The sequence below is a fragment of the Phyllostomus discolor genome, chromosome 13 (assembly GCF_004126475.2).
Source record: "Phyllostomus discolor isolate MPI-MPIP mPhyDis1 chromosome 13, mPhyDis1.pri.v3, whole genome shotgun sequence".
In the NCBI taxonomy this organism is placed as follows: Eukaryota; Metazoa; Chordata; class Mammalia; order Chiroptera; family Phyllostomidae; genus Phyllostomus; species Phyllostomus discolor.
In genome coordinates, this window is record NC_040915.2 from 27908132 (window position 1) to 28031718 (window position 123587).

Sequence of the window (123587 nt, forward strand, 5' to 3'; positions counted from 1 at the left end):
TCTTTTCTTTTGTTTTTTTCCTATACTTCATCTTAGCCAAAAGGCTGAGAAGTGATATTTTTTTCCCCGCCCCAGACTGAAAATCGAAACAAAAGCAGCCAATTTGCCTCTCCGGACTAGAAGATCTCTACGGAGGCTTTGGCACAGACATCTTGACTTCCAGCAGAACCTCTCTGGGGAGACAGCTCACATTCCAATCCCAAGAGGCTCAGATCTGAGAAAGGAGAGGGAGTGCGAAGGCAGAGATACACCAGCCTTTCCTGCTCCCCGCCCCGCCCGCCCGCAGTGGTGGGGAGGCAGGGGTGCTGGGAAGCAAGGCCATGGGGAACTGAGCACGGCTGGAGGGCAGCTGAGCTTGTGATGAATCAGCTGCCAGAAGCTGCGGGCCTTCCCAGAGCTGTCAGGCTGCTCCCCGGAGCAGCCGGAGCAGCCAGGGCACCAGGGGAGACTGGGTTTTTGTTGCAGTGGAAAATGCCCCCGCCCGTGCCAGCCATCTTCTCCCCATCTCCTCCTGGCCCCATTGCTTCTCCAGTGAGAACCCTGACCCTATCTCCTCCTCCGATCGGCCCTCCTTGGTGGAGGGGCATCGATCCAGTCCACGGCTGTCTTTTTGGGCCTTCCCTCCACCCGCAGGGTCTTCAATTCCCCCCAAGCCTGGGTCCATTCCATCTTCAGCTGACTTGTCTTCCTCTGAGACACGGCCTGGCAGAGTGCAGTGGTGTGATTGATGAGCTAAGAAGCTCTGGCTGGCGAGGGGGTGGGCAGCCAGCCAAAGACACGCTCTCACAAGATAGCAGCGCCCCCCTGGGGGAGAGCCACAGCTGCCAGGAGGGTCCCTGGGGTGCCCCCACTGCCCACCCAGGATGATGTGGTGGCGTTCCGGGCAGAGTAAATGGCCACATGGGCTGTTGGTATAGTACCTGGCACACAATAGCCCCTCAGTCAGTGAGAATGCTCCTTTCTTTTTGCATGTCGCAACAGACACGCAAGGAGATGAAGGGGAACTTTTTAAAGCTGGGAATGTCTGTCATTCTGCCAAGCCCCTCAGTCCAGGTGTTTATAATCTGCCCATTCACTCACTCATTCATTCATTCATTCATTCATTCATGCAAAACGAGGGCTCACTGTGGGGATCCGCACTTTGTTGTAACTGCTAGTGTGGTGTTGGGATGGCAGGCTGGTTTGGGTGCAGGCTTCCATGGCTCCCCAGCCGGGTGACCTTGTGCAGGGCATGTCACCCCGCTAAGCTGCAGCTTCTCTCTCAGGGTTGCCACTGTGAGATTCAGCCAGATAATACATGTAACTACTATTTAGATAATACAGGTTACAAATGAGGAAACCAAGGCCCAGGGAAGGGCATGGATTGTGCAGGCTCACACAGCAAGCCAGTGGCAGAGCTGGGGTGAGAGCCCAGACGTCCTGACTGCTGGGTCGGCGCCTCTCCCACCCTGTCCCCACTTCTGTCAGTCCACCTCCTTCCCGCTCCAGCCTTCTGCCTTTGAAGATGTCGGTAACCAGCAGATGGGAGCCGACAGGAAATCCCCGGGTGCCCGGCATGTAAAAGAGATCAATACATTTTTTTCATTCAGCAACAAATAACTGAGGGCCTGGGATGTGCCAGGGTCCAGGGCTACAGCATGAGTGAGGCAGGTGAGGTCCCTGCTCCCAAGCAGCTCACCTTCCAGAGCGGGAAAGCTGGCAGTAAGCAAATCACCGAACGAACAAACAAGGAAATACCAGGTGGCATTAACAGAGCATAAGATGGGGAGCAATGGCAATTAACGATGGGAAAGAGGGGTGGGCATGCAACTCCCGACAAGGGCAAGGACGGGACACAGGAGGGAGTTTGGATGAGGAGGACACAGTCAGGCGAAACCTGGGGAAACAGCACTCTAGGCAGAGGGATCATCCTAAGGCAGGGATAAGCCTTGGAATACATAAGAATCAAAAAAGGAAGAGGGAGATAGAGAGAGGGAGAGACCAGTGTAGCCAGAACAGCAGAGGGATGAGCAAAGTGTCTGAGATGAACTTGGACACCTAGATAAGGCCAGATCACCAAGGACTTGCAGGAGCGATAAAGATTTTATTTTAAGCACAGTGGGAAGTGACCGTGCTTTTGTTTTTCTTTTGGGTTTTTTTTTTCCATCTGCACAGTTAAAAAAAAATTAGTTACCAACATCTGAGGCCGGGAGCAGTGCCGTGAGGGAGCAGAAGAGGAAGCAGCTGAGTGGCACCCAGGGAGGTGGCCCTGGCAGGTGCAGGATGGTTTGAGAGGCCGAGGGGACAGGTCTTGTCCTGGGAACTCGGGAGGAGGCAAATCGAAACCCAGGTGCCCACTGGGTTTTTCGTCTGAGTTGCTGGATGCGTGCTGCTGCCGCTTCCCGAGCTGGGGCCGGCTGGAGAGGCAGCGTTTGGCAGCTCTTATGGAGGATGTGTGTTCTGCTCGATGCAGTGAGTCAAGAATAAAGGGCACAACACGTGTAAGAGGTGGTCTCTGTCCTCAGGAACTCGTGGTCTAGTTGGGGAATCAGAGAAATGAACAGACAGTGACAATCCGGTGTGACAGGTGCCAAGGTAGGGGAGGAAAGGAGGAGCACCTCCCCAAACATGGGGGAGGGGACCCTAGCTTTCCGAGGACGGACCACTAGGCTGGTCTGCTCCAGTCCCTTCCTCCAGCCCCCCACCCTGTGCTTCGGCCACACTGGCCTGTCCACTCTTCTAACGAGCCCTTTCCTTTCCTGCCGCTGAGCTATGCACGTGCTGTTGCCTCTTCCAGGATGTCCCTGTCTCAGCCCTGTTTCTGTCCTTTCCACGTTCATCTCAAGTTATTATTATTATCATCATCATTATTAGTGACATTGCTTACTTGACTGTCTCCTCCCTTAGAATCTGTAAACTCCCAGGGGACAGAGCGAGACAGCGTGTATCTTATTCACTCCTGGATCCCAAACCCTTGGCACAGCTTGGCCCACGGTAACTGTTCTGCAAATGTGGATTGAATGAAAGTGTAAATACATGAGTGAAGTCGAGGCCTGAAAAATAAACTGAGGCAGCCCAGGTAAGAGCAGAGGCGGTAAGGCGATTCCTGGCTTAGAGAATGGCGTGTGCAGAGGCCGGGGGGCGAGAGAACATGGTCGAGTCAGAACGCCGTAAGGCCTGAACGGTCTGTAGCTCTCTGTGTTTCCTCGGTGCCCTCAGCCTGGCACACAGGAGGTCCTCAGTCAGCATGGGGGGGGGGGGGGGGTCTTGCTCTCCTCCAAGTTGTGGCTAGAAAAACGCTAGTGGGGCGGCCCAGAGCCTGGGGACTCCTGGGGTAGGAACCGAACCGAGCCTCATTCACACACACGCCCTCCGCCGGCCCCATGGTACCTGGCACAGACTGGCACATCAGGTGCTCGGGAGTTTGGGGACACTGAAGGGCGTTGGAAGGACATTCACCTTACAGTTGCATAAGGGACAGAATTTGATCATTCCAGAATATCAGCCCCAGCAGGACCTTTGACAGAGCAACCAGCCTCACGTGACCAACGAGGACACTGAGACCCGGAGAGGGCGTGGATTTGTGCAAGCTCACACAGCAAGCCAGTGGCAGAGCTGGGGCGACGGCCCAGACGCCCTGACTGCTGGGTCAGCGCCTCTCCCACCCTGTCCCCACTTCTGTCAGTCCACCTCCTTCCCGCTCCAGCCTTCTGCCTTTGAAGATGTCGGTAACCAGCAGATGGGAGCCAACAGGAAATCCCCAGGTGCCTTTTACTGGGTGAAGGCATTGAGTTACAGGTGGGGCAGATGGGCGACCCATTAGGGAGCTAAGACCGAGTTCCTGTCAGTTCCATTAGTGTCTCTGATTAACCCATTAGCACCCGCTGCAAACAGGAAGCACAGGAACCCTGAAAGGGATGAGTCTCAAAGCCAGACAGTTTGGATGGGGCCCAAGGGAGAACTGGGGAGCCAGAAAAGGAGTCTCTCCTTTTGCCTTGGAAAGTGGGCTCCCGTAGAGAAGGGGTCAGGTGGGTCAGGGATGACAAAGACCAGGCAGGACTCAGAATCAGGGTGACTGGGAGCTCAGTGGAGCCCCTTGAGCTGACCCTTGGTACAGATGTGACAAGTGACCAGCAGAGAAAAGGAATCTGTCTCTGAGTCCCTCACAGAGTACCCTGGGTTTCTGCCCATGACACCACTCAACAGGACTCAAGCATGTTACAGGAACTATGGCCAGAAACACAGCCAGCCATTATCAGGGCATTGCTAACTGTTTTATGTACATCATCATACTTTATCCTCAAGGCAGCCCTGGGAAGGAGGTACTATAACCCCAATGTACCCAGAAAAACTGAGGTTCAGAGTGGTCGAGTAATTTGCCCCAAATCACACAGAGAATCCATAGAAGAGCCAAGATTTGGACCCAGGCGGCCTGATCCCCAAATCCTCATCTTTGTCATTCTGCCATCCTGCTGAGCAGCAAAAACAGGCAGAACCACCATTTGACAAGTACATGCTACAGAGTCCTTCACATAGGCCACACTTTTTATTTTAGCTACTTGAAAACGATATAATCATGCTGTTCGGAGGTGGACAACCCAAGGTGCAGCGAGGCCAAGAAACCCATCTCATGTCACACATACAAACGTCATCAGAAATAAGAGGCAAACCCTTGTTTATCTCTCTCCAAAGATCAGGCTCTCAGCCCATCCTCTCTGAGCAAGACGACCCCCATGCTATGACCACCGTGTAACCTGGCTACCTCCACACTGGCATCCAAGCCGATCCTTCTTGCCCATCGATGCATTCACTCCTCCCACAAGTACAATACTGAGTGCCTGCTGGGTCTGCCAGGCCCTTGCTTATGAGACCGTAAAATCCCGGCGCCCTGCAGCTTCTGTTCTCCTTGAGGGACAGAACAGAGAGACAGACAACTCTACGGGGGGGAGGGGTGAGCACTGGGTGTCATGGCATGACCTAGTTCTAGGGGACAGAGAGGGCCAAGCTGAGTCTTATAGGCTGATGAAGCCATTGTCCAAGCAAAGAGAACCAGCCCTTGCAGAGGCCCAGACGTAGAATTCCAACAGTTTGCAGGAGTGAACTTTCCTCTACCCTCAAGGTTCTTTTGGCTGGTCTAATAATCAAATAGACATGAGACAGATTAGCAAGAGAAAATAATTATATTTAATACATGCATGTGAATAGAAATCACACATACAGCAGGGAGTCAGAGACCCCACCTGCAGGAGAGGTTCAGAGACAGAAGGGAGGGAGGGGGTAAGCTGCCTTGGGGTCTTCAAAGGGTCTTTGCAGAGTGATAAGAAAAGCAGAGAGTTAGTAAATACAAGTTTGCCCTGCCATGTAGGTGGATCAAACGTGTTATCTCATAATTTCTTATTATGGGCAAGACCCCTAATTCAAGTTCTTCTAGGTAGTTAAAGGGAGGGGCAGAAGTTTCCCTTGAGCTTGCAGCTAAAATTGCCCTTAGCTCAAAACAATCCACATACCACAGAAGCATATCTTGAGGTGAATAGCTTTGAACCCCAACACTAGCAACAAATGGAGATAAACGGAGGCAGAATTGGAGACTCGAGAAGTGGTTGGAGCCCTGGCTGGTGTGGCTCGGTGGACTGGGCGCTGGCCTGCGAACCAAAGGGTCACTGGTTCGATTCCCAGTTGGGGCACATGCCTGGGTTGCAGGCCAGATCCCCAGTGGGGGGCATGCAAGAGGGAACCACACACTGATGTTTCTCTCCCTCTCTTTCTCCCTCACTTCCTCTCTCTCTAAAAATAAATAAAATCTTTTAAAAAAAAGAAGTGGTTGGAGGTCTGGCTGGATAGCTCAGTTGATTAGACCGCTGGCCTAATAGGCCAAGGTTGCTGGTTAGGTCTCCGGCCAGGGCACAGGCAAGAATCAACCAATGAAATCATCAATAAGTGGAACAACAAATTGATGTTTCTCTTTTTCTCCCTTCCTCTCTCTCTTTCTAAAAATAAATTAAAACAAACAAAAAAAAAGAAGTGGACGGGAATATGGACTTCACCCCTGATGCAAGACAAAGGGGAAAGCAGGGGGGGGGGGGGGGAAGATTTGCATCTAGAAAGCTCGAGGTCTGCAGGAAGGAGGTGGTGGGGTGGGGGTGAACGCCTGGAGGCAGCTTGGTGGAGTTTCCAGAGATAAGGAGGGCTTTGGTGATTGATTAGATCTGGGAGTGAGGAGCTGGAATGACCGCAAATGTTGAGGTGTGGGTTGGGGGGATGAGGAGCCAGGGAAGAGAATTCTGGGGCAGAGGGGCAAGTGCCCTTGAGCTGCTGAGTGTAAGGGGTTCTGTCCAGAGTGTGTCTGGACTTACTGGCCTGGATTCTGGGCCTCACCGGCCTTAAGGTTCTATAGAGAACAGACTACAGAACGTTTTACCCTGTGCCTCAGTTCTCTCCTTTGGAAAATGGATAATAGCATCACTGCACAGAGTCCTTGTAAAGATTCAATGGATATACAATATATAATTCATGCAGAAAGCACTTACCATGATACCAGGCACTTGGGGATGGTTAAAAAAGGTGAGTTGAATGACTACATGAATGGACAGTTCTTTGGCTGCAACTGATAGAAGTTATTTGAAAAAAGAGTTGATTTAAAAACCAAAGGACATTTTTTGCTCCCTCTGCAATACTCAGGGCTGGGTAGGAGGGTAAGGCAGAAGTATGTTACCTGGAAAGGACTGAGTGGAAGAGGAAATGGTGCCATTTTTGATCCTTACCCCGACCCTGGATGGACGTGCGCACGCACACCCACACTTCTGCTGGGAATGCATGCCAGCTGCAACACGAAGCATAATGTCATTCATATGGTAGTTCCTCTGTTGCCTGACTCATCCCTCAACCATGCCGACTTTTGTATTTCGTCAGAGAAATGGCTGCACAGGCCCCAAACCTCGGAACCCTCTAGGACTCCTCCTTACCTTTAACCCATGACCAGCATACCGGCAAGTTGTTTTGATTCATCCTTGAAAATACATCCCGAATCCACCATCTGGGTGGAGGTAGGGAGGAGAGCCACAGCGTTGTTAGGGGCTACTGCGAGTTTTTAAAAGGCAGATCAGATCCTGCCTCATTCCAGCTTAGAACCTTATAAGATTTCCTAGTTAACTTGGAATAAATCCCAAACCTTCCCTTGCCGCAGGGTTCTGTGCCATCCAGCCCACTGCTCTCCTCCGCCCCCCCCTCACACCCTCATGCCCTCATGCCCTGCATGCCAGCCCCTGTGGCTTTCTCTCTGTTCCTCCGTCTCTCCAGGGCGCCATGTCTCCTGCCCTCGCCTGACTTTCTGCACTTCCCGCAGGTCTTCATGGGAGATGGCCCGAGTGACACATGGCCCCAGCAGGCTTCCCCGGCCGCCCCTACCTCTGTCCTCCTTCTCTTTCCAGCTGTCATCCTATCTGACACTCTGCCCACCCTGGGTCTCCCACAGTGGAGTGTCAGCTCCATTCCAGCGGCAACCTTGTTTGCTTGCTCTCTCCTAAGTCCCCTGTGCTCAGCCACATCTAACACACAGTACACGCTCGACACATACCTGACAAGCTAACGACTCACTGTGTCTGGATCTCCGTCCACTCTGTGGGAGATCAGGAACTTGCAGCAAAACCATCCAGCAGACACGGAGCCCCACCATGCGCCTGGCCCTGTGCCAGCCAGCGGGGCAGCCACAGAGACAAGCCGAGTTTTGGGCTGCGCGACTCACTGGCCCCACAAGCAGAGACGTGTGCGCACACTGGAAGGCCAGACAAGGTAGACGCGCCTGGGTTCTGCCGAAAGCTGCCTGGGCTCAAAAGTAGCTGGAGAAAATGCCACAGGGCTCCTGAACCCTGTAATAAATCTCGGTCCTCTCTGTGTCCCAGGGCTGGGCCTCTCACCCGGGACTCCCCGTGCCTGACCCCAGCCCTCCCTGACTGTGACTCATCCTGCAGACCCCAGTTTCCACATCACTGCCTCCAGGAACCCTTCCCTCATCCCTCAGGTCCCACCTGGATGGTATCTTTACTTTTACTGTTGTAGGGAGAGGGAGGGGGAGAGTGAGAAACATCAGTGTGAGAGAGAAACACTGATCGGTTGCCTCCTGCATATACCCGGACCAGTCCCAGCACTCATCACCTGGCATTGTCGGCCTATTCCCTGTCTGTGCCTCCACCCCTCACCCCACTCCCTAGGGCTATTGGTTCCAGGGAAGCAAGGACCTGGACCAGTGCTCGGCATAAAGTAGGAGCTCAAGAAATATTTGTTTTCCAAGTAAACAAACACACAGACAGGGACTTTCCTGGGAAGGCAAAATTTCGTCTTTCTGAGGCCAGGACAAGATTCCCTCTATGTATTCACAGCCCATTCTTTCGTTTTCTTAAATAGGTCTACGATGGTACACATTTCAGGAGGACCCAAATTGTATACATTGATTCATCGTCTCTCTTCTCCCGGTACCACTCCCCTGGGCTGCCCTCTCTTTGTTGCACACGCCCCAAGGGAGGCGTGCACCCAGCATTTCCGGGCCTGTGGAGCCTCAGAGACTGCTCCTGCTGGAAGGGAGAGCGTCAGCTCTGGCATTAGCGTCCTTGCTCTGTTGCTGGGCTGAGGCAGAGGCAATGCTGAGGTGAAGGCAGAGGGTACGTGAGCCAGGATGATTCCTTCCAGACTGGAAGATTCCCAGGTTCCAGGGCAGCTGGGGAACCCCCGGCAGAGGGGAAAGACAGTGCCTCTGTCCCACATTCCCGGGTCTCTGCCTGCAGGTCCTCCTTGCCGAACTCTGGAGATGCGGCAGGGCTTGAGGAAGGGTGGGGGCAGGGGCCGCTCAGGCTCTGGGGTTTGGAGGGGAAAGGGTCTTGCACCAGGGTGACGTGGAGAAGGGACATCTCCAGTGTGGTTCATTCTGCCAGTTCTAGCTCCAAACCTTCCCCTAGAGTGTCGTAAAGACAGTAAAAAGACAAACTATATAGTCTTTCTCTGCCCAAACATATGAGTCCAGGTAATTAGATTAAGGTGAAGGGCAGGAGGATCCAAAAGGGAACCCTGATGGGGTGCTGGGAAACAGGTGTAGCTGGGTCCCTAATTCCCAGATACTCTTATGGGGAGCTGGGGTATAGGATATTCAAGTCTTGTCTATCTTTCTTTCAGTATTTTGTTGCTTGTCATTTTTTTTATTGATTTCAAAGAGAGGAAGGGAGAGAGAGAGAGAACTATCAATTTGTTGTCTCATCCATGTTCTGGTCATCCATGCATTCATTGGTTGACTCTTGCATATGCCCTGACCAGGGATCGAACCTGCAACCTTGGCACATTGGGATGATGATCCAACCAACTGAACATCCCACCAGGGGTCAAAAGGAGTGAAGTCTTATTTTCAATTCAGGGTTGACAGCTCCATTTTTGAGTCATTACTGAGTTGCAAAGAGTGGGGAGGAGTAAGATATCTCTAGTCAAACCCAATCTCCTATTTCCCGTATTTTGGGACAGGGAAGGAACTCACAGACACTCCCACACGCCCTTCCCTGCTCTTCACTCATTAATCAAGGTAACTTGTCTGCTAAGCAATGCAAGTTTCTGCTCCAGATGAAGACCTTTGTCACCCTGCCCTGCAGGTACTCTGCCTCACGGGAATGGTGTCCCCTGTAGTTTTGCAGGGCACAACCTGTGTAGCCATCCTCAGTGGTCCTGCCAGGGTGGAGAGACACCCTTGGGGACTCCAGCGGGACAGTGGGGGTGTTTGGATACTTCTCTGCCCTGCTTCAACCTTAGGAAGTCCTGCCTTACCTCTTACACAGCGGAATTCCCAGTAAGACTTCATTTGAAACAAAATGCCCCATTGCTCACCACAGGGTCACATCCTGTGAAATCCCTTCAGTAGAAAGGAGGTAGACACTGAGTGTGCACCCCAGCTCCATGGCTCACGCTGTGACCTTGGGCCAATGAGAAGACTGAAGGAGACGATGCAGGCACAGGGTAGCCCCCTAACGACTGCCTGATAACTGGCAGTGATGCCAGTGGGACCACAAAGAAGAGGACTGACTGAGTGCCTTTTCCAGCTCCGAGGGCAGAGCCTGGGCAGGGTCTCAATCACAGCACTCTTGACGTTTGGGCGAGATCATTATTTGCCGTGGGGCTGCCCTGTGTCCCCTGGGGTGTTTAGCAGCCTCCCTGGCCTCCATCCACTAGATGCCAGTCACACTACCTCCCAATTTAGGACAACCAAAAAGGTCTCCAGATATTGCCACATGCCCCGAAGAGACGAAAATCACATCCGGTTGAGAACCACAGGTCTGTGGGTGGGGGGACATCTTGGCTCCTACAGCTCCTTTTGCTGCAGGAGCAGGAGGACAGACTGTGGAAGGCAGCCTTTGCTGCCACCCTGCCTCTGAAAACTCCAGGTCAGTGCCTCTAGAGGGAAGGGAGAGCAGTAGAATGAGAGAGAATGGGAGTGGGAGGGAGGAGGGCGGAGACTGAAGGGGGTAGGGGAGGAGAGAGAGAGATTACAGATGGATGGGAAGAGAAGAGATCAAAACAAGGCTGAAAGAACCTGAGGCTCCCGGGTCCCTAGTGTACGAAGGCACTCTAGACTCATCCCTGGGGCCTCTGGCGGGGGAGTCTAGGGTCTTTGCTGCTCCGCTAAGGGATCAGTGGGCCCCACCCCCAGGCTGAAAGGGGAGTGGAGGGGGAGGGAAAGGCACCCAGCCTGGTCTTGCTCTCCCTGTCCCCTCCCACATACTGCACCCCAGGTCCTGTCCACCATGCCTGGAAGGTGCACCAGAACCTGACTCCTCCCCACCTGGTTCGGTCACCCTCCCTTTGTGTCTGGACTCCTGGAGGCCTCCCAGCTTCCACCCTCGCTCTTCTGGCCCTTTATTCTCCACAGAGCAGAGACATGACATTAGAAATGCAAATCACATCATGCCATCTTCATGCTCAAAGCCCTCCAAAGGTCCCCCTGGCCCTCAGAATTAAATCCAAACCCCGGGCATGGACTTCAGACATATGTGATTGCCCGCCTCCAACTCCTAGCTGAAGTTCCTCTGTAATCTACACAGACTTCTCCGCCCACCCAGTCTGAAAATTACTTCTCAGTCACTGATACAGGGTCCTGCTGTGTGACCCTGACAGCAGTTTTGGCCACACGAATTGCCTTGTTTCTTTGTTGTCTGTCTCTCCTCGCCAGGAGTCTCAGTTCCTAGAAGTCAGGGAGCTCATCTATCGTTAATTTCCACATCCCCAGCACCCCTGTGTCTGGCACACAGTAGGATGTCCCAGGTCACATTGAGGAGGACAGTTCTGGGATTTCTTACACCTTTCCTGTGACTCTAATGATAGACAGATGGTGGTTTCAGGAGCCCTTTCCTCCTTTCAACAGTCTCTGTGTGACTCTTTGTGAGTGCCTCATTGTTATTATTATTAAGCTGGCTCCCCTCCCAGGAAGGATACTCCGGGGAGTAGTGGCAGACCCTAGAGATGATAGTGGCAGGAAAGAGGACAGTAGAATGCGTCACCAGAGGGCGCTCCAGGTCACGCATCCTGACTAGAAATCACAGGCGGGCTGGGCTGGGCTGGGCGTGGCTGGCTGTCCTACCTGCTGGGGTATGGCTCTGTCTTTCTCCGTCTTGCCCTCCCCATCCTGCCCAGCTTCTCCCTGCTGGTCACCTAAGCCCCCCTCTCTCATCTCCATCGGCACACCTGCTTTTGGCCCCACCCTGGGGTGAGCCCCAGTGTCAGTCACTGGCAGGGAGACCGATGCCCCAACGATGGGGTCTCTGCCCACCCAGGAGCTTGCAGCCCAGGCTGAAAACCCCAAAACTGCCTGGAGAAAGAGGAAGAATGGCTGAGGATTCAGGCCTCTCCATAAGAAGTGGAGCTTGCTGTGGTCTTCTCCACAGAGGGGGCTCTACTTCCCCACCCACCCCCCCTACCTGCAGCCAGGCCCTGTTGCTGAGCCCCGCACTCAGTGACCGAACCCCTCACTACACACTCACAGGCCATGTGACTTTATGAGATGGAAAGGGCTTAGGCAGTCTCCCTGCCTTACCTTCCTGAGGGGTAAACTGAAACACGGTGCTAAGCCTGGGTTCAAACCCTGACTCTGTCCTCTAAGAGCTGGCCGACTTTGGGTCGGTTCCCTAAGCCTTCCGAGCTCAGGCTACAGAAGAAGCACCACCCTCTTACGGTTGTGGGAGGTAACACAAGCAAGGGCTTAGCCCTGGGCCCTTTAATCTTTATGATAGTGGCCAGCCCAAGGCCTCTATCAAGTTGAGGGGGCAGGCCTGGGCCCAGAATCCCCATCTGCTAACTCTCAGGCCCCGGCTCCTCCCGCACTGGTGGGCCCAGGCTGCCCGGAGCAGAACGCCACCCCTGGCTGAGTCTTTATTTCGGGGAGAGGTCCGTGTTACCTGGTGATGTCATAGGGCTGTCCCTGGATGTCTTGCCTGTGTTTTCCCGACTCGGGCTTCTCCACCCTTCCTCCTGCCTGGCCACAACCGACCTTTCTTCAAACCCAGCCCGGGGTCCAGGAGGGGCAGGTAGTCTCACACATGCTGGGGGAGTATGGACCCTCATGGAGGGTGATCTGCCAGCATCCAGGACAGGTTCTGACTCAGCCACTGTGCTTCAGAGGACTTACCCCTGCAGATGCGAAATAAAAGAACGCACAGTATTTTCCACTTCAGCTTTGTTTCTTACAGCAAAAGTCTGGAAGTAGCCTAAACACTCCTTCAGCAAGTGAGTGGTCAAATACATGGTGGCAGGCTCGTGGGATGAGATACTAGGCAGTTGCAAAAAAGAATGAGGACCTTTTTGGTATCAATATGGAACATTCTCCCAGCTATTTTAAATAGGAGATCACAAGGTGATAAAGGGCATATATACACACATATAGATTATACATATCTGTGCACACATGCACCATGTAGCTTTAAAGGACACATCGGAAACTGACCCTGTTGTTGTCTGGGGCGGGGGATCAGGGTAGGAGGAGCCTGGGCTGTGAGGGGAGATTTTCTTTCTAGCCCCTTCTGTTACCCTTGAATATTGAAACTTATGAATATATCACCTGTTTTAAAAATTAATTTTTAATTTTTAAAAACTAATTTTTTAAATTAGTCCTGGCTGGTTTGGCTCAGTTGGTTGAGTGCAGGTCAGTCAGAGCACATGCCTGGGTTGCAGGCCAGGTCTCCAGTAGGGAGGAGGTGGCGCATGAGAGGCAACCACATATTGATGTTTCTTTCTTTCTTCCTCCCTTTCTCTAAAAATAAATAATTAAAATCTTTTTTTAAAAATTTAATTTAAAAATTCTCTCTAATGAAAAGGAAACGATGGTCAAAATAATATAATAAATAAAATATAATGTAAATCATATGACATTACTTATTTGGGTTTGAGAGAACCCAGCTGGGATTCCTTTTCCCCTCTCCATTCTCCTCTTCTTTCCTCCCCCTCCCCCTTCTCCTCTTCCTCCCCACCCTCTTCCTCCTCTTCCTCCACCTTCTCTTCTTCCTCCACCTACTTTCCTTCTTCCTCCCTTTCTTCTGGGAGCTGCCTTTCCTGTACCAGCCCAATGCACTCATTCCTTACTCACTGATTCATGGTCAGGTATTTGTCCACCACCCGTGCTCTGGGACAGAAGCAGGGATGCAGGCAGAGACTCTACTTTCTGTTGTCTGGTGGGGGTGGGGTGGTGAGGAGGGGGACAGACACTGTGAACACACCACTACCCAACAATGTAATTACAATGACAAAAGTGCCCTGAAGAAGTTACACAGCAACACAGCAGTGGGTGGGGCCAGGGTAGGGATGGTGGAGGGAGGGGCTCTAGGCTCTGGGGGTGGGGTGTGGAATAAAAAGAAAACGTGGAGGGTCTCCTCCTCCACTGCCAGCAGTGTGGTTAGCGGGGTTATGATAAGGGCTGAGTCTCCTGCCTGGCTTGGGACCCAAGGTCTCCCTGTCAAGAACAAGGCCCCAGTAGCGATTAGATTGTTACCTTGGCCAGGGTTCGCCCTCTTAGTGGGTCTACCCAAGAAGGCCAGGGCAGGGGTAGATCAACTTCGTCAACTTTCCTGACCATGTGAGCACACATGTACAAGACCCTCCTACACATGCAGATACAGGGACGCATATACATACTTTCTTTTTTTTTTAGGACTTTATTTATTTACTTTCTAGAGAGGGAAGGGAGGGAGATAGAGATAGAGGGAGAAACATCAATGTGCGGTTGCTGGGGGTTACGGCCTGCAACCCAGGCATGTGCCCTGACTGGGAGTCGAAACATACACATACTTTCCACACACGCATGCAATTTCTGTGTACACCACCACAGACATGAAGTACCTGGGCAAGGTGTGCTTTTTAATTTTTGTACAAGAGGCACAGAGATACTTATACTGGTCACATCACTATCAACAATGAATTCACCCATTCCTGCCCACATCTGAGCAGCCACCCCCCCCCCGCCCCCCGCAGCTCCGAGGGGTGGGCCGCCTGCCTGTGAGCTGGGTGAGGAGCCCCTGGCAGAGGCGGAACGGCACCTCCCTGGGACTGACAGCACGAGCTGCAGAGCTAGGAAAGAGGACCTTGCAGACCCAGGGGGCCCAGGAGGCAACAGGTCAACTCCAGGCTGTGATAAGTTTGTTTCCACCCTGGAAGGGGAAACAAATCCTTCCCCTCATTCCATATTGACACAAAACCCACTTTGCCCCCCAAAGAAGCTCTTTTTGTTTTCTATATAGGCAAATGGTTGAATTAGACATTATATGAAAGTGAATTCTCACCATTTTTGCCACTGGGCACCTAGGTAGAGAGAAAAGCCCGTGTACAGGCAAGGAGGTGCGGAATAGTATAGTGAGTGTGAGGGATTCAATGATAATGAGTTTGCCGCAGGGCATGAACATGAGACAGAAGGTGAGGCTGGGGAGGGGCCGAGGCCACCGCGGGGGCCCTGGGCTTACCTCTAGACTCCTGTCGCCCTGTCCACTCATCTGACCCTCGGTGCCATGTGGCTCTGCACTTAGGCCTTTATCTTCCTTCCACCGGTCTTCTCAGTACAAACTCCTAAACCAAATTGATCAATTAGAGATAAGGAGATAAGGGAGATAAGACAGTAATAAGCAAATTTCCTTTCTGGCTTGTATATGAGGTTATTTGGACTTTATTTGCTAAATGACCCTTTTGTACCTTCGAATGACCCTGAGGAGTTATCAAGGATTTTTTTTACTTTACTTATTTTATTAATTTAAATTATTTTATTGTTGTTCAATTACAGTTGCCTGTATTTTCTCCCTACCCTCCCCGAACCCACCTTGCCTCCACCCTCCCCCTTGGTTTTGTCCACGTGTCCTTTATAGTAGTTCCTGAAAACGCTTCTCCCCACAGACCTCTCCGACCTCCCCTCTGGATATTGTTAGATTGTTCTTAATTTCAATGACTCTGGTTAATATTTTGTTTGCTTTTTTCTTTTGTTGATTATGTTCCAGTTGAAGGTGAGATCATATGGCATTTGTCTCTCACCGCCTGGCTTATTTGACTTAGCATAAGGCTCTCCAGTTCCATCCATGTTGTCGCAAAGGGTAGGAGCTCCTTCTTTCTCTCTGCTGCATAAAATTCCATTGTGTAAATTTACCACAGTTTTCCGATCCGCTCATTTGCTGATGGGCACTTAGGTTGCTTCTGGCACTTGGCTATAGGAAATTGTGCTGTTATGAACATTGGGGTGCACAGGTTCTTATCAAGGATATCTTTGTTCAATTAGCTTTCATTTATCCTTTGATGATATACATGCACCTTTCAGCAATTTCATGTTTCTAAGTTCAATAAAAAGCATTTTCCAAAACAGCACACATGGCGTGCCCCATTTTGAACAATGTGTTCGTGTGTACATTTACTTGCACATACAGCGAGGTCTGGAAGGGTGTGTGCACCAACTGCGAGACACGCCTATTATGTATCATTTTTATGTACTTTAGACTTTTCTGTCTTTTTCCGAATTTTATGCAAAAAGTACACGTTACTTTTATCACCAGAACAAAATAATTGCAAACTAAAAAATAGTTTAATCTACAGGGCCCGGCAGAAAAAAGGCCTGCTTGAGTGTGGTTGGTTGGTAGGGTAATACTATGGGTGCAACAATTTATAGTTGTTGTTTTTTTTAAAGATTTTATTTATTTTTTAGAGAAGGAAGGGAAGGAGATAGAGAGAGAGAGAAACATCAATGTGCGGTTGCTGGGGGCTGTGGCCTGCAACCCAGGCATGTACCCTGACTGGAATCGAACCTGCGACATTTTGGTTCGCAGCCCATGCTTAATCCACTGAGCTATGCCAGCCAGGAATTTATAGTTTTACTTTGAACATTTCACCTAAAGTGTCATACGGTGTGCTTGAATGTGATATTGTTGTTACAGAATTATATGCTTATGATTTTGTAACAAAAAAGGGCATCATTTGTGCTGTATCCTGTATATTTCAGACAAAAGTATGAAGTTGGTTGTAAAATGGTGGTGATTAGGAAAACATTTCATGGAGGTGTAGGAAAAGGAGACATGAAATCAACCCGTGCATCATAGAATCTTCCAGGTGTCTTCAGGGGACCTGCCCTGCCCTTACCAAGGGAGCCTCGTGGCCCATCCTCTGAACCCAGGCCAGTCAAACAGGCAAAGAGGACCACAGAAGTGGCTCCAACCTCAGCGAAGGTCTGGTCCAGGTGGAAGTGTGGGTCACGTGTGTATTAAAAGCATACCAGGCTTGAAGGAGAGGTGAGTGGGAGAGAACTCACCAAGAGGTTGGGAGATAAGGGTTGTTCCCAGTTCTGGCACCCAGCTGACCTTGAGCAAGTCACTTCACTTCTGTGAACCTCATTCTCCTTATCAAGATATACAATGACAATCATCGGGAAGTTCTAATAATCAGATGAGATAACCTATCTGTGACTGTTTTGTGAACTCTGAGGTGTGGCAGAGATCGCCTTTCAACCTGCCACAGTGTCTGCAAGGCAGAAGAATACCTTGCTGTGGTGGAAATTCAGACCCAAGCAGTCGGCAAGTGTAGACCATTTGCGGGCAGGGCCATCTTTGAAGGGGCCTTTAAAACCCCACCCCGTGGGCTGCAGCCTGCACAGCTCTGACAGTCCAGGACATAAAGTCAGGGAGGGCACGCGCGCCTCAGCTCAAAGACCCAAGAAGCTGGTTCTCCTCTGCACACCCCAAGGAGAAAAAATAAGATCAGCCAATTCCTTCTCTGAACGTCTGACGCTTTCCATAATTTAACTGCCTGCTCTGGATAATTACTTTGCTTCTGCTTACGAGCTTAGAGCAATAGCAGTTCCCAATAACTAGAGACTTAATAAGACTAAATTATAATGAGTGTCCTGCAGAATTACATACCACATTAACGCCAAATGAGTTCATTAGAAATTCATTAGGAGTGATCCCTGTGGCTGCTGCAGGAATTAATCACAGGTAGCCAGCGGCAGGAGAAGGGGGGATGAATAATCGAACGAGCGACTAGAGGGAGACCTTCTGGCATCTGATTTTGGCCCGAAGCAGTATTTTTCGGGGATCAGGGGCTGCTCTGGTTCTAAGTTTGCTGGCGTGGTTGCTTGAACGTTGTTGGAGCCACCTCCCACGCTTCCTCCGGGCCGTGGCCCCAGCCAGGATTAGACGGGCAGACTTACAGGGGGCGGGCAACCTTCTTTCCCAGTGCTGGGGAGCTGAGGAATCATACAGAAAGATTACAGTTCTTTCTTGCCTGTCCGGCACCAATTTCTCCTTCCTCGGTAAACACTTTCCTGTTCCTTCCACGGTTGTTCTTAAAGAGCTACTCCTCCAACTACCTCACAGGGGTCTTCCTGGGACTGTCAGTCAAGACCCTCCCCCACCTCAGGGACTGATACACGTCCCTAGCTAGGCCGACAGGACTTTCTCTCCTGGTACTTTTTAATTAACTAACATTGATTAAATATGTGCTAGGTGCTAGGCGACCCCCCCCCAGTACCTTTTTTTTACATTAGATAACATGTTTATTCTAACAATTAAAATAAGTATACAAATATGATATTCAATGTACATTTACAGCTTATCTTGTTCAACACAGTATCTGATACTTGAGTTCTCTTTGTAGCATTATTCTTTTTTTGCTTTAATTGAAATTATTTTCAATTACAGTTTACATTAAATATTATTTTGTGTTACTTTCAGGAGTACAGCAGAGTGGCTAGATAATCATATGCTTTACAAAATACTTTCCCTGATATTTCTAGTGCCCACCTGGCACTAGCCATAGCCATTAAAATATTATTGACTATATTTCCTGTGCTTTACTTTGTATCTAAGTATCTTCTCATACGAGTCACCTAATCCTCCCATGTCTGTAGGAGAAGGGTGCGATTGTTAGCCCCATTCTGCCAGCAAGGGACCCTGAGGGCAGAGGTTAAGTGGCCTTTCCAGTAATTGGCCTAGCTGGGAGTCTGAGTCTTGAGTGGAGGGCTGCAAGGATGGAGTATTGAAGGTCGCCATCCTCCACTGGCTTATGACTCATGAACAGCCACGGGAACTTCAGCCCCATACCACTTGTCTCAAGTAATACCATCCATGTTAGTAGTGGTTTTGAGTAATACCTCTCTTTGTTTTCTCCATGCTGTGGCATTTTTCACTCGTGTGTGCAATTTTTCCTGCCTAAACTAACTGTCCAACCTAGGGAACTGGTTAAATATTAATAGTTGCAATATGTCTATTCAGGGGATTACTCTATGGCCATTAAAGAGATGGCTGGGGCCTGGGATAGGCACTTGGTGGTGGGAGTGATGTAGCGAGTCGATAAGACTAGTTGCTGTGGGGAATGGAGCTGGGTACCACTCAATGACGAGGAGAAAGACTACAAGTAGAGCTGTTTAAAGCCTGACTAAGGGAGGACCAGGAATCTGTAGTGGTGTAGCCCCACCCCCACCCCAGGCTTTGTGCCTTCTCTTGTGGCTGTAGTCAGCAGTCCTGAGGATGGAGAAAAGATTTTAAAATTTTTATTATCCAAAGATGGAACCTGGGAAGCCAAGGTGGCCAAAGAACTTTGACGGTCCCGGCAGAGGAAGTGATGTACCCATGGGCTGGACAGGAAAGGAAGTGAAGCTAAGAGGAGGGGATGAGCGGGAGAAAGGGTGGGGGATGAACTGTGAGGCTGGACCTTCATCCAGTAGAGGCTGGGGACTGTGTTCCACTGTGTACCTCCGTTCCCTGACACCTAGCCCGGCGCTCAGTAAATACATACTGAGTGAAGGAATGAAGGAATGTATGGCTTGTAACTCTGGTATTAGAGGCAAGTACCAGCATTCTGTTCTTCGTTATAGTGGTAGCAAGTACTGCTTCAGGGCAGGAAAAACTGAATTCAAACCCAAACTTCATCAACAACAAGTTTGTGACCTTGGACATTTAACACACTCTTGCATATTCTGTACTAAGCTCTGAAAAAAAGGGCTTTATGAAAGTTAACTCATTTATTATTCATAACAACCCTTTAAGGTAGGCGCAATTATTATCCCCTTTGTGCAGATGAGAAAACTGAGACACAGGAAGATAAATAACATGACCAAGCACATACGACCAGCAAGTAGCGGAGCCAGGATTCAAATCCAGGCAGCCTGGCCCCATAGTCTCTATGTCGTTTAATTTTTAAGTATTTCTAAATGTTGATAAGCAAAGTGCTGACTGGACTTTCTGAGAGAAGACTGAATTTCTGAGCCTCTGATAGAGTGAGAAGAGTCATGATGGAACCACCTTCAGAGGCCCTGCTTAGCCTTGACATTCTAGGATCAACCCCAATTCCCAATTAGTCTTTCAGATTCTTGGTTGAGGAAAGAAAGAGGAAGGGGGCTTGACCGAGGAATCTATAACACCAATCCATCAGGGACCCATGAAAGGCCCGGAAGCTGGCCAGGTTAGCAGGCTGGTAGGAGGCCCAGGGCCTCTCCTCCAGTCAGGGACTCAGACACCTGCCTTTCCCACCCCTTCACCAGCTACTCTCAGGATAATGGTGGCTGAGTTGAGGCAGGAGTCAGAGCCCAGACCGGTAGTGGGTGGTCCAGAGGGACTCGCCTCGGGGCCCTTCTTTATCTCCACTGGGGTATAGTTGCTCTGTTGGTTCAATTGCCCCATAAAACCTCACTGTGAGTTCATTTACTCCTCATGAAAGGGTCTCAATGCGTGCCTGTGTTAATAGGTGAACCCCAGCTGAAGAGGGAGAGAGACTGGGTGTGGGTGGGAGGAGGGCTGGGGGTCAGATGCACACACAGACTCTAATGAAGGGAGTGGAGCTGACTCAGGTGTTCTGGTGCCAATGTTGTCCTTTCCATGCCCCCACCACTCCCCTCTGCCGTTGACTCTGACCTTGGATGAGTAGCTACTAAGGAGAAAACGGTCCTGGTCATGCAAAAGCAAGGGTGTTAAATGGGGGCCTGGAGAGACCATCTGGTTCACCCGGGCAGCTCTTGCTAAATCCCCTGGCCTGGAGCTTCTCAGGGTGACTGTGCATCACAGCCACTGGGGAACCTGTCAAATGCAGATTCCAGGGCCCTGCCCAGACCCCCCTAATGAGAGTTTCTGCATCAGGGCCCAGGATTTCCATTTTCACAAATCCTCCCCTCCTGCACCCTCTCAGTGTATGATTGAAGACCACACTTGGGAGATGCAGCTCATAGTCTACTACTCCAGGATGGATCGAACAAATAAAACAAAATCAATAGTACCCCCGTACCTACCAGGCACATCCTCTAATGAGGTATGAAATGCAGGCCTCTCGTAGAGGGATCACAATGTAATTGGGAGATAAAAGACACTCTTTGTGAGGAGTTAAGTAAGGCCACAATAAACAGTAATTCAAAACAACAGGTAGATAGGCTGGACAGACTGCCAGTGAGTAAGAATAACAGTAACTTCAGGGAGCATCTATGAAATACTAGAGCTGAGGCTAAGCACCTTATTTATATACTCTCATTTAATCCTCGTTTAATCTCATGGGAACTCTGGCTGACAGTTATTTTTAACCCCACTTAACAGTGAATGAATTAAGGCTTTGGCTTATTTGTCTATCCTGTCGGATCAGCCTTCCCTGATCCCCGGAGGTGGTCAGGGTGGTGTCTCTCCCTGCATCATTACGGCCTTTATCTCATTTATCACACCACTTGGTCTTTGCCTGCTTACTAGGCTGGGTCTCCCATAAGACTTGAGAACAGACACTTGGTATCTGTCTCGTGCACAGTAGGTGCTCAGCTAATACTTGTTGAATAAATGAAGGTTGTGTGTCTGAAGTCTCAGAGCTCACACATGAAGACTCACACACAAGACTCTTAAAGGCCAGGTGTGCCCCTAGGCCATGACAAAGAGAATGTACACACCCAGGGGGATTCCTGTTAGGAACAATCTATAGGTTAGAGTAATCAAGGAAGGCTGCCTGGAAGGGGGACATTTGTAAGGACAATTACAATTGAGAAAGACAGGTGAAAAGTGAGCAGTCCTTCCAGATAGGCTGGAGCATGAAGGTAGGATTCTCCCTAGTACACACTTCCTCCAGACTAGAGAACCCCACGGATTTCAGGAGATTGCACTGCACTCCCTAAACCTCTTAGCTTATTCACCCTTTGCCACCTTATGTCTAACTTATAGCCAGCTACCTCTGTTCAACTATTTTCATCCAAGTTTACAGGAAAGTGGCAAATGCTCTATTGTTTCCCCTGCTAGACCGGGGTAACATACTGATCTATTAGTGGATTTCTCCATTTGGAAAGTCCCTTTTAATAATGAATGAAACAGTTTTCAGTTTCCACGAAGAATAAAGGTCCATAATGTTTAAATATACTGCTAATTGGGGGTGGGGAGTCAAGACAAACTAGTATCTTTGGGTTTCAATGTTGTTAAAAAGAACAGAAAAGCCCTGGCTGGTGTGGCTAGTGGATTGAGTGCCAGCCTGCAAACCAGAGTCGCCGTTTGATTCCCTGTCAGGGCACGTGCCTGGGTTGCAGGCCGGGTCCCAGTTGGGGGCGCACAAGAGGCACCCACACGTTGAAGTTTCTCTCCCTCTGGTTCTCCCTCCTTTACCCTCTCTAAAAATAAATTAATTAATTAAAATCTTTTAAAAGAACAGGACAAAAAGAGAAAAAGCCTATGAGCATAATATGCTTGTGTGCCTGCGGAAAATGTCTGAAAGGCTCAATACTCAACGGCACGGCTGAGGGCTCAGGGAAAGCGAGAGGGAGCGGGATGTGGGGCCCTCACCTTTCCTTCACGCTCCTTTGAGCTTTTGTCCTTTTTAGACCTGGAGTGTTGTACTAATTTAACATGTGGAAAACAAGACCCTGTAGTGGGAGTACAGTATCCTTGAGTTTGTGTTTTGCTTTTTTCCCAGATTTCCTACTATGGACATCTATTACTTTTATAATCAGAAAATATAAACCTTTTCCTCCATAAAGGTTGTTTAAAAAAAAAAAGGATATCAATTCTCAGGATGGCACCATCTGCGATGTTGCTGGAATGTTTGGGGAAAGTACTAAAGATGTTTAAAACACTGCGTCCCAAGAAATTTAGCACCCAGGCCAGCTGGGTATAAACCGATTTAGTCCCAACATGGCAAAACATGTCAGACTCTGTGATGTGCCCGATCGCATAACTTTGTAATCCCAACCTGGGGCTTTAGCTCAATGAAATGCTTTTAAAAAATTTCCCTGCATATGAAAAAGCTCACTGTGGCCTGGCATTTATGGGGGTAAGCTGGGATCCCCCTAAAAGTCCAACAGCAAACACTGTGTAGCCATTGCTAACAATCAATGTGGTAGCTTTTCAGAAACCTGGGACTGTGTTTACAAACGAATGCTGGGCAAAGAAAAATAGAATGAATATTGTACTTGCATGGTGATTATACCTATTATGTATCTTTTCTAATTAGAGTCAGTGAGAAAGAAAGCAAGGATGAGAGTGAAAGAAAAGAGTGAAAGAGGGAGGACGAGAATAGAAAAAAATAAAAAGCTACAGTGTTAGGGTAATGGGATTATGGATAATTTTTGGAAATGTGCTTAAATAATGTTGGAAGTTGTTTTGGTAGTAAATATGAATATACACAGGGCTCTGTGACTTTGGGCAAGTTCCTTAACTTCTCTGAACCTCGGTTTCCTCCTTGGCAAAGTAGGGTCAATAATTGTACCTACTTCATAGAGTCATTTTGGAGATTAAATGAAATAATCCATATAAAACACTCAGCGTTGTGCCCAATGCATACTAAACAATAAGTGTTAGCAATTACTGTCATTGTTATTGCATCGTTATTGTCAACGAGAGGAAATACTCATGTGCTCTAGGAGGGAACGTAAACTGTTGATACCTTTCAGAAAGGCGGTAGAGTAATAGACATAAATATTTTATAAAAACCCTTTGTTCCAGGAACTTCATGTCTAGGAATTCATCCTCAGCAAATAATCTTAGTATATAATCTGCCATGTACACCAAGAGGTGTGAATGAATATGCTTATCTCAGAGTTATTTATAACAGGAAAAGATTGGAAACAACCTAAACACCCAGAAATGGCGATGTAAGTTCTGAAACATATATACACTAAAATACTCTGGAGCTATTAAGAAGGGTATGATATATACTTTTATGTAACGATACAAACATGAGCTATATCATTACATAAAAAGAAGTTATAGGACAATATAACCTCATTTACATAAGAAAGTACATGTATGCATTCAAAAGTCTAGATGGATAGACACCAAACTGTTACCAAAGGCTGACTCAGCCAGGACTGCCAGTTGCTCTGAGTTATAAAATTTTCACATATACAATTTAGCAGGAGAAAATCCACGATGATGATGACAATGTTTGTGTGTGTGTGTTGGAGGGTGGTTTAATGTGTGTGTTTATGGGGTTTTTTTTCTTTTTCAATAAAACTCCTGGCTGGGTTAAGAAATTCCAAGATTGAGCCCTGGCTGGCGTAGCTCAATGGATTGAGCACGGGCTGCGAACCAAAGTGTCACAGGTTTGATTCCCAGTTAGGCCACATACCTGGGTTGCAAGCCATGGCCCCCAGCAACCACACATTGATGTTTCTCTCTCTCTCTTTCTCCCTCCCTTCCCTCTCTAAAAATAAATAAATAAAATCTTAAAAAAAAAGAAATTCCAAGATTGGAGATTGAAGACTGGTAAAATGTGGTAAAGCTGATTTTATCAGTTTAGAGACCCCAGAGTCCCAGCACTGGGGGTTAGCAACTGTGGTGAGTTCTGCTTCGGATCGAAATGATGAGGATTCATGGAGAGCTGACTCTGGAAACAGAGAGAGACTTGCAAAATTTTCTTCATTAATAATAAGAAGGATGAGAGCCTTTGCAGAGCGTTTCATGCTTTGCATCATCAGTCCACTGGGTCCAGAGGATAGCCCCACAGTGCAGCCAGGGCAGGAGTTATCACGGAGGAGATGGAGTTGCCGGATGACAGAACAGGAACCGGAAGTCAGGGGTCTAGATTCCTAGCCCTCCCAGAGGTGAAGCTCAAACAAAGTTCATCAAACTCCTAGCCCATGCCTGTCACAGAGTGGGTCTTTACGTACCCTGGCACCTCTTCCTCCAAGCTGGCTCCTGGGGTCCACAGGCTGCTGCTTTATGCTGCTTGCATTCTCTGCATCATTCTTGTATCTATTCTTCAAGTGCTCTTTGCTGCAGCCAAACTCATTGTTTCCTTTCATCCTGGCCCTTTCCTCCTTCATCACACTGTTCCTTTCTCCTAGTATGTTGTTTCCCTATGTTCTTAGCCTTCTCCAATCTGACTGCTTGTCCTAACAGCCAAATCCCATTGTTCCTTCGAGACCTGTATCAAATGCCTTCTGCACAATGATACATCAGCCACCCGGACTTGGTTGCTCCTTCTTCTCATGCCCCAGGCCACACATCTGCATTTCTCTCGGGACACATCACATGCCCTGCTTGCATGAGAGTTTTTGCAGTTGTGTGTCTTGTCTCTGGACTAGCCTGGAAGCTAGTCTTGGAAAGAATGTGTGTCTCATTCAGTGTTTCCTCTGTGCCCCACGCACAAGGTGCTCCATGCCTCTGGTCGAGGCTACGGGAGTGAATGAGAGGTGGTGAGCATGGATGAAGGAGAGATATGGATGCATGGAGGGAGGGGTGGACAGGATGGAAGACACCTCAAGCCCTGTGCAGTGCTGGCCCTGGCCCTGCTGGGAAGGCAGTGGGCCTGCAGCCAGCACTTCCCTGGGGTGAATAACCTCGGGGCTCTGCTCCTCCAGGCCCTTCCCACATCATAAAACATCAAGCACTTCCTTTTCAGGGGCAGGAAGAGAAGTGGGGTGACTTAGGGGGCTGAGCCTCAGCATCTGGGAGGGTTTATAAGCTGGGGCAGCAGACCCTTCAGCACCACGAACCTTCTTCCTCATCCCAGTGCTCCCTGGCCTCCAGGTCTCCAGGTCTCCCGGCAGCATGGCCTTCAACGGCAAGTACGAGATCGAGAGTGAGAAGAATTATGATGAGTTCATGAAGCGCCTTGGTGAGTGGGGTCCTAAGAATACCTTCTCTGGGCTGGTCTGTAAAAACCAGCACTGGTCTGGGAACCCAAATTCCTGGGGAAAAGTGGGACAGGACTTCATTTATTCCTTCATTCACTTCCTCATCTGATGGGTACTTCTCTGTCCCAGGCTCTTGGGCTAATGTGAGCCATAAAGCCTCTGACTTAAAAAACTTAGGGAAGATAAGTATACCCAACTTACTTAGCAAAAACTTGGGGCCCAGAGAAGCTCAGTTACTAGTTCAAGGTCACATAGCTAGAGAAACTGATATAGAGACTTGACTGGTTTGTTCATTCAATCATTTATTGAACACCTACTATATGCAAGAGCCAACCCACTGTTACTGAGGGGGCACCTAGCTCTTGCTCAAGGTTGCACTGTAAGTCTCTGGAAGGGGATATTAGAACCCAGGACCTTATGATGAGATGATGAATGGTGTCACCACAAACTGCCTTGTAAGAGGTGACCAAGAAGTTGGCATAGAGACTAGGTCTGACAAGCTATGCACTCATTCAGTTATTCAATAAACAAAGGCCTCTTACTGTGTTCGGCTCTGTGGGTGGAGAGATCAAAGGCCCCATACCTCTAGCTGCGAGGTTTGCAACACTGGTTGTGGGGAACCAACGAGACAGTGGACTTGACAATCCTGCAGAAACCCTGGTGCTCCACCCACGTCTGAGGCAGTGCAGTTGTTGGGAGTCTGAGGACAGCCCCAGGGACCAGTGCCCTCATCCTGGAGGCAGAGAGGCCTCAAGAGCCATGCGCATGAGCCCTGGGCCCTGGGAGGCAAAAGCCCTTCTGAGTCAACTGTCAGGAGAGGCCCTGAAGGAACGGTGACTTGGCCTCCCCTGCAACACTCTGGTATGGAATTAGGAGTAAGCCAGTGTCAGCTCTAGACCTGGTTGGTGCTGCCCAGAATGTCCACTGAGCTACTGGGAGCCCCCTTTCCTGCTGTGGGTCTTCTTTCCTAACCTGTGAAATAAGAGCCACAGAAGACAGTCTTGATGGTCCCCTTCATTCCAGAGCTTTGCAAGCTTGGCAAGTTTCTATTGTGTTACATTACTATCCGAAGAACAGCTATTATTGTCAACTACACAGCAGGAGCTTTACAAGACACACTTCATTCTTTACAGCCGCCCTGTGAAATGGGCCTTCTTACCCCATTTTGTGGATGGAAACACTGAGGCTTGGAGAGGTATTTGCCCAAGCCGCGTGGCTCACAGTAGAGCTGAAATGTGTGCTTTTAACTGTCAGGGTAGCCTGCCCTAGAGGAGGTGAGCTCTTTCCCAAAGCCACAGGCGTAAGTAGCTCTTACACAGCCCGTCTGCATGTCCCCCGCGCCAGGGCTCCCCAGCGATGCAATTGAAAAGGGCCGTAACTTCAAGATCGTCACGGAGGTCCAGCAGGATGGGCAGAACTTCACCTGGTCCCAGCACTACCCCAGCGGCCACTCCATGATCAACAAGTTCACCATCGGCAAGGAGTGCGACATGGAAACCATGGGGGGCAAGAAGTTCAAGGTGAGTGAGTGGCCACTGGAAATGCTATTTATTTAACATTCCCTCACTGATAGATACTCACCAGTGGATAACCGAGGTGGGATATGTAGGCTGTTTACAATCACAAACAATGCTGCAATCGACAGCCTTGGACAACATCCTCCTCCTCCCAACGATGATGGTCACGACTAACCCTGCAGTTAACAAGGAGGCTCGCCACGTGCCTGGCACTGCTCTGCGCACTTGACATGTGTCGTATTCAATCACTTAATCCTCACAGTAACTCTATGAAGCAGGTACAGTGACGACCCCATTTTAGTGGCACGCGAGGGAGGCACAGCAAGGCTAGGCAAGTCGTGCAGGTGACCTGTGTCTTTGGTTCATGTAATCGTATGCCTACAGGGCAAATGAATCCCGGAGAGGACGGCTGGGGCTGCGGGCAGGCCCTGCACCCCCGAGGGGCTGGCCTGCATCAGTGGCCTCTGCCACCTCAGACTCAGGGTTCTGCTTCTCTTCCAGGCCACGGTGCGGATGGAGGGTGGCAAGCTGGTGGTGGATTTCCCTAACTACCACCAGACTTCGGAGATCATAGGCGACAAGCTGGTGGAGGTGAGTGTCCTGCTGGGTCCTGGCAGGACCCAAGTGTTCTTCTGCCCCCAGCCGTGGCCTCTGAGAGGCAGGCCTCTGGGCAGCTGGCTTTATAAGAACCTCCTGTGTGTCAGGTCCTGTGCTCTCATCGAAATTCACAATAACCCTGTAATACGGAGGGATTTATGTCTCTATTTTCCAGATGAAGAGATTGAGGCACGGGGGGGGGGGGGGGGCGGGGGGGGGGGAGCCTAAGTGGTCAGCTGGAGGGCACACAGCTTTTATGACAGAGATGGGATTTGTGACTCGGGTGCCCACACTCAGCCACCCCCTAGGCCCAAGTCTGGAAGCCCAAGTGTCAGTGAAGGGGACATCCAGGAGACTCCTGCAGGGGCAGCCAACACTCTGCTCCGTGATGAGACTTCAGGCCCTTCCTGCTAGATCTTCTGATTTTTCCAGAGAGGCTGAGAATTTGCACTTCCTCGGTGAAATCTCCAGATTGTTAATGTTGGCAACTACTTAAGCCTTTTTAAAACTCTGGCAGAGGCAACACACACACACCTGTGGACTGACCCCTCACAGACTCGATGCTCTGTAAACAAGGTTAGGGGTGCTCTCCTGGGGGGCTCTTCCACTTCTGCTGCCCCACCCCCAAACCCGGGGCTCCAGATGTTCCCCCAGGGCAAAGACATGGGGGTGAAGTTAAAAGGAAGAGCTGGCTGCTTGCCTCTGCTGGACATGAGGACGGACTGACAACACATGCACACACTGTGACAGCACGTCTTGGTGGCCTCGAGCTCAGCGCCCTGCACACAGGGCCCTTCACCGAACGGTTTCCTCTTGGCGGCCTCTCCCATAAAACCTTATGCTTCCTGAGGGCAGGGGCCACATCTGCCATCACCGGGCACCGCTGCCCCACAAATACCAAATGGGGCAGAGCTTGAGTGTGGCCTTTTGACCTTAGACGGGTTACTTGACTTCTCTGAACTTCAGTTTTCTCACCTCTACAATGGGGACAACCTCACAGCATTGATGGGAGGATTCAGTGGGAGAATGTAAGGGAAGGGCCTGGCCTGGTGAACTGAAACGAACAGATGGCAAGGGTGGGGGGGAGTTTGTATGTAAAGAGTCATCTATCTGCTTAGCACTTTCGCTACACTGAGTCTGCACAGTGATTCGTGTAGGAAATTGGGACACCGAGGCCCAGAGAAGTGGTGCAACGGATTCATTTCTACTCAGGGCTGGGATTGGAGGCTGGTCTTCTGCCAGCTGTGCCCTGTGGTCCCCTTGGGGTCCCAGCACTGACCCCCTCTGTTCTGCCTGCTTCTTTCAGATCTCCACCATCAGCGGCGTGACCTATGAGCGCGTATATAAGAGGCTGGCTTGAGCAACCAGGCGGGGCTCCGAGGGGGCTACAAAGCCACCAATAAAGCTGGTCCCAGAATGGGCCTTCTGCTCACTCCAGGACATCTTTGTCTTTGTTTTCTGGTGACATGGGGGCAGGCTCTGGCTGGGGGAGGGTGGGAAACCGTTGCGGATGGCTATACAGGCCAAACCCTGGTCCTGAGATCCCTGTCGGGTCCATGTCATGGCAGAGGGAGCCTTGAATGTGGACTCAATGTCCTGAGCCCCTGCAAACAGGCAAAGGCAGTGGCTCAAGAAGCACTGTGGGCACACTTCCGTGGACCCCGCTCTGCCACCCACCACTGTGTGGGCAGACTTAATACTTTAAAGAGACCAGTGTCACCTGGGAGGGGAGACAGTGACTCTGAGATGGGCTACAGGACAAGCACAGCAGAACTGACATGTGGGGGTGGTGAGCAGGAATTACCGGTCCAGGACAGGCCCCCTGCAGCTGGGCTCCAAGGCTGTGCAGACACTGAGTGGACACCCTGGGCTTAGCTGGGTAGGTGGCCTAGCATGTCCCTGGCTCTGCCGTTTATTTCCTGTGGCGTCATTCCTTTGGGCCTCAGTTTACCTACTGGTACCAAGGGATGCCGGGGGACCAATGAAGGACTGAGGAAAAATGATAGTCTATACGGTGGCAAAGGGGCAATGAGAGTGACAGGAGGGGAGATGGGGGTGTCATGGTTTGAACTAGTAGCTTGGGCAGGGGAGGCCCATAGAAATGAGAGAGGCTGTGGGGGGCTGGGAAAGGGGGTCAGAAGGTCACCAGACCCCGTGGTGGGTGCCTGGAGCCCTGAGTCGGGAAGGCTTCTGAGGCAGCACTTGGATTTAGCAGACGCCCCTGCCTGGTTACTGCACCTGCCCGGGGTTTGGGTGTAGGAATGCGGGGCTGGCCCCTGGCCAGATAATCCCTAACCCAGGGCACTGAGCAGCCCTTTTCTCCTCTCCCACCTCCTGGGGGAGTGGCCACATCTGGGTTTCACCACATGTTTTTCTGTATGACAATTCACTTATCTTCGCTACAAGGAAGGCTTTACCTGGCTTGTAAACACTAGAAGCCAACGCTATGTGCCATAAATAAAACTATTCACAAAGCTGGAACTGGACAATGTGGACTTCAAGCTCGATTCTATTGGCTGCCCAAGGCCCTGAGCTTGAGACCTCCCTTTGCAAAAAGGCTGAGAGATGACGGAAAGTGACAGTAGCATCAAATGCGAACCTTCCTCCTTGACTAGTGGCAATCACTGCCAGACCACTGAGAATGAGAAAGAATACAGTTATCGACCCGGGATCCGCAGGGAATATGTTCTGAGACCCCCGCCCAGGGACTCCTGAAGCTGCAGACAGTGCCGAACCCTACATGTACTGTTTTTTCCTGCACACACACACACAAATGATAACGTTTAATTTACAAATGAAGCACAGTAAGAGATTAATGAAACAATAATTATAACAATATACCGAAATAAGGTATGCGAACATGGTCTCTTTCTCTCTCAAACCATCTCACGGCGGACTGTACTCACCCTCTTTGCAATGATGGGAGATGACGTAACACCGACGTGATGAGATCACGTGAATGACGCAGGTGGTGACAAAGCGTAGGCTACAACAGACCGCCTGACAATACGGAACAAACACGGGACGGCTTCTCGGTGGCATATCCAAATTGCCCGCGTCACTACTCCTGCGCTTCCAGGTCGTCATGACGTAAAATAAAGCTCCCTTAGCGTGCGCGCTGCGATACCAAGACAGACGATCTGGTAACCAAGGTGGCGACTGACGCCTGCGTAACGTCTGTGGCGCCCTGGCGCTGGCCGCGTCCTGGGCGGGAGCCAGAGGGCCTCGCGAGATTTCATCGCGCAACTCAGAATGGCCCGCAATTTGAAACATGAGTGGTCTATTGCTGAAAATTTCCATTCACTATTTTCGGACCGTGGTTGACCACGGGGTAACCAAAACTGCGGAAAGTGGAACTGCGGATAAGGAACTATTGGAGTAACTCTAAGAGTTGAATGATCTAACTCGCCGTGAATATACATGTCCCATGCATACAGGGCATACGTAAATAAGGATCTGTGCACACAGCAGGTGCTTAGTAGGTGCTACTTGACCTAAGGTCCTTGCAGCCTGTGTGATCTACAGCCTTTCACTCTCCGGGGGCCAGCCTCGGCCGGCCGGACAGAGGGCAGGGCTAGACCACTAGCAGCGGTTCACTCCTTGCCTCCTCCACAGTCTGCCCTGAAACTTGTTTATCTTTCCAAGAACAGCTGAAGCCTCTACCCCCTCCACCAACTGCGGCACACAAAGCCAGAACCCCATGAATTCTATCATTTTGCCAAGACTTATTGCTAATTAAGTGAACTAGGTAAGCATTAAATTAAACTAGCAGTGGTGCTGTGTTCCCTCCAGACTGAATAATTATTCATAATGAGCTTGGATAATAAGTCTCTAAATAACAGCGAGTTAACCATAATTGGGCTAAAAATTGAGAGAGACAGAGACGAGAAAGAGACAGAGACATTGTTTTTAGTTTGGAAACTGATTCAAGAACAAATTCAGCCCTGGTTGGTGTGGCTCAGTGGATTGAGTGCTGGCCTGTGAACTGAAAGGTCGCCAGTTCGGTTCCCAGTCAGGGCACATGCCTGGGCTGTGGGCCAGGTCCTCAGTTGGAGGTGTGTGAGAGGAAACAAATCAATGTATCTCTCACACACTGATGTTTCTCTCTCTCTCTCCCATCCTTCCCATCTCTCTAAAATAAAGAAAATCTTTTTTTAAAAAAATAAACTGTTAAAAAGAACAAATTCAAATTATTGGCTGGGAAGGCATTCTTAAGTTGGCATTGGTACGGATTCAGAGACTCATGGGGGACCTCAGAGCTCACCTCGTTTAATGTCTGTATTTCACAGATATGGCAACCAAGGCTCAGAGAGAGAAAGACATTCATCTAAGGTCACACAGCAGAGATGAGTCTCTGAGAGTAACGTGTAGTGGGCATCCCTGGCTGATGGAGGCTAGTTTCTCGTCCAGCTCATGAGGGTGAATGGGATAAGATGAACTAGAGTCAAGTGTCTATTTTGCTCACATCTTGGCAGAAAGGTTTCCTCAGCCAGTAGAAGAGACAGTGGGTAAGAGCATCAACTCTGGAGTCACGTTGCTACGGTTTGAATCCCTGTGCCACCACCCAGAAGCTGAGTCACCTTTGGGTAAGTTCATCCATTACTTTGAGCCTCAGTTTCCCCACCTGTAAGTGGGGACAGTCACTGTACTTACCTAACAGAGTTGGCATGCTACACACGCACTCAATAGCAGCGGCTGCCACACGACCACCATCACCTCCATGATCACCGCCATTGCTGATTCTCAAGCCAGTGTGATGAAAGGCTGAGGAAGGCTTCTTCCGTGAACTTTTGAGGCACGAGGGCAAGCTGCGGGGTCACTCAGAGTCCTATCTCGTCTGCGTGTAAAAGTCCTATCTCGTCCGCGTGTAAAACGGACTAAGCACACCTGCCCTTGGGTCACAGAGGAGTTCTGAGCATAGAGGGTAAAAGTCCGAGTTGGTGGCTTCGAAAGTTAGAGGAGCTGCATCGTTCTGCTGTGACTTTCAAGATGCTGTAGTCACTCCCCACTCAGTGCGGGTGCCCTTTACCCAGGCTCTTTGTGACCTTCACCCGGACCCTCGAGAAGCTGCTCTTCCACTCTGCCAGGGAAAGCACATCCCTCCTGACAAACTGGTCTAGAGAAATGGGAGCTTTACAAACCACCACCAGGTGGCACTCCACCACCCGCCTGCCACCCACGATCACCAAGATGTGACTGTGTGTTGGGGAGGGCAGGGTATGGGGTTCAGGCAGTAAAGTCCTGAGTGATTGGACCTTGGTACCAGTGTGTATGTGTCATTTAGGGTGACAAGGCATTGGAGGCCATGTGGCTCCTCAAGTCAGGCACATGTGAGTGTGAAACCCTCTTCTGCCACTTCCCCTTGGTGACATGAGCTTCCTGAACCTCAGTATCCTCATCTGGAAAATGGTGATGACTCCAGCTCGTGGGGGTGTTGTGAGGCACACATAGGAATGTGTCAAATACGCAGTCTGGAACATAGTATGTGCTCAGTGAACAGCAATTGAGGGCCCTTCTTGGTTGGCTCTCTGTGAGAATGGGCACACACAGGGTCAGAGCTTTCAGGGCAGGGAGAGCTACCCCAGCCTGGCAGCACATGAGCATCACCTGCGGGTCCTGTTAAAAGGACAGTCCCAGCCCTAGCCCAGACCTGCTGGACCAAGCTCTTCAGGTGCCAAGACCAGGGAGCTGTCACTGTAAAGCGCTTCCCAGCCAGGCATGACAGAGATGGTTCCACTCCCGATCCTTCCATTCTGCAGATGGAAAAGCTGAGACATAGAAGGGGAAATGACCTGCCCAGGTCCACACAGCTATGGAGTAGTAGGCCTGACTCCCTCTATATCCTGCCTGTAGTGTGTCTCTGGCAGGGCCCTGAGCACTGGTCAGAGCTGGCCTAGCAGAAGACACCTGACCACTTTAGTTCTTCCTCCTTTAAACCAGAGCTGGGGTGGAAGGAGGTGAGGCTCAGAGGCTCGCCAGAACCTCCAAAGGGAGGAGCCCACTTATTTACAACATTCCTCCTGGAACCCACTGTTGAATAATGATGCCGTATACTCCACGCTTGCTTGCCATAAACCCGAAGTGAACACTGATCAACGCCCTGAGTTACCGACAGGGAGACGGAGGTTCAGAGCCGAGAGCTGCCATTTCTCAAGGTCACGTAGCTCAGGTCAGACAAACTCAGACCTTCTACTTCTCAGGCCCAACGTTCATGTCTATGTAGCACTAGAAGTTGCAAGCTACCAGCCCAAGAGCCACTCTAACCTACAATGTATTATTATTCATTGGTTTTCTGTTGTGTTAACATGTTAAAACATTTTTCTAATTAAATGAAAAATTAGTAGATTTCCTAGGAAAGTGTAGCTTTCCAGTTTTTCTGGAAATCGGAAGGTGTGGCAACAAAGAACTCACATCCCTGAACAGTGTTACTGGCTGGAGCTGAGCAGAAGCCATCTCCTCAGATGGGCACTGGCTCCAGCAGTCCCCACTGACAGACGGATTCACTGTCGTAACCTGTTTGCACCTCGTGGGTCCTTGGACTCGAGATGCCTGTCCAATGCTATGGCCTTTCTGCTGAAATTCAAGTCACAAGGTCTTTCCTATAGAACAGAGAATGCGGTAATGAGGGCTGGTTAAGATTCTTTCCTAGGCCCTTGGTGCCAGGGATGGCGCAGAGGTTGGGGTCCCTTCCAGGGAATGCTCTGGGGGAGCCCAGGCCTGGCCCAGAGCTCCGCCTTCATGGGTGGGCTGGGGAACCCCTCCCCGTCCAGAGCCTACGCAGTGGGGACAAACGGAGCCCATAGAGCACCTTGTCCCTCACATGGCAGGCATGCAAGAAGCTGTTTCTGTAGTTCTGTCTGCTGGTGAGCACGCTCTGTGTGAGAAAGGACCTACTGCTCTGGAACCCAGAAGCATGGATGCCAGGCAACTCTTTTATGAACCCATGTCCATTATTCTGTCTGGTCTTCCCGCCGGGTGAGTAACCCGGCGGGACAGCTAGGAGCCGTCCACTCATTCCAAACCCTGCAGGCACCGCCGGCTGGCAGGGCAGCTCCAGACTGCCGGGGATTGAATTATGGCTCCTTCCTTCCCCACTGCTTCCTTGGGTGAGTAACCGCTGCGTGCCCCACTTCCTGACCTGTAAAATACAGCTGAGAAAGTTCCAGCCTTGTCGGGTTACGAGGTGATCATGGGAAATGCCAGCAGAGTCCTTAGTGTGGTGCTTTATACACAGCGAATGGTGCTCAGCAGCGCCAGCTGCTGTGACTGGTGCTACCCCCATCAGACAGCGATATTCTAGGTGTTCTGCTGGGGGTGGACAGCTTAGGCCCCAACATCAAACTGAGCAAACCAACTAACAAGAGCATTTCCAAAGCTTTTAACCGTTGTGAGGAAAATAAAGGGGTGATGGCAGAATAATTAGGGGTGTTACGAGAGTCCGCTTTGGGAGGTAACATGTGAGTTGATGGCTCTCAGCCTTGGCACTATTGTCATTTGGGCCAGATAATTCTTCATCGTGGGCACTGTTCTGTGCATTGGAAGAGGCCGAGCAGCGTCCCTGGCCTCCACGTGCTGATCGCCGGCCCCTCCCCTCCCTCTACTGTGACAACTAAAAATGTCTCCAGACACTGACACGTGTCCTAGGGAGCACGAGTGAGCCCTGCTGGGAATCACTGAAACAAAGGAGAATTCAGACGTGGGAACAGGTGGTGGAGGGATGGACTTTGAACCGGAGGACATGAGGAAGCCTTGACTCTGATTCTAATCCAGGCACCTGCAAGGCTGAGCCAACTCCTGGAACTGAATCTCTCTAAATGTATAATAGATTCTGTTTCTCTGGAGAACACTGACTGAGCCAGTGGGAGAGCTGGGATGCCCAGATGTCCAGCCTCAGTCAGCCCGGCAGCCCGTGTCCCCAGGGACACCCAGCCTCACAAGAGCCAGTTCTTCTGTCACCCACTCCCCCCAAACTCTCGGCAGGAGTGAGACCCTTGGGCCGATGTGGAAGGGACTGGGGTACGGTTGGCTGAGAGAAGACGATGAGGAAGAGAACTCGGAGACCTAGAGCTGGTGACGTGTTTATTGCAGTACGCCTTTTACTGGGGGCCCCTCACAGGCCCCCAGCCACAGAACAGACAGACACCATCACTTGAAATCCAAACCGGTCGTACATAAATAGGAGGCTGGCAAAGGAAAAAGAGAAAAACAAACGAACGTGCAGTTTCCTATGTGAGTGTGACCCAGTGGCAGCGCCATACCCACACCCAGTCTCTTCTCCTCCTGCTCCCACGTGAGGGGGGCTTTCTCCTGCTGGGAACGTCACCTTCGGGCCGACTCGGCAGCACGCCGCCGCACGCTGGCAGCCACCTGCCGGTCCCCCGGACTGGCAAGGGAGTCGACAAAACCCACGTGGGTTCTTCTTAAAAAATAAACGTACGGAAAAACGCTTTTGTGGTTCTTTGCACCTCTCAGTTCTGTTGGGTGTCCCCAATCCAACCAAAAAAAAAACAAACAACAAAAAACACCACACTGAGCACAGGCCGTGAGTCCACAGAACATATTGCACATGGCCCCCGAGTGGTCCTGAGAGCCCCCTCGTGGCGGAAACCCAAATACTGGCTTTTGATCCGAATGATCGCTTGCCTGTCGCTGGTGGTGGCATATACACCGTACACCCCCCTCCCCAAATCCAACTGGCCTCAGGCACACATTCCACATGATTACCCTTTGCTCTCAGCCAAACTCAACGCCAAGCCTGGCTTTAGACTCAAGCACTAGAAGCAGGCAGGAGGTAGAACCTCTGTCTACCCTTCAGCCACCTTTTACCTCTGGTTCTACAGGCGAACATGGCATCCAAAATGTGGAATCTTCTGGAACTCAGAGACTGGAAAGTGGTTCTCCCCAACCGTACGTATGCTTTTGAAAAGGGAGCTGTCACCCACTGGTCAGTCACACGCCGAGACAGAAACCTACAGCCCGCGCATGAGACAGGCAGTGTGACAACCAACATCGTTTTTCTCCAAAGGAATTTTCAAGTATCACGAAATCCCTGATACAGTATGTAAACAAGACTTCCTACTGAACAGAGAGCTAGGTCACTTTGGGAAGCAGCAGCACGTGAAAAGTCTAAAAGGGGGGGACGGTTCGATAGTAAAGGCAACACAGCTACCCACCGGGCCTCAGAAGGCAGACGTGCAGGCCCCACCCACCCACGGGCCCCTGCAGGGGCCCCCACCTGATCCATCGGGGGTCCTGAGAACACGTCAGGCTGCCCCTTCTTCTTCAGTGGTGTAGCTGCCATCGGCAAACAAAGGAGTCTTTGATGCTGAACACCGGACGTGTGTCTGCAGACTGGTGTGTGCATCCAGCTCCCAGTCTCCTGGCCTCTCACCAGGTGTTTCTTGATTCTCCGGGCCCCCACCCCAGGGGACGGCCACCAAGCCACAGGCATGTGTAGAAGACGTTTTCCAGAGGAATGCTCTTGGGTGAGGTATCTCATTGACTGTTCTGCTCCGGGTCCGTTTTATTTAAAAAGAGCACAGACCCTTTCCAATCCAGGGCAACGAGGCTCTGCAGGGATGGCCTCCCAGTGGCCTTGTTCTGCTGAGCCCCCTTCGTCAGCATCCTCTTCCTCTGCCTGGGTCCCCAAGGCCTCCCCGGGTGGCCCAACAGGGCCCTATCTGTCAAAACAGCCCGCAGGGAACGCGTGACTCCCGCTGAAGTAGCTGCTTCTGTAGGTGGTGGCGAGGCAGTGTCGGGGCTCGGCTGCGATGGCCATCTGCATGCTGAGGGACGCGGGGAGGGGCACGGGGCACATGTCCAGGGGCTGGAGGGAGGGGTACGGGGTGTGGACAGAGGAGCCCGTGCCTCCTGAGAGCAGGCTCCCCGAACAGTGGGCCTGCAGTGAGTCCCGATAGGCCAGACACAGGTCCTGCACAGGGGTCTGGAACTGCCCCAGGGCCACCGGCGTTGGCTGGCTGAGGGTGGGGTAGGCGGGCGGCTGGAACAGCATTTGGGTGGGGGCTGGGGACGTGCTGGGCACCATCGCCAAGGCCTGGCTCTTGACTGTGACGGCATCCTTGAGGACATTGTCATACGCTCTGAAAGGGAAGGACCTGGGTGAGACTCAGAGGCGAAAGGCTGACACCTGAGAGCGCCTCCACCTGCCCTGCTAAGTGGGGTCTGTGTGCTGTCACTACCAGACCGTGCCCAGCCTGTGCTCACTGCCTCACACCCAGCCTCAGTTACTGCCCCACGAACCTCAGGCCTGTGATCTCCACTTGGGTCCAAATCCTGTAAAGACCTCCTCTGACCCCTCAAGACTAGCCTCGCTGTCCTGCAGTCACTCTGCCCGCCCCCCTCACAGTCAAGACCCTAGGTGATAACTTCCGGGTTACTGCCTGGCCCCACGCTGTGCTGAGTGAGAGCTCCGACCAGGAGGACCCTGTCTGCTCCTGTGCACTGCTGGGTCCCCACACGTGGCAGAGCGCCTACCCAGAGGGCAGAGCTCCTGGCACTCAGATAAGCCCCACCTCCACCTTCAAGGCACTTCCAGCGGCTCTGTCCCAGCTGGGTCACTCCTGAGCTAGAGGATCCCAAGCAAGGTGCCCACGGGGCCTCAGTTTCTCCATCTGTGAAGGGGAATGTAAGACAGGGGTCCATGGAGCCGCAGCAGGCCTGGGAAGGGGGCTGTCCCAGAGCGGCAGCCATGAACAGGCAGGGCTGGTGGCCGAGAACCCGGGGGCCCCTGTCAGCAGTCCGACCAGGCCAGGTTCTCTGGTTTTGGGTAGGTTCTCAAAGGCACAGGTTTGAAGACAAGGCCCAGGGAGCAAGACTGAGACTTCAGGGAAATGAGACAAGGGCAGCCACACCCGGAGGCCCGGAGGCTTCAGGGACCTGGGCCCGTGTTCAGTGGGGCCAAGCATCTAGGAAATGCTGCCACCTGGCAGGTGGAAGAGGGACTGAGTGCAGCCAGGCAGGATCTTTCTGTCCTATCTGTGCTCCTCCCTCAGGTCACCACTGAGCTCCTTCACCTCTGACATCAGTTTCATGGTGCTGGGTCTACGAAGCCTTGAAGCATCTTCTCTGATACACTGAACATTTCCTCCCCGAGATCCCCAAGGAAGCTGTGGTCTCTTAAGTGAAGCTACTCTGGGCTTAGCTGGCTAAGAGGTCAGCTTTGTGGCCACACCTGAAAAAACAGCTTGTAATGAGAGTCCCTCAGTGCGATCCTCCGTGAGCTGACTGACACACTGGGACTCAGATCAAAGAGCCAGACACGCAGAAGGTGGTGCACACAACCTCGTTCCGCCTCACTCCCTGACCCTAAAACTGTAAACCCAAAGCTGCCCCAAACAGGAAGCACCAACTCCCCACACCCCAGTGCTATCAGGAGTCCCCATGACCCACGAGATGTGAGACTCTAGCTGGGGGGCCCACCATAAATAAGCCTCAGACTTCAGGAAATCGCCTGCATTGGGCCTGAACTGGAGAGGGACTTACACCAGCAGGATCTCGATGCACGTGCTGAGATGTTCCAGGGAGTAGTTTGAGATCCTCTGCAGGTCTCTGGTCCAGTAGGGAGAAAGCTGAAGGCAAATTCTAGAGGCCCCCACGCAGGCCGCAGCGACCACAGATGGCTGGAATTTGTAGAAAATATGATCTGAAAGAGAATCAGAGGGAGTCAGCCTCGTTACGCTTCGCCTCCCGGTGCCCTGCCTGCCCGGTGCCCCCTAGAACTGGCAGACAAACGGTGAGATGCAAAGCTGTTCACTGCAGCGCTGTGCCACCCCCACCGGGCCACGCGTGCGATGAGAGAGTGCAAACGGCAGCAGGTGGAGTTCTTGCATCTGAAACACCTTGGCTCTCAGTCCAGGGCTTCTGAGGTTAGCCCAGGATGGCGACTTTCACAATACGGTCCATCCACAGCCGGCTTGCTGACGGGCTGCGACGGGACCACAGAACACCTGTCCTCTCTTTGGTTGTCAGGTGTGACTGACATGCCGTTTCAGAGGCTACCGATCAACAGTAACAAAGCCTGGGTCACAGCAGGCACTCAGTGAAAACCTGCTGAATCCATGAATGTGAAAATGAATGACTGCAGCATTTGGATATCCGTAACTAGAATTGGCACTTGACTTCCATTTCTTGAGGAATCCGTCCCCTGCTTTACTTAAGTATGATTCACAAATAAAAAACTGTCCTAGTAAGTAAGATGTACTATGTGAGCCTTTGAAACATGTACACACTGTGAAATTATCTGAGAAACCCTAATGTCCCACACTAAGCTACCTTACAACTTGGCAAAGCTGGCATTATTGATGAGCAATTTTCCGGAAGGACACCTGGTTATCAGTACCCTGCTAGGCGGTCTTAAATTGTTTATGATTTTCGATGACTTCGACTCTTGCCTGTTAAAGCAAGAAATCAGTCAGGGTGGTATTAAGGTGACAGGCACAGCCTCAGGCCCAGACTCCACAGGTTCAAATTTTAGCAATGGCCTGGGGTATGTTACTCTGCCTCTTGAGCACCAATTAAGGAAACTGACTTGTAAAATGGGAATAGCAGAAACGACTTTTAGGTGGAGTCGCTGGAAAGTTCAAATGACATAATGGAGGCAAAGCACAGAAAGAAAGTGCCAGGTACACAGTAAGCACCATTCCGGTTTGTGGTGGGTTACTGGGTGGTTGGTCGACTCGACTGTACCTCTGACCCAGTATTTTACCTACCACCTAGATTTTAAGACACTGGGAAGAGTGAGATTCACATGCAAGTCCCCAAACAGGGCAACTTCATTGCTAAAGTGGATGCAAACATAACCACCTCCCCCACCCACCTGTATGGCGACAGGTCTTCCAGACTGACCGATCTGCAAATCTGTCCTATTTAGATCTGCAGTGTTGCGGGTTACCATAAAAAATTATCAGGTGACCACTAAGTTTGAAGGATACCGGTGGCCTGTCATAAGCTGCTGGCTCTCTTTTGCACATGATTGGTAACACACTGGGTGATTCCTGGTTTATCCGTTGCAAGGTGGGAGTGACCTGGGTGCATGGGCTCCAGTCCATGAGGACTCCCGGGATGGACATGCATGCCCCTTGGCGCCACACGATTCCGGCCCCTGGCTGGGTGGGGAGGGGGTGGCAGGTTCCGACACTGGGCCCCACCTTGCAGGGTGACCTCCAGGAAGTAGTGGGCGTACTCCTTGAGGCACTCTTTGGTCTTGCGGGGGCAGGTGGTGGGCCAGCTGTGGCAGTGCTGGTCCTTCTGGCTGACGGAGGCCAAGAGGTAGTAGTCCAGGAAGTGGGCGGGCGTAGGAAGGCAGAGGTTCCAGCTGAAGGCCTCCAGGAGCAGCAGCTCCGTGCTCAGGAGCTCCTTCTTGGTGAGGGTGAAGTTCTGGCTACTCAGGATCCTCGTACTGTTTATCTGCTCCAGCTTGGGTACGTGGTCTTCCCTATCCTCGAATTTACCTGTGGGAGAGGCAGAGGTTACTGGGAGCCAGCACTGGCCCGCACCTGGGAATTTAGTAAAGGGCCACCTGAAGGTGACTGGCTGGTGCCGGCAGGGAGGCCGGGAGGCCAGGAGGCCCCACCGCCGAGGGAGGACGAGCACGTACACTGGATCTGTCAAACCTGAGCTCGAGCCCCCAAGTTCTGGCTTTTGGCTGTGTGATCATGCACAGGTATCTCGCCCTCTCTGTGCCTCAGTTCTCTCATCTGTAAAATGGAACCTGGACCTCACGAGGGTCTTGCCAGATGCAATGACAAAGCGCATACCCAATGTTCAGCCCAGCATGTGGGACGCGGAAGGTACTCGAGAGTCGCCAGAGCCCACAGTAAGGGCTTGGGGGTGTGGGGGATGGCTCTCCTGCCTGGTTGTGACTAATGCAACCCCAGGGCGGCTCAGAGGGTCAGGTCGTAGTGAGAATGACGCTGCAAATCTGACCCTCTCCCCCCAGATGTGGAAAAGCCCTTCAATAGCTTCCCACTACCTCAGTACTGAGTTTAAGCTCCGTTGGTGGGTTTTTATTCGGGGTCCTCTTGGAAACAGAGTGCTTGGGAGGTGAGCCTCGGAAACACTGGGAGGTGGGAGAAGACAGGAAAGGGGAGAAAGCCCAGAAGTGTACTTTATCAAGCGTGTCACCACCATGGACAACTAACGGCGCCTGTCCCTACGAGAAGCAAGATCAAACATGAGCCTCGGTCAAGGGAACCAGGGCTCTGACGGACCAACCCCCGACAACGTCCTCAACACAGAGAAGCAGCCAGCAGCAGCGGCGGGTGTCAGGGTCACTGAGGGTGCAGGTGCTGGGGCTGCGGGTGGGAAGTGGCAGCCTCCCCTGTGGGAGGCTCTACAGCTGTACCCCCCTACCATGGGGAAAACCACGCACACCTGGATGGGGCCCCCCCACCCCCACAGTTCAGGAGGCATCGCGTTCTCCTGGCCTCCTCTATGCGGCCCCTCTGTCTGGGGCACCCTTCCTCACCCATCCCCTCTTGACTGGGCTACCCTCGCCTCCTTCTCTCCCTTCAGAGTCACTGCGCCTCGGAAGCCTTCCCTGACCATAGTCCCCACACACTGCCCAACCCCATCTCAGCTGGCCGGCCCCGAGTCCTGGCCTCGCTCTGGTCACCTGTGGCCTCCAAGCCCAACCTCACTGGGTGCAGAGCAGCTGCAGCACGAGCGCCAGCAGAGGCAGCTGTGCTCAGAGCACGCGTCTATGCCAGCGCAGGGAACGGCTAACAAGGCGCCCGCACACCTGTGCGCAACCGCCAGCGCTTCCGGCCCAGTTCTCCCCAGGCTCTCAGGCTTCGCAGGGGAGAGGAGGAGGGAACCAGCACAGGCTGCCCTCCAGCAGACCCAGCAGGGTCCTCAGAAAGGCTCAGAAGGCGTCAGTGAGAAAGGAAACGCCGGCTCTGGGAAGCCCGTGGTTCATCTTCTCCGAGAGCCTGACGACACCGACTAAGTGGACGGAGGTGGCAGGACGTGAACCTCTGGTCTTGGACAGGGAGGGGCTGAGCAAGTGGGAATGGACAACGCAGCGAGGAGAGGAGACAGTGGCCGACCTGTTCCTGAGTAGTGCGGGCCCCGGGCCCCATCCCCTTTCGGAGCCCCATCCATCAGGCACCACCTCCAAACACACACCTTCCCCCTTCGTCACCCTCGGGGGCGACGCAGGTGGGGAAAGGCAAGGTCAATGCTGCCCAGGGGGAAGAGCCTCTTGTACAGCTGAAGTCCTGGGCTGGGGCCTGGCTGACCAGGCCTAGCTTCATACCCCCCAACAACCTCCATGCCCAAGTATAGGACCCAGCCACGTGGAACTCGGACCCTCCAGCTGGGAGTGTCGATCCCCTCACCCACCTTCCATGTGTCCTGCAGAACTCAGCTCAGAGGCCAGTGGATGTCATCCAGGCGCTTCTCGCACTGAGATTGCTCGTTTAATACGGAGTGTCAATATTCCCGGCTAGCAGGTCATTAACAAGTCTAAACCCCATGAGCACAGGAACCATGTCCCACCCATTTGAGGCCATGCCCCCGTGTCCCAGCATAGTCCCTGGCACATAGCAAGTGCCCAATGAATGTTCATTGAGAGAAGGAATCATACTCTCTGGTCAGTGAAATTTCACGCCATTTGAATTGTCCTCTGCTGATCTCAGATTATCTATGTGCCCTAACTTTCTTCTCTTGATCATGTATTTGTTGTGCAATTTTAAAAGAAAGAAACACGGTATTTTTTTTTTTTTTTTGCAAAGGCTTCCTTGAACCTCGGGCTGAACCAGGCCGGCTGACACTGTTCACAGGTCCTTGATAGAGATGCGCTCTTCCCAGGAGCAGATGGTGGCTCAGTGAAGGTCACAGTCCCAGCGGAAACATGCATCGTGCTGGTGGGGGGGCAGTGAGGTCCTTTCACAGCGTTGCTGGCAGCCAGCAACCCACCCCGATGGGCAGATGTGCTCCATCAGATTAGTTCCCTCCCTGCCCTTGATGCTTTTCAAATCTTTCAGAGCTCTCCTTCCCCCCAACCACCAGGCCCAAGAGGATTACGCTGATGTGGAAGCAGCCATGGTGACTGAGTCTGAATTCACCTGTGGCTTCTCAGAGACCCACTAAGCTACAGGGCACAGACAGGCAGAGGGGGTGACTCCTCAATGCGTTGGCTCTGAACCTAACAGCACTGAACTCCACGGGCCTCTCATACCCCACCTAGGAAGATGATGCCCCAGGGCAAGAAGAAATGGCCACGCAGAATGGAAAGGGCTCGTGTACGCAGCACGCAGGGCTGCATGGAATCCTGTGCTGGGCTGGGCACTGGGCTTTGTGCTGGACATGCACTGGATCCTCCCAGGCAGGTTCTGGTCAGATCCCCAGAGACTCAGAGAAAAGGCTCTGAGAACTCAGCTCCACCCTTAGGAGCGCCCCATAGCCTTTGCTCTTAACTGCTGGCCAGCCGCTCCCAGCTTAGCGGCGATTCCCCAGCACAAAACATTTCACAGCCAGAAAAGATTTTATGAGTTTCCTGGTGTTGCACGTGCCTGGCAGACACTTCCTGCCCTCCTCCCATGACCATGAGGGGGGGCCAGTCCTTTGTCCCCAGCGCTGCCACCACCAAGCACTGCCACTCAGCTGCCTGCTTCTTATCGACAAGACAAACGGCACAGACAACAGATGCCTAGGAGTCTTCAGGCAGGCCCCCCGGAGGAGGGTCCCCCGGGGAGCTGCCTGGGAGGTGCAGGGGCAGAAGTCCAAGCCTTTCTAAGACAAGAGCCACAGACTCTCTTCAACTTGTTTGATGTATCTGGAAAATTTTCAAATCCACAGAAAAGATGAGTGAATCAAGATGACCCTTCACCCAGATTCACTAATTGCTTCTTCACCCACGTTTGGGGTGTGTGTGTGTGCACAAGCGTGTATGTGTAAATGTTGGCTCTGCTCAATCATTTCTAGTGAAGTTGCGGATGGGACATGCCCCTACACAGGTACGTCAGCATCTATCCTGGGGGCCACTTTCCTACATAATCACAATGCCACTAGCAATCCTAAGCACGTCAGCATTAATGCAAGAACATTTTCTGATATTCAATCCATATTTGACTTTCTGCAAGGGTCCCAAAAATGTCTTTCATAACCTCTTTTCTTCTTAAGATACAGGATCCAACAAGACTCACATATGGTATTGGTTATGTCTCTCTAGTCCCTTTGTTTCTTTGTTTTTCATGACACTGACTCTTTGGATGAATCTAGGGCAGTTGCCTTGTTAAGAAAGAGAGAGAGAGAGAGAGAGACTGGAAGGCTGGCCTCCTATTCTGGGCAGTCTGATGGCTTCCTCATCATCAAACAGTTTGGGCCAGAAAACAACAGAGATGTTGTTTTGTGTTTCTGACTGAATCACATCAGGAATTGTGTAACGTCAGTTTGTCCCAGCAACAGCCATGCTGCGTGTGATCGATGGGTTAAGGTAGTGCCACTAGATCTCTCCCTTTTAAAGGGACCGTTTTCCTGTGAAATTAATAAAGCAGTCTGTGAGGTGTCACCTTGGGACTCGGTGAATATCCTGTTTCTCAATAGTTTGACATTCACAGATGATCCACACTCTCCTGAGTAAATTACTACATTGATCCCGTCATTCCATCTATATTTTTCTTTTCGGATGATCACTTTGGCCCCAATTTGAACAGCAGGTGCCTTGTCCACATACCTTAAAGATGAAAAACAATCCTCACCCTATCGGATCACTCACCTTGGGTCTGGGAGACCACGCACACCCGCGGGAGCCCTTAGTATTGGCGGCAGGTAGCGAGGGTGAAACCTGCAATTGACACCTTTTCAGACCCTCGGCTCAGCTCACCTGGCTGACGGCCACCAGCCCCGCCCCCGGGAAGCCTGGGCGATTCTAGGCAGGTCACACAATGAGTGGACCGAAACTTTTTTTCCCCCTTGCATTTCAGGATAGTCTTTTCAGTACCTTCAAATTCTGACAAAATATGGTATATTTAAAAATGTAAATATATCAATTTTGTTTACTGCTATCAGGCATTTTTTAAAAACAATTTCCATTTTCTGTCCATGTTCAATAAATAACAAAAGTAAACTCTTGGGTTTTTTTCATATCTGGGCTCAGAGCTCTATGATATTTCTAAAAAAATAAAAAATAAAGAAATAATAATGCAACCAGAAATTTTAAAATGTTAAGATAGTTCAAAGTAACAAAACCATAACTGACAGTGCTAATGAGCACCTTCCTTAAGCTTACATTTTAAAGGTTTCCCTCATTGAGTGTGTCTCCATAGATATTTTTTTGGTTGTTGTTAACAGCACCCCAGTTACCTGAAGCACACCCAAGGATTTCATTATATTCCAGAAAAGAGCCTAAAATGTTGGGGCCTAAACTCTTAACCACACACTCAACCATGGTGGTAAGACACTGCCCACCCAGCAGGCCCAGGAGGGGAATGCCTAGCCTCGCTCTTAACCACCTTAACTGTATAGTTCGGGGGGCATTAAGCACACTCACACCGTTGTGTAACTCATCTCCAGAACTCCCTTCATCTGGCCAAAGTGAAACTGTAGACCCATGAGACAATCACTCCTGCCCCCGCCCCCGCCCCCGGGTAACCACCATTCTATTTTCTGTCTCTCCGAATCGGCTGCTCTGAGCACCGACCGGCCTTGCTTCTTCCCCCCACCGTCCTGGCGATCAAGCCTTATTCAGACCAAACAGGATTTCCTGGCTTGTCTGAGTAAGGGCCGAGAAAAACGATACTCTTAATTGCTTAAATGAGACAAACAAAAACAGGCTTTATGTTGGAAAATTTTAAATGTACCAAAAAAATACACAGAAAATATTATCCTGAATGCCCATAGGTACATTACCACCCCGCTCTAACAACCATCTGCATTTACACAGCCTTTATTTTATTTTATTTTTTATTTATTGAGTTCAGAAAAGAGAGGGGAAGTGTAGGCAAGGAGAGAGAGGGAGCAACTGAGAGAGAGAGAGAGAGAGAGAGAGAGAGACATCAGTTTGTTGTTCCGCTTATTCCTGCGTTCACTGGTTGATTCTTGCATGTGCCCTGACCAGGGATCAAACCCGTAAACTTGGCATATCAGGACAATGCTCTCATCAACGGAACTACCCAGCCAGGGCAGAACTACCTTTTAAAGCAACATATGGCTATTTTTCTTTCCTAAAAAAAAGTGTGATGCCTTTAAAAACAGGCAAGGCTACTACTGACCAGGCTGTGCTGGACACCCAGAGTAGAGGCTACAGTGGTTCCAGCCTCCTCCCCCTAGACTGTGACCTTGAACTCCACCCTCCTGCTGCTGGTTCCAAGGCTCCCAGAGAAGGAGGTAAAGGAGAGAGTGGGTCCAAAACCTTTCCCAGATGGACCCTCCCCACTGGGGTGGGACTTCCCAAGGTCACACAGCTAATTAGCAAGAGGCAGAGAACTCGAACAGCAGGACGTGAGCTCCAGAGGGCTGGGCAGCTGCAGCCCGGCTGCCCCACACTCCCCCGCAGCCCTGCAGGCTCTTGAAACACCAGGCTGCCCCCAGGGAGGGCAAGCCTCTGAGGACTTGCTTGTGTCCCACACAAGCTACTGTGTTCATTCTGAAAACAACCAGAAGGCAGGAAGCAGGGAGTGTTTTCCACATTAGTCAGAAGCTCAGAAGGGTGGAGCTGCCTCCATCACCCAGCTAGCTGGTGAGGGACAACGTAAGATGCAGAGTCTGGCTGTGTGCTCCATGAGCACGGGACCCCATCTGTCTCGAAGAGCAACACAGATCTCCATCACCTGGCACAGCATCTGGCATAATGGTAACAGTTAGACAGATACATGGCCCCAGGAGTCCAGGGCTTTCTAAAGCGCAAGTAGGAAATCTCCAATATAGTCACAAGGGTCCCTGAAATCCCAGCCTCTCCATAATGAGTGTTTCTATTTGGGTGCAGAATTCCCCTGGATGAGGGGGTCTGGCCAGTTGCAGCCCCTCCCCCATCTAACTGCCCCCTTCTCCAAACACTTGTCTTCATCCTCCCCTCTGCTCACACTGTGCAGTCATCCAGTCCCAGAGCCTGTCCTCGAAGGAGCTGTGCGATCAGCAGGGCTTAGTTTTCTCCTCCGATGATAGAAATGAAGTTGAAGACAGAGTCTCCAGTGGTGTGCTTTCTACAGTGAAGGACCAGCCCAATTCTGCCCAACCAGCTTTTCGTAAAAAAAAAAACAAAACAAAAAAACCTCTTTGGCTTCTTATAGTTATCAGAAGCCAGAAGGGTGCTTCCTGCTTATTCCCCAAAGGTGCACTGCTCCTACGTCCAGCAGACAAGGGCCCTTCCAAGGAACCAGGAGACAGATTTTGAGCAATCTGACAGAGAAGGCAGGAAAGGACTCTGAGGCCAGCGCCTCCCAAAGGCCGTTTCCCTTCCTGATGCGGCACCGAAGGGACAGAGCACACGGAGGACGGCCTTCCTGGGTTCTGGGAGGCTCGACCACTCACCGGCCATGTGGCCTGGGGCCAGGCCGGGGCCTATGCAATGTGAATGACAGAGGGAGACAGAACCTGGTGAGGACAGCAGAGGACTCGATGTGCTGAGAAGCGTGCTCAGTGCTCAGCAAACACTGGAGCCCACTCCACTTTGTACCCCTCTGCATGATTCAGGACCAGTTGAGCAATCCCCGTCACAGGTTCAAGGACAGATGTGTTTCTGAATAGGATTTCATGCAGGGAAGAGACCAAGCAAGAGCCAGAGCCAGAGCAAGCAAACCCTCCAGCCCTAAGACAGCATTTTTTATGGCCGTTTTCAGGGAAGAGAGGGAGCTATGAGGGCGGGAGCGGGTGGGGAGCTGGGAGAGACCCAGCCACTCTGCCCTTGAACACCTATCCCAGGGAACCGGAGGTTACGGAATGTCCTGGAGAAACAGGCTCCAATGTCAGCCATGCCTGGCTTCAGGGGCCCACTGGGCTGGGCTGGTGCCTTCCCAGGCTGAGCTCACTGCCCTCCTCAGGAAACAACAAGCGCCCTTCCTGGACCTGGCTCCTTCCTCTTTAAAACAAGGCAGCATCTCTGGTCTCTGGGACAGAGTAGCCCTCTACAGATACTGAAAGAATGAATGAATGCACATTTCTCACGGGCTGAGTCAATTCCTGAGTCCAACTTTGGAAACAGAGGCTACAGATGAGACTGGGCCATTTTTTCTTTCAGGAGGAAACTGTGAAAACGCCTCCCAGGCCAGAGGTGGCACCCAGCCAGCTGGGCCACACACTGGCTTCCCTTCTGCCTGTGAGGACTTCCCTGTCTCAGGATGCAGGAACTGGTGCAGTGACTTCACGTGGTAGCCTCAGCAAACCTCTGGCTCCTCCTCTGTGCTCCTCTTCACAAGGGACCCACATAATTTCACTGACTGTCTAAAAGCAGGGGCCACGGGGCAGGCGCCACTTGTCATATAAACAGCTGGCACTTGGAGCACGGGTCGAGCAAGGGATTTGTGCAGAGCAGCGGAGCTGTCTCCTGCAACAAAAGTCACTGCCGAGAAGAATGTTCACACCCAGCTCGGCAGTGGCTGCTCTGGACCAGGCCTCGTGAGGCCGAGGTTTCAGGAAGGGCAGAACTTGAGGGCAGTGCCAAAGGCGTGGGGATCAGGGGCCCTGGGTCCTTTGTTCCAACCTCTGCTCAGAGCAGCAAGAAGGGTGAGAACAGGCAATTGTGGCCCCTTCTGTCCAGGTCAGAAGGGGAGCCGCTTCCAGACACCAGACCCGCTTCCAAGGGCTGAAGTTCTCACCCAGGTCAGCTAACGGGGCTCAGAAGGCAGAGCTGGGGTTTCCCAGCAAACTCTCCATCGCTGGCCAAGGCTTCCTGTTGCAGCGACAAGAGGAAGTGGAATCTACAGGACAAAGGCTACTGATGTTCTCAATAGCTGAAAACAAAGACTGAGGGACAGCTCGCTGGGTCCCCATCCTAGCCATGCACCCTGGGGCCTGTTACTTAACTTACTGGGCCTCGGTTTCCTCCCCTGTCAACTGGGGAAAACACTGCTGCCTACTATTGGGTTGGCCAAAACTCCATGACGTTTTTCCCATAAAATAAATGACACATCTTCTATTTTCACCAATAACTTCACTGATTTGGATATTTTGACTATATCGGCTATCTCCCACTATTGGCTTCTAGTGTGCAGAGGCCAGGGGTGCTGCTAACCATCTTCCAACGCATAAGACAGGCCACAGCAAAGAAGTATTTGGCCAAAATGTCACTAGTACCAAGAAACTTCCCAAGCCACTTTTGACATGTTTGGTCAGTCACAGCACCTTCTCCACACACTGCACAAATCTCTCTCTCTCTTTTTTTTTTTTTGCATTTCAGTTGTTTTTACCTTTCTTGAAACAGTAAAGCATAATACGTCAAAAATGTGTATTTTCTTCCATCTTCAATATTAAATGGCTGCACAGAAACTCACCAATTTTCATAAGTTTTTTAAAAATGCACACTTATATGACAGCTGTCGCAAGACAATCTAACGAAAGTGTTTTGAATGAAATGAAGATAAGGACAACCAGGCACTATTAGAGCCATCGTATGGAAAAAAACTAACCTAACTTTTAAGCCAATGCCACCCACAGAATTGTTCTGAGGAGTAAATGAGTAAACCCATGCAAAGGACTCAGACCACTGATTAAATATTAGGCATCCCATGATCACTGAGGCCAGAATCTGTCCTCCACCCTCAAATTCTGAGTATATCTAAAACAAAAATGTACTGAGTTTGCAACTAACTTTTATTCTTTATATTTTTTTCTACATTCTAATTTTCTACAAGAAACAAATACTACTCTCCTGCTGAGGAAAAACAGCTTAAACTTCTCAGAAGACAAGACACCACAGATGGCACCCCTGAAGCCGGAACCGGCGGAATAAATGCCAAAAATGGTTCCAGAGCACGGGTCTGCCCTAGTCCGAGACCAGCCCCCCATAAATCCGCCTCACAGGTGCCCCCAGGTCAGGAGGCATCAGGCTTTCCTAGGAGCGTTCCAGAAGCCCAACCTGTCAGTGACAAAGAGGAGACTTCCTGTCTAGACGCTGAAACACTTATAATTAAAACGAAGACTTCGGAAGCAGCGAGAGAGGCATGCTCCCTGAAGGCAGTCTCAGAAATTCAGGCAAACACAACCACCACAAAAGCAGCCTCTCCTCGCACCGGCCGGGGTGTGACAGGCTGGCGTAATTCCTTTGGGTCTGAAATTGGGTTTAAAACCCGCCGAAGTGGCCTCGCCGGTACCGACGGGGCGGTGGGAGCACAGAGAAGGGCAGGCTGTTGTGATGCCGGCAGTGAGCTCTCCACCACGTGGAGCCTCCGGGGCGAGGCAAGGACAAGCTTCAATCCCCAGGACAAGGGACCTAAGGAACAAAGGACTCCAGTGCCTGCTTCCATGTCAACAATAGCAGGAGAGGGGCATGGCATACTGCAATCCTGGCCGTGAACGGGGGAGACGGTAGTACCAGACACAAGTACTCACACTGCAGGTAGGGTTCAAGGTTATGGCAAATAAAAAGCAGCGAAAACAAACGCCTGGCTCCAGCAGCTGCACCGCAAACAGCACGAAGAGCAGCCGGGGTGCCTGACCTCACCGTCCCGGGCGTTTTCCCGCTCACCGTGTGGGCCAGGCTGTACTCCCAGCAGGAAGGGCACTTGGGTTTTTCTCAGAAGGGCAATTAGCTTATTCTTGGCACCCACCCAGGGCCCGCTGGCAGAGCCTGGACTGAAGGTTGCTTCTTTAGGATGGGGACTTGGTCTGTGTTGTGCTCCCGTCTCCAGGCTCAGCACACAGTAGGTACGTGTGTGCAAAATGAATCATCTTCAGCGACAGAGACTGTACGCATTCCTTCCTCGCTCACCACCATCTCCCCAGGGCTGAACACAGCTCCTGGCATAGAGCAGAGGTCAAATCTTGGACACAGAGGACGTTTTTGAATGATTTACACCTGTGTGGGGGGGTCAAGGACTCTTGAGCACTGCATGTTCAATTAACTCATCCCTCCACAACAAGCAAACAAAAACCTACCCTCAGAGCCTAGAGCCCCAGTCCCTGCACAAACAGGCCTGTGCAGTAGACTTGCTAAGACAAACTGTACCATTTCTGAGCTTCCTACCCAGCCAGCTGTCTGATGGAGCTGGAAACCCTCCCTGTGAGAGAGCACTAACCTGCCAGTCTGCAGAGCCAGCGATGGCAACTGGAGCATCACCCTGTCCCCACCTCTGTGCTGTGACCCTGCAGCCCCAAGCCTGGATTTGCACAGTGTGGCCCTAATGGGATGGACCCCCTTTTCCAGTCCACCCTGTGCTGGGGTGGCCTCCAGGGTGCTGCCACCAACGAGAAGGTGCCCCCATCCTGTTGCAGCAGCTTTCAGAGGACACAATCGACGATGGTCACTTCACAGTACATATCCACCATGAGCCCCACCCTGACTTCGGAAACGTGAAACCATGGCTGCGAAGAAATGCCACATTCCTCCAGGGCACTGCTGCATGAGACGCAAAGAGCTGTTAAATGATCACCTGTGTGGCGGCAGCGATGTTTCCTTGTAGGTCTGGGTTTACTCCTGTAAGTAAACCTCACACTCTGTCTGAAATACACCCCTGAAAAAGGATGCCTGGAAAAATCGCCCCCCTTTGCAGGTACTGCTTACCCTTAGTGTCTGGAGGCATCTCGAGCATCCCCAGTGTGGAGAACGGGTGGGCTCCACCTCCCCAGGGATGGAAGGTATTAGCACCATTTTTCATACTTTCCAACAAGAGGGAGTAAGATCGCTTTCAGGTTTCCAAAATCTCCAGTGGGTGGCCCCATCCTGACCCGCTGCCCTGCTGTCAGGGAAGCTGCTTCTCAGAAGCAACAATTGCCAAAGGATCAAACCAGGGAGGAGGGGAAAGGAAGGATGCAGGGGTGAGTGCTGGGACGTGCAGGTGGTTCACCGGGAGAAAGACAGGCCTCTCCTAGAATCTCCAAGGCCCAGCACACAAGCACCCAGTGGGCAAGGGCTTTCACTGGTACCTGTGCTACGAGATGTGGCTAATGATTTCTGGCTTTAGGAGCCTTCAAAGCAACTGGTCTGGGAACTCATTCCTCACCTGGACACCTGGGCAGGACCTGGCAGAAGGGCAGAGTGCAAATGCATTCCCTGCGGAGAGCACAGAAGAAAAGCCACCAGTGGATACTGGCGAGGGGCCAGGATGGAGAAGGGACATCGCTCCTGTCCTGATAGTTTGTTCTTTAGGTGGAAGGCAGGGTTCCAGAGACTCCCACAAATTACTTTCAATTTAAGAAAAAAAGGGATCTCAACAGTGCTTGTTTTACTGAAACCTCTGCAAGGTAATTTAGCTCTTGCTATGCAAACTTCAAATGCACACACCCTTTGACCCAAACAACTCCACCTCTGGGGATGTATCTCTCAGATACTTACTTCAGTGCGCAAAGATACAGGGAAAAGGACAGTTTTCATATTGTGTATAGTAGTGAAAAAAAAAACCAAAACAACAACGTCAGTCTAACTAACCATCGACAGAGAGGTCAGTGTTTATATCATGGAACACTGCTGTCAATGAGAGGAAGGTAACTCCACACAGCCTGATGGGAAAGATCTTTCCTGATATACTACGAAGCAAGCACCTTAGGTATGAGCCCAGCTGTGTAATATATAAGCGATTCTGGTTATTTGCAATAATTCCAGCAAAGTCACTACGACACTGAGCTCGTGAACACTGAACCACACTCCTGCGGGAGACACAGGGCTGGGTTCCTGTGAGCCTCTGATCACAACTGATCAGCACATAACCTTGTTTTGTGTGCTTCCGTGTGATGTTTTGTTGATTCATTATCATGGAACTCAGAACCAAGAGCACTGTAACTCCTGCCCGAATGAAGCTTGTCTAACATACATCTTTCCCCCCGAAAGGCACATCACAGCCGTCCTACACTCAGGACCACGGGACAGCTTTTAAACAGCAAAATCACCCATGAGCAGACAAGTGAGAGAATGTGGCACCGAACACCGAGAAAAGGACTGGTTTTAAGAGAGCTGAGAGGAGAAGGCGGGGCACTGCCCTGCTCCGTCTCAGCTGGGCACACGCAGGCAGAACTCCATTCTGTCGGGGCTCTGCACGAGTCCGTGAATGGCCGCAGAAGTTCTGTGAGTGCCGATGTGGGGCTTAAAAAATAAATTTCAGTGAGCAGGCGAATTCGCAGGTACGGAATCTTCGAATCACGAGGATCGGCTGTGCGTTTGCCTATGGTCAGCACATTTCTAGAACGTGCACCGGATCAGTTTGGGAGAAGACACGAGAACCTGCTGCTCCCAGAAGGCACCTGTGCAGCCTGGGGTGGGCCAGCTGACGGGGAGAAACAGAAGAAGGGAAAGGGAGGAAGGAGGAGAATCTGGCACTGCCGTTCACGGGCCAGTTCCTATGATTCATCCGCCTGTCCCACCTCGTAAATGAAAATAGCTTTTCCCAATTATGAAACCCTACAAGTAAGCCTAGGTGTGGAAGAATACACTGCAACCTGTGGGGGTGGGACTCTGGTTTCCAGAGAGAACTAATTTTTCACACTTTATCTTCTGGAATTTTTACAATAAAAATGTATCTCATACTTAAAAAAAATTTGTTAACCCTCATCCGAGGATCTGTTTATTGATTTTAGAGAGAGGAAAACATCAGTTTGTCGTCCCACTTATTTCTTCATTCACTGGTTGACGGTTGTATGTGCCCTGACCAGGGATTGAACCCACAGCCTTAGAGTATCCAGATGATGCTCTAACTGGGCTGTGCTGCCACAGGCAAGGCAGTCTTCCTTTTAAGGCCAGGCTACCCCAGCACAAAGGCCACTGGTCCCAACGACTCTTGCCCTCTGGCTTTCTCCAACCCTCTCCCCATTCTCTTGCTGCTCTGTGCCCTGGGCTAAGGATGCAACGCACCCAGTCATCTCCAAACAGCAACAACCAGGCAAAGCAAAACTCCAAGTTTACTCTACAGAATTACCATTTGACCAGCACTCTGGATTAGGTCTATACCTCCAAGAAGTGAAAGCAGGTGTTCAGACAAAACCGGCTCCTAAATGTCCACAGCCCAGGGGTGAAAATGACTCCAGTGTCTATCAACAGACAAAGGAACAAACAGAGGCGGTACATCCATCAAAAGGAATAGTGCTCGGCCATCACGAGGAGGGAAGCACTGGTACATGCACATGCTGCAGTGCGGAGGACAACCTTGAAAACGTCAAGTGAAAGGAGCCAGACACAAAAGGACACATGTTACATAATTCCTTTTATAGGAAATACCTGGAACAGGCAAATCTGTATGGACAGGAAACGGGTTAGTGTTTGCCAGGGGCTGGGGGTGGCGAGGAGCGAGAAGTGACTGCTTAATGAGTACGAGGGCTCCTCTTGGGGTGACAACCGTGTGTTGTGGCCAGACGGAGGTGGCGGCCGCCAGCAGTGCGTTTGTACTAAAAAAGCCACCGAACTGTATGCTGGAAAATGGTTAAAATGATGAGTTTCATGTTGTGGTATGAATTTTACCTTAATTAAAAGGAATACAAATAAAACTCTGTGGCCATGCTGTGTGACCTTGGGCCAGTTATTCGGCCTCTCTGAACCTGCAGAACGAGCAGACGGCAGCAAGGCCACAGAGGCTGCTGGCGGAGATTCCACCTGATGTGCGTGCGAAGTGACCGGCCCGGGGCTGGGCAGGCAGGAAAGGACCAGGAAGTGGCACAGCTGCTGTCACCAGAATGACAGATATCGATGTCCCACTGTCCCAGTCAACTCTCCTAAAAGCCAACTCCCCTGAAAGCTGTGGGGTTTCCGTGTTTTCCGGTTACCCTTTTAATGAAACAATAACAGAAGGACAGTTGGGGTTGGGGTGCTACATGGAAGATGAAAACAGAGGGGGCCTCCTCCATTTATGGCGTATTTATAGCTAGACTATTTTTAGTCTGTCTTGTGTTAAGCAGGAAACCCAAACTCGGTCCCAGGGAGACAACGGGGCGGCTTTGCCACCGGTCCACCTCGGAAAGACCCATAAGCTGTTCTGTTCCCACCTCCGTCCACACGGGTCCTGGGCCGACTCGTTTTCACAGGGGCAGAAGGGCCTGTATATGGACAGAAAGGCTCCGTCTGTGCCAAGGCCCTTATCTGCAAGCAGCTCTCAAAGCCTAAGCACTGACAGGTGGGGCAAGAAGAACTGTGGCTCTTCTTATCTGTCTGGGAATTATCTGGTATAGAATTAGCAGAACTTCAAAGTCCTGAGGCAAGGTGACCCCCCTTGCAGCGGACAGTCCACCCGGGGAGAGGGGAGGGACGGATGAATAGGATTTCAGGCTGTCATGGAAACTTTTCTTTCCTCGGGCCTCCGAGCATATGGCAGGTGTCCTGAAAACTCCCGTCCTGCCGCCCGCGGCTGGCTGCTGCCCTCAGACATGTGGGTGGGGGCGTCTGCCTCTCTGTCTGCAGGGCCCCCTCCCTCCGCCCCGGCCCCAGCCGCACAAAGGAGTCTCCAGTGTGTGCCTCACATCCCGGCTCCCCAGACAGACGCTGGGGGAGAAATCCAAGTCCCCTGCCCCCAGCGGGCCTCGATGCAGCCCGCAGATCACAGACAGCAGCGGGCCAAAGGCCACGGCGCAGGCTCCTCCTGGACCGCCTGAAATGCGACGCCCGTCCTGCCCTCCCTGACGAGGATGGCTCTCGCAAGCCCCTCATCTCTTCCCGAGACCAAAGAGAGCTGCACGTTGCTTTGGGCCTTTGAAGTAGCAACCAGGGTGGACGCAGCCAGGCTGGCTCCTCTGCGTCACACGGGAGATGCCGCTGGCTCAAGGTGGAGAGAATCACAACCCGGGAGGCCGTGAAGCCCAAGCAGCCAAAGGGATTATAAGTAACAGCAGGTGGAAGGTGCCAGGGTGGAAAACAACACAGAGTTTTGAAAAGCCTGAAGCTCCTGGGACTGGGCGATCGTGCCCGTGGCAGCGGGGGGGCCGTGTGCCCGCGGCACACACAGTCACGGAGGGGGTGGGCACCATCTCCTCAGGAGACTGGCGGGACTCGAGGGTGGGGGAGCACGCCCACACAATGAAACAGGACAGTCACACACTGTGGTGGAGACTGCAAGATCTGATTGAATTTTAAGAAGAAAATACTAGATGTCAAGGAAATGTCACGATGGCTGGGCCAGCTTGGGGCATTTGCTCCTCTGCATTCAGGGCGACCTGGGGCAGCGCGGACGTTCAGGTCTGAAGAAACCCTCGCTCCGTCCATTTCATTTATCCCGTAAATATTATTATCGTGAGGTCTTACTGTGTGCCAGTCTCCTCCTCCTACCTGAAACTCGACTGGTTAGTGGGGAAGTGGGTGTTGATTAAAGGTACTCAATGCCACCCTGGCCAGCGTGGCTTAGCTGGTTTGAGTGTCCTCCTGTAAATCGAAAGGTCGTGGGTTCCATTCCCAGTCAGGGCACATACTTAGGTTGCAGGTTCAGTCCCTGGTCAGGGTATATACGAGAGGCAGCCAATCAATGTCTCTCTCACACATTGATGTTTCTCTCCCTCTCTTTCTCCCTCCCCTCTCCTCTCTCTAAAAATCAATGAGCATGTCCTTGGGTGAAGATAATAAACAAACATGGTGCCAAGAGACCTCACTTGCCCAGGGTGGGGGGAAAGAAAGGCTTTCTTGGGGGTGCCAATGTGAATGACATTAACCAGAGGGGGGAAGAGGAAGCTCTTCAGGCAGAGGGAACAGCATGTGCTAACTTCTGTGGGGGAGGGGGTACGGGGGAGGACGTTGCGCTTGACTGGAACCCAGGGAGTGAAGAGGAGACAGGCCTGAGGTCAGGGAGGCAGGACCTTGACATCGAGCCTTTATCCTAAGGATGGTGGTCGACCAGGGGGCGGTTTTCACTGGCACAGTGGCATGGCAGGCTTGTGTTTCAAGCAGATGACCCAAGCAGCAGCATGGTCCTACAGTAATCCCTACCCAGGCGGACAGATGGTCAAAGCTCTACTGTGTTTCTAGGGACACCTCTTTGAAGATGCAAATCCCTGGACGGCTATACCCAGGTCTGCCGACTACATAATAGGTCCAGCTTGGGCCGCAACCAAGTGGTCACATTTCTGAATACCTCTAGAAACAGGGGTTGCTAAGGTTCCCCTCCCCCACACCAGGAAGCAGTTGACACACGGCTGACGGCAAAGGTTCTGACACGGCGTTTTTGGGCTCAAATCTTGTCCCGCTATATAGGAGCTGGGTGACCCAAGGCAAGTCTCTTAACCTCTCTGTGCTTTGGTAAAATGGGATACTAAAAGTGTCTGTCTCCAGGGTCACTGTGTGCACTCCTTATGATCAAGAGGCTAAAACCCTTCTCGCTTAGCCTGGTACATTACAGATGCTAAAGAAAACGTTAATGGCTATTATTAATAATATTAGTTCCAGCCCTGGCTGGTGTAGCTCAGTGGATTGAGCGCGGGCTGGGAACCAAACTGTCTCAGGTTCGATTCCCAGCCAGGGTACATTCCTGGGTTGCAGGCCATAACTCCCAGCAACCGCACATTGATGTTTCTCTCTCTCTCTCTCTCTCTCTCTCTCCCTCCCTAAAAATAAATAAAAAACAAAATCTTTAAAAAAATAATAATAATATTAGTTCCCACTTAGCTGAGGATGAACCCAGAAGATGTGCACCAACCACGGAGGTGCACCAAGATCTGAGAGCACCCAGGCTCACTGAGGAGGAGGCAGCCCGGGGTAGGGGGGAGCAAGTTCCACGTACTTGCGAGCAGGAGGCAGGAGACCGCCGCGGCGTACAGCTGCTTGGAGCTGGTGATGTTGTAGCGATCCAGGAAGTGGTCCAGCAGGTAGACGGCCAGGTGCCGGGCTGCGGGGCACAGCTGGCAGTGGCTGCTCAGCAGGGTCAAGATGTCCACAAAGAAGCGGCGGCTCTTCAGGAGCGGTGAGTGGGCCCGGAAGGTGGGCAGCTTCAGTTCCTGGAACAGGCAGGGCAGAAGGGGCGGGGCAGGTCAGGGCTGCCTCTTGAGGGCCTCGGATGCTCCCGGGCCCGGGCCCATCCACCCTCACCCAGCACAGGCTGGGAAAGTGTTAGGGACCTTCACAGTGACAGGGCCAGGTGACAATCGGCTCCACTCCCAGGGAGAGGCTGGCCACTGGAGACCCGCAGGCCACAGCAGGACGCAGGGGACCCACATCCAAATTCGGGTTCTGCTGCTCAACCAAGCTGTGCCCCTGGTCACCCGCCTTCACCCATTTCCTCCTCGGCAGCTGAGGATAAAATGAAAAATGAACATAAAGCACCTAGCATATGATAACCTCTCAGGGCCCATGGCTTAACTCCCTGTGCAGCTGGGACCGTGAGAGACAACTTACAAAAAATTCAGTGTAGCCCTGGCTGGCGTAGCTCAGTGGATTGAGCTTGGGCTGGGAACCAAAGTGTCCCAGGTTCGATTCCCAGCCAGGGTACATTCCTGGGTTGCAGGCCATAACCCCCAGCAACCGCACATTGATGTCTCTGTCTCTCTGTCTCTGTCTCTGTCTCTGTCTCCCCCCCCCTTTTCTTCCCTAAAAATAAATAAATAAAATCTTTAAAAAAAATTCAGTGTAAAAAAGCTGTTAGTACACCTGGCTGGCATAACTCAGTGGGTTGAGCGCGGGCTGCGAACCCAAGTGTCTCGGGTTCGATTCCCAGTCGGCACATGCCTGGGTTGCAGGCCACGGCCCCCAGCAACCACACATTGATGTTTCTCTCTCTCTTTCTTTCTCCCTCCCTTCCCTCTCTAAAAATAAATAAATAAAATCTTTTTTAAAAAAAGTTGTTATTACAAAGAGCTCCAAAACACATGTCCTCCCACCCCAGGAGGGGACTTTTACTTCATAATTTGTACACTGCCAGGTTATCAGAATTTATTCGTCTAACACAAGACACACCAACAAAATATCAAACCAACCAAGATTTTTATGGTAGAGAAAATTTTCTTATATAGCTATCATATTTACAGTTTAACCAAAGTAAACCAGGCACAATTTATTTAGGAATATCTTACCAACATTTTGCCTAATAGGGAAAGCAAAGAGATGCAAAAGTGAATAAAAATAGGAAAGGAGAAGCTGGCAGTTTTATTGGGGCATGAGCAGCAGCTCTGGGACTAAAAAATAACCATTCATTCATTCATTCGTTTACTTATTCATTCATTCAAGAGGTAGTAATTCATTCATTCCACCAGGTAAGTTTCAAGTACCCTCTGTACATCAGGCCACTGTGCTAGGCACTGGGAATGCAATGTGGAATAAGACAGACACAGAACTGAATATAAGATTAACACTATAAACCCTTCGAAGAAAACAGAAGCAAAACTTTATGACTTTAGACAATGACTTCTTCACTATGACATCAAAAGCAGAAGCAACAAAAGGCAAAAACAGCTAAGTTAGACTTCAAAATTAAAGTCTTTCATGCTTCAAAGACACCATCGAGAAGGTGAAAAGACAGAACGGGAGAGAATGTTTGGAAGTCACATACCAGTAAAGAGACTAGTCAGAATATATAAAGAACTCTTACAATTCAGTAATAAAAAGATAATCTAACTTAACAGTGGGCAAAGGACTGAAAAGATATTCCCCCCAAATACACAGAAATGGCCAACAAGCACATGAAAAGATGCTCCATCATTAGGAAAATGCACATCCAAACCACAGCGAGACGCCACCTCACACCCACTAGGATGGCTGTCAGAAAAACAAAACCAGAAACTCTCAGTGAGGGTGTGACAAACTGGGACCCTCGTTCTGGTGGAGGGAAAGCAACTCCGTGCAGCCGCTGTGGGAAAGTTTGTCAGAATGTGAAACGCAGACTTACCCCAGCCCCAGAAATTCCAGTCCGTGGTGTACACCCGAGAGAGAGGAAAACATTTGCCCACACAAAACCATGGCGACGGCGAACGCTCACTGCAGCACTTCCAGAGTAACACCAAAACGGAAGCAACCCAAATGCCCACCCAGTGAGGAACGGATAAACAAAAATAGCATATCCATACAGTGGAAGGTTATTAGGCCATAAAAATGAAGCAAGTACTGATATATGTTACAGCATGTGTGAACCTTGAAAACATGATGCTAAGTGGAAAAAAAAAGCCAGTTATGAAAGGCCACATACTGCACGATTCCCCATACATGAGATGTCTAGCATTGGCAAATGCACGCAGACGGAACATAGATTAGTGGTCGCTGATGGCTAGGCGTGGAGGTCAGTGGAAGGGGGAGATTAAATGCTGAAGGATACAGATGGAGTTTTCTTTGGGGATAATGAAAATTTCTGAAATTAGATAGTGTTGATTTTGCACAACTCCGCATACACGAAAAGTCATTGAACTGGACACTTTGAAAAGGGCGAATTTTATGGTACGTGAATTATATCTCAATAAAGATGTTAGGAAAAGTGAAATGGACACACCGCCCTCTCGCAAAGAGTTCACAGCCCAGTGGGAGAGGGGGTGATTGGGTAACAAGACAAGCACAGAATTTCAAACTGATCAACATGAGGAAGGAAATCTATGGCTACCGTGAGAGCCCTCACTCCCCCTACTCCCTGGTCTTCCGGGAGGAAGCTGAAAGGGAGACCTTCCTGTGAACGGGTTTCATACTGGAATTTCCTCTTCTGGCTGGTTCCCCCCAAGAGCCTGCACCAGGACACGGCTCTCAGGGGCCCCAGGGCTTTGCTCCTTTTGCCACGGAAAGTGCTCCAAGCCTGAATGAATTAGTTCCTCTCTTACACTTGTTTGCACAGGAAGAACCTGCGTTTGAAACAGTCCTATAACCACACCCCGGCTGGCGTTACTTCACCTGCAACAGATCTGAGACTGGAAGCCGTTCAGTGTACCCTTCCCCCCACAACCTTTTATTTATTCTGCAATTGTGGAGAAGAGCTTTTACCCCACTAGGACTTCTTGACGTATGATTTCCAAACATTTCTCCCATTCTGTGGAGTGAATTCTTTGTGTATTTTTCATCCTTATCTTCATTATTTGATGAATTTATCCGGCAACCATGGGACTTCCAACTCTTGGGGGGTGGGGTCTCACCCTTGTTTTCCCACCACCCCCATGTGACTAAAACACGGTCAGCTGCCAGAACACTAATTCATGAAGAAATGGAAGGCGGGAGGGGGAGAGGAAGGGGGGAGAGAAGGACTGGCGGGCCTTGGTGAGAACACAGCGTCCTGGGGCCGACGAGGGGGAAGGCATGGCGACCTGCAGAGAGGGGCAGGTCCATGGGGACTTCAAGGAGAAGAGATCAATGCAGGCAAGTTTTGGAAGGATGTCCGGGACTTAAAGCTGCAGGGCGGACAGAACGTTCAGCAGGAAAAACCACACCTGCCAAGCCACACAGGTGTCCCATCTGGGAATCTAAAGTGCCTGGAACGAGCAGACGGAGGGGTGGGCCTGGACAAAGCAGGCTGGGAGGGTGGGCAGGGTGTGCCCTGCTGTGTGCCTTGCTAAGATATCTGGCCTGTCCTGAGGGCAATAGGGAGCCCCTGCAGGGTTTAGAGCAGGGCACCCACAGGGGCAGAGTGGCCAGGCATTATGGTCTCCTGGCCAGCCTCCTCCCGGGTTATGGCCAGAGAGCTGTTAGCAGCAGCCGATGGGAGGCTGCAGCTCCCCCCAACAGCAGTCCACCTCCCCACCCTCCAGCAGCCCCCATGAGCTTAAAGGCTACTTGTGAACTTCCTCTACGCCCTAGGGCTTTTGGGCTCTGGATCAAGAAGCAAGCACACAGATCCCTGGGTTTTCTGTAGGAGCAGCCACTGGAAATCGGCCAAGTGAACTTAGGCTTGGGCAGCACAGCCCTCATCAAGGCAGTTCAAAGCCCTAAAACACAAGTCAGATAAGCAACATCCTGACTTCCCTCCCTGCTCAACTCGGCCAAGCTTAACTCCCTCTGGACTTTCCTTTGTGCCAACTGGGAGCACGGAGCTCAAAGCAACACACTGTAGATCTTCCCTCTGTTCTCGTCCCTGGGGAATGGGACCACTGGTTTGAGCAGGTTCTCACAGGAAGCGACTGGTGCATAAAAGAAAAAGTTATGGACCTCTGGTACGGGCACCAATGCATGTCGAGAAGGAGTTAGCAGGAAGGGCTTCCTGGAAGAGGCTTGTCTCCAGGGGAAGCAGGATTCTGAGAGCCACACAGCTGTTGGTGACGCTGTCAATCCCTGTTTTGGCTCGTCCCTCGGGTACCAGTTTAAATGTCCTTCCTAAGAGAGGCTTTCTCAACCCCTCCCCACTCCAACTCAGAGCCGCTTGTTCCCTTGTAGCACACTGATCCCCGTGGTCAGATATGTACTTACGTGTGCATCTCTCCCTGCTAAAGTAGCTCCGGAAAGCAGGGTCCGTGCCCACGCGGCCTACACCATCGCCCAGTGCCCAGGATGTGCCTGGCACACAAGCAGGTGCTCCAACAATACTGGCACGAGGGGAAAACGACAGCCATAGAAAGATAAAAAGGAAACTTAAATGCATAGGACTAAGTGGGAAAAAAAAGCCAAAAAAAAAAAAAAGGTGTAAGAAGAGCTTACACACTACACAATCCCAATTATAGGACGTTCTAGGGAAGGCAAAACCATGGAGACAGTGAGAAAATCACGGCTGGCAGGGTTGGGGGAGCGGGAAGAAGGAACAGGCAGGGCAGGGAGGATTTTCAGGGAGTGAAACCTCCGTGAACGACACCGTCACAGCGGACACACGTCATTACACGTCTGTCCAGACCCACAGAATGTACACCGCCAGGCGCAAACCCTATGGTAAACAATGGATTCTGAGGGTCAGCGATGTGTCCGCGCAGCCTCGCCGACTGTAACAAAGGTGCCACTCTGGCGGGGGAGGCTGATAACGGGGAGGCTTTGCAGGCATGGGGGAGGGCATATGGAAAATCTGTCCCTTCTGCTCAGTACTGCTGTGAACCTAAAGCTGCTTAAAAACCTAAGTCTACTAAAAAAACGAATATGGGACATCCCTCCCTGCACCAAATACACTCCTCCCCCCCGCATGTGGGGGAGCAGCGTGGCAGAGTTCATCGAGTCAGGCAGTTCTGGGGTGGACTCTCCAGTCCACCATTTATTTACTAACCGTGGGCATGTGACTGCTGAACCCCAGTGCCCTCATCTGGAAAGTGGGCATCATCATAAATCTATCAGGTACCTGGTAGCACTCAGCAAGCATTAGTGGCCTCTCCCTCAAGCTGAGCCATCAAACCTCCCATGAGCTGAGCCTTTAGCGTCTGTCCTGGTGGTCTCCGAGCAACCTGCTTTGTCCAGCAGAACGAACCTTCCTGCCTGAGTGAGGGTGTAAGGCCAGGCCTGGGGACCTCTGCAGGAAAGGAGCCCCGCCCACCCCCTCCACAGACGGTCCAGCCAAATGGAATTCGGAGCTGGAGCTTCAGCTTCTTCCCCCCCAGCAAGCAGAGAAGGGCGATTCTTTGGCACATGGACAACAATGTGGGACGCCGGCAGGCCGGCCCTGTTCAGTTTGAGAATCCAGCTGATTACTTCCCTAACCCAATTAGGGGGAAAGGCATTCATCACAAGGGCTTCGCTCGGAGGATCCGCATTCCCCCCAAAGCACCCTTGACCTGAGTCAGCTTGAAGGCCACGGCAGCCGGGCGCGTGAAGCTGCCCCCTCTGCCGAGCAGCCTGGATCCTAGAAACAAAAGAGCGGCCTGCAAAGCTCTCTCGTGGGTTAGGCAGGCACTTGGCAGGCGCACGGGCAGCAGCCAGGGGGTAGAAAGGGGGCCGGGAACCTGGCCAGGCAGGGTGACCTTCCTCTTCGCAGGGCCGGGGACAGCTTCAGGGTGGCCAGCAGAGAGGCTGCCGGGAGGGCACGGATGAAGAGGGGTGGAGGGGCGGGTGCAGGCTTCCTGGACTCTCTCCCCCAGGCAGCTGGCTTTTCATCACCTGAGTCACACAGGTATCTCTACACACGAGCAGATGACCAGGTGTCACACAGGGACAGGTGACCTTGACGGAGTTCCCAGGCAAAAAAAAAATCCATTTTATAAAAACTTGCTTTTGTTATCTCAGTTTTTTGTGTGTTTTTTAAAAAGATTTTATTTATTTATTTTTAGAGAGGGAAGGGGGAGTGTGGGGGAGAGAGAGAGAGAGAGAGGGAGAAAGAAAGAAAGAAACAATGTGTGGTTGCTGGGGGTTATGGCCTGCAACCCAGGCATGTGCCCTGACTGGGAATCGAACCTGCGATGCTCGGTTCACAGCCCGCGCTCAATCCACGGAGCTACGCCAGCCAGAGCTGTTATCTCAGTTTTTAATTTTATTTTTAAAAACAGTAGCAGTGGGCTAGAAAGAACTAGCAGATACACACTGGAGTGTTAGCTGGGTATCTCTGAGGGCTGGGACCTCATGTGGTTTTCTCTCCTCATGCTTTTCCACACTGGATTTAAAACAACATCCACTGTATGCCACTTTGGTGTTTCAGCTACTGTGTTTCCAGTTGAAAGAGAAAATGGAGGGAGTGGGACTAGATAGTCACTGGATTAAGGCCCCGTTCTAAATGTACCCCTGAGATTCCCTTTATCACTTTGACAGAACCAACTCTTTAAGGACAACATCCCCGTGCCAGTACTGCGCTAACTGTCCGACGTCATTCACCCGGGATGCGGAGCCCCACCGAGGGCCCGCCCAGAAGGAGTCATTTTCTGGTTACGAATTATAAAGCATGTGTTCACCGGCAAATGTTCAAAGGTTGTAACGAGTAACAAGTACCACTTACAATCCCTCGAGAGAGGGACATACTGTTAGGTTTTACGTGGATTCCTCAGGTGTTTCTCCACGCAAATGTTTACAGGATGGGATCACAGTCTCCCAGGGTGTCCCACGTCCCCTTCAGACACACCGGGAACGGGGTTGCCCACGGCTGCCGGGCGTCTCGCTGTCAGGCTGTGCCGTGAACCCATTTTGGACATCTGGGGCCTTTCTCTGCTTTAGGGTCTCCATTCAGACCGCTCATCAGCACCCCACGTGGTCCCACAGCCAGAGTTACTGTTGATGGAAGTGTCTGCTTATTTATTAAACTGGTGTGTTGGGGAAAACTGAGTCCCCTGCCCAGCTCCCCCAGAATGGGACCTCTGTGAGAAAGGGGGCCACTTCTGGACTCTCCCAGTTCTGGCTGTACCCCAGCACTGGGCTCACAGTTGGGGCCACTGAGTATCTGCTGAATGGAGTGCTTTGCGTGATGAATGTGGGTGTGGCCCAAGTCAGCACCAGCTGGGGGATGGAGCTCTGCCTGTGGCCTGATCTGCCCTCTCTCCCCAGGCATCCCCTCACCTGCCCTGCATCCTTCCCTGGGGTAACCAACAGGGTGGGGGAAGCTGCGCCCCTGAAAGGGAAACCCTGGCACCCCTAAGACCAGAGGAGCCATTCTGGGGTGGGGGGGCAAGGAAGGTGGTGGGAGCCATGACAGGCTACAGTCCTTTAGAAACCAACCACCCTTCTTGCTGCCCAAGATCTCTTCTTGGGAGTCACAGGGTAGAAAGGGGATGGTTGAGAGGAACAGCATTCCGAGACAGGCCAAGGACAAGTGAATCACGACGCACGTGAAACCCCAAACCAAGCTGCAGACAGAGCGGGTGGGGCTGTCCGGACAGGCTTCCAGAGATCAATGTCCCCCCCAACCCCCATACACACACCCTGCTGACCTTGGCAGAGGAGGCAAACACTCCACACCTGTGCGGGGCTCAGATGTGCGTGGAAGTCTGGGCCAGCCCAGCCCATGAGCAGTTCAAAAGACCCCAGGTGCACAGCCAGCACTGCTGGGCAGGGACCCCCGCCTGTCGCTGTTGAAGGACCTAGGGGGGGAAGATTCAGCGTGTGCTCTTCACACACAGGCTCTGCCGGCTTTTTGAGGCTAACCTCAGAGGAGTTTGAAGGTCATGTGGACTGTACAAGTTCAGCCAGTCAGTCACCCCCGGTTTCTCAGACCAGGGGAGGAAGGGAAGGCTTCACTTTAACCACTGGCGTCCTGCACTGTTACTTTCTAACTGCCTCACCATTAACCCTCTCTTCCTTCACATCTCAGCTTAAAAGTCACGCCTGAAAAGTCTCCTGGTCATGCCCCTGTCACATACCCCCCGGGCATCTGGGACTTCCGTCCACCCACCCGTCCACTTTACTGTTCTTCACCCCTGGACCATAACCATCACAAGGGGAGAGACGGGGTTCATCTCGTCCAGCTCTGTGACCCCAACACCTGGCACAAACGATGCTCAGTAATTACCAGAACCTCCCAATCTGGGGAATGGCGAATACTTCAAAAATTAAGACAAAAATGATTTGTTCCTAATCTTGGGTAGAATGAAACTATTAATCATCAGGAGCAAGTCTGCATTCTCACGAAGACCAGAGGGGAGGTACAGGAAGCCTGGGATGTTGAATTCCAGGGGAAAGAGAAAGCTCTGCCCTTGCCCTTGGGTGGCATGTGCCTCAGTCTACCCAACAGCAACAGAGGGTGACCCAGGAGGAAGCAGGCCAGTGTGTGCAGAGGACTGGGCGCTTCAAGAATTATCAAATGCCCTGGCCGGTGTGGCTCCGTGGATTGAGCACAGGCTGCAAACCAAAAGGTTGCCCGTTCGATTCCCAGTCAGGGTACATGTCTGGGTTGCAGGCCAGGTCCCCAGAAGGGGAAATGTGAGAAGCAACCACACACTGATGTTTCTCTCCCTCTCTTTCTCCTTCCCTTCCCCTCTCTCTAGAAATAAATAAATAAAATATTTAAAAAAAAAGAATGATCAATTACATATCTTACACTCAGTCATTTAAAAGGCAATGTTTCCCAATGTGTGTTCCATGATACCCCAGGCCCAAGATACACTTCCTAAAGAGGGTTCCGTGGGCCACCGGTTTGGGAAACACTGCATACCATGTTGCTCCTTCCTAAATGAAATCGTGTATTAGTCCATTAAGAGGCCCTGAAACATCTGTCTGGGAACCACTTACATTGTTTTGGGAAACTCTAGGTTAAGTTTATTCATCCACAGAGGGTGACCACCACCCCACCCGCTTTGGGGAGGACAGAGTAACGACACCCCAGAGAGCCTGTTCTGGGAAATGGCGCTTCAGGGTGCTGGCGGCTGCGCACTGGTGTGCTGGAGAGAACGGAGCCCCGGCGCATCTGTGTGGTGAAACCCTGGCAAAAATCCCTGGCTCGATGCCTAATAGCTTGATTATCCTAAAACAGAGATTTACTGAAAAGCTCGCTGAGATTAAAAACCACAGCTTGCACCTGCAGAACTGCCCTGGTAAGAATGTTGGGGTGTCCACAAGAACCTTTTGGGTGGCAGGCTGGCACTCAATCCACGGAGCCACACCAGCCAGGGCAATTGGTAGTTTTGAAGTGCCCAGTCCTCTGCACACACTGGCCTGCTTCCTCCTGGGTCACCCTCTGTTGCTGTTGGGTAGACTGAGGCACATGCCGCCCCAAGGCAAAGACAGAGCTTTCTCTTTCCCCTCGAATTCAGCTTCCTGTACCTCCCCTCTGATCTTTGAGAGTATCTGGAATGCTCATTATGATGAAAAGTTTTGCACAACCTTCTATTTTATGCATATGTACTACATATGTATAATTTGTGCACATAAATGTGTGTGTGTGTATAAATATACAAAAATTTGCCAGACACTGTGCTCCATGCATTTTCTCTTCTCACCCCTCACCAGACCCACAAGGTGGGGATGATCAGCACCCCGGTATCCCAGATAGGGCCGGCTCAGCGAGGGTAACTAAGGAACCGGCTCAAGGGCACCCAGTTAATAGATGATGGGTCTGAATCTGGGTTTGACTCCGTGCTCTTAACACTGTATTTTGACAGTCTAGGTTTGTGTTTTCCTTCCCAAACAACATTATACTGAACCCATTAAAAAATATCTGATCACACCCTGGCTGGTGTAGCTCAGTGGATTGAGTGCAGGCTGCGAACCAAAGTGTCGCAGGTTCGATTCCCAGTCAGGGTACATGCCTGGGTTGCAGGCCATGACCCCCAGCAACCGCACATTGATGTTTCTCTCTCTCTCCCTTCCCTCCCTCTCTAAAAATAAATAAACAAATAATATTTTAAAATAAAATAAAATAAAATATCTGATCACTACAGAAATGTCAGAAAACACAGATGAGTATAAAGAACATAAAAATCACCAGCCATCCCATTAGCAGGAGTTAACTTCGAGTATGAACATGTGTCAGGCTATGCCGTTCCAGTCTTGATTCTCTGCACACACCCCCCCCCCACTTACTCCTCCCTCTCACAGGACCACCATCCCTGACAGTTGTGACTTGATAGAGGATCTCCACCCCGACACCCACCCTCCTCCAGAGGTGGGCCCAGGCAGCAGCAGCATTAGCACGCAAGGCAAAGAAGCACAATGACCAAGGTCATGTTGCAGGTGGTGGTGAATCCTGGACTTGGACATTGGAGGAGCTGGCCAGGTCTGGGCTGTGACACTGCTTGGAACGTGGCAACTGCTTCCTAAACAGCCCAGGGCACAACGCAGAGCTGAGCTGCTCTCTCACAGCGGCCACTAGAAGAAAATCACCCTTGTCTCCTGTGTTCGTCCACCAGGGCCAGCGCCACACTCATCCTCACTGCTGCCCACTGCCGCCACCTCTGGAGGGAGCCTGCGCCTCCAGGCACTGGGCCAGCTGCTTGGGAAACAGCTCCAGGGGTTGAGTCTGCCTGAGAACAAAGAGTAGTAGCAAGAGGTGAAGAAACCCCACCGCCAACCGGGTAACTGGTAACCGAGGTGACCAACAGGAAGCAAAGACTTGCAAATTGAAAGGGAAAAAGGAAGGGGAGGGGAAGTAGGTTCTTCAGAGGCTATGGGAGTACAGAGAGTACACATCACCACATCACCGCCCTGGGAGGCCCTGGGAGGCTGGAGGATCACCCTGCTTCCCCTCTGCGTCCCATTGCTTCATAAACCCAAGGAGGCATTTTCGGTAAAGAACCAACATGTCTGCGGAACCCTATTTCAACACTCTCCAAAGGAGGGCCTGTGGCGCAGGAACCTGAAATGCCAGTGACACCCCTCCTGCGGCTGTCCAGCCTGGAGCTTCCTTTTAGTGGAGAGAAAGGCCACCCCCAGCCACCAACCACAAGTTTCCCCAGCTCCCCCGAACTGCCCGACAAATGGCAGAGGGGCTCCAGACACGCCTCCTCCTTTCCAGGTTCCAGAGCCACTGCCAGGCATCCAACTGTGGCCAGAGGCATGTCTGCCTCTCTCTGGGTGGTCCCCCTCCCACCCACACCACTGAGCCCCCCAACGCCCTCAGGGACAACACTCGTAGCCTTTTTATAACCCCACCCACCAAGTCCTTCACTTTCACCAACTTCCTAATGAGACCGGCCCCCCCACGCCTTCTTGGGTGGGTGTGCCCCTCAGTCTCCCTCTGTTACTGAGGGCAGGGGTTGCTACCTTTTCCCTAGAACAGGCCCAATCCTTGGGCCTTTCCTCCTGGGTCCTCCTGTGGCCTCAAGAGCTCTTTATTCCACACTTCTGACTCCCACCTCCAATTTCCAGACTCCTTCGGATGGATTCACCTTGCTGCTAACATGCAGCCCCAAACAGGTCAGTACAGTCACCTCCACCCCTACCTACTCATCACTTCAGCTGGGACTCCGTCCCCCTGCTGATCTGTGGTCCAGGGTTCCTGCATCCGTGGTTGGCTGACCACCGGCACTGGAATTTCCTGGGCATTTACTGAAAAATGGAAGCTTCCTCCTGTACTGAATTGGACAATCCCCCCCACCACCAAAAAACAAAACAAAACAAAACAAAACAAAAAATCCTTATGTTTACCAGAATCTCAGAATGTCACCTCATTTGGAAATAGAAACTTTACAATCAGGTTTAAATAAGGACCTGATGGGTTAGAATGGGCCCTCACCCAATGACTGGTGTCCCTGTAAAAAGAGAAAACAGACACAGACATAGAGAGGAAAGACAGGGCAAAGACGGACACAGGGACAAGGCCACATGGAAAAGGAGGCAGGGGATGGAGTGATGCAGCTACAAGCTGAGGAACGCCAGGGTTGCCAGCAACCACCGGATGCTACAAGAGGCAAGGAAGGACCCTCCCCAGAGCCTCTGAAGGGAGCATGGCCCTGACTTTGAACTTCTAGCCTCCAGAACTGGGAAAGAATCAACTTTGGTTATTTTAAGCAACCCAATGTGAGGCAACCTGAGGAATCTGTGACACTCCCTATTTCCTGATTTACTGAATCAGACCTCTGGCCAGGGAACTGGGCCCCTGTCTGTGCCTCACCAGCCTGAGGCTTGCCTGTGAGCTCCATGAAGGCGGAGAGCTGTTTTGTCATCACTTCCAGTTACGCATCACTTAACGATGAGAAAATATGTTCTGGAAACGCGCCATTAGGCTATTCTGTCATTGTGTGCACACCGCGGGGTGCACCTGCACGAACCTGGACGGCAGAGCCCACTACACACCTGGACCACAGGTACAGCCCATCGCTCCTAGGCTACGAGTCTGTGCGGCACGTTACCACACCGAATACTGCAGGCACCTATACCACAAATGGTACGTATTTGTGGACCTAAAGATACCTAAGCAGAGAAAAGGTACAGAAAAAAAGAAGGCATAAAATCTAAAAACTGGCGCTTGCCGTGAACAGCGCCTGCAGGACTGGAGGTTGCTCCGGGTGCGGCGGTGAGTGCGTGGTGAGTGCGTGGCCTAGGGCACTGCCGGACACCACTGCAGACTTTGGGAACCTGCCCCACAGGCCCTCCCCTGCTGCTTCCCACAGGGTCAGAAGCAGAACAGAGAAGCTGTCCACGCCGCCCCACGAACAGTGTGATACGGGCTGGGCCGATGGGAAATTCATGGGAACTCGAGGAGAAGCTGGCTGGACAAGGCACAGACCACACCGGTTCCCCGTCAGGAGGGAGCGAAGGGGGTCTGAGGATCACCGGGAGGAGGAGGAAGAAGATGGAGAGCTGAAGGAGCGCCGGGAGCTGTCACGGCGACACACAGTCTGGCTCCCGCACGCTGGCGCCGTGGTCAGGTAGAGGAACCCGGTGGTGCATTCATAAAAGAGAGGGTGTTTAATGTGGAGGGGGGAGAATGGAGAACTCAATATTTTGTCTTCAGAAATCTGTTTTTGGTTCCACTGACCCTGTCTGGCACAAAGGGTTCTCTCTGGCATTGAACTGATAGAAGAAACAAAACTCATCTATGCTTTACATCATGACAACCGACAACGTCCCCGAAGTCTAGGAATGGGCTGGCTCCACACTGCGGCAGAAAGCTTTGGCCAGAGTGGCTGCGGCCCTGAACCCTTGCTAAGGAGGCTCCTGTGGACCTGTGTCCTCGTACGGGACCTCAGGACCTCCGCAAAGAATTTACAGCGGTGTGATCTGAAGACCACCAGGCTAGGTCTGGGAGGGCTGCAGCGCCCTCTGAATACACAGCGCTGGGGGGACGGAGTTGGAGCACTCAAAACTGAGGTGCTGTGTGTGGGAGGGGGTCTCCTGCCAAACCCCAAGACACTGCTCCCGTCAGAGAAGGAAAAAAAAATCTTCCTCGACGACATATCCTTCCATTTCTTACAGGAAATTCAGCTCCTGCATAGTTTTACGGGTGCATGGTTGTTTATAAGGTCCGTCGTTGACCAAATTGTCATTACACAGCACAGGACACCACATCCCCGGTGGCTGGCAGTGCTTGGCAGGTGGTGGCTGCTAAAAAACAGACACTGAATGCAAGAGTGAAGAAAGTGTGCTGGTGTTCAAGGACCACTGGTGCTTTGGTCGGGACACTTCCTTTTTTTAAAGCAATTTTAATAATCAAAAGTTGCTTTGACTATGTACATCAAGCATTATGGCGTCTGGCATATTGTAGATGCCCAACAAACATCAACTCCCTTAGTTTAGTGGGAATCTTTAAAGGTTACACAGAAACCAGCAATGGCCAGGAGAAGCTTTCTAAGGACAACGTGCAGTGTGACAAAGGCCCATCACGCTTAGCCACAGGAAAGTACTTTATTCCAACAAGTAAGAAACCCGGAATCTTTCACTCCTCTTGTTAGCTGGGCCTTTTGACCCCAGTTCCTAAAACTCTTGAGTGTCCCTACTTCCTGCCCTGGTTCAGATGTCATCTCTTGGAGTCACTGCCAGCACCCAGGCTCCAAGGCCAAGGTCACCTTCCAGTGATCCAGCATTCCCTACTGACACCCCTCCCTGTGCCCCGAGGACAAGAGCAGACACCTAGGGAGATCAGTATCCCCAGAGCCAACGCTGCTGGTCCATCTCCCTCTCTTGGCTACTCACCAGAGTACCACCTGAAGGTCACTGATGTGTGACCTTCAGAAGCTGCCCTGAGCCCTGGTAGATGAACTTCTTCCACACCTCTCGCTGCCCAGCACGCTTCTGCTTACCCTTTGAACCCAGCTCACACAGCACCTCCTCTTGGAAGCTTTTCACACTTCCCCGGGGAACTGGATGTCACTGTTGGTACGCTGGTTAAGAGCTGAGTTCGAATCCTGGCCTTGCCCTCATTTAGCTGTATGGCTTTGTGTGCATTATTTATTTATTTGAATTTTAAAGAAGCGTTTGTTTGTGCCGAATTGATGACATATATGGGGAGCGAGATCTCAAATGCCTCAGAGATGAACAGTTTTTCAACTTCTCTTATGCATTTGAAATTGAGGAGGGCGCCTAAAGAAGATTACACGGAGGTGGGAGAAAGCAAGGTGGGGATTGGGTTACAGGACAGTTAAGGTTATATGCCGTCTTGAGGTGTGCTAACCTAGATACACGGAACAATGGGGTGTGATGAACCCCGTGACCCGCCCAGTCATTTATGATCAGATCACCCTGTGAGGCTAGTACATCATTGAACTCTCCCAACTTGAGCACGTCCCACCTGTAACATGGCGGTAGTTACAGTGTGCACTAGAGTAGACTGTCTGAGGACTTCATTAATGGAAGGGAATGCATGTCAAGCAAGCACCCATTAATGTGGACACTCATTTCTAACACCGAGGCCCCCGGGGCCTGGCTGGCAGAGCCTCCCACGTGCTTGGGGCTCCGTGAATAACTGCTGGATAGAGAGGCTTCCTGCCAATGAAGCCGCAGAGAAGGGCCAAGGACATGAGCCAGAACTCTGCCTTCCCCAGACTCTCGGCCAGCAGCGGCTCCTCATACCCGCTGGGCTTCCTCCTTCCTGCCCAGAATGTCGAATCCTCTCCTCTGTCCAAAAAGGCCTCCTGACACCTGGGAAGATGTCAGCAGGGGTTTGTCCACAATTCCCCCACAAACCACTTCATGGCCCACCGTAAGAGTGGCCACGCAAAAGGAACCCTGAAGTACTAAGGGATGAGGGGGCGATCTGCAACTCGGTTCCAGGGGAGATACATGTAAAGACAGAGAAAGAGAATGGTAAGGCCGATGTGTTCAAATGTTCACAGCTGGGAACTGTGCTGGCAACTCTTCTGTAAGTTAGTGAAACTACTTCAAAACAGAAAGTGAACACAAAAGGAAAGGCCAGAGAGAGATTGCAACTCAGAGTCCACAGCGCAACACTACTCCCCCGCCCCCGCCCCCGCCCCCGCAGGCCTCCTCGCCTCCCGAGGAGCTGCTCCTCTGGGTCAGCCCCTCTGAAGCAGAAGTTCGAGTTACGCCATCACTGATTGGAGGGCCGGCCACTTGCAACTCCTCCGCTTGTCGAAAGTCAGGCTCTAGACAGCATCTTGCCAAGTTTTAAGGCTCCAGCTCTCCCACCCAAGAGGGGGACCCTGGCCAAGTCCTTGAGCCCTTGGAGGCCGTTTCTCTAGCAGAAGGATGGTGTTGTTGGCAGCCAAGCCACCCACCCCGCACGCAAGGCTATTTCAACAGCGAAGCCCAGGAAGGGGATGTGTGGGCTGTGAGGCACAGACCTCAGATAAGGCGTCCGTGATGTGCACAGACTGATGGCGGGGGCGGGGGATTGGGGGGTCCTGTGCAGCAGCTGCTTAGACCTGGGGAGACGCAGCGCCTGCCTGCCTGCCCCTCACGGGCCTGGGACGCTGGATCCAAACGAAATAATCGCATTTATAAGCGCATAATTTCAAGCTGTGCTGGCTGCAAAGGAATAACCCAGGGTGGTCTGAGAAGACTAACAAGGGACCCAGCTCTGACCTTGTCTGGGACTCGGGGAAGGCACCTGAGGAAGTGAGGTTTGGACTGACGGCGAGAGAACAAGCAGAATCAAATCCCACAAGAGCATGGAAGTGTACAAACCATTCGTAACTAGTGAGCTCCCGTTAAACAATGCCGTGAGGAGATTAACAGGCCAAATCAAGGATAGGGGACCTTCATCAGGACAAATGACCTGGTTTTTCCAAAAATCGATGGCATGAAAAAGTTTTTGTTTCCCACAGGGATGGGAGGCAGGGAGACCATTAGAATATAAAAGACGTAAGAATACATTTTGAAAAAATGGAATTCATGGACCTTATCTGGACCATGACTTTAACAAGCCAACTACAAAGCCATTTTTGAGACAGCTGGGGAGAACTAAATGTGAACTGGGCAGTGTGAGGTATTAACGAATGGCCGTTAGTTTTGCTAGGTGTAATAAAGGCAGAGTTGTTACATTACAAGAGCCTTTATCTGGTAGATGTTCGTGGTGAAGTGCTTTGCTCTCTGGGGACAACAACAGCAGGGACTGAGGTAGGGTGGAGGGGACCCGGGGATCCATTCTACTGTTCTCTCCATTTTTGTGTACCTTTTACATTTTCTAAAAGAAAAGGTTAAGAAAAAACCGTGGCTCATGCCGAAGAGTCAGAAGTGCTCTGAACTGCTTGGATTTTTTGCAATGATCAGAAAAAGTATTTGTCATTCAGCCCAAAGCTATCTGCCATATGCCAGTGAATGGATGCACCACAGTGGAATCGATTTCCTTCCGATGGCATTTCAGTTCTTTCCAACTTTTCCTTCCACTCACTGAGTCTCTCCAATTCCTGATGCTCCTGCACCGATGAGCCCTCCCTCTCCCGTCTCCCACAACCCGCCCACCCAAATCACTGCATGACCGTTTCCAGACTAAGTTGCTGGTGGTACCAGTGTGCATGTCCACGTCGCAAAGAAGACTTAGGCTCTGGCACCATCTGCTCCAGGGACCTGCAAGGGATCCAACTGCCACATGGATGTAGAGGGCAGCACACGCTGCATGATGGGGCTGAGAGGGGGTTTTCTGGCCGGGGGTGGGGAAGGTCACTTCAACAGCCCTCACCTGGCCGATATGGGTCTCAGGCTGGTTCCTGCTACAGATGGGACTCTCCGAGTCCTGGGAAGTGTTCAGAGTTCCCTGCCCCTGCCCTACGGCCTCCCGTGCTTGTCTCACTCTGGGTTCTGCTCCTTCTGGAGCCAAGAGACTCCATGTTGACCTACCCAAAGGGCACTGACTTTCTATTAAAGGATAGTATCCAGGGTTAGCAACACTGCCGGGAAGCACGCATTCTCCCACAGCCCTGGCGGACGTGCAAACGGGTACAGCCTTCTGAGACTCTATTAACTGGCAACACACAAAGTCCTGAAAACCATGCCCTGTGACTGGCAGTTTCAGTTTAGGGAACTGAGCCACACGCACACACAGAAGCCCAGGATCACCTCCACAGCGCCGTGCAGAACCCAGGGGCACGCTACAGACGACCCCACACACCGCAGAGAGGGGAATGAAGGGACACACCGCATTCTGATCACACTATGGAATACTACTCAGCAATAAAAAGGAATAAACTCCTAACAAATACAACAACGTGGATGAATCTCAAACACATCACATTAAGTAAAAAAAAAAGCAGACAGAAAAGAGTACACACGTGTAACTCCATTTATCTGAAACTCTAGAATAAAGGCGAACCTGGTCTACAGAGACACAGAGCAGATCGTGATGGCCTGGGGCCGGGCGCAGGGCCGGGTGAGTGGCGGGTGGAGAAGTGGCACCCGGGAATCCCGCAGGCTGCGGGCAAGACTCTCTATCTTGGTTATGAGAGCAGTTACGTGAGCGTACACATTTGTCAAAACTCACTATGAACTCTGAATTGATGCACACTGACGATCTGTACATTGTAGTGTGTCTCAATTATACTCCAATTTTTAATAACATCCAATTAGGAGACGAGTTAATCTGATCACAGCGTATCCACACACTTAAACATTATGCATGATACGGCAGGAAAGTAGTTAATGACATAGGAAGTTACTTAGTACATACAGGGAAGGAAAAAATTAAGTTAGAGAACTGTAATATACTGAGATGGCACTTTTGTAAAATAAAAAATATGTGTTTGGATAGGAAATGAGGAAGAAGAAATATTCCAGTCATTCCTTAAATACAAATGCATTGAGTATCTACTGTATGCCTTCCTTGTTACAATGAGCAGAAAAGATTTTTTTTTAAGTCCCTCTGGTCACGGAGCTGCTATTTGGTGTTTTCATAGAACATACTTAAATTATTATAATGTAAACATTAAAAAAGTCCAACGGTAAAGGGGAAGAGCGTAAATTACATCACCGCCGGTGGCAGAACACACACCTGTGTGTGTTCGTACACAGAATGTCTCTGAAGGACTCACAGGAAACTGGGACCCGGGGGACCTTTCAGGGAGGGAAACCAGGGCAGTGGGACTGGGTGGGGGGCACGGAAGACGATTCACAGCCCACCCTTCACAGAACTTGGTTATTTTTCTTTTACCACATTCTTGAACTGTGTCCTCTAAATAAACACAATCAATAGGTTCTCATTTTGTGCTCCTGTCTGACCATCAGGAACTGGGTGGAGAAGAAAGATACGAGAATGTGTGCGTGGCATACTGTTAAATAAACAAAGTGTTCCGAGCAAGATACTTTCAGGTTTTACTTTAAAGAGTCCAAATAAAAAATGTGTTATAATCACACACATGCCAAAATGCCAACCGAGATGCCAACTTCCAAGTGGTGGGCCTGGGGTGGGGGGAGGGGAGGATTTAACTCTCCTCTCTGTGCCGATGATGTTCACGGTTGCCGTTTCCTAAACAAGCAAGCAAGAAAACATACTTCGTGTATGTGTAAGAACTCAAAATGGGAAACAAAGAGAAAAGTGCAGAATCACAGTGTCACTCCCCTTCTGCCAGGTGCTCAGACACACTAGAGAATGGTTGGCTGCGGTTCCCTTACGCAAGGGGCTGTGTGGTTTAGGAAGACAAAGAGCAAGTCAAGGGCAAGGGCACAGGGCCAGCTCACAGACTGTAATGTCGTGCCCTCACTCAAAGAGCACAGGCTTCCCGGGCCAACCAGAGGGGCCCACCGAGCCCCTCCCCCACTCACAACCCACAGGCCCCAGAAGCTGGCGAGGGCTCCCACACTCACTGTCTCCTGGGACACCTGGGAGGCAGGTGGGGCAGGCGTCACCGTCCAGGCTTACAGACGAGAGGAAGGCTCCGATATACTTTTCTGCTGCTATAGAGAAGATGCACCGAGACAAAGTCTCGGCTGAATGTTGCAGACACACTGAGCATTTTGGTACCTAAGACACGAAGGACTCGTTACAAGAGAGGATGCCAAGATCTGACACCAAGTTTTGTCCTCGGCTTCCTACAAAATACAGGTAAGGCCCTGGAATTGGGGAGTCTTCAAGCAAGCTGGACATCACCTTGAATGGCATCTCTTCCAGCCCCCTGACCCCATTTTCACCAACCTTCCTTCCGTCCTCCGTTTGTGTCCACCTCAGGGGGCAGCCCCAATCATCGCTGCAGGCTGGGCAGCAAGAAACTCCTCCTTATACCGACAGCCTCACCCTCACCTCCAGGAAGGGACCCCGAGGGCCACCTGCTTAGGGTCCCAAACATAAGGCAGCCTTGTCGGTAGGTAAGGGCTTGTGAAAGCCAGCATGTGAGTACATTCCCGGAACTAAGCTGGGCAGGCCCCTGCCACTGCCAGTGTCTGGAATACTTTCGTATGGGAAGAGCTGGGTGAGTCTCATGGTTTAGGAAGAACTGGCCCCAGGGGGTGCAGAAATGCAAAAGGGGAAGAAAGGGAAAATCAGTGACGGGTGACCTAACTAAATCATTGGACATGGACTTGGGTCACCACTTTCTGTAAGAAGACAGATATTCAGCCTTTGCAACGAGGAAATTCAGGGAATTTCAGGGGAGGAGTGAGAAGAAATGTTAACACTGGGAGAAGTGAAAGGATGCGCAAGCTGTAGAAGTCACCAGAACATGACGTGGTTTGAACTCAGGGGCAAGGGATGGAGCTGCAATGAGATTCCAGCAGTTGGGCACTCAGGCAGGAGAGAGGGGCACGGATGTCCCTCTTACTCTGGCAAGTTAGAGCAGCCCCTCCCACCCCCAGCCACCACAGGGACAAGCAACAGCACAGGCCCAGTCACTGCAAGGTGAGATGCAGTGCACACAGGTGAGGCGCCAGGACCCATGCAGGCCAGGGACGCCCTGCTATCAGACCTTCCCAACGCCCAGACCAAGGCCAGAGCCCGCGGCTGGCGGCTTCCCAGCGTGGTTTCGGAAGAACCCGGCTCTAGCGGAGCCGTTGTGTGAAACACAAACTACAATCCAGACCCCGCAGTGCAACCAGTGGCAGAGCCTCAGCTGTTTCCTGCCTCGTGCTTCTACTCTTTGTGAAATGGATGTTCCTTTAAATAAACTTTCGCTCGAACTCACACCCTCTGAGTCTTGAAGTTCCCTGCCGAGAAAACGGAGTCCGTTCCAGCAGTGGGGCCGACATCCCCGTGCTCGGCACACTGCTGAAACACAGTAAATGCTCCATCAACAGTAGCCACTCGCATCATCATCAGTAAGTGTCATTTTGGAAAATCTTTGTATAATTCGGTCACAAATCAGGAAAACGTGTCCCGTATCTGCCGGTTCAAGAAGCATGGTCTCACACACCCAAGTCCTCTAAGCGTGCAATGAAGCACACTTCGGGAGTGGGAAACCCGTGTTTGACTCTGTAGATCTCAAGTCTGGGAAAGGGTGAGAAGACCTCCAAGGTCTCTGTGACTCCAATCCCAGGAAAAGACAAACACCCGAAAGAGTAGGAGGAGCCTGTGGCCCTAGAAGATAAACCTACCAGGTTATGCCCAGTAGGGCCCATCACAAGGCTTTGGGAGGGTGGGATTCCCCCCCTCCCGAGTATTCCCAAATCCCCACATTCAGAAAGTCCTTCGTGTACCCAAGAAGCCTTAAATCATGGCATAAGGGTCCTTGAACCTTTCCTTTGCCTACTAACATAACCGCTTCTTACTACTCAGAGTGAAAATTGTGTGTCAGATAGATGTAAATCAAAAGGAGACCAGACCAAGTTCTACCCATTCTGTTGTTTGTCAGGAGATAACCATTTGGGGAGGAGGGTGGAACCTCTTGGCAAAAGTTTGGGGGTGCTGACCGAGGTTCAACCAGTAGTGTTTGTTCTAAGATCCTCACGCTGCACTTTGGTCTATGCCAATCAACTGCTCTCATGGGGAATTCTACTTCTAACCCCTCCCCCATTCCTCTCCTCCCTGCCACCCTCGAGTTATCTGAGAGGAGAAGATGCAAGCCTGTAGGAAGCTGGGAGGCAGCCTCTACGTGGTCCTGGACCTGGCAGCAGGGCCATTTGCACAGACCGCACAGCCAGGCCAGTGCCAAAGCCCCGACCAGGATCCCTGGGAAGTGCTCCTGCAAATCCAGTCAACGTGCCCCAGGAGAGGCCCCCTGAGTCTGCCCTTCCCTTCTGTGCTCTCCCAATGCTGTGCCCGGGCAGCTGAGGCGGTGGACACCCCTCGGTCCCCTCTGCACCAGACACCAGTCTGGGAATGCTGTGGCACCAGACATTCCTCATGCTTGCAAGGAACTCACAGTCAAGTGAGGAGGACAAATTACTACACAGGGTGACAAGGACCGTGAGAGAAATAAACCTGAGGTTGGGGCTAGGAACCATGGTGGAAGGGAGAGAGGCTTGAAGGACAATGGAAGGTGGTCCTCCCCGTTGTTGGTCCAATGGAATCACAATGTCTTTCTTCTGAGGACTGCCTGTCAGGATGGTGGACCCCTCCCCAGAGCGTGGTCACAAACCCCAAGCCTTACCCTGACCACAGAGCTCGAAAGGGCTATGGGCCTCAGATGCCCATGGTCAGCGGGAAGGTGCAACACCTGCCCTGTCCCTGCCACGTGTCTCTCTCACACAGCTGTCAGGTTCTTCCACCCACTCCTCACAGCCTACAAAACATCTTCTCCAACTCGCCGACAAGGAAATTGGAAAAGGGTCATTCTTCTCATTATGCCACACAGATCCGGGGGGCCCTGTTCTAGGCACCGAGGCCTGGCACCGAACAAGGCACACACAGGCCTATTCCTGGGGAGAGTGTATTCAGGGGGAAAAACAGTAAAATAGAAAATAATTCCAGCCCTGGCTGGCGTAGCTGAGTGGATTGTGTTACCTATGTTATTAAATATTTTACCACATTTTTTGATTCAAAAATTTTTTTACCTATTTTCCTCCTCTAAAACCTAGGTGCGTCTTACAGTCCAAAAAATCTTAGATGTTTAACACAAAAAACTGCTCTGGGAAAAATAAACAGCCAGCCCTCATTCCTTGAGGAAGGTGAGGCTACTGTGGATACAGGGTTCCTCTTCATCTTCACTTTTCTCTCCACTAAGCCAAATTTTCTCATGAAGCATCTTCTTTGAACAGGGAGCAGAAGCAAAGGAGAAAAAAGTCAATATGCTGGAAGGTAAGACATTCTAACCAAAGGAACCCAGGATTTACCCTATCAGACCAGCTTCAAATCACGGGTGACCTTGACCATCACCCCCTGAGTGAGTTTTCTATTTCTAACCTGTAAAGCCTGGACAAACCTGTCCTTCCTCAATGTAGTGAATTAATCTGGCACTATGGCATGGGTGAGGCACAATTAATGGGACCTGCCAGCCCTGTTCCTTTGAGTGGGTAAAAGAGAGAGATTAGAACACACATTACGAAAGGCGGGATTCTCAGGTAACTGAGCTGGTTGAGTTTAAATGGTTCTTAGAAATCTTTCCTGCTGGAAAGGGGCAAATGAGGTCAAAGTCATTCCTCTCAAGCTACCAGCAGAACTGCCAACCACCTGAGCCCACGATAAGCAAGGCAGCCCAACTTCCGTGACGGCGCTCACTGACTCAGTTAGCCACCACCCCCAGCAGAGAATCAAGCCTGCCTGGTCCACTATCCCATGGCCCCTGCTTTTTTTTCCTTTAAGATTTTACTTATTTATTGAGAGCAGAGAAGGGAGGGAGAAAGAGAGGAGAGAAACATACACGGGGGAGAGATACATCCATCAGTTGCCTCTGGCACACCTCTACCTGGGAACCTGGCCCCCATCCCAGGCATGTGCCCTGACTGGGAATCAAACCAGCAACCTTTCAGTTTGCAGGCCAGTGCTCAATCCACGGAGCCACGCCAGCCAGGGCTGCTTTTTAATTAAACCACCAAGACAGGATTTCTTCTCCAGACGCCCAGAATACGCTGCACCTTGACCATTCTGCTCCAGGGAGAAGACCAAGGGAAGCAGAGGAAGTCCCAGCCAAGGCAAGCAACACAGGACAGAGATGGACCAGTAGGTACAGAAAAAAGGAAAAAATAAGTTGGCCGAAAGACAGCTACTCCCAGGTGAGGAAGAGACCCTGAACAGCTGGTGACTTTTGAAGCAGAATTCCATGGACACCGGCTGTCCGTGTCTGTATGGGGACCCAGGGAACCCACTGAAGAGACTTCTCCTTTCCTGTACAGGGCTGAACAGTGTCCCCCAAGTTCATGTCTACCTGGAGCCTCAGAATGTGGCCTTATTAGCTAATAGTCTTCTGAGAAGTACAATAATTAGTTAAATTAAGACCAGGTCATGCTGGATTGAAGTAGACCCTGTTCCGATGACTGGCGTCCTTACCGGAGAGAAAAAAGAGACACAGACAGAATGTCACGTGGCAACAAAGTCAGACACTGCAGCGGAACGTCTACGAAGCCAAGAAATGCTGAGGGTTAGAACGTCCCGGCCCTTGGACTTCCAGCCTCTGTCGTGTCCAGCTCTCTCATCTGTGGTACTTTGTCAGGGCCGCCCCAGGAAACCAATTCACTCTATTTCACACCTGTTCCCCAAACCACCCGACCGTGCCAGTCCCAGTCTCATCCCAGGGGCGGGACCCAAGACACACAACACACACAGGCCGTGCCTCCAGCCCACCTGCACTTTCCCACCCTGTCAATGCCCAGGAGCACCCCTGCCTTAGAGGTGAGGGGAGCACAGGCATCACATTTCAGCTGCCCCCACCTTCTGCCACCAGAGGCAGACTGGCAGGGGAGTGTTTGTTTTTCTCCTCACATCCTCCTAGGCTTACAGCCTCTCACTGAGATTAGCATCTCTTAACTTGTATTCGGTCCCATCCTGGAGATATTGGGGGGAGGGGGGAGGGAGTATAACTATACCTTACATTATCCTTCACCTAATAGTTTTTCTATTGAATCACTACTTCTACTTAACTTTCTTTTAAAAGGAACTGCTACGTCGTGACAGTAAATGGAAAGTCAGCATCCTTTATCCCATGCAAAACTTGTTAGATACATATGTTCTTAAGTTGCACATTATTTTAAAGCCCGTTCATTCACCTTTTTAAGTAATCTCGGGTGGCAATACTATGGAAAATACCACCTTAAAGAGCACAGTGGCTGTCTCGGTTTGGCTGGCTGGGTGCTCCGGGCGCCGAATCAGAAAAACCGACTTAAACTCTCCAATCTCATTTCTTCTCCGGATCCTCCGGGAGAAGGCTCAGGACTGGAGCAAAGAAAGGCACCGGCAGTTCCCAGGTCTCCCGCGGGGCGACCCAAGCAAACAGAGTGAGAGCGAAAGGGACTTTAAATACCCCGTCCAGACAGCGACAAGGGAGGGGAGGAACTGACCTTCTCGCGCAGGGTGCAGTGGACGTCCGAGGCGACGCGCCCTTCCCACCACGGCTCATCCATCACCGCGTCTGCAGCGCCGCGATCCGAGGCTACCGGGCTCTCAGGGCGCACCCTGCGTGGACACGGGCTACCTCAGAGGGCGCAGCGCGCTCCCCGCTCCGACCCCCAGCATCTCTATCCTCGCTCGTCCCGGGAAGGGAGACCCTCCTGCCCACCTCAGCAGAGCTGGCGGTCGCTGCCCGTCCCAAGAAGGTGGCGGTGTCCCCTCCCCTGTGTTCGTGAGATCTGGGGGAAGACCTGGAGCTGTGCAACAACTTGCAGAATTTTTATATTCCCTTTTGCAAAAGTTGCAGAGAAAGTTGCCGACTTCTTTAGCTCGCCCGAGGCTGGGGCTCCGGCAAAGGCCACCAGCTCGCCGTCCCAACTCCTCCCCCGCCGCCCAGCCTTTGTCCTGCTCCCACATCCTGCCCTCGAGCCGGGGCGAAACTCACTCATTCCTCTCCGGGCGTGGGGGGCTGCCGACACCTAGCCTCTCCCAGGGCCGAAGCGGCCGACCCTCGGGTGCACGCACGCTGCCGAGCCCTCGCGCCCCGCGCTCCACGCTCTCGACGGCAGCCTCCGCAGCCGGGCTCGCCCCCGCGCCGCCGCGCCCCAGAATGCGCTCGGGTGCCGCCGCGGCTCGCTGCCTCCCGGCCGCCGGGGGCCTCCCCCTCTCGCTAGGGGAATTGGGGGCCGGGCCTCGCGCATGCGCTGCCAGCCCCCGCACCCCGCGGGGCGGGGGGCTGGGAATTGAAGTCTTTCTTTCGCCAGCTCTGGCTCCGTTTCCTGCCCGCCCTCCTCCCCCGCCTGGGTGGAAAGCTTCCTCTCACCTTGGTGGAGACTCCTGGTGGCCTTCTGGGCACCCCGCGGGCCTACACGGGGAGCGGGGGAGCTCTGAGGCCGCGCCGCCACCTGCGCGCACCACGCGTGAAAGGCGCAGGCAGGGTGCCCCCCAAAGTTCTGTCTCCTGCGTGCGCTGCCCTAGCAAACCTTAACGTCGGTTCCACCTGTTCTTTTCTTTCCTATTTTTTACATTTCTTTTCTTTTTCCTTCCTCCCTTCCTTGCTTTCTTTCTCTTTCCTTCCCTACCTTCTTTCTTTCTTTTTGGAACCTGTCCTGCAATGGGGAGGTAGATTTCCAAATGGACGTTTCCCACGAAAGCTACAGAAAGACTGTTCTCGATTATCCACGAATCTCTAGTTCTAAAAGAGGCTCAGTAAATCAAGTGGTATTTGTTGTTCTACTGCAAAGTGCAGATCTTCCCGTACATTGAAGGAAAAACAAGCTTTTTGGAGAGTCTGGTGGGCGGAAGGCATTGTCTTTTTAATTTAGCTGATTTCGAAAAGGCGCTTCTTTGAATCCCCATATCTGATAGCACAGCGCTGGCTGTCCTCTTGGCTGATTGTTTGGAGATTCAGACTTCCAGACCAACAGACCTGTTCAAATCCACCTACCAACTGGGTGATTTTTGCCTAGTTCCTCACGCTGTCGAAGCCTGGGAACCCTCATAGGTAAAATGGGAATAAAAATTGCACCAACCTGTTGGAGATACAATCACTAAATAAAACAATTCGTATCCAGGGATAATGGCCATGCTGAGTGTAAAACGAACACAATAAATAGCTGTTACTAAAGAGCCTTTGGTTTCTGACTGGCTTCCTGCACGCAAATGCTCACCTGGAAAAAATTTTAAAGTCAGCTTTGATAAGCTTCAATTGGAGCTTACAGAGCCATTTGAATGTAAAGAAAGAAAAATTACGAACTCTTGTAAAAGTGTCAAATACCTAGGAATAAACCTACTCTAAAGTGCAGGCTCTTAATGGTTGAAACGAGAAAGGCTTGAAGAAATAGGAGATGAAAATATCAACTTCACCCACATTAACTCTTTTAGTAAAATTCTAATGGCCATGGGCGGATGGGGAAGGGATGACATAACTTTCTAACACTCAAAGAGAAGAGCACCTATGGAAAAAAACTAATATATATTTTTAAATTCATTGCTTTAAATGAATACATGGCATTTGTTGCATTGACAAACCATGGTTCATTTAGCTTTCTTTTTTTTTAAGATTTTATTTCTTTATTTTTAGGGAGGGAAGGGAGGGAAAAAGAGAGAGAAACATCAATGTGCGGTTGCTGGGGGTCATGGCCTTGCAACCCAGGCATGTACCCTGACTGGGAATCGAACCTGCAACACTTTGGTTTGAAGCCCGCACTCAATCCACTGAGCTACGCCAGCCAGGGGAAGATGTTTTTAATAAATGTGACAAAGGTTGATCTCACTGTAGAAATCTTATAAATCAATGCTTAAAACACTAACACCCCAAATGCCAAAATGGATGAATTTTGTTCAGGAAGACTGGGGTGTATCTCTATGAAGGTTTTCTAAAATCATAATATGCAGGGTTGACTAGTAGCCAGTGTTGCTTGGAATATAAATTAATAGCATCCTTCTGAAAAACGATATAACTCAAAAAGTTAAAAAAATGTGCCATTTGCTTCAACTGTTCCACATCTGGAAGTTTAAAAAAATAAGGAGATGAGTACAGGGATGTATTTACAGGGGGTCTGTCACAGTACTTTTTTATTATAATAAATTATTAGAACAGGAATTAGTTAAATAATGATTTAGCCTTTAAAAAATCTTTTAAGAGAACGAATAAAGACTCAGGAAACGTTCACAACATATCAGGTGAAAAGGTTCGAGTATGACCCCACCATACCACGCTCAGGTGTCTGTGTTACAAGAGAAACTGAAAAATATCTATGCAATCATTAACTGTGTGATCAAAGTAGCAGGGTTGTGGGAAATTTTATTTTACTTTTTATTCTGGCATGTCTCAGTATTTTTTAATTTTTCTACAAGAAACGTGTATTACTTTCATAATCAGAAAAAAAGGATGAATGTGATTTAAAAATAATCACATGAAATACTTCGCTAGTGTGGCCTCCCACGGAATCGCGTAACGCGCAGTGTTGTTTCGTTTTTGGTTTTTTCATAGCTGTCTTACTTCTTTTTCAATAACTGTTCTACGCCGGGCATGCTGAAAGGAAGGCCTTTATTATTCTCGAATTCGGAGTCCTCTCTTCCCAAACTTCAGTTCTCAGTCATCGGGAGTCCCGGTAGGGAGAGAGGGAGGCAGAAACGGGACTTTTTCCCCAGGGACTGTTTTAAGAGCATTCTAAACATCATTCGTACTCTGCAGGCCTCTGTGGATCATTTTCAGGAGCCTCTGATTTTCTCAGTATCTCTGAAGCATAAAGATACATTGCACAGAGGGGGCGGGGGAGGACAAAGAGAGTCAAGGGTGGCGGACGGAGACTAGACTTCCCGTAGTAAGCACACAATAGAGTATGCAGATATTGTATTAGGGAGTTTTACACCTGAAATGTATATAATATCACTGACCAACGTTGCCTCAATCGTTTTAATTAAAAAATAGCCTCTGCGAACCTCAAACCATCGCGCTGATGTTTTGGGTGGTGAGTCACTGTCCGCAGGTAGAAATGGCGGCGGTGCCCTTAGCAGAAGAGGCTTCCTCAGGTGGACAGCGGGGGACAGTGCGACTGGAGTTAACTTCTCCCTTCCACACCATCCCCAGCCAGGCCCAGAAGTCTCCCTCCCTTCCTTCGTTCCTCCCTTCCTTCCTTCCTCCTCCCTCCCTCCCTCCCTTCCTTCCTTCCGTCTTTCCAAAACAAACCTTTATCGAGTGCTTACTCTGAGCCAGTCATCACCCAATCCTTTGAATCTCACGTGTTGGGAACCAAAAGATATTTAGAGCAAGACCAGCCTCCCCATCTACAGCTTCTCCAGGTACAAACTGACCTTTCCAATCGTCCCCGGGGGACAAATCCCTCTACTTTACCAACTGCTCGCGGCAACTTTCCCTGTTCTTGTCTGTTTTCCTACAGCACAAGCTCTCACGCGACAGAGACATACCTGTCCTCACCCCGGGGCCCAGGCCTCGTTCTCCTCTCCAAGGACAAACAGCACCTGGTGTTTCTTTCCAGAAGTGACCTATGCATGTACCAACAAAGACATCCGTGCCTTTTCTCCTTTTACGCGAGTGATAGCATACAGCGCGTATCCTTCCGCACCTTGGTTTTTCCCGGGGTTGTTTCACAGCAGTGGCCACAGAGCTGCACAGTCAGCCACAGTCACGCGGTACAGCTCCATGGTGGTGGGTGTCACCAGTTTTCCTCCGCTGGACGTTTGCTGCCATAGCCACACTGCTGTAAATATCCTGGGGGACAGGGAGGTCAATGATGTAAATTCTTCCAGCGCTCGGCTGTTCAGGGGAAGTCGAGGTATGGGCTTTGAGTAGTCTTCTCTCGGTATCTTAATGGTTTGCATTGCTCCATTAGGACCCAAAAACACGAAGGCCGGCTCTGTTTATAGGGACAGAAGGAAGACATCTGGGCCATAAACTTTGAGAAATAAGCCTTGTTTACCCCTCTGGTCTTTAACCAAAAATTGAGCCAGTCCCTTTAAACTGTTTCTAGATAGTCAAGAGAACATTAGCCTAATCCTTTACGATCCTGGACCAGAAATTCTTGAGATAGAACTCCACTGATTAGGTCTGAGGACCAGGCAGGAAGAATAAAAAGGCAGCACTTTACAAACAGAACCCAAAACCTAGGACATTTATAAAGTTGGCCTATATTGCTTTTTGTGTGTGTGTATTAATAAAAGAAAGGCATAAAATTAAAAAGGCACAAAAGAAAGGTATAAAATAAAAATGGTACAAAAGGAATAAGTAAAAAGCAAGTCTCCCTCCACCAGGGACTAGTTCGTGGTGTGTGAGGCCTGTGCTCAGAAATGCTCTCCACTGACTATTTCTTAGAATCCTGTCATGTGTTGAATTGTGTCCTTCCAACAAAATACACCGAGAGCCTAACACCTAGTGTGCCAGAATGGGACCTTGTTTGGAAACAGGGTTGTTACAGATGTGATGTAAGTTGTATGCAGCATTTCCAGGGTTATGGTGTGAACTGAATGCATACGCACACACAAGCATGCATTTGCTGGTCAATGGGCACGCCAGCCACGGCACCAGGGACAGCAGGGAGGGGTGGGGACTGTGGTCAGGCAGAGGGCTCAGGGTGCATCTAAAGTGAGCAGCCACTTCTGCGGCCCTCTGATGGTTCAGAAGTTGGGCCCATTATTGCCACACTACTAGAATTTCTGAAGAAATAGAAATCATGCTATCTCCTGATTTCTAAAACACTGTGCTGCCCTCTTTGTGTTTCTTTGAATGCCTCCAGCCACGCCAGCATTGGCCCTAGCTCATGAACTCTGGAGTAGGTGTGCGATAAGGAGCCTCCCAGCCTGACCAGGATTCTGTGAGGAACAATGGAGCAGGACCCTAAGAGCTCCTCAGACTCCAGGAGGAGGAAATAAAAGCAGCCATTAACTTCAAAGCCCCTGTGCCTGCTCCTCTCCTCTGACAATGAACAGGAAGGAAACTGAGATTGGACAGTAAAGAGCCACCAGATAAACCTGCCAGGGACCGCCTTGCCCACCAGCTGAGGAGGTCCTGGCCGTCAGCCACAGGGCACTGCTTTTCTCAGACCACCTTCTCTGAAGGGCTTCCAAAGCTTCCAGGTGTGCAAAGACCCAAGGTTGAACAGCAGAGGATGAAGGTAGCAGCCATTCACCTGGGGAGACTGAGGCTGGGCTGTCGGGGAGAGTGCTGGGCAACCGACTATTATATGTTGTTATTGCAAAAATATCATTTTCCTTGTAATGCTATTAAAGCAGGATTAAAATGTTAAGAGCCTGAACAAACCCACCCCCCTACCCCACCAGGCACCCATGTGTTATTAGCGTGGTGGTATCCTTGGCTGGGCATACAGACAGTTGGGATCCAGGGAGGATGGACAGCTGAGGCTCCTGGTGTCTATGCTGGTCTCCCATTTTTGTCCCTCCAGGCTCCAACTGTAGTGGGCATCACTAACACCAGCCTTCCCGAGGGGCGGTGGGAGCACTGCCCCAGGTCTGTACACCAGACCCCACCCCCCCTCAGCCACCCTTCACCCCCTCCCTGTTTTCTAGCCCATTACCTTCTGCTCCCTTTCAAGATGAGTATTTGTGGTTCCCCAAATATTCGTGCTCATCGCATTGCCTTTGCTGGGAATGCTCCCACACTGTGCATTTTACATAGAAAAATATCACCTAACTTTAAACCCCAGCTGATCTCACCTTCGCCATAAAGCTTTCAGCAACTACTGCCCAGTCCAGAGAAAATTTTATCCCTTGAGCTACAGTACTTGCCACATGTCATGTGCATTCTGGTTGCCGATGTCTTATTTCCTGAGCCGCAGCATATGAACCTCCAAGGCAGTAAGGCAAGTTGCTAAATTACTGAGTGCAAACGGGCAGCCTGTATATTTTCAGAATTGGGAATTTTCATAGAAAATCCTGATTTCCATCCTCTCTTGAAGCATCAGAAGATCTGGAATAGTGCCTTCCTATAAGGCAGACTATAGCCCTTGGGCCAAACCTGGCCTGTCACCTGTTTCTGTAAAATAAAGTTTTATTGGAACATACCCATGCCCATGTGTCTACATAGTCCCTGTGACTACTTTCACGCCACAACGGCAGAGGCGAGCAGCTGGCACAGAGATTAGATGGCTCGCAAAGCCCAGGCACAGTTGGGCCCTCTACACAAAAAGGTTTTCTGACCCCTGCAGTAAGGGTTCCACCACACAGTGGGCCACCACAGAGGTCCTCTTTATTTTATTTTTTTAAAGATTTTATTTATTTATTTTTAGAGAGGGAAGGGAGGGGGAGAGAAAGAGAGAGAGAGAGGGAGGGAGAGAAACATCAATGTGCAGTTTCTGGGGCTTATGGCCTGCAACTCAGGAATGTACCCTGCCTGGGAATCGAACCTGGGACACTTTGGTTCCCAGCCCGCGCTCAATCCACTGAGCTACGCCAGCCAGGGTATTTTATTTTTTATTTATTGAATCCCCTGGGGTGACATTGGTTAATGAAGTATGCAGGTTAAGGTTCTATAGCACACTGTCTCATAGGAACGCTCTTTCAGTGGAGCGTGTGCTCCCCATTTTCCTCCGGGAATCTTAGACCGAGCCTGGCCAGATGCAAGTGTTTATCTCACCCTCCAAGGCCTTTGATCCATTAGCATTTTTCATTCCTATGAATCCTCTGCATGACACTCCGGTACAACATAATAGCCATTTTGCCAGGTAAATAAGGCAGTCTCGAAAAAGTACCTAAAAACATTATACAGCCCATACTAAATTAAGTGATCAAGTCTAATAATACTCCTCAGGAACTACAGCTACTGGTAAAGTAAGTTCTTTGAGTTCAAAACTTGCGCCTAGAGTCCAGTCGCCTGGGTTGACATTCCAGCTGTATCACCAGTGAGCTGGGTGTCAGGCAAGGGAGACTGAGTCTTAACTTTCTCGTCTAAAAAATGAAGATAACATCAGCACCTACCCCAGACTGATGAAAGGGTTAAGTTCCCTCAACAAATATTTACCGATATTCTGCCAGGCTCGGGACAGAGTGAACAGAAGTGGCTGTCTCCACGCACCAAGAGCTTACACTCTAGAGGGGGAGGTGGGTCAGCAGACGCCACCAGGGTGGCCCTGGGTGCAGCCCACCTCTGTGTTCAGCCAGGGCTGTGCTGGGCAGTGCTGACTGCCTCTGGCCGCCAGAGCCTCCTGCAGGGCAGCCTTGCAGCTGGAACCAGCGTGGCCCTCGGACAAGCACAACCCGGAAGTCAGGGAATGAATGCCCCAGGAGCAGCCCTCTGCTAACGCAGTGGGGGGGGGGGGGGGAGTGGAGGGTTGAAGGCTTTAGCCTCCCGACTTTCAGCAGGAAAACTCTGGGAGGCATTCTGTGTGCTTCCCAGAGGTCCCAGTGGGATGAAGACCCTCCCCTCCAGAAGCTGGTTATGTGGGGGTTCAAAACAAGTCACCTCAAGATGTTCCTCTGTGGCATGCTGATTGTTTTGAGCTGAAGGGGATTTTAGCCTGAGCTCCCCCTAGAAGAGCTTGAATAAGGGCCCTTGCCCATAATAAGACATCACCTGCCATAATCTCGCTTTGACCCAACTGGATGGCAGGGAAATTTTGTTTACTAAGTATCTGCCCTTATCATTCCGCAAAGCCCCCCCCCCCCATGCACCTTACCTGGCTCAGAATGTCTTATGTACCCTTGTTCACTTTCTGTCTCTGAGTCTCTTGTGCATTGAGGGGGGGTCTCTGACTCCCTCATGTATGGAGGGTCCCCAAACGTATGTATATATTAAATTTGGTTATTTTCTCTTGCTAATCTGTCTCCTGTCTATCTGATTATTAAACCAGCCAAAAGAACCTCAAGCATAGAGGAAGGTTTTTTTCTCTCCCACAATCACACCCTTTCATTGACTTTGCACCCGTCCTTGTCTCACCTGCTCTGCATCCTCACCCCCACCTCTGGCAACATCTTCCAAACAGGCCATCGGCATCCACATCCTTGTCTTAGCCTCTCTTTTTGGGGAAAATCCAAAGTGGAATAGACATAAACAACCAAAACCAAGAAAATGCAAAAGGGTAGTGAATACCAGGCCGAGAATTAAAATCGGCATGATCAGAGTGAGTGAGCGGAGGTCACATGACAAGGGGACCGTGGAAGGCCTCAGCCGAGACCTCAGGGACAAGAAGAATCTGGCCACGCACAGATCAGGGGAAAGAATAATCTGAGATAGAGGGAACAGCTGCTGCAAAGGCCCAAAGCAGGGTGTGCCTGGCATGTTAAAGAGGCGAAAGGTGAGTGAACTGGGAATTTAGTGGATGAGGAAATGAGGTGGAGAGGAAGGCCAGATGGTGAGAGACGCCGTAATCCAGGAATAATGACTTGGTATTTTATTCTAAATGCCACGGATAAGAGCTCACAGGAAGATTTTAAGCAAAGCAGTAGCGTTCATTGACGTGCGGTTTCAAAATCACTCTGGCTGCAGTGTGAGAGTGGGCTAGAGTGGGGCGTGGAAACAAAGCACCCAGCAGTGATGGTGGGTGACAACACTGGCTTGGACTAGTGTGGGAGTCATGGAGGTAGAGAGGAGTAGAAGATTTGGGATATGTTTCTATAAAGACTGGGAAACACACAGAGGACCTACTACATGCCAGGCATGCTTCTAGCATCCTCCATGAACTAACTCACCTAGTGGTCACAAAATCCCCTGAAGGTGGGTACTAGTCTTGGCCCCATTTCACTGGTGGGGAAGTGGAGACAGAGAAAGATTGAGTAACTTGCCTAAGGTCACCAAGAGCAGAGATTTGAACTAAGATCATCTGACTCCACGGTCTAGGCTCTAGCCACTGGATTAACGCATATCCTAGAAACCATCGACCTGCTGAGGGATCAGATGCAGGAAGAAGGAGCTGTGAGCAAGACTTCTTCCCTCCGTTTCCCCAACACTCACAGCCTCACCGTCGTGATCCGCCTTGAGACCACAGTCAGCTACCTGCACCCTCCAGCTCAGGTCTCCCAGGCCTCCCCTCACTCCCGAGACTCGAATCTTTGCACCCACCATCCTCCCCTGTCTGACCCCATCTCCTGAACTTTGCCATTTTCCCCTCTGGACCCCAGGCCAATCAAAAACAAAGGCCCCAACATCCTCATCCTTCTCCATGTACCATAGCCTGAATGTCGAGCCCCCTCCCAAATTCATACATTGCAACTTAATCTCCAGAGTGATGGCATTAGGAGGTGGGGCCTTTGGGAGGTGATTAGGTCATGAAGGTGAAGCCCGCATGCATTCCGGGTCACTGCCCTTGTAAAAGAGCACCCCCCCCCCCGCCCCAGAGAGCCCACTTGTCCCTTTCACCATGTGAGGACACAGCAAGAAGATGGCTGTGTAAGAACAAGGAAGTGGGTTGTCACCAGACACTGAATCAGCTGGCACCTTGACCTGGGAGTTCCCAGCTCCAGAACTAACAGCAATACATTTCTGTTGTTTACGAGACACCCAGTATATGGTACTTTGTTACAGAAGCCCGAATGGACTAAGACACTAGGCTTCCAGCACCCGTCCCTTGATTCTCTCCTCCCTCTCTGTGAAAGACAGGCAATGTGAACAAGGATGCAGAAAACAGAGCCCGGTGGCCACAAGTCAAGGATGCTGTCACCCAGCAGAAGCTGAAAGAAGCAAAGAACAGATTCTTCCCTTGAGCCTTCAGAGGGGACATGGCCCTGCTGACATGCAGAGTTCAGACTTCTGGCTTCAGAACTGTGAGAAAATCCATTCCTGCTGCTGTAAGCCACCAAGCTTGTGGCAATTTGTTACAGCAACCCTGGGAAACTTGCAGAGATATCTGATGGACATCTCCGACTCAACGTGTCGGACAACAAACTCTTCATTGACTCACCTCCCACTCCCACCCACCAGAGTCTTTCCCATCTCAGTAAAGGGCAGTTCGAGCCACACAGTTGCTCAGGCCAAAAGCCTGGTGTCCTTATTGACACTTCACATTTGAGCACACCCCACATCCAAATCATCAGCAAACCCTGTGGACTCTACCTTCAAAGTTAGTCAAAATCAGATCACTTGTAACCTCCTTCCCTGCACCCACCTGGGTCCAAGCCAGCAGCATCTCTTGCAAGGATTACTGTAATCATCTCCTGTCTTCATGATTTTGTCCTTGCCCCTTACTGTCTATTGTCAAAACAGTAGCTGGAGCCCTGGCTGGTGTGGCTCAGTGGATTGAGTGCTGGCCTGTAAACCAAAGGGTCAGTGGTTCGATTCCCAGTCAGGGCACATGCCTGGGTTGTGGGCCAGGTCCCCGGTAGCAGGTGCATGAGAGGCAACCGCATAATGGTGATTCTCTCCCTCTCTTTCTCCCTCCCTTCCCCTCTCTCTGAAAATAAGTAAATAAAATAAAATAAGACTGTTAGAAAAAACTATAGCTGGAGTGATGCTGTTAAAATCTAAGTCAAACTTGGTCCTTGCTCTGCTCAAAACCCTCCAATGGTGCCCCATCTCACCAAACGTAAAGGCCAAGTCCTTATAAGGCCCTTCAAGGGATCGGAGCATCTCAGCCTCTCTGATGTCATCTCCTGCTACTCTGCCCCTCCATGCAGCATCTCAGGGACTTCTCACTGAGAATGCTGGGAGTTTGGGACGGGAGCTGGTGGGGTTCCCAGACTGCAGTTTGTGCCATTTGACATCGGTAGACATGAACGGGACTGATCGGCACACCTGTGCGTTCTCTTAACCTTCAGTGGGGAGTGAGTAAGTGCAGAAAGGAGAGGGTTGGCTTTGGCCAGGGTACGGTTTTGCTGGGGAAGAGAGATGGAAAGAGAAGAGTAAGGACATAATGAAGGCTGTTTTCTTTTCTTTTCTTTTTTTAAATTAAATTTTCTTCTCTTCCTGAGTTTTTTTTAAGATTTTATTTATTTATTTTTAGAGAGGGAAGGGAGGGAGACAGAGAGAGAGAGAAACATCAATGTGTGGTTGCTGGGGGTCGTGGCTTGCAACCCAGGAATGTACCCTGACTGGGAATCGAACCTGCGACATTTTGGTTCGCAGCCCATGCTCAATCCACTGAGCTACGCCAGCCAGGGCCCAAAGGTTGTTTTTATTAGGCTGTGATCATAATGTTGGACCATGAAATCTAAGCTGAGTGAGAAAGACAGCTTTGAAAAGATAGCAATAAAATCCAAGACAAAGATAGTACTAACAAATACACAGAAATCTGTGTGAATAAATAAAAAAGTATATTTCCAAGTTCACCATCCCCCAGAGTGAAATCTTAACTGCCTCTCAACTGTAAGTATTTAAAATGAACAGCATTATTTAAAAAATCCTCTGATTTGAATACACAAAGATTTTCTTACCTCTCCAAATATTTCAGCCCAACGATATGGTGGTTGTCTCTCATGCGACAAATTGTCACTGGCTTGCTTTCTGTGACACATTAACGCTGACAGAAAGGGCCTTTTCATCTGTTACCCATATCTGCCAAATGGCAGGCTGTGGTTGACTAATTGGAAACACATATCCAAGTGGTCCAACCGTATTAATGTGTTCTGGGGACCCAAGGCCACAGCCACTTTCCTTTAGGCATCAATATGATGCAAGATTTGGCTAAGAAAAATATTTTATTTCCACCTTCAGAAAATAGAAATGTTCATGAGTAGATTGCCAAAGTCACATATATTTTAAAGAATAAAAGGGATCAGCAGCATTCAGAAGCCGGGCCACGGAGGAGAAAGTCAACAGATGGGTAGTGTTGGCGGGGAGGCTCCGGGTGCCAAGGTCCTGCTAATTTCAGATTAAGACGAACTTTCCGTGTCAACACCGTGGTCCGGGAAATGAGGCGACATTTCTGAGAGAAGCACCTACCTGGATGGGGCTCTCAGTTACTGCAGGGAGCCATGGCTACAATACGTGGCTGGGGGTGCCAGTCTCTGATTTTATTCCAACCGCAGCAGCCTCGGTTTCCTTATCCGTACAGTGGAAGTGGTAACCCCGAATTTCTTTCACTCTGTCACTTGCTTTGGAACATTTCTGGTGTTCAGGAAGTATCTTATGATGAACCCGTTTGAAGAGGTAATGGGTGCTTGTCTTTAGAAAAAGTTTAAAATGGGAGGGGTTTCTTTGTAAAATGTTGATTTAAAATGTCATGAAGCAGACAGGACCCAGCTCCTAAGGTTGTGTGAGGATTAAATGAGTGGAAATGAGGTGATGTGTACAAAGCCCTTCGGAGAATGTCTGGGCCTGGGCTGAGGGGGGATGGGGGAGGGGGGCTGTATCTCCTGGTCTGGTGTGCTTCGAAGATACATGTGTCAGCTCATCAGAGCTAAAGCCCAGCAGAGCACGGTAGAAAAAAATCAAAAATAACAAAATAAAGAGGGGAAACATCTTAGCCTGCTCTGTGGCGTTATTCCTCACCTATGATTTGTTACACCCAGGTTCAAGGTGGTGCATTTCTCTGGGGCCGTTTTCTACCCCACTCTCTTTATTGTGTTAATCTCTAGGACACATTCTTAGAACTGGGGCAGCTTTGGCCACCCACCAGCACCTCTGCAGGGGGTCCTGGAGTCTTCGCTTATTTCTTGTTTACATGATGCCCATGTATGTAAAACCTCTGTTCATAATCCGGGGTGGGGGACTCCCCATCTCTAGGTAAAAGCCAAGGTCAGGCCAATGGTCCGTACTCAGCTCCCATACACAGTCCATAATGCCCAGTTACTTCTCTGACTTAAGCTACTGTGGCTTCCCAGCCCTACGCCATGCAAGCTGCTGTCTTGGGCCTTTGCATCCACTGTTCCCCCTGCCCAAAATGCTCCCCCTCCCACCCACACAACACCCCCAGGTAGTCTCATCTCACCTTCTAAAAGGTCTATAGTCTCATCTCACCTTCTAAAAGGTCCTCACTCAAATGTCACCTTTGTAGTAACATCTCGCTGAAGTTGTGCCCTATTCTCTCCCCTAATTTGTTTCCTCTCTATAGTAGTTAGGACTGTCCAACATGCCATTTTACTAATTTATTTGGGTTGTTGCTCATCTCTCTGTTAGACTGTAAGTGAGGAGTATTCCTGTCCTCGTTTAATGAATGAGGAGGCTGAGATGTAAGGTCAAGGAAAAAAGTTGGGTTGGAATGGGCTGGGATTGGGCTTGTCTGGCGAACTCTAGTTCTGAGGAATCGAGAGCTCACAGTCCTAAATGCAACTTTTCCACTTAAAACTCATGTTAACTGGCATTGTTTGCTCCCTACCTGCTCTCTCCCTGCCCCTCTCAGAAGTAGTGGTAGGAATGGCCAATGGTGGGGGTTTCTGGTTTCTGCTAGCCCGTGGGATCCAGTCGACCCTGGGCAGATTGATTCATCTCTGCACCTCTGTTTCCCCATCTGTAAAGCAGACTGACGGTGCTACTCCCCTGTGTCTTGCAGAGTTATCCTGAGAACAAAGGGACCTCGAAACCAGCTGGAGTCGGAGTCTAGGCCTTGTCACCCACAAGCTGCAGGACTGGGTATCATACAATCTCATCTCAGAGACCATACAATCTCTGACAACCCCCCACCCCCAAGTCTCTTATTTATATCATGAAGAGGGCACACGAGGTCATTGTGAAGCTATCAGATTCAGAGTCTGTAAGTGAGATAATAGCTCCAGAGGTTCTGGAACGGGCAGAAAGCAGCCTGCAGACATGAGGTATTGTTCTCCACTCTTGCTGCCCCATCTCTTTCCAGTTTCCCGTGGTTGTGGGCCACTGGGCTCAGAGAGGGTCAGATCAGCAGTTGTGACTTGAGGGAGTCACAGGTGGGGCCAGTTGGAGGGTTTGGAGGCTCCAGATGCTCTCAAAGGAGAGGATCAGTCCCTGGTAACGGTGCCAGCAGCCAGCAGCACCCGGCTCAGGCAATGCCCACCAGGATCGGCTGACTGTTCCTCCTTTGAACGTGTCTGCAGGCTGGCTCTGAGCCAGCAAGAAGGTGGCCGGAGGGCTTCGAAATGCAGCCCTGGCTCTCCCTGACCAGCCATCGGAGCAGTGCAGTGCTTCCCAGGTCCTTCAGCCTCCATCTGTCAGTTCCAGAAACCCAGTGGCCTTGGGGGAAAGGCTTCTGGAAGCAGAACTGGCGAATCATGCAATCACAGACTGTGCAAGCAGGAAGGGAACTCTGGGTCACCGAGTCCAGCCAGCAAGATGGCTCTCTGCTACAGCAGCCCTTCTTGATGGTTTCCCAGGCTGCAGGCCAGAATTTTTTTTGGGGGGGTAGTGGGGGGATTATAATTTAACCCCCCACCCCGGTGATTCCAATGCACTGAAGGGAACCAAAGTTTTGCCACCCTGAAGCTGCCTTTTTAGGATGTTGATTTTAAGCTGTTTATTAAGGAACCAGACTCAGAAAGAAACTTTGATCCTCCCCACTTTCCTGCCCAAGAGATTCAGACAGAAAAACCTGCTTAATCACTCTAGGAATCTTTACCCTAGCGTTAGTCAGGAAGACTCCAAGATTGCTGGCGAGATACCTGCTGTGTCCTATTGTTTCTCTGTTGCCACCCATAACGATGTACATTCTGTTCTTCCTTAACTACCTGTAAGTCGCCCGTCCCTACTTCTGAAATCTAAGACCTCCCCCATTCCTCTGCTTTTCTCCTGTCCTTAATGTTCTCTACACCCAATGCTGCCTCATCGCCTTTGGGATTTTTAGGCTTACGCAATTGCCCATGTGCACGTTTGTAAACATCTGATTTTCTCCCAATATTCTGTCTCTGTTAATTTGGTTACTAGCCTAGCTAGGAGAACTCAGGAGGTGGAAGGAAGGGTGCCAACCTTTTTGGCCCCCACAGCACCAGGAGGGTGGAGGACCAGGGCTGTGGTCCCTTGCAGCTTCTGGTGCTGTGGTCCTGATGGAGTGTCCGGAGCCAGACAGACCAGGGTCTGGGCTCCTGCTCAGCTCCGCCAGCTGACCTCGCAGGGCTCTCTGCACCCTATTCCCTCACCTGTGAGAAGGGCATCATTGCCCTGCACCTCCCTGAGATGGTGTTCTCATGCCCAAGGGTATTAAGCCATGAAAAGTCAATGGCACAGGGCTTCATACCTAGTAACAGGCTAGTAAATGCTTATTGTCATTACTTTCTCAACGTCAAGTACCATGTTAGGAAGCTATTCTTTCGGTGACGTTGAGATGTCCTTGCAGCTGTAGGGATTCCCTCAATACCCAGCTGCTTATGTCACCTGCCCACTTAAAATTACTCTGTGGTTTTCTGTTATTCTCAGGGTCAAGACAGAAGTCTTTAGTTTGACCTAGCAGCCTCCTAGATCTGGGTTCCTCCCCCATGACCTGCGGGACGGGACTACTTTGATTCCCCCCCGCCCACCTGCCATGCTTTGTCCCACCCCTGGACCTGCTTCCCGGGCTCACACTCTGCACTTCTCAGCTTTGTTGTCACTCCGCCCATAGAGTTCTCCGTGACGCTCGTACTAGGACAAATCCTCACCTTGCCATTCTCATGGCACCGTTTCACAGCTGACATTTCACAGACATTCGTGTGGTCATTTTTCCAGTGTCTGTCCGCCGCCTGTGCTGCACTCTAAGCTCCAGGAGGACGGAAACCAGAACTGGGTTTTGCTCATGCCAGGATCCCCAAGGCCTGACTCAGTGCTTGGCACATAGTGGAGGTGTAACACATATTTACTGAGCAAATAAACTGGCTTAAATGGGCCACTTGATGAAGTCCAGCCTTATTCAAGTTCTTTCCTCTACAGCATCCCAAAGCCGTCGGCATCTCTGGCCCCAGGACCACCCTGCAGCGGGGACGGGCACCCTCGGGACTCCCATTTCCCTTTCTCTCCGTGACTCGTAGAAGGTGGCTCTTCCAGACCCTGTGCAACCTCCTCCGAACAGGTTCCGGCTGTTGGATGCCTGGACCGGGACTCCAGCTCCGGGGTGTGGAGCTTTTCAAGAGCGATTTGCCCCCGCAGTTCCGAGAAGTGGTTCAGGATTTAATGCCCTAGTTAGCCTTTCACCCCGGAGGCCCTCGATCTCCATGTAATTAAGCTCATACATTAATGAATTTTAAGGGATAAAGGAGCCCCAAGTGGGGTATGGACTTTTCACGCTAGGAGGTTGTTCTGGGTAATTATCGGCCTCAGCTCGGAAACCACTGGAGGGCGGGATGAACGGCTGTTGCAAGCTTACAAGGGCATCGGGGAAACGAGTCCGGTGATGAGACGGGGCTCCTCCTTCTTGTTTTCAGTCAGAGCCCACCTGGGGCATAGTGAGAAAGGAGGTGGAAAATATCTTAAAAAAAAAAAAGCTATTTGCCCTTAGCCATCTGTGGGCCCTTTCTGAGAATTTCTCTCCAGGCTTCTGTCTGTGGAGCAGGAAGAGGGGAGTGGCTGAACATTTTGGAGATGTTCTTAGGGGTGAGCCAGCAAGCCCACCGCTGCGTCCTGCAGACGCTGGTTAAGGAGTCGGGCCCGTGAGCTTACCTTCCAAGTCACCCTCAGAGTCCCTTTTCAGTGTGCGCCTGGGCTTTCCTGGAAGGGACACCAGGAAAGGGGAAAAATTAAGAAAAAGGAACACACTCATGTCCCCCCCACCCCCCATTAAAGAGCAGAATTGGAGTCTTTCCTGCTTCCGTTTTCTGCTGGCCCAGGGACTGGCAATGCTGGCTGTGTTTGAGAGCAGGCTAAGGAGTTGTTAGGGCCAGACTCACAGGCTGCATGCACCCAGGAGGCTGAAGGGTCAGACCAGGTGCCGCTGTCTCATCCCCTCCCCAGTCCCACCTGTCCTGGGAGATTCTGCCTCCCCACCTGTCCTGGGGACCACGGGCGCCTTCCACAGCCTTGCCACCGCAGGTGCTTAGGAGTTGTCTGCGACACTGGCACGAAATCTTTAATCCACTAGACAGGACCACGCTTTGTGGGAGGAAAGCGTTTGGGGTCCCACCTCCTACCACTCAGGGGAGCTTCAGAACTCCAGCACTTCTCGTTTCTCTGGCTGCCCTCCTGCAGGGGACACAGAGAAAGGCAGGGAGGGCCAGGCCAGTGTAGCGTTTACCAGAGAGGTAACCTCTGGCATTCTTTCTAGGACTGAAACTTCTCCACCTGTAAAGGCGACGGGGTGGTGGTGGTGGGGGGCGCTGTTGAGAGGCTGAAAAGAAACAATATATGTAAAATCCAGCATGTGGCTTCTGTTCCGGAACAGTCAGTCATGATTTCTATTCTAGCTCAGAAAACCCGAGAACAGCAATCTGTTGGAAGTCTTCAGCAAAAGCCGAGGGCTGAATGTCAAGGTTCAGCATTTCAGAGCACGCGGGCCTGCTTCACCCAGCTGTTTTAATTTATGTCTCAGGAATGTCAGGCTCTCTTCTTGGCTCCGCTTCGGAGGCAGAAACATAAGCGTTCCGTGCCTAGATGGATTCTGAGAACACCTGATCCAATACTTCATTTTACAGATGGAAAAACTGAGGCCACCAGACTAGAAGTGTCCTGGCCAGATCTGCTCAAGGAACCTGAAGACAGAACTAGGGCTGGAACCCAGGTTTCTTGTTTCCTGGAGAACCGCTATAGTCCTGCCCCACAACAGCTGAGCCTGCAATTTAGAACGAGCACCAAATCCCTTTAACTAACGACGCTGGGAAGACCTGCAGCTCTTGTGTTTAATTCTTTTTCTTTCCCCAGCGGAAGGTCATGGCTACGTAAAACAATGAGCCAGAATGACGTATGTCTCTCTCTCACTCTTCTTCGTCTTTTTTTTATCTTTGGCTCTGAATATAGAAAACAGCCTGGAGACCAGGGTAGGTCTTCCAGCCCCTAAGCCGCAGGACTGAAGGTTTTGTGTAGTAGACGTGCCCCCCCTGGTGGAATAAGTGAATATGACAGGCAGGAAGTGAAAGTTCCCTCCTCGAGGGGCTGCTGACGACTTAGCCTCCCTCCTCTTGCCCTCATCCCAGCACTGTCAGATCTTGGTTTTATTTAAAAATTTGATAGTTTGTTCACCACACGGATTTTTTGCATTAATTTTATGCATATTTGAAATTACATTACATTAGTGTAATGTATATCACATGAATACATTATTCATACAGGGTGGGGCAAAAGTATGTTTACAGTTGTGAATATGCAAAGCAGAGTTTATTCTTGTGTTATTATTTATTGTATTATTTTCCATGCAATGTAAAACTACTTTTGCCTCACCTGTATTATTGCAAGTTTTATGTTATATATTCTCTCTATACTGTTGCCATAGCATATTCCTGATTCAAATCTGACCTCACCACTTTAACTGGTGTGGAGCTTAGTTTCCAGTCTGCATCAGGGTCGGTCCCCCAAAGTGTCTGGAAAGGCAACCTTCTTGGAACACCTTAACACCTTCCTTTTTTGGGCCTCCATCCTGCATCACCTGCCTGAGGGAGGACCCCAGTGGTTCACCAAGGAGGCACACCCCCTCAGAAGTGTCAGTGGATAAATCAGTCCTCTTTCTTGCCATCAGCTGGTTACCAGAGCCCCCCTGAACTGTGCCACCTGCTTCTGTCCACCTGACACAAAGCCAGCACTCCTGTCTCACCGCCTCCGGCAGTCCCGGACCACATCCGAAGGAGACAAGATCCCAGGCCGGTCGGGTTCCTGCCAGGTGCTGCCGCCACTGGCCCCACCCCCACAATAAATGCTGGCTGTCCCCCCATCATCCTCACCATGCTCCCAAGCCATTCCCTGGCAGGGTGACAAAAGGACATGGGTTTAGGTCAGGCCCAGAAGTGGTCCTGCTCATCTTGCTTCTGGCTGGATTTATGACCCAGGCTACAAAGGGTTAAGTTCACTGCCTTTCTGCGTGCCTGCATCCCTGGGGGAAGGAAGAGGAAGTGGTTAAAGGTGCTCCTAAAAAATTAGAAAAATAAAAAGGTGAAAAGAACTGTTCACAAAGATTCCTCCACAAACTCACCGGGGTGCCAGGCGGGACACCGACCCACACAGTGGGCTTCTCAGATGCATCCTAGCTCCACATGTTTTGCAGCCCAGGAACAATGGAGTTATTTTAAATAAACTCCATTTTATTTAGGGAGGGGACCCCCAGGCAATGCTCCCTGTTCCTGGGGCCCCTTTCCAGCTAGAGGTTGGTGAATGCCATCTGCCAGGGAGCTGTGGTTCCATCAGAAAACTCTCTCCAGCGACTGACCTGGGGAGCCCTCTCCCACCAGCCACTTTGTACTATGGCTTCTGGTCCCCGGGATCCCTGTGCACTGGGAACCCCCAGGCAGGGGTGACTCATTTACATGCTACCCAGCCCCATGCATCCTGTGTCTCAGAGCTGTGGTTCTCGGGCACGCGGGGGTATCCTGGTGCACCTCACTGACTGAGACGTGGGCCTGCAGGAGACGTGTGACCAAGAATAAAGTACTGAAATGTGAGACAGATTTGACTCATGCATGGAGCAGATTCAAGGTCATCCCCACATTGATGTCCTGCTCACTCTCACATCCTGACAAGCTTTCTTGAGTGGAATGAACTCTCCATAGCCCGAGAGGTTCTATATAATCTTCTGGCCTCGTCTCCTTTGTGACTTCCCTCCACCCCTCTGGCCTTCGGGCAGTTCCTCAGCTACCCTAAGCTCTCTTCCATGCCAAGGCCTTTACACTGGCAGCTCCTTCTGCCAGGAGACCCCTTCCCCCAGCCTTCTGCATGGCTGTCTCCTGCTTCAGTGCTTGGCTTAACAATGAACCCCTTCCTGGTACTGATGGGAAGGGGCTTCAGAGAGCCTTGGGTCGTTGGGGGGCTGGAAATATTCCGTTCCTAGTCTACTCGGAGGTAACAAAGAGTGCCCATGTGTAAACATTCATTGAACTGTTTAAGATGTGTAGACTTTACTGTATATAAGTAAACCTAAAAAGATGGAATCCAGAAAAAAAAAGAGTCCACCCCTTCCCTGTCTCCTGTTATTCCGGTTACTCTTGACCATGGCATGTGCATTTCCATCCTGGCACATAATTACATTATTTGTGTGTTTACTTGTAAATCGTACACCCCACTAGATTGTAAGGCTCTTGAGGCCAGAGCCTCTGTCTGTCTTGTTCCCTGTGGTAGCTCCTGGAATATGGCACAGTGCCTGCCGCCCAGTAGGTACTAAAAAAAAATAAACAAAAAAAAAAAATGGAAGGATGATGGATAAAAAAAGCTTGGATTTAATGGTGGAGAAAAAGGGGGCAGAGGAGGTCGCCCTGAGTCCGGAAGCTCCCGGCTCCCAGCCCCAGCAGACTGCCCAGGGGTCGTGCTCTGTAAGCAGAAGTCCAGGAGCGTGTCCATGGTCCCTGAGGACTCGGCGTCGGCCTGTCTACACTTCGTTGGGGTCCTCCTGGTCGGCGTAGATGAGAAAGCCTGTGAAGAGGCTGTCGGTCCAGTAGGGGTCGTAGAAGAGCCCATTCTGCTCTGAGTAGAAGATCTGCAGCCAGACCTCGTCCCCCTGCTTGAGAGCCAGGATGGTGGAGCCCGAGGCCACGTCGTGGTTGCCCGTGTTGGCGTCGAAGGTCCGGATGCGGTACTGGCCATTGTGCACCAGGCCGATGGCCAGGTGCTTGTTGGCCAGCGTGATGTCGTACGTGAAGAAGTAGATCCCTGGCACGCTGCAGACGAACTTGCCGCTGGAGGCATTGTAGTGACCGCCCTCGTTCATCAGGATCTTGTCGAACTTGATGGGCAGCCGCTCCCGTGGGTAGCTCTTGGTCACCGCCACTGAGAAGGCCGACTTGGCCTGGCCACTGCCGCAGCTGCAGGGGCCCGGGAGGCCCGGCTCCCCCTTCTTGCCCTTGGGCCCCTTCTTGCCCGGTGTGCCGTGCTTCCCTGGGGCACCACTCACGCCCTTGGGGCCGCGAGGGCCAGCCCGCCCAATGGCCCCGGCTTTGCCCTTCGGTCCTGGCTTCCCCCGGTTACCTGTCCGGCCAGGTGGACCTGGAAGACAGAGCAGCTGGCGTTATGAAGGGGTCCTCAGAGACCTAGGCAGAGGCTGTGGGCCTTGGCTTCCCGTCTTTGGAGCCAAGCCTTTGGGTAATGGGAAGTACAAGAGGGCTTTGGAGTCACGTGGGAGCGGGCGCAGAATCCGACGGTGTTAACCTGGGGCCCATCTCGCAGTCCCATCCGGAAAACAGAAGGGCGAGACATTCCAGAATCATTGTGGGTCAGAGCAAAATAACACAATTCACAGCCTTTTCTTTTCCTGTCTCCTAAGGAAGAGTCTGGTTTGCCTGCCAAAACAGTCCTACAACGGGTTGTGCTGGTAACGGGTGAGAAGAGAATTGGGAGCTTTTTGACCTCAAGGCGTTGACCTTAGTGAAATCCCTGCCTAGTGCCCCATCCCTGCGCATGCGCAGGAGGGAGTTCAGTGCAGCGCTGCTGAGGGTAGCGAACACTGAGAAGGACTAACTGCCCACGCAAGGACACATGCTGAAAAAATTATGTTCCACCCAGAACGGGCAAGTCTATGTAGGAGATTTTAAAATGAGGCAGACCTATGTGCACTATGTGAAAACCTCTTCAAAGTATCCTGTTAAGAGGACAGAGCAGGTGGCAGGAATTGTTTTGTTCAAAGCAAACCACCATGCTATTTTACACCCATTTAATAGCATGGAAGAGTGGCTGACCCATAGTAAGCACTTGCTGGATACACTCCGCCCTACCCTAGGCTACATTTCCTGTGGAAATGCAGGAAATACAGGCATTAAGAGTCCTTGGTTCTTAATGCCTGTATTTCATAAAATGTGCATTTCTTTCAGTAGGACATTTTTGGTCCATGATGATATAGAAAACATGTATTTTCATGTCCCCTAAACTCAATATAACATCTTTTTTAAAGATTTTATTTATTTATTTTTAGAGAGGGAAGGGAAGGAGAAAGAGAGAGAGAGAGAGAGAGAGAAACATCAATGTGCGGTTGCTGGGGGCTGTGGCCTGCAACCCAGGCATGTGCCCTGACTGGGAATCGAACCTGCGATGCTTTGGTTCGCAGCCCACACTCAATCCACTGAGCTATGCCAGCCAGGGCTCAATACAACATCTTAAATAAAACATATTATGGTAAAGAGCTGAGCCACGTCCAAACACAAATGGACAGTCGGTACAGTAGGGAAATCGGCAGAACTGGGTGTGGATGTTTTGAAAAGCCTGCCGAATGCCAATCAAGGATCCTGCTCCTGCAGGCTGTTGGTGCTAAAGAACATTTCAGCCTCGTTGTAACAAGGCAACTCCTAATTTACCGCCACATAAATTGGGTGTACAGAAAGTAATGTAGGCATTTTACACCCTAGCAAGATGCTTTGCTTCTTAGATGTATGTAGGCAGGCATTTTCCTGTGTTTTAGAGTTTTGGGTTAACATGTAATGCATTTAAATTTTTCTTGTTTTAGATAAGTGGGGAATAGATTCCCTAACAGTCTTTTCTCACCAAACATCTAATTTTAGGAACAGATTGTTTACACCTGGCAATGCCTGGCATTATTGTACACAATGTAAATACACAGAAAAAGGTTACACCATTTAAACAGCTACCAGTGGTTACCTCTGGAGGATGAGAGGAGGACAAGAAAGGGGTGCATATCAAGGGGGATTCCTGCTTCATTTGTATTGTTTAAATTTATTACAGTGAAAATGTATTTGTGTATTACTCATGTAACTAAAAATAAATAAAAGGAATGGGGAAAAATAAAACTAGGAAAGGTCACAAAGCTGTTCCTTGAAAAAATAAAAATAACCCTGGCTTGTATGGCTCAGCGGGTTGAGCGCCAGCCTGCAAACCAAAGGATGGCTGGTTCAACTCCCAGTCAGGGCACACGCCTGGGCGGTGGGCTAGGTCCCCAGTGGGGGGTGCTCCAGAGGAAATGGCAGACACATTGATGGGGTTTTTCCCCCTCTCTTTCTCCCTCCTTTTCCCTCTCTAAAAATAAATTAAATCTTTAAAAAAATGAAAATAAACACAAGGTGGGAGAACGAGCTAGGAGAAGAGGAGTGAAGAGAGTCATTTTGGATTTAAAAAGAGGGTCATTTTGGGGGGGATGGCAGATAAGGAAGCTTATGGGAAATCGAGGTGCTTCCTTCTTGATGACTTCTGAGCAATCTCAGGAAAAGCTGACTTGCTCTTCAAGGCCTTTCTGGAGATGGACGTACACGTGTCTACATCCAGGGGGCGGGTGGCTGGTGGTGGTCCTGGACTCTGGCTGGTCCAGGAGGAAACCCAAGCTCCATCTGGGTTACCCAGACCAGGGCTGCCCACTTCTCAACGCCGCCTTCCTCGGTGTGTGGGATTCATTCCAGCAGAGACTCAGCACGTGGCAGGAGAGGTGGCCCAAGGCGGCCCCAAGCCTGCACCCTCACAGCTCTTGGCCAGGAGGGAGAAACCAAGAGCAGAGACCTGTCTCCTCCCCCAGGGTTCCTAGGGTGAATGTCGGAGAAAGCTCCAGCTGGCCCTGCGTGGGGCACGTGTCCAGATCCGAATCACCCACTGCGGTCGGGAAATGGGGTAATGCTCTGTCAGTGTGAAAATGCCATACAAATAAGAGTTATGATTTTCCTACTGCTTAAAATGTACATTCTGGGGTGCTGCTGATGCTGGGACGTATCTGGTTACTGGGGTGACAGTTTGGAGGTATAAAGAAAGTCAAGGCTGAGAGGGTATGTAGACAGGACTCCGCGTGTTTGCTGGCTGCCTGGCATCTTTTCCTTTGGGGAACCCTGCTTCACTGCTCCATGTGGTCCCAGTGAGGCTGTCAATCACAGTGAACAACTGCCCTCACCACCCAATCACACACACCCAGGGGTGGGCATAAGGCCCAGTCCCTGGCGAATGGTGGTACCACACCTCCACGATCAAAGAGATTGGTCCAGGATGCGCATGTGATCAGGGAGGATCAGTCATCCTGAGATTTACTCTACGGATCAAGCCATGATGAGGAAGCCTTGAGCCCACCAGGAGCCATTTCAGGACTTCCAGCCTCCGTGAGAACAAAACCAACACACAGAGGGGAGCAGAGCCTTGACAACAATGTTCAAGCTCCTGGATCCAGCCATTTCTGAAGCTTAACGCTCGGACTTCCCTGTTGCACGAGCCAATAAATTCCACTTGGGACTATAAATTGGGTTTCTGCCACTTGCAACTGAAAGAGGTCTGAGTAATATTTCAGGAAACCTGCCCAAAGTCATTCAGCAAACCAAGGGTGCAGCTGGGGCAGGAGCACAGATTTAACGCCCACTGTTTCTCTCAGGAGGACACACGACTCGTTTTTTAAAGGGACGTTAATGTGGCTGACAATGACATGGATTGGCACCAGTTTTCAGTTCTCTGTGCCAGATGCTGTCAAGACCAGGTGGGCCCAGGAGGGGCAGGCGCTGGGCCTCTTACCTTCCTCTCCGCCGTCTCCCCGGTCACCGTCCTGGCCGTCCTGGCCATCTTTGCCAGGAAAGCCCATCCTTCCCACCATTCCCGAGGGCCCTGGGACTCCTGGGGGACCTGGTGGGCCTTGGGGGCCAGGTAGGCTGCAGACCAGTTGAGGGGAGCCCTTCTGGAAATCCCTTTTGGTGAAGGCAGCAAGCAGAGGGTCGGCCGCACAAGGGAGTGCACAGGCCAAGAGCACCCAAGGGATCATGGTGTCACCTGTAGGAGACAAGAGAGCTGTGAGCAGGGAGCAAGGCCACTGCCAGTTGTCAGAAAGGACGCAGGGGAGGAGGCAGCAGCTGGGAGAGGCTGGATGATATTTCTGGCTCCTGCTTGCTGCACTGCATCACATACGTACGAGTAGCTGGACAATGTCATCATATCCTGAGTATATGTTTGGATGAGCTGAGTCACGGGCCCAGAATATACTTTAGAGGGTCTTGGCGTGAGGCACTCGTCCTCACACCACCCTTGTCCCCTGGAGTGGCAGGACATATGGCCCAGTTACAGCTGACTATGGATGGACAGAAACGAGCCACAGTTTCATTCAAATATGTGACCCAAATGGAAAGCTACAAAGGCAGAAATACTTCAGATTGCAGGTGATGGTTTGCAACTTGCTGCTTCTCCAGGGATCTTGGGGTAGCCCACTGTGCGGGAGGGGAAATGAGGCTTCAGCTCTGAGTGACACTGGCGGGCCATGGTGGCACCTCCTCTGCCAGGTGCTCCCTGGGCGTCAGGCTCGGGCTGAGAGCCGTCCACACGTTTCTTCACCCTCACACATCCTTACCCGGTAGGTACACGTGAGGAAATGGAGGCCCAGAGAAGTTCACAACATGCCCGTCATTCCGTTATCAGCAGGGGGCGGGGCTGAGGCTTGGGCCACACCGGGCAGATCCAGAGTGTTTGCCCTTTTGTCCCAGGTTCCACTGTGTCCTCCTTATACTCTGTCCTTTTTTTAAGTTACAACTATCCATTGAAATGACATACTCACATGGTTTCTAAAATCAAACAATACTATGAGGCTTATAAGAAAAAACTGCTCTCCCACCCATCCTTAACCTCAACCCCCGCCCCAAACTCCGTCGGCTGTTTCTCCTGGAAACTGGTGCCCTGGACACTCCCCAGGCCCCAGACTCTCCGTCTCCTTCCCTTCCCGACTGCATGAGACTCTTGGGAAACTGGGCAGTGTGACTTGTGAGCTGTGACACATCGACACATCGGGGCTACCAGAAGGGAAACCGCATTCTGCAAGCAGGTTTGAACTGGTTTGGGAAGCCGAAATCTGCAAACGTTTTAGGCAAGGGGGGTGGGGGGGAAGGAAGCGGCAGGAGCGAGTCTCCCAGGCCGGCCAGCGTCCAGTGAACCGCTAAATGAAGACAGGCAGGAGAGAGGGGCAGCGTGTGCCCCAGTGGCCCGTCCCCTCTCTCGTCTGGCCTCCACCCTCAGCCACACATGCTGGGCAAGAGGGAGGAGGGCCTGTTCTCCAGCCTCTCTGGACAGTAGGGACAGGGCTCAGTGACAGCTGGCCCAGGGCAGGCCCCGGCGTCAGGGCGGAGGAGCGGGGCTCTGGAACACGCAGGGAGCAATGGATTTCTTTCCCGTGGCCGGAGCCAGGAACTGTTTTGGAAATAAAGGCAGGGTCACTGGATTCTAGTTCCAACCCAAGAGGGCGGGAGAGGAGAGTCTCCTTGGCCCCAGGGCACTCCCCAGAAAAACAAGCTCCAAATAGCCTTGCTCCTGCCTCTGCCACCGACCGCCCTCCTGGGTCTGCCCCCCCCCCCCCCCCCCCCCCCCGCAGGCTACTCTCCACACTAAAGTGGTGAGAAAACCTGGGGGTGGGGTGCCATGCCCCCAAGGAATCCAGACAGGTGAACTCCTCCAGGGTCTTTAAATAAATTCAGCATCACAAACTCGGGGAGAGCCCCAAGCAATGGTCTCCTCTAACCTGTTCAGCGAGGGACAGGGAAACTGAGACCGACAAATTGGCTGTTTGGAAATCTGCAATGCCCCAGGCACTGGGTGTCCCTTTCTACCGGAATGCTTTTATTTGCAGCTTACAATAAATCCTGTGAAGGTGCAGAACTTATTGTTCTGTTTTTCAGGGGTTCTAAGAAGTCAAATGAGTTACCCAAGGTCACGGGACTGGAGCAGAGGGGACAGGGTTTGAACCCCTGTCTACAGAGCTTGGAAGACCACACTGAACCCCCTGCACCTTGCTGTCTTGTCCTGGTATTCCTCCTGGTACTTCTGCTTCACAGAAGAGGGAACTGAAGCTCAGAGAGGCTAATTTGCTCGTGTTTACACAACTAGCTTGTGGCAGAAGTTATATTTGAACCTGGGTTTGGCTGACCCTGATGCTCAAATGCTTTCCATTATGTCAGCGTGTCTTTGATTTTTCCCCCTAAATATCCCAAATTACAGAAAAGACCTTGAAGTATGCGGCAAAGCTACACAGAGCAATAGAGAGGTTTCTTGGGTATTTTGTATTTTGTCATTTTACACACACACACACACACACACACACAACACGACTTTGAAAATGTTAAGAGTGATGCTTTTTCTCCCTCGGGACACTTGAGTAAATCGACGCGTGAAGAAAACCTTCACGCAGGAGGTTTTCTGCACTCGAGAGGCCTGCACTTGGCTTAGCCAAAATGATGGGGGTGGGGGAGTGGAGGTGACAGCCTCTTGGGCAATGACTCCCCAGCATGAGCCTCTTTGGAGTGTCAACTACTGGGTGTTTCCAGGGGCTGATCCAAAAGACCAGGGTGCATGAGCACACCCAGAGGCCATCAGTTCACTCCTTGCTCGGACCTGCCAAGAGCCTCCTCTCTGATCTCTCGGTCCTCTCCCCGCCCCCGCCATGGACACTCCATGCTGAAGCCAGAGGGGCCCTTTAAAAGCGTAATTCAGGCGCATCACTTCCTGGAGGATCCTACTGCAGCGGCTACTGGTTGCAAATAGCCAATGTAGGAACCCCTGATGACGTGGCTCACCAGGCCCTAAATTACCTGGCTGCCCCGGACAACCACCACCCCAACCCCAGCTCCACCCCACCTCTCACTGCTCCTCCAGACACCCCTTCTCTTTCAGACAAAGCTCTACTCTGCCCCTCTTTCTGACACCCAGGGGCCCCACCCTCTGGTATGCTGGCTTTCTAGCCTGTGTTTCGGCGTGAACGTCACATCCTCCAAGGCCTTCCCGATGGCTCTGCCATTGGTCCCCAGCTCCTTGCTTGTGCCTTTCCAGCCCTGCGAGCTCCCCCGTATTCCCTGCCTTTGCCTGCATCCCTGCTTCTGGGCTTGCTGCCTCCCCACTGTGTCCCCCATTAACACAGAAGCCCCACGGGAGTGGGGACCGCAGCTCACCTGCTGTCTCCCTGAGTTTCCAACTTTCTTGCACTCAGTAGGTGTTCAAGAAATACTTCCTTGATTAATGAGTGCTCGATACCCAGACTCTGCCCTTCAGAACACCCATCCACAGCAGAGGGCCAACAAGGCGGTGGACTAAATCCAAAAGGGCGCTGGTACTCTTGGGTTTCAATAAGTCGCCTCCCTTCTTGTTTTTTTTTCTGACCCAAACCAGAACTAATCCCTCCTTCCTTCTGACCTCTTAGACCTCAGGGGGCCCCACCTCGACTCCAGGAAGTGCGGGGGGCGGGGGGGTGAGGGGGCGTGCAGAACATTTTACGTGCAGCAGGTGCTCCACACATATCTGTTCAACCGATCAGAGGGGGGAAAGGTGTTGGTCCTTCCTCACCTTTTAAGAACGATCTTAGCTCCTAAATTGTCCTTTCTGGTGTGAGCTGGACAGCGGAGGCTGCATGACAGTCTTCCTGGCGGAGGAGAGAATGTTAGCTGGTTAATCCCCAGATAGAGAATCACGAGGTGCTAAACTTGGACGAAGGTCTTCAGTCTGGTTTTAATTTGCCCGGTTCCTGGCCTTCTCATCCTTCTGTTAAGCAGCCAATGAGTCATAAATATACAGGTTCTAGGGAAATGTCAGGCGCTACAGGGCCCCAGCCTGAGCTTCCTTCCTGCTCCCTCTTCTCTGACCCACAGGACATCCCCGCCCCCACCCCCCGCCAGTTCCTTCCCAGGGGCCTTCCACCCAGACTGCGGTGCGGGAAGGGCCAGGAACCCAGGAGTGGGACCTCTGTCTCTTGCTGACTCTACCTGAACACAGTCTACCAGTAGAGACTCCAGGGACACTTGTCTGCCTGTCAGACAAGCAAGGCTTTCAGGCCTGAGTTCCGGATAATCTCACCCTGGACATCAGAGAATATAAATTATGCTCAAATAAATCTGAGCTGCTGGTTGTCTACCCGTGACACACCGACAGGTAGGGGTGGTGTTTGGCTCAGTGATTAGGAGACATGAGAAACCCAGCCACTCAGTGTCCTCAACTATCCAACAGGAGAATAGAGTATCTACCTCTCGGAGTTCGTGTAGCTATAATGAGAAAACGTGTTCAAAGCATCTAGCGCAGTGTGTGACACGGTAAATGCTCAGCAGATGTGAGGAATCTGCCTAAAATGCCCCCTGATGCTGAGGGGGCAACCTCCTCCCTCCAAAGCCCTCGGATGGCTACCTGCCTCATCCTTCCCATCTCAGGTCTAGTTAACTTCTCCCCAGAGGGGCCTGTCCCAGCTCCGGATCTAAAATAGCCTGGGTCAGACCTCTCTGGCTTGGACCTCCCTGGTCTTTCTTCCAAAGCATGTGGAGCAAGTTGTGATTGTGTCTTTCTTTCTTTATTGACTTGTTCACGGTCTGCGTCTTTCCCCTGGCGTGGGAGGTCCAGGAAAACAGATGCCCTGCCCCTCTTGCTCTGTGTTCTGTCACCAGAGTCTAGCACGGTGCCCACCCACATGCACTGAGTGCTCAGCTCACAGTAGTTCCAGCCTTGAATGAAACGGTCACTGATAATAAAAGAGCAACAAGATCAAAAGCGGGCGGATGACAAAGCCACACTTGGCTACTGAGGGAAACCCAGTGGCATGAATGCACTTGGATTCATTAGACGTGGGTCTGCGTCCCAGCTTTGTAACGTCCTGGCCATGTGACTACAGAAAAGTCATTTCCTCTTATCTGGGCTTCCATCTCCTCAAGTACAAAGTGGAGACAGTAACGCTCACCCGCTGCCTTGCAGGGTCGTCCTGAGAATCCAACAAGGTAATGGGTGTTGAAAGCAAAACGTGATACAAACGTTAGAGCCTTGTTTCAAGTTATAATTGGTGACAACTGCGGCTGAACTAACAGCATGCAGACCTGACCTGGCACTGGGTGCCCCCCGGGACTATTTCACAGGGAGGCCCAGTTCTGCGTGGGGGAGGGTACCTGAATCTGGCCTAACTGGGCAAGTCTCCCAGTGTTCGGAGTTAAAAAGGAAGGGCTGGTGGCTGGAAGCGGGGCCGGGCTTGCTTGCAGATGAAATGCGCTAAAAATTGGCTTTAATGGGCCTGCAAATTCTATAATGAGAGACACCCCACGCCCTCCGCGAATTCCAGCAAGCAGATTGGAAACAGCCCTCTGCAGAGCTGAGGTCGTCCGAAGAGCCGAGACACCGACTGGAGGCGAGCGGAGTGGGTGCCGGCGACGCACGCAGCGGCGCTCGCCCAGCGTGCCCTTTGCCGGACTCTCCGGATCACGGCCCACTTGGACACTCGAGCACGCAAGGTCAAAAATACGAACCATGACAAGTCATGGGACCCACTTGTCACAAGGCCCCAGAAAATATCTGAGCCCTCTTCTGTCTTTCCACCCCCCGTGTCTGGCTCAGTCTAGAAGACGAGGTCCGAGGCCAAACCATGACCTAACGAGGTCTCGGAAGCCAGGGCCTCTCGGGGTTTTCCCCAGTGGCGCTCCTGAAAGCACACCAGCCTGGTGGGCACTGCACTAACACCCCAAATCCTGAGGCACCAGCAAACGTGGCACTCGATGCGGCCAACGTGGAGCCCACCCCTCTGGGCCCTGGGCTGCTTCACGTTGGACCTGAACTGCCTGTGCAGTGAGGCCCAGAGTCAGGCTCGGGGTGGCCGGGGCCAAGGCCCTCCAGCTTTGGACCTGCTCAGCACTGCCGTGTGCGAGAAGAATGCAGCGGCTGTGCCAGATGTGCGGGGAGGGGCGGAGGCCTGAGGGTGTTCAGAGCCCCGTGCCCAGCTTGTCCCGAGGGCTGGGAGCCTGTTTGCACAGTGCTGTCCAGCAGGCAGACGACATGAGGCCACAGGCCACTGGGAATGTCTTTACTGCCACGTTACAAAGGCTTCAAAAAGGCAGATGAGATTAATTTTAATAATAGATGTTATTTAGCCGGCTACATCTCAAACACCATCACTTGTAACCAGGGTAACAATTAGCAATGAGGTACTTTCCACCCTTTCGTTGGCACTAAGTCTCGGAAACCTGGTATGTATTTTACGCTTGCAGTGCATCCTCATTCAGGAACGCCACATTCCAAGTGCCCCACAGCCACATGCCGGCTGCTGCGTTAGCTCTAAGCCTAGCTGCTTGGATTGAAATCCCATGGACTGGTGGTGGGACTTTTCACAAATTACTTATCCTCTTTCCCTCAGCCATGTCCTCTGCAAAATGGGTACGACAGTAAGAACACCTACCTTACAAGGTTGTTATGAAGGTATAATGCTCCTGGAATATGGTTTGGCATAGGGAAAGAGGTATAAAAGCATTGCCCATTATTATTTCATTATTTCTTGTCCTTCTGCAAATCAAGCAAGATAATGGATGTTGGAGGTAACACCCGATACAAAAACTCAGACCTCGTTTATAACTGTAACTGTCACCAAAGGCAGCGGAACTAATGAAAACCAGCCTTGACCTTCCTCCAGGAGTCCTGCGGCATTTTGGGTGGAAGCCCCTGTAGTCCTAGAATACATTCTCCACTTTCACTTAGGCTAGTTTGAGTTGTGTTTCTGTCCATTGCTAACAGAAGAGTGTCCCAGGGAGCCTGGGCCTGAGCTCCTGCCTGGCCATTCCGTGCTGAGGGGAGTCATAGGGGTTCCTGCCTTGGCCCCATGCCGCTAAGCCGCCTGCATGACCACGCACTCCGTGACACAGGTGACTAATAAAGTCAGGGGACTCAATAGGACAGTGCTTGGTTCTTCAAGTGACAGAAGGCCAATGGGACATCATGCGAGCTGGTGCCTGGCACCGTGGCCTGGCGAGGGTGCCCAATCAGTGAGGCCGCCTATTTTTACTGCCTCTGAAGCTAGACGCTGGAATGAAAAGGTGTGGTTGCTGCTCTTAGAGGCACACGGTCTGGTTATAATGAGGATCCGGCCTGGCCTAGCTGTGTGACCGGGACAGAAAGCACACCTCACCCCTCCTGTCTCTGCATAACAGGCTCTCTCTCCAAGGGCAGCCAGGGCCACGCTGATGGCAGGGGAAGGAAATCTGGGGGCTAGGAGATTCCTTGGAATGGCATGGAGGGGCCACACTCAAAGATCGGGAAACTGAGGGAGAGGAACAAATTCTGAGCTCCGAAGGGTTAGGGAGAAGAGGCTAGGTTTTCCTTGACTTCCCTGGGCCCACAGGTCTCCAGGGAGCCCCTCTGGTCAGGCCCTACAGACGTTCGGAATAACTCTGCAAAGATCCGACATAGGACTAGTCTTTGAGAAGTGCAGAGCTGGTCCGGTGGTTAAGTATCATTTTCTAGCTATTGAACCTCTGGTAAGTTATACCTGAGCCTCAGTTTCCTCATTTGTAAAATGAGAAAAAAAAAAAAAACAACCAATACCATATGGTGATATTTGAATCATTTGAATTTGAAATAGCATGATGTGAACATATTTATGGTTTCACTTTATGGGTGAAAGTTTGCCAGGAACCTTGCAAGGCAGCGTGAATTGTGATCTGCAAACTGTGTTTATGCTGGAGCCACATGACAGCCCTGTTCGTGCCGGGAAACAGAAACCCTGCCATCCTTCTTTTGGCAGGTGAGCTCTGGAGTACCCCGGTTTGAACTATGTGAGGTCTTCAGGGAGGTCTCCCTGAGCAAGCTGATGCCTGTGCTGCCCTCACATTGTGATCAGGAATATTAAATGAGATCACGCAGTACCTGGCCCACAGGAAGTGCTCAGTGACGCCAGGGTCATCCTGACGTAAGAACAATATGAGAGAATGAGGAGAGAGATGATGGGAGAAGGTTAAAATGACAGCCCCGGTTGGCATATGAGTTTGCCACCCTTGACCTCGAGGAAAAGCGGGATTCTTGTGAATGTGTTCTCCATGCAAGTTGTGTGCTCTTGTTTCAAAGCTTCCTTTTTAAAAAGATTTTATTTATTTACTTTTAGAGAGAGGGGAAGGGAGGCAGAAAGAGAAGGAGAGAAACATCGATGTGTGAGAGATGTATTGACTAGTTAGTTGCCTCTCGCACGCCCCCAATTGGGGACCTGGCCCCACAACCCAGGCATGTGCCCTGACTGGGAATCGAACCAGTGACCTTTCGGTTTTGCAGGCTGGCACTCAATCCACTCAGCCACACCAGCCAGGGCTTATTTCAAAGCTTTGATGTTCATTTTCTCCTTTAATCTCCCCACAGTTCTAAGAGGCTGATACTATCAAGCCCATGTGGCAAAAGAGAAAACAGAGCTCAGAAAAATGAAGTCATTTTTCCCAGGTCAGAGCTGGGATAGAATCCAGGCCTGTTGGCTCTGGGCCCGGGGTTCATGACCCTGTGCCATGGATGACCCCTCTGCTTGGGCACGGGACCCATGTACACATACCTCCCAGGGCAGCTGTGTGAACCAGCCATTTACAGAAATCACAGACCCAAGGGAGGGTTATTTCCTTGTGCAAAGATTCAGCAAAGAATTCTTTTAAAAAGGAAACGTAGAGTAGAAGTTAAGTAACAGAAAATCAAATGTCTACAGGAGTTCATCTCGCGGGGACAAAGCCCGGCCGGCAGGAAGCCAAGAGTGCGTGCACTCCGCTCTGTTACCCCACGGCGAGCATCCCGGAGCTGACGGCAGCAGAGACCGGGACTGTGGAGGAGAGGTCGTCCCGGTCATCTGCGTCATCTGCAGGGGCACAGAAGGATGAGAGAAGGAACAGAACACAGGGCACGGGGGAGGGATTTGCAGAGAAAGAAACAGCTTCTTGGGGAGTTTGCCGAAGAGTTGATGGAGGCAGAGTGGCTTCAGAGGTGAACCCAGACTCGTGAAAGAAGTTTCGATTTGTTCGTGCAGTGACGAGCTGAGATTCTGTAGTAAGAACAAAGTAGGTCTGAACAGGCAGATACACGGGAAGATGGCCAAGGCACAAAAGGTGAAAAAGGCAAGCAACAGCAGGGAATGTAAAGTACGATTTGTCTTTGAGTTAAAAAACAAAAATAGATAGGCGCGTGCGCACACACACACACACACACACACACACATATATATATATATATATGAAATCTCTGAAAGGACGCAACCTCTTGTTAAAGGAGCTGCCTTTCAGAATTGGGAGATAAATAGGCTTTTGCCTTTCACTTGCTGCCTTTTTGAAGTGTCTGAATTTCTTACAATGAACACCGTTAGTTTTATGTCATTTAAGACAAAAGGTAACCCTGCCATTGCAAGATGAGCAGACAGGCAAGGCTGGTGTCCCTGCAGGGGCCGGGGGCAGCCAGACAGCTGGGAAGACGCAGGGTCTGCAGTGGCGCTCAGCATGAGAATGAAGGGCGGTAGTGGGGCTCCGAAGGCCTGGGGGCGCGGACGGGGGATGGGTGGTGGGTGAAGCGGCCAAAATGCATGTGAGCACCAGGTAACAGAGTAAGTCGGAGGACTGTGTAGACCGAGGTGCAGAAATGGAGAATGGGAGAGGACAGACTCCAGACGATGCTCAGCGGTGGGTCGACATACACAGGGCTCTGTCGTTGCTGTTGCCACTGGTTCAGCGTGGCAGGGACACAGGGTGTCTGGGAGATGGCCAGTCAGGGAGGGGGCCCTTGAAGGGCTCTGGGCAGGAGAGTTACGTGGTGAAAGGACAGAGGAGGACCACCCTGAGGCTGTGCAAAGCACTCACGGTGTTGGGGGAGGGGCCTGCGCTGGGAGGCCACTGGGGACCACGGCCAGGTGCAGCGGAGAGAGTCAGTCCTGGACTGGGGCGCTGGCAGTGGGGATGGAGAGCTGAGAACCAACTTTGGGGGAGGAGGGAGAGTGAAGAGAGTTGTGAAGAACGGGGTGCAAATCTCTGCTTTCCATGTAGTGCCTTTTGAGCTCCGTTTGCCGGTCTGTAGAATGTGTTTAATTAAGCAAGTGTTGTGAAGAGTAAATGAGATGATATATGTTAACGTTAACTGTGATTGTTAGCTTGGGTACTGGACTCAGACTCATCAGGGTTCAAATCCTTTATCACCGCTCCCTAGCTGTGCAACCCAGAGCAACTCATTAGCATCTCTGAGCCTGGCTCCTCTTTTGCAGATGCAGATAGGCTGTTGTCATGGAAATGGAAGAGCATGAACAGAGGGCTGGCAGGGCCCACCACAAAACAGGTGCTCAATAAATGGTAGAACTATTGCCAGCACCAGGTAAAACCACCGAGTGCAGAGCCTGGCACACAGTAAGCACTCAATAGATGTTAATTCATGTTGTATACAGTTCAGAAGGCAGAGGTCCAGAGGCAGGAATCCGTGAACTGCCTAGCCTGCAAAGAGGGGGGGCTCGCAGTCATCCCCCTCCCACTGACTCCTACCCCCCAGCCCGCCCCAGTGCCGAGTATCCCCACTCCTCCCAGCCCGCACCTTCCGCAGACAACCCGCGGACACTCACCCTCGCTGGGCCCGCCACGTCCCGGAGCGTCCGGAGCTGCTACGAAGCAGTCCGCCAGGCTCCGCGTCCCCGCCTCCTGCACCGCCCCAGGCATACTTTTCCTATCCCGTCACCGGCGGGAGCGCCTTCCTCCCGGTCACGTGGGCCGCCCGCAGCGTGGCGATTCCCTCTTCGGAGTTGGTTCGGAAAAAACTTTCAGCGCTGCCGTAAATTGGGTGTGTCAAGGCATCTCTCCGTGTGCAGAACCTGTCAGTGTATTAGGAGGGTTCCGTGCATGAAAGTGATTGTTACCCAGGCGCATGCAAGGGTGGGGGTACATGCTCATATGTCTGTCGCTTGCACGTGAGCTTTCATGTCACCCTGGATCTGAGGGTGCGTGCGTGGGGGCATGACAGCTTACAACAGACGCATTTCCCTGGGTACTGAATGTGCATGTACTTTGAGAGTGAGAATCATGCACACGTGTGTGTGCATGCATAAGCGCATGTGTGCACACACCAGAGCTCATGTATGCACGTGTACATGCACATGCAGCTTGGTGTGCAACCAAAGAATACTTCAGCTGCTGGGTGGACACGGTAGTGGCTGGATGTCTGTGTGCTGGGTGCATGTTTAAATGTGTATATGAGCACACATAACTATGTATCAGCCTGATGTCTGCGGGCATCTCCTCATGCAGTGGCTCAAACCTTGTGTGTGTTTACATGCATGCATGCCTTGGTGTGGGTTGTGTTCAGATGTGTGTGCGTGCATAATAGTGTGGAGAGGTGCCCTGGTCGCAGTCCTCATCTAGGCAACAAGCAGACACTAGGGGAAAAAAGGTCCTCAGAGGCCTGGCTTTTGCTTCTCCCTCTTCCTTCCACTGCTCTCTTCTACTAGCTACCAGCATTTCACTGGGCTGCCAGAGCATCTGGCTAACAGATGGTGTATGACCCAGGGTCTGCACTCAGAATTTTAATGCAGGTATGCATTCGAACTCTAATGCTGGTTCCACTATATTAGACAAGTCAGCTACTTCACAGATGGCGTTTCACTTTCTGAGAAGTTGGGAGAATAATATTACTGCACTGTCTTTACCCCTGAAGTTGGGATAGTCGCCCGTAGAGGTGTTGGTAAGCCACTGAACTACGTAGAGAACTATTACTAATATTACATAAATATTATTTGAGGATGAAAGTTAGTGGGCTCAATGAACATCTATTCAGCAAACATTTAATGAGCCTCTATTATGTGTCAGTCCCCAAGCTAGGCGCTGGGGAGATAGAGGTAAACCAAACAGGCGTGGTGTCTGCTCTTGTGGAAGTTGAGTTTCATGAGGTCAACTCAAGTGGTTTCCAGTGAAATGAGTGCTACAGAGGAGAAAAACATTGAGTGTAAAACTGGGGGGTTGGAGGGAGCTTGGGGAAGAGGTTCCAGTTGAGCCCTAAGGATGACGGAGACTGTCTGGGTGTAGGGGAGGTGTGAGTTCTCTACACATATGAAAGATGCCATGTGAAGTAGAGTGTAGTGTGCTGATTTGCAGATGGCTGGAAAGGGGGCTTCTGCCCGCCACCCCGTCTTGGTAAGTCGGTCTGTTCCCAGATGCGTCCGGATCGGAAAAGGTGAGGAAACCCTGCCTAGAATGCCTGGAGCCCCTTCAGAGCCTGAAGGGCTCAGGAGAGCGCCCCTGCCAGGGTGGAGTAGGGATCTGTGCGTGTTACCTACAGGGCGCCACTGCAGCAGAGGCTGAGACCGCTGGCCTGCTCTTGCTGTTAAGGAAATGGTTAACACCTGGCACCCAGCAAACACTTAATAAACGTTTCCTGGCTGCGTAAATGGATGAATGAGGGTGGATGGGTTTCCAGGTTTGGAAAGCGCTCTGGAACCTAGGTCTCCTGGGGCCAAGCAGAATCCCTGGGGCCTTGTCCCGTGGGTGCTTGCAGGGGGGATGGCTTCACGCAGCAGGAACTCCGAAGTACTTGGGAAATGGCTATTCCAGGAGCTGCCTCAAGCTACCATGGGGCTCAGAACTCCCTCCCTCTAGCCTATTTCTGTGTTTAATTCAGTCCACAAACATCCATGACCTATTATGAGTGTGGGGACAAGGAGAGGAACTTCTGGTCTACAAGGAAAATGGATGAGAACACACACCAACGCAGTAGTGCCGTAAGGAAGGTACAAAGCATTGTAAGAAAGGAGGAGGCTATTCCCTTTCGTTTGATTCAGTTCAATTCATTTCACATCGGCTCATGCCTAAAGCATGTGCCCAGCACCAAACAAGACGAATGACATCGTGATATTGATGGCCAGACAAGTGGCATTTGGGCTCATTCCACATCTGTCCAAACCTGTCTCAGGTATGCCTTCCCACATAGACTACAGAGGCTGAAAAATGAAAAGCCCATTTCCTAGACTCCTTGCTGCTGGAGTTCTTGTAATTTAGGTTTAGCCAGTCCTGTGTGCTTGTGCAAGACCTGAATTTAAAAAAAAATATTGAGTTAGGTGGAGAGGAGGCAGCAGCCTGGGAGGAATCCGTTTTGCTGGTGCTGACCCAAAGATGCAGTATGGCTCTGGAGCTCTGGCGGTGGCTGCCTCAGACTACACCTCGCATGGTGGGTTCCTGTAGCTAGGCTGGCCCAGTAGCTGCTCCCGGCACTCCTGGCTTCCTTACTGTGGCAGAAAGTGGAGCTCCCTTGGGAGGTCAGTACAGTGGTGGCATTCTGGGAATCATTCCTGGAGGCCCAGGCCAGAGCTCGCTCTGTAACAACTCTAAATGCTCTTGATTCTCTATAGTAAATCCTGTCTGCTTCAAATAGCGAGAAGGGCCTTGCATCTTCACTTGAACCCTAGCTGATGTGGAAGTCAGAGGGGGGAGATGGGTGCGGATCAGAAGCAGCGAGGATGGGAAGCAGCAAGGACTGCCTTTCTCCCCTCTCCCAATTCCACCTCCTATCTTTAACCTCCCTTCAGATAATCAGCCTTCACATTAATTAACCACGAGATTAGATTGGAAACAACTACCATGCACAAGGCACTCTGCTTGACGTTGGGCTCACAGTAGTGAACAAATAAGCAAGGTCTCCACCGCCATGGTGCTTATGAGGATACAGAGGTTCAGTTAGCACCCAAATAAGCATACAATTCAAAACTCTGGTAAGAGTTAGGGAGGAAAAGAAGAGGGGACTGTGGGAGGGGAGGGTGACGTGGGGTCTGTGAGAGAACTTATTTTGAATGGAGGCCTGGAAGATCTTTTACATAGGTGACACAGGCAGAAGCACCAGCGTGCGTAAAAGCCGTACTAGCCTTTCTCCACATCTGTCTAATCCTCCCCTGTGTAATAGTTGCAGGATAGAAGCCAGACACCTCAGCCTTTCTGTAGCCTAACGGAGAGCCCTCTGTTTTGACATCTTTCCAGCCATTCCTCCTATTTTTCCTGTGTGTCAGGGTTTCTCCACCTCGGCACTATTGACATTTGAGGCTGGACAGTCTTCATTTGTGAGGGCTGTCCTGTGCACTGTAGGATGCTTAGCAGGATCTCTGGCCTCTGGCCTCTAGGAGAAAATAGTAGCCCACCCCCTCTACTCTCTCCCCCATTGTAGCTACCAGAAATATCTCCAGCTTTGCCAAATGTCCCAACAGGGGCAAAATCACCCTTCATTGAGAACCACTACCCTGCGGGTAGCCCTGCTTTGGTCAGGGGGCATTTCTTGCTGGCTCCTAGATGCACCTCCACTTATGCAGTTTCCTGAAACTAGGCCCCACTGTTGTGTGTCACAAAGCCTCGTCCATGTCTATTAGACATGGCTCATATCTGGCAGTATTCCTCTGCCCACTGGGGAAGTCTGTAAGGACGACTCTCACGTGTACGGAGCGGCAGGGAAAGGGTGGACCCTCCCAGTGCTCTGCCTGCCCTCTGGATGCAGGGGCATGGGGACCAGGTACCCTTTCCTTTTCTGTCCAGTTAAGAGTCTATGTGGTAAGCATGAGGCCCAAGCAGAACCAATCAGTCTTTCCATGTGATCTCCATGGGAGGGCACTGCTTTTCTTCTGATTGGTTAACTGTGAGGACAGAGCCCTGGGTTGCCCAGAGCCCATCCCCTGCCTCGGGGGGGGGGGGGGGGGGGGGGGGGGGGGGGAGCCTGCGCACGGCAGGGGTGGATGACGTCAGTACACAAATAACAGCAGACGCATGAAGAACTGACAGGTGGAAGCAAGTGCTATGACTCCATTATCACACCCTTTGTTCAGATCCTTGCGCTAAAACATTCTCATTCTC

The 123587-nt window shown here is 51.2% G+C and overlaps 3 protein-coding genes across 5 annotated transcripts; 1 reads left to right on the forward strand and 2 right to left on the reverse strand.

Annotated features, from left to right (window-relative positions):
• Positions 1–25457: 25457 nt before the first annotated feature.
• Positions 25458–29127, forward strand: FABP6 (fatty acid binding protein 6). The gene is made up of 4 exons (XM_028528866.2): positions 25458–25524; positions 26888–27063; positions 27562–27651; positions 28964–29127. The coding sequence occupies exons 1-4, from the start codon at positions 25458–25460 to the stop codon at positions 29015–29017; spliced, it is 387 nt and encodes a 128-aa protein (XP_028384667.1). The 3' UTR covers positions 29018–29127.
• A 6590-nt stretch (positions 29128–35717) lies between these two features.
• CCNJL (cyclin J like) lies at positions 35718–84454 on the reverse strand. 2 transcript variants are annotated; one of them, XM_028527757.2, is made up of 6 exons: positions 84139–84454; positions 83645–83759; positions 58452–58665; positions 40824–41126; positions 39160–39319; positions 35718–37757 (listed from the first exon to the last, which is right to left on the reverse strand). In XM_028527757.2, exons 2-6 carry the CDS (start codon positions 83705–83707, stop codon positions 37334–37336), a joined length of 1164 nt encoding a protein of 387 aa, XP_028383558.1. In that variant the 5' UTR covers positions 83708–83759; positions 84139–84454; the 3' UTR covers positions 35718–37333. The 2 variants fall into 2 exon arrangements, with proteins under 2 accessions (XP_028383558.1, XP_035869663.1); XM_036013770.1 differs by lacking the exon at positions 84139–84454 and adding an exon at positions 83863–84132.
• Positions 84455–104307: 19853 nt separating this feature from the next.
• C1QTNF2 (C1q and TNF related 2) lies at positions 104308–119451 on the reverse strand. 2 transcript variants are annotated; one of them, XM_036014031.1, is made up of 4 exons: positions 119333–119388; positions 112324–112399; positions 108529–108780; positions 104308–105090 (listed from the first exon to the last, which is right to left on the reverse strand). In XM_036014031.1, the coding sequence occupies exons 3-4, from the start codon at positions 108770–108772 to the stop codon at positions 104477–104479; spliced, it is 858 nt and encodes a 285-aa protein (XP_035869924.1). In that variant the 5' UTR covers positions 108773–108780; positions 112324–112399; positions 119333–119388; the 3' UTR covers positions 104308–104476. The 2 variants fall into 2 exon arrangements, with proteins under 2 accessions (XP_035869924.1, XP_028384094.2); XM_028528293.2 differs by lacking the exon at positions 112324–112399 and having other exon boundaries at positions 119333–119451.
• Between the last annotated feature and the right edge of the window lie 4136 nt (positions 119452–123587).

What these genes read in the sequence shown, in the direction of transcription:
- FABP6 (XM_028528866.2), top strand. Translation starts at nt 25,458, where the DNA reads ATGGCCTTCAACGGCAAGTACGAGATCGAGAGTGAGAAGAATTATGAT. An exon ending in TGAGTTCATGAAGCGCCTTG is followed by an intron (nt 25,525 to 26,887) that starts GTGAGTGGGGTC and finishes CCCCCGCGCCAG; the next exon opens with GGCTCCCCAGCGATGCAATT. An exon ending in TAGGCGACAAGCTGGTGGAG is followed by an intron (nt 27,652 to 28,963) that starts GTGAGTGTCCTG and finishes TGCTTCTTTCAG; the next exon opens with ATCTCCACCATCAGCGGCGT.
- CCNJL (XM_036013770.1), bottom strand. Translation starts at nt 84,110, where the DNA reads ATGTGGGAGCAGGACAAAGGCTGGGCGGCGGGGGAGGAGTTGGGACGG. An exon ending in CGACCGCCAGCTCTGCTGAG is followed by an intron (nt 83,760 to 83,862) that starts GTGGGCAGGAGG and finishes GTGTCCACGCAG; the next exon opens with GGTGCGCCCTGAGAGCCCGG. An exon ending in TGCATCGAGATCCTGCTGGT is followed by an intron (nt 37,758 to 39,159) that starts GTAAGTCCCTCT and finishes CTTCCCTTTCAG; the next exon opens with AGCGTATGACAATGTCCTCA.
- C1QTNF2 (XM_028528293.2), bottom strand. Translation starts at nt 119,426, where the DNA reads ATGCCTGGGGCGGTGCAGGAGGCGGGGACGCGGAGCCTGGCGGACTGC. An exon ending in ACGTGGCGGGCCCAGCGAGG is followed by an intron (nt 108,781 to 119,332) that starts GTGAGTGTCCGC and finishes TGTCTCCTACAG; the next exon opens with GTGACACCATGATCCCTTGG. An exon ending in GGGAGACGGCGGAGAGGAAG is followed by an intron (nt 105,091 to 108,528) that starts GTAAGAGGCCCA and finishes TCTGTCTTCCAG; the next exon opens with GTCCACCTGGCCGGACAGGT.